This window comes from Hyaena hyaena, unplaced genomic scaffold (genome assembly GCF_003009895.1).
Source record: "Hyaena hyaena isolate Hyena2069 unplaced genomic scaffold, ASM300989v1 scaffold_79, whole genome shotgun sequence".
Taxonomy (NCBI): Eukaryota; Metazoa; Chordata; class Mammalia; order Carnivora; family Hyaenidae; genus Hyaena; species Hyaena hyaena.
Genome location: NW_024080711.1, coordinates 2,628,561 through 2,766,403, shown reverse-complemented (window position 1 = coordinate 2,766,403; position 137,843 = coordinate 2,628,561). Strand labels below are relative to the sequence as shown.

General features: G+C 43.3%; 1 protein-coding gene and 1 long non-coding RNA gene across 4 annotated transcripts; one reads left to right on the top strand and one right to left on the bottom strand.

Moving 5' to 3' along the window:
• Window positions 1–26,986: 26,986 nt before the first annotated feature.
• Window positions 26,987–68,880, bottom strand: ATP6V1C1 (ATPase H+ transporting V1 subunit C1). Its single transcript, XM_039233847.1, has 13 exons — window positions 68,723–68,880; window positions 49,738–49,908; window positions 48,189–48,256; window positions 46,824–46,909; window positions 44,525–44,619; window positions 42,491–42,582; window positions 41,376–41,474; window positions 39,301–39,369; window positions 31,793–31,885; window positions 31,611–31,704; window positions 29,651–29,748; window positions 28,695–28,821; window positions 26,987–27,611 (listed from the first exon to the last, which is right to left on the bottom strand). Exons 2-13 carry the CDS (start codon window positions 49,867–49,869, stop codon window positions 27,516–27,518), a joined length of 1,149 nt encoding a protein of 382 aa, XP_039089778.1. The 5' UTR covers window positions 49,870–49,908; window positions 68,723–68,880; the 3' UTR covers window positions 26,987–27,515.
• Window positions 68,881–74,950: 6,070 nt separating this feature from the next.
• LOC120232839 lies at window positions 74,951–104,032 on the top strand. 3 transcript variants are annotated; one of them, XR_005528660.1, is made up of 3 exons: window positions 74,951–75,153; window positions 85,441–85,598; window positions 103,465–104,032. It is a non-coding gene; the product is annotated as an uncharacterized LOC120232839 (long non-coding RNA). The 3 variants fall into 3 exon arrangements; XR_005528659.1 differs by lacking the exon at window positions 103,465–104,032 and adding an exon at window positions 87,933–88,416; XR_005528658.1 differs by lacking the exon at window positions 103,465–104,032 and adding an exon at window positions 87,130–88,416.
• Window positions 104,033–137,843: the final 33,811 nt, after the last annotated feature.

Here is a 137,843-nt window from a genome sequence, read left to right as displayed (position 1 = left end):
AAGTCCGACAGCTTTTCCAGTCACTCTATCGATTAGTAAATAGGCTCCTTCTTCAGATATTGGAAAGTCCAGTTCAGTCTACCATCAAAGCTATAATCCCACAACCAGTTTAAAGTTCAGGACTGACTGGGATTAAGAAACTCAAAGCAGAAGACGAAGAGCATGGTGGACTTCTCCCCCACTCCTCACCTCGCTCGTCCGGCCCCTCCCCTAGACTCGGAGCAGGGAGGGGAGAGCGGCAAGGGCGGCCAGCCCCAGGATGGTACTTACCAGCACAGGTGGTGTCAGCAACCAGGACTCAGGGGTGCGACCTGCCCGAATGCTGACTCTCTCCCACCTGGAGCTTTTGCAGATTCCTCAGAGGTCTCTCTGTGAGGGAATATTAGACACAGGAGCTGTTCCTTGATCTGACCGCTCCTAACCACCACCCCTCTCTCCCCCTAGCCCCTGGCTTCTGACATCTGCCCCATCCTGAGCACCCTGCTGGGAACACCTTGCCTTCCAGATCATCCTTCAGAGCAGAGTCCCTTTAAAGGTAACTCAGAGGGTACCTGGGTTAAGCGCCTGAGTTCAGCTCAGGTCATGATCTCAAGGTCTGTGAGTTCCAGCCCCGCGTCGGGCTCTGTGCTGACAGCTCAGAGCCCGGAACCTGCTTCAGATTCTGTGTCTCCCCCTCTCACTGCCCCTCCCCCACTCATACTCTGTGTCTCTCTCTGTCTCTGTCTCTCAAAAACAAATAGACATTTAAAAAAATGATAAAGGCGCCCCAGTGTCAGCTCCCTTCCGTGAGGTCCTCATGCAGCTGAGAAGCACCCCTCTGAGCTCTCTCCTCATGCTGCCGCCATAGGCCACTCCAGCCAGGCCCTGCATTCATGGTTTGAAATGTGGCTCAGTGTCAGTACTTGTACCTCCAACTCCGGGGGGGGGGGGGGGGGGGGGGGCACGTGACTGGCTTTCTGTGGACACTCTGAAGCCTCAGAGTCTCAGCAGGCTTATTGTGGGGGAGGGGGTGGGAACAGTCACAGGCAAAGGGGCAGAAGCGGCACCTCGCAGGGCAACAGCTCTCCGCCATCTCACCCTGTGCCCCCAGCCTCTTCTTCTGGAGTCTCCAGGGCTGCGTCAGGCTGATTTCACAGTCTCTTAGTGAGTCCCGCCCGGATAAGCAGCTGCCTATTTCTCTGCCCCTCTGGGGCCTCTGCTGAAACTCTGAAACAACAGAAGGTGCATCTCACACCTTCGTGCATGTAATTCACAAGATGTTTTGGTGTTTTTTAAGTTTTATTTAAGTAATCTCTACCCTCAACGTAGGGCTCAAACTCACAACCTCGAGATCAGGAGTCGAGTGTTCTTCCGACTGAGCCATCCAGGTGCCCCCTACAAGACGGTGGTTTTGTTTTTGTTTTTTATTTTTGAGAGAGAAAGAGCATGAGCGGGACAGGGCAGTGAGAGAGCGAGACACAGGATCTGACGTGGGCTCTGTGCTGACAGCAGCCAGTCGGACACGGGGCTCCAATTCACAAACCGTGAGATCATGACCAGAGCCGAAGTCGGACACTCAACCACTGAGCCACCCGGGCACCCCAAGATGTTTTCAAACACAGTTTCCTCTGTTCCTTGCTGGCCCCTGAGAGATGGCGGGCCAGGCATGGCCATGTTCATCATCCATGTTATGAGGAAAGTGGAAATGTGGCCCCAGAGCTACGGGCAAAGAGGAGGTGGGACCCGGTGCGCTGGCTCGATCTCTTGGTTGAATCTGGAATGCTCTTTCTGTGGCAAAAGGCCAGCATGGGGCTGGGAGACTCCTCCGTGGAAGTCTCCCCGCCCCCGGCCGCCCACAGCCCAGCCCAGCGTGGGGGACCGTGGAGGCCCTCTCCTCACACATCATCACCTGCAGCCACACGGGCCTCACGACCTTTCTGCACACACCCCGGCTCTTCCTCCTGCCAGCTTGCTAGGGCCACCAGAACAAAGTGGTACAAACTGGGAGCTCAGGCCACTGGGATGTGTTCTCCCAGTTCTGGAGGCCAGGGGTCTGGGTGTCCCGTGGCTTGTACGCACGTCACTCCCATCCCTGCTTCTCCCAAGCCTTCCTACGGCGGATGGACGTCTGATGGATTTACAAAAGCCTTTTTAAAAATCTCCCTAGGATCCCAGTCTGGCCCCTGCTGGCTCACGATGTCTATTTTAAAATAGCAAATTATAACTGAGGCCCATCTTCCCCCTGCCTGACCCTTGAGGGTGGGAAGCCCCGTCAGAGAAGGGCAAGGTCGCTGCCCTCACCCGGCACGGCTCACGTAACACAGAGAGAAGCGGGTTCTCCCTCCGCCTTGGTGAACGTGGATCAGAGCTGGGTGACTTCCCTGCACCCTACACCGTCTCGTTCTGAGGAAGGGTCTGACTTCACCAGTACAAAACCTGACAGGTATTTCTCCCAAAGGAGTCAGTGGGGAGGAGCTGAAATGACATTTTTTTTAAAAAAGAGGAATGTAATATTTGAAGAGTTTTCTGCTCCCGCCTCGCTTGGGGAAGGGAGCCCTTAATATTCCCATCAACCGTGACATGTGTGAATCACAACCCTTTCGTTCTCATAGAAGCGCATGATTCATCGCAGCCCTGCCTGCCAGCTGCGGGTTGTGCCTCCTTCTTCTGACAGTGCAGGCTCTCCCTGGGGGAGAACGCTGGGCGCACACCACCCCCCGTTGCGTGTGACTGTGAGCCAGCCTGCCAGAGACCGGAGACGGGCCAGGGCAACCTTAACACCGCCTCTGGGCTTGTGACACATTCCCAGACTCTGGGGATGGGCTGGGCTCCCAGCATCATGCAAACCAGGCTGCTGCAGCTGAGAAAGGGAACCGCATTTTGTTTTTGTTAATTTCAAATTTTGCACATAAAGAAAAATTTATTATTTTTATTTTTTCTAATTAAAAAAACATTTTTTAAGTTTATTTATTTATTTTGAGAGAGAGAGAGAGAGAGAGAGAGAGAATCCCAAGCAGGCTCCTCCTTGTCAGTGCAGAGCCCGAGCCCGACTCGGGGCTTGAACCCACGAACCATGCGATCATGACCTGAACAGAAATCAAGAGTTGGGTGCTTCCCCAACTAAGACACCAGGCACCCCTATTATTATTTTAATAAACCTTCCTGAAAGTTTACATTCAGCTGACTGCACCCATTTTATATATACGTATATAATTTTGAGTTTTCATAAATGGATAGATCTGTGCAACCTCCACCCTAACCAAGATAAAGAACATTGCCGCCATCGCCAAAAGTCCCCCATGCCCATTTAACATCAGCCTCCCCCTCTCCCACCCCAGGCAAGCACCGAGCTGCTTTCTGTCACTATACATTGGTTTTGCTTATTATAGAATACCATGGAAGTGGAATCACACAGAATGTGATTTCTTTTATTCTGTCTGTTTTCTTTAGCCCGGTGGCATGTTTTTGAGATTCACTGACGTGATTGCATGTATCCATAGCTTATTTCGGTGGCTGAGTGGTATTCATACTTCAGGTATACTTCACGGCTGGTTTATCCATCCCCCTGTTGAAAGGCGTTTGGTTGTTTCCAGGTTTGGCTACCATGAACAAATCTGCCACGAACATTACTGTACAAGCCTTTCTCTTGCAGAGAGATATATATATATCTAGAAAGAGAGTAAACTGTATTTTTAAGAATTTGTCAAATGTGATGAGGAACTGGGGAGAAGTGTGAATACTGCAGGTGTTTAGAAAAGAAAATTATAAGATTATAATACAGTGAAAATTGAATGGTGTGGGATCCTGTGGGTTGGGAAAGAGGGCAGCAGATATGGAGTGTCCTGGAGCTCTGGGATTTAACCGTTCCTTGGTAAAACAGTTCCCTGACCCTTCTCCGGTCTGCATGAACTCAGACTGGCCCCACACCTTCTGGAACCACCACAAAATGAAAGTAGATATATCTGATTCTTACTTCACAGAGCTTTAAGATCATCTCTTAGCAAATGTTCGGGTCCTTTAGGAGAATGTTAGTTATAAAAAGCCAAGGTGACATACATTGTACTTATACATATGGACTGAGTGCGGGAGGCCAGACACAGAACAGAGGTAAGGTCTTTAACCCAGAAACTCTCCACGAACGTCGTAGAGAGCAAGATCAGGTTCATGACTGAATAAGCATTAAACCGGAATGTGATGCTCAGCACAGACACTGTGCTAAGAATTGCAGAGAAAGAAATCTCACTCTTTTCTAGAGCCAGGCAGACACCACCCGTTCCATACATGTTCTCAAGGCAAACCATCGCTAGTCCTCAAGTACGGGGAACTGATGGCACCACTGGTCACATGTACTTCATCCTAACTCTACGTGGTAGTTGAGGAGCTTCTGCGCTAGCTAACTGGCTTTATCCAGGGGAGAAACGACCCTCCTACTTTATGACAGGAGGTAATTTTGCAGCTTAGAGGGAGGTACCCACTTGACTTAGGTTCCTACCCTCCCACCTAAGACCTAGAGCACTGTCTCCCTTGATGTTCACACTTCAAAGAGATGAGGCCCAAGTCCCCGGCAGAGACACTCCTGGGCCACAGTGCTGGCAAAATGCCAACCTAGTCTTCAAAACGATTTGTGTATCTTTTGTAGCCCCTGGACGGCTCAGTCAGTTAAGCGTCTGACTCTTGGTTTCAGCTCAGGTCATGATCTCACGGTTCATGAGATCGAGCCCCACATGAAGCTCTACACTGAGCATGGAGTCTGCCTGGGATTCTCTCTCTCCCTCTCTCTCTGCCCCTCCCCTGCTTGTGTTCAATCTCTCTCTCTCTCTCTCTCTCTCTCAAAATAAATAAAACTTAAAAAAAAATGATATAGGGACCCCTGGGTGGCTCAGTCAGTTGAGCATCTGCCTTCAGCTCAGGTCATGATCTCGTGGTTCACGAGTTTGACCCCTGCAGCGGGCTCGGTGCCAACATCTCTGAGCCTGGAGCCTGCTTCGGATTCTGGGTCTCCTGCTCTCTCTGACCCTCCCCTACTTGCACCATGTGTCTCAAAAATAAACAAACCTTTAAAAAAATTTTTTTAATGGTATGTGTATCTTTCAAAGATGGGAGAAGATACTTACAATGGCAAATTTCCTAAAATCAATGCTTGGGGGAAAAGAGGGAGAGAGTGAGAGAGAGGGAAAGAGAGAGAGAGAGAGAGAGAAAAGGGAAATCTCTTCCTTTATTTTCAGCAGAAGAAGTTGAATCTGTTTTTAGTTTGTGTTTGTTCTTTTTTTTTAATGTTTTATTTATTTCTGAGAGAGAGAGAGACAGTGTGAGCAGGGGAGGGTCAGAGAGAGAGGGAGACACAGAATCCGAATCTGAGCTGGCTGTCAGCACAGACCCCAACGCAGGGCTCGAACCCACGAACTGTGAGATCATGACCTGAGCCGAAGTTGGACGCTTAACCAACTGAGTCACCCGGGTGCCCCTGTTTGTGTTTGTTCTGACAGTACACGCTGGCTATTCCTTAAAACAATGCACACAAAATAAATCATCTTTCGTCCCAGAGCCCAATCCGGGGCCTCCGGCTTTGGAGCAAGTAAAGCTGAGAGATGGAGCCAGAAGCCCCAGAACCCTGCACCTTTAAGGCAGGACTCTGTTCTGGAGTCTTCTCTCAGCCTTTCCCATCTCATTCTTATGACAGCTAAGAAACCATCCTCCTCTCTTCCCACGCTAGGTGGAGGGCCTTGACTCTTGTTTGGTCCCTGCAATTCTCCAGAGGCCCCAGTAAGGTCCCTGATGGACCCCTCACCTCTGGAAGCACCTGGGCTCTTGGATAGCTCATGGCAGGGGCCGTGGCTGGGCACCGTTTGGGTTCAATGAATCAATGTTTACGCAGGACAGAGAGGCTCATCAGATCCAGACCCGGCATGACCTGCACCTCCTTTCCTGAGCAGACACCCCTTTCGGTCTGTCTACAAAGAGACATCTCAAGCTGCCAACCCAATCAGTGCAGTTTCTTTCTGTCAAAGTTGTTACCAGTCCCTAAATGTCTTTAACTGAGATTGGATGGCTTCCCTTCCTAATTAACTCAAGTGGCCTCTTCCCTGATGGTGGCGGCTCTAAGTGTAGCTCACTTCACTCTGAGAGGGCTGCTTAAAATTGGGGCATGTACAGAGTGACCTTTTTGTCACCCCTTGTTTATCCGGGCTTGTTTCTGGGGATGAGAAGGACATTGCTCAACAGCTGCGTGATGTTCCCCCGGCCGCTCAGAGGGATGAGCCAGGCACGGGTGGGTGGCTCTCGAGTAGGGCCGCTCCGGTGGCTCCGGCGGCGGGTGCGGGGCTGAGAGTTTGTGTTTGGTGCTGTGTGACACTGCAGGCGGAGGAAGGTGGCTGATACTGTCATTATTTAAAATCACTCCCACCTACCGGGCTGAGTCACGGGAACATCACTGCCTGGGATTTTGCATCAGTCTCAGAAATATACCTCTTAAAGGGCCTCCTTAAAAGGGAGGCTGAGTGGGTCCGGCAGTCCTGCACACAGCCACTTCTCTGCCGAATGCTTAAGTCCTCCCCACCCCCGGCTTCCCGACAGCAGTGATGGGCTCAAAGTAGATGAGGCGGGGCCGAGCCTGGCCCGGAATCTGCATTCCCTTCCTCCTGGCCTGATCCTGAGCCAAGAAGAGAGGAGAAAGGGACGTTGCGTCTGAAAACATGGACCCCAAGAGTGCACCTGCGGGCAGGCCAAAGTCAACAGAGACAAAAATCCCCTTGGGCTGAAATGATCTGACCACTTGACATTCGATTTCAGAAGAACTGAGACCATTTCCTTTTTCTTCCCTTATACTTCAGACCATGGTAAATATTCTCTCCCTGCCCCTCCAAGTCCTACACAAGAGGCTTCCTATAAAAGCCCTGACTGGTTTCCAGAACACTTATGACTATTCACAGGGAAACCAAGGACTTCCCAAGCAGTGAGTGCTAACGGTTCTAAGAACACAGCCTTGGATCCGAGGCAAACTTTCATGACTTTGGACAAGCGACCGTGATCCTGCATCTAGTTACCCGTGATTTTCTTTCATGACAGGGTTGCTCTGAAGCTTAAAAGTGATAACGGATGTAAAACACTAAGCACAGAGTCTGACACGCATTAAGCCTTCTATATATGCCGAAGATCTTAGAAAATGTTCAAGAATTATCTCATGCCACCTACCTCTCTGGAAGATATTGGATATTCTAAGTAATGGCCCTAGTCTTACTTTTTAAGCACTTTCTATAACGACAGTCCCTTAAGATTTCCTCAGCAAAAGATTTAAGCTTGTGTCTTACACTCTACGCTGCCACAGCAAAGCTCCTATCAGGAAAACATTTACTTGACCTTGTCCTGTGGGTGAGCAGAGCCCCCTACTGTCGGCGGGGGGACCCCAAGTACTTGGTTTAGAAGATTTTTCCATCCGGGGCGCCTGGGTGGCTTAGTCGGTTAAGCGTTGACTTTCGCTTAGGTCATGATCTCGCGGTTCGTGGGTTCGAGCCCCGCGTTGGGCTCTGTGCTGACTGCCAGCTCGGAGCCTGGAGCCTGTTTCAGTCTGTGACTCCCTCTCTCTCTGACCCTCCCCTGCTCACGCTCTCTCTCTCTCTCTCCTAGAAATAAATAAAACATTTAAAAAAAAAAAGTTTTTTCCATCCAATTTCCAAACTCTCGGGAGCCTTTCGAGAAGTCGTGGTTAAGGCTCAGGAGGGGTGGTAACCCGGGAGAATAGGTCCTGCACCACCAAGAACATGAGGAAAGAAAGCTTCCCTCTGCACAGTAACAGGGCAGTGAGGGGAGTTGGGATTTCTCAAAGCTGCTGCTGCTTTTTTAAATTAATGTTTACTTATTTTAGAGAGAGAGAGAGAGAAAGCACCAGCAGGGAAGGGGCAGAGGGAGGGGACAGAGGATCCGGAGCGGGCTCTGTGCTGACAGCAGCGAGCCCGACGTGGGGCCCAAACTCGCAAACTGTGAGATCATGACCTGAGCCAAAGTCGGACACTTAACCAACTGAGACACCCAGGCTCCCCGCGATGCTTCTTGAGTATTCCAGAGCCCCTCTGCATCCTCCTCACCTCCTCACGGCGTCGAGCCTCCTCCCACTGCAGCTCTGGACCTGAGGTGCCTTTGGGGCTCTTTGCTACGTGGATGCCAACCAGAACTTCTCATGGCGAACACCTCGTCGTCCCCGCGTTGCCCTGCGCTGAGGAAGTGATGGGGCTTGGGAGCTTCCCCCCAGCCTCCTAAAACAGGCAGCAGATGGACCAGGTCACGTGACATCAGTAAGGGGGGTGTTGAGATGGGCCCTCTGCCCAAAAGCCATCTGCATAGATTTCAGACCTGCACAGAACGCAGACCACCGCTAGTGAGTGGTATTCCAATGAGAAGTCCAGGTCCATCTGTTTGATCATTTGGGAAGTGAAATAACAGCCTAACAACCAGCCCTCACTCTGTGCCAGGGCACTGTTCTCAGCATCTTACGTATATTCAGTCTCCAGTTCTGTCCTTAGGCCCCACAACGGAAAGGGTCTGAATTCCTTCCAGGTCCTGGGCTGAGGAAGCATGCCAGGTGAGAGGCGCAGGAAAAAAGACAGCTTTCTGTTTTCTGGAATGTCTGTGAACTTGGAACCCCCCCTCCCACCCCTGAATCTCCTCTGAGGTGTTTCTGTTTCACAGAAGTTCAGCCTTTCTTCTGTTTTGGAATTCGGGCACCCCCAAAGATGCCCCATTCCCATCCCCGCACCCCCACCCCGCAATGGCAGGTCTCCTTCCCCAACACCATCAGCAGACCACCCGTCAGGGGGCCCTGGGGCTCCACTTACCTTCTCTGGGCCTCAGTTTTCTAGAACATCACCAGCATCTCTAGCCTAGGCCTTCACATCCTCTGGCCTCAGTAGGACATAAAGATCCTCAGTCCACAAGGAAAGGTCCAAGAGGGACCCTGAGCTGGAGAGCAAACATTTTTTGAATCCTTTCAATACCGCTAAAGAAACAAACCCATGAACTTCTTCTGGGCTGGAGTTTTTTATTTCGCTTTGTATCTCCTGCAACTCCTGTGACCAACACACAGCAGGCACTCCATCACTGTCCCCTCGGGAAAAGAACGAAGGATATACGTGTCCCGCTCAGCACCCTGAGCTCCCTCTGAGAATATCCCGATTCGGTATGTGGTTGCTGAGCAGCCCCTGGGCCCGTCGAACCAGGGCCCCAGAGCAGCACCCAAGCTGAGAGTGCGTGGCGGGGTCACAAAACCCTCCGGCCGCCGGCCAGCACGGTCTGAGGGCAGAAGTGGTTCGTGACAAGGGCAGAAACAGGGTGTGCTTCGGAGGGCCCATCACTTCAAGGATTCCACACCAGGTCAAAACTTCCGAGACCCTGCGATGGCTCAGGAACGGATAAGGGGTAGAAACACGCTCAAGCTGCTCTGGGTGCTGCAGAAGCGGCGTGACTCCCCAGAATAAGCACCCGTCTCCTTGGGTCAGAGCCGCCGCTGCCGTCCACAGGCCCAAGGAGACAAAAGGCAGAGGGAGAAATGCACCCGCGTCAAAGCAGCATAAATCTGCTCCCCTGAGAGGGACAGGGGAGAGTCACCCAGAGGGAAGCTCGTGTGGGTAACGGAGATGCCGTATCACTGCACAGAGAGTGGAAGTTGCTGGAGAGGCCAAACTATGTGGTACGCTTTTAAAATAACTGATCATAAATGGATAGTTTTTTATTTTTTTTATTTTTAAAAGTTATTTACTGTGAGAGAGAGCATGCGCGTGGGGAAGGGGGCAGAGAGACAGAGGGAGAGGGAGAACCCCAAGTAGGTTCTACTCAGTCAGCACAGGGCCCAACACAGGGTTTGATCTCACACACCGTGAGACCATGACCTGAGCTGAAATCAAGACTCAGACGCTCAAGCAACTAAGCCACCCAGGCACCTCTAATAAATAAATGCATAGTTTTGATGAGATATTATTTTGCCAAGTTTTTATTTTTTTATTTTTGTTTTAAATGTTTTATTTATTTCTAGGAGAGAGAGACAGCGTGAGCAGGGGAGGGTCAGAGAGAGAGGGAGTCACAGACTGAAACAGGCTCCAGGCTCTGAGCTGGCAGTCATCACAGAGCCCGACGCGGGGCTCGAACCCACGAACCGCGAGATCATGACCTAAGTGAAAGTTGGACACAACCGACTAAGCCACCCAGGCGCCCCATATTTTGCCAAGTTTTAAAATGCAAATTTGTCAGTAAGAACCCAGGCTCTCTCTTCTGCTGTCTCAGAGGACTGTTTCTTCTTAGGCTTGTCATCTCATCGATGTAAGATGGCTGCCACGGCTCCAAGCATCCTATCCTCATACAACGGCATCCAAACACATAAAGAAAGGAGACCAGGAAGAAGGGCTCTTGTGCATATTTATTTTTAGCAGGGAGACTAGATGCTCTTCAGCAGATTTCCCTTTACATCTCACTGGTTAGACGGAGTCACATGCCATCCCCTAGCTACAATGGGGGCCAGGAGTATCCAACATATTCAGTCTCTGCTGTGGGTGGTGAGCCTTTTTAACAGGGTATGGAAGGAAAAGGAATCTGGACTCCTCTACTGAGAGACAACCAACAGTGTATGCCACAACCTCTCTCTCTAACACCAGGCTGTCCGTCATCCATTTACCATCTTCCATCCACCATCAGACAGGGGGCACCTGCCTGTGCCCAGCAGTCCATCCCTTTCTGACTTATGTTTTAATGTTCCCAACACAGATCAAGGCGAGAAGGTCCCTAGACACCTGTGGAGGTGACGGCATTGGGGTTTCAGGGAAACATTTGACATTGTACATAGGGCAGGGCTGACTGGAGGGTTTGCTTGGGATCCGACTCCTTGCTACCCCTTCAAGCCAAGACCCTAGAGCATGCCCTCACTGCTCCCCCCCCCCCGCCCCCCTGCCCATCATACTAGAACATGAAGGCTTTTAGCCACGTCAGGCCCTGCTATCAGAACGGCCACTAGCAAAATACTATGAGAAATGTGAATGCAAAACCACAGTTTTGCCACTCACCAGTCTAAGCGGAATATCCCAAGGAATAAAATGGAACTTGGTTCTGAGAATGCTGGCAGGTGGGATATATATTTCAGTAGAAAGTACGGCCAGACCGGCTGCTGGTTTTCTATTTAGGACTCACCGTTTCTTAGAGACAAACAGCAGGAGCACTGCTTTGTTGAGTAAAAATAGGAATAATATGATCATCTATATTTAGCTCTATTTCCTATTTTATTAAAAAGAAATAGCCCAAACACTTGGAGCAAAATCAATAGTGGGGAATTAGGCACACTAAGAAAGAATGTAATAGGTAAGTGAAAACAGAATCCCAAACAGGACATTAAAAATAACTGTACTACACCACACACACACACACCACACACACACACACACACACACACACGTGCACATACACACACACAATAATGTATTATAAAAATAACACAGTTATCTGGGATCATGAATTATTTAAGACGCTCTCTTTTTAGAAAACAGATATGAAAGATAATTGAATTAATCTGGCTTTAGACATATTGTAGTAAGATTTTGTTCCCTCTCTCACACTGAGGCTCTTCCACACCCCAGTTATAAGTCACACAGTGTAGTGGACACATCAAGAGCTGACTTGGGGCACCTGGGTTGAGTGTCCGACTTCAGCTCAGGTCATGATCTCATGGTTCATGGGTTCAAGCCTCGTATAGGGCTCTGCACTGATGGTGCAGAACCTGCTTGGGGTTCTCTCTCCCCCTCTTTCTACCTCGCCCCTCACCCACATCTCTCTCTCAAAAATAAATAAGCAAAGCAAAACTTAAAAAAAAAAAAAAAAAAAAGAGCAAATTAACCTCCAAAGAAGACAAGTAAGATGAGCTGGTTGGGATCAGTGAAAGAAGCAAGAGGGGACAGTTCAGTCTCCATGTGTAAATGTAGGTCATGTGTGTTGCGTTTAGAAATTTCTCTTGTTGGGGCGCCTGGGTGGCTTAGTCGGTTAAGCGTCGACTTTCACTTAGGTCATGATCTCGCGGTTCGTGGGTTCGAGCCCCGCGTCGGGCTCTGCTAACAGCCTGTTTCAGAGTCTGTGACTCCCTCTCTCTCTGACCCTCCCCTGCTCACACTGTCTCTCTCTCTCTCTCCTAGAATAACATTAAAAAAATTTAAAAAAAAAGAAATTTCTCGTTAAACATGTTCTGTGTGCTTAACACAATGCATTAGGTTTATAAGAATAAATATAACTATACTGTTGCACAGCAGACACATTGTCTGCCTATCCTAGACCCACAGCTTCAGAAAGCTCACTTTCCACATTCTTCCATGTATACGACTTCTTGATCCTTTATTGACAAATCTGAAATACTCATGATTCTGTCTCCTTTTGATATTTCGTAATATCAAATTCTTGATATTATAAGAATTCTTGATGACAAGGATGACAAGTTCTTGACAAGTCATTTAGTTGCTGGTTAGCTTCCTTGTTAAGTTACAAAGGAATGATGCCCTTCAGAACCCAAAAGAAGCCTCTTGAACCTCATCTGGAGAGACTCTGACGGTGCTAATGAGCACTTAAAGGAGCAGCCTACGCTTCCCTGTCGCCTAGAACTGCCCTTGGTTCGTTCTGCTCTTCCAAGCTGAACTTACTGAGAAAATGACAAGAATACATCTGCAGGGCTTGTTTCTTGTTTTCTTTAGTGTTTAATCATTCAAGATAATGTACTCTGCAAATACACAAAAGGAAAAAAAATTCAGTTTTGTTTAGCAGCCTCCCAGGAAGAAAAGGGGTTAGATTTGTTTTTTCAAACTTTTGAGGCCACAGGCCACAGCAAGAGAATACATCTCACATCACGAAGCTTCGCAAAACAGGATTTAACCCTTACAGCTTGTGAAGCAGTTTATTTTATTCTATTCTGTTCTGCTTTGTTGTCTTCTATTTTCTTTCTTTCTTTCTTTTTTTAAGAAAGTGCTGATGGAAACTCTCTACCCGGGGTTCACCACCCCTGGATGAATCCTGACCTGCATCTTAAAAACACTGGATTAAATGGTAATTATAAATTAACAAGGATTCATACAAAGGATATTTTAAAATTCACTTATAATACTGGGGCTAAGGGGCTTTTGTGGGATTTTATTACTTCTTCCTCTACTTATGTCAAAAAAATGTTAATGAAAATAATATTGCGCTTGAATAAAGTCTCACTGTAAAAATTGCACAACATACAACTAAAGTAAAAACCTTTGTGAGGCGTCTGGGTGGCTCAGTCAGTTAGCATTCAACTTCGGCTCAGGTCATGATCTTGTGGTTTGTGGGTTTGAGCCCCACATTGGGCTCTGTACTGACAGCTCAGAGCCTGAAGCCTGCTTCAGATTCTGTGTCTCCTTCCCTCTCTGTCCCTTCCTGGCTTGCACTCTGTCTCTCTCTCTCTCTCTCTCTCTCAAAAATAAACATTTTTTAAAAAATAATAAAAAATAAAACTCTTTGGGGACTGTTTCTCACTCTCCATCCTGGGCCTCCCCAGCAGTAACTCTTTCTAGGCCTTTCCTAAGCATTTACACACACACAGGTCTATGTAGAAAGATGGAGTTTTGCTTTCTGTTTTAAAATACAAATAGTCACATATTATAATATTGTTCTTCAGCTTGCCTTTTTTTTTTCATGCATTAACTTGAAGAACAACTAATATCTGCTGCAAGTGTGTGCAAAACACCACGCTATATAACACCATGGTGTTAAAATTAACACCTTGTTAATTATATTAACACGCTTTTGGAGGATTTATTAAAATGCTAAATTATGGGCATGGAGGAGGAGTGGGGATGGGCACTGAGTGTTATGTGGAAACTAATTTGACAATAAACTATTTGTAAAAAAAAAAAAAATGCTAAATTAAACTGAGAGTAAATCATTTCTTAGAAAGCAGTCAACATCTTTTAATGTTCACTATTCCCAAGATACCTAGCTTTTTGTCCATAAACATGAATCTTCATACAGGTTTTCAAAAAGTCTTACTCTACTTGTCGGATTCATGTTTTCTTCCATGTTTTTTCTTCATTGGCTGAGTTTAGTACCTTCAGCATGTTGGGTTCTCCTCAATGAAACACTGGGGGATTCCTGGACGTACATGTATGTTTGTGCTCGAGTGGCCTTCTGGGTCTGTCTGTTGAGCTGACTGCCTCGGGAACATGCAGGAGGGGAGCGGAGAGACAGGGCTCCTTCCTTCCCTTGTTGGGTGTTATAGCCCCTCAAAGCCTGGCCCTTCTCGTGGGTACAAGTATTCACTGTCTTGCCAATGTCTCCCTGGAAGCAGACATGCCTTTGTACTGCAGTTCTTCAGGCACAGAATTATTTATGATTTTTTAAATGGGTGAGCAGCCCCTGACACTAGATGTGTCACTAAAGAGAGCTCCTTCCACGGATTTGTGGCAGCTGTTGATCTTCAGATAAACCCCAGGGAAATAATAACAGGCACTACAAGTAGCGTAAGGTCCCTCAACAAAATCTCAGTGAAGACCTGGAAGAGGGAGCTACGTTATCTGAACACATAAACCCTGAAATTCCACCTTCACTCCCTGCCCGAGCCAGGACACACAGTCAACACAAACCCAACCTGACCCGGCTAAGCTGGGGGTTGGTGGTGAGCAGGGGGAGCAGGCTGACAAGCAGACAAGAGTGGAGGCTGGAACGAATTGGTATGTTACAACTTAAAAGTTCAGGTACAGGTCAGGCTTCAGAAAATTCTATTAGGTCAGCAGAAATCTACGAGCCTCCGTTGTTTAGGTCTGCTTTGATGTTCTGGGCTGGCCTCATTCTCTGGCAGGCTCTCTTCTAGCCTGCGGATGTCAAGAAAGCCACCTCTGTCTCTGGGCTGCCATTCTAGCCAGCAGTCTGTCCCACCGAAAGAAGAAAGGCCTCTTGTCCATCAGTTCCGCAAAAGTCCCAGGTCAATGTCTCAGTAGCCTGACGTGGGTCAGGCCCCCATCCCCAGCCCGCTCCCTCCCAAACTGTGTTGTCGGGCCCGCCCACCGCCGAGCTGGCCGGCTCAGTCAGCACCACCCCACACACTCTGGGAACAGGGGCTGGAGAACTGGGCTAGGGTTGCTCAGAGGAGGACCAGTTCTGGGCTGCCCAAACCACCCATGCCCACCTCGCTCACCCTGCCCATGACGAGGTGTCTGCTGTTGCAGAAACAAAGGGTTCTTGGGAAGAAAATGACCTCGGGATCATCAAGAAAGGGAAAAATATGCAGCGTGGTATTCCAGAGAGTTCAAAGAGATGACAGGTGTAGCAGACAGAAGAAGGGCCCCTCAAAATGCCTACACCGTGGTCTCTGGAACCTGTGGATACATTATCTTCCATGGCAAAAGGGACTTCATGGATGTGATTACGGTTATGGCCCTTGAGATGGGGAAATGATCCTGGATTATCCGGGTGAGCCCCTCACAATCTCAAGTGGAAGGAGCAGAAGCGGGTGTCAAGAGGTGGCCGAGTGAGAAGACCTGGTGTCCTGTGGGGGCTCTAAGCCCTAGGGAGCTCCACGCAAGGGCCAGAGACAGACGGCTACTCGATAAGCGTGGCCTCCAGCCAACAGCCAGCAAGGAAACAGGCACCTTAGTCTTACAAGCTCACAGAGTGCCTTCTGCCAACAACCCAAACTCAGTGACGAGAGGGATCCTCTGCTAGAGGCTTGAGGAAAGAGCCTGCCCACATGCTGACTTGACCTGGCGAGATCGGTGGCAGACTTCTGACCCACCCACGGCAGGACGGTAAACGTGTGTCGGCCAGGCTGCGGAGTTTGCGGTAACTGGCTCGGGCGGCACTGGGACAACTGGAATGGCCCTGGCGAGTGACACTCAGAGGGGAAGGGTCTCAGGCAAGCGGAGGGTCCCCAGCGGCGTTCTGCCCGGCTATTCCCCACCGAGAACTCTATCAGGTGCCGTAATGATGTGATCTCACCCGAGTCTGGGAGGCACACAGGGGGACCCAAGCACCATTCATCAACAGGGGGGCGCTGGCCAACGTGCTCCGCCTCCGCGGTGGCTGAGTCACCTGCAGCCTGTGTGTGTCATGGGAAAGAGCCAGGCCCTTTCCACCGCGCCACACTCAACACACGCCAGGAGAGAGGCACACATCGCACAGAGGGAGCCAAGGGCGCAGGGAGGTGTGGGGGAGAGACTGCACAGAGAGAGAGGGCCACTCCAGCTGGCCCAGGAGGAGCAGGCACCTTCTAGGCAAAGGAGAAACGTGGAGCTGTGAAGGGGGCGGGGACAGTGCATCTTCGGGGGAGGGGCAAGCTGGGGGTTGGTGGCGAGCAGGGGGAGCAGGTTGACAGGCAGACAAGAGTGAAGGCTGGAAAACTGGGTTGGAATTTGTAGGCCACGCTAAGGAGCTGCATGTGCGGCAGGGATTCACGAAGATTCCCAAGCAGAGAGTGGCTGGGCCAGGCTGCATTTTCAAACCTTGGGCAGCAGAACCCGGCAAGGGCTCGGGGCACAGAGACTGGAGGCAGGCGGAGGGCAGCTGCCGGTCTGAGGCAGAGATATCAGGCCTGTAGAGGCGGCCGTTATCTGCTGAGTGCTCACCTGTGTCAGGGAAAAGTGCTTGGCCCTCACTGTGAATACTCGCAATGACCCTATGAAGGCCTTACCTTCCTTTTATGGATTGAAGACGCTACGACTCAGAGAGGTGAGTTGGCTTGCCTAAGGTCACACAGCTACTAAATGGCCAAATCTGGATTTTAAGTTGAACTCCTGTCAAGGAGCCAGATGTTAAAACCTGTCCTTTTAACTACAGCAGTGGGAACAGAAGTAAGAGCTATTTTAGACATAAACAGATGGAATTTGGTGACTACTGGAAAGGCAGGAAGGCTGAGGGAGAAGGGAGAGGTCTCTGCTTGGCTGACTGGGTACACGCTAGAGTACAGGAGGCACGGCATGGGGGAGGCCGGTGCCTCTCAACTGGGACGGCGCCACACCCCTGGGGGCACGTGCAGAAATGTGTGCGGGGGTGGGGGGGGGAGGTTGTCTTGGTCGCTCCAGTGACTGGGTGGGACCACACACCCTGCAAGAGCTGGACCACCCCGCTCGGCAGGTAACGGTCACATCCCAAATGCCAGAAGTGCTCCCCCCGAGAAACACTGAAGATAATCTCCAAGGACATCTCCCTTCCAGACTAGAGAGATGTGGAAATGAGACACGGAATTTCAGAAAATGACACCGGAATCCATGAGATAGACAGGATGACACTAAGGAGAACTCACAAGGAGAGAACATTCTGGAAAAGCTGCAATGTCAGTGTCAAGAGTGTGGTCTCTGGAGCAGCAGAGCATCACCCCAGGTCCAGTCAGAGGCGAAACCCTGTCCCCCCACCCCCACCCCGGGACCTGCTGAATCGGCAGCCCTGGGGAGGGGCCGGCCAGCTGGCGGGGGGATGCTCACGCATGGACACGTGTGAGGACCCCGGTGGAAGGGCTGCACCGAAGGTGGGGAGCGCCGCGCAAGAATGAGGAGTTCCCGGGGGGAAGGAACAGTCAGCAGCGACAGATGGGATGGAGTCAAGCAGGGCGGCCGCTACATGTGACTGAACAGGACGCTTTCCCCAGCTTTGCCAAGAGTAGTTTCAGTGGATGGGCAGAGAGCGGCACCTTGGGTCTCAGCAGGCTGAGCAGTGAGTAATCTGGAGATAAAAATAAAGACTGGGGAGTAAAACGAGAAGAAGGGACAAGGAGCAGCTCAAGAAGGACATAGGGTCAAGGGAGAGTTTTTAGGATAAAAGAACAGAATTAGGTTTACATACCACAACCATAAAGGGGGTACATAAACAGGAAAGAAAACTACAGGAGAAGGTGTCAGCGGCCTGTGCAACCAAGGGGCAGGTACTGGGCACTAAGATCGGAGCGCTGCTGCACGTGGAGTGGCGGGGAAATACTGGCTGCAGCCATTGTGGAAATGGCAAGGAATAAGCAGAAGACTTACCAAGGTAAAACAGTCAAAAGGAAACCCGAATGTTAAAAGAAAGACTTCAACCAAACAAAATTAAGAAGAAAGAATAGGGGGTAAAACTAGGAAACAAAAAAAAGCAAGAAAAATAAACAAGGCACCGAAGCAGGGGGTGGGGGGAAGGAGTCTAATACACGCTGCTGTCTCCTTACAATGTGAGTGTGGGGTTTAGGGAGACTTTGGAAGGCGGTTAAACCAAGACAACACCATGTATTTCAGCCGCAGCGTGGACTTTCCCAGGCAGGAGGAACTGTAGCTCTACGTCTGCGTGTAAAGATAAGAGCGTTCCAAATCATTTATTTTAGAAAAGAAAATCTGACTCAGAGGCAAGCGGCCAAGCAGATTCTGGAAAGCTCAGACTATGGAAAATTTGACACTTCCTTTCAGCCTAAGTACCTATGACACGGGCCCCATTCCAGAACCAACACTCACACTTTTCAAGGAGTCAATTCATACACCCCCAGGTTCTCATCTCTCCAAAGCTCCAGTATTTCCCCTGGAAGAAGGTTAGGGGTCCGCTATGGTCGAGCTAAATGAATGCCTCCAATGACTTGAGGCAGAGGAAAGACCGAAGTCAGAGCGGCAGCAATGCACTCCCTATATTAAGTTAGTGAGTGGGGACCACGGCCGCCTGCCTCCCAGCAGAAGGCTGGCAGTCTGAAGCAAACAGACAACTTTCCCCTCTGAGGAGTGTGGAAGCGAGAAATTCAGACATACTGGAAAAATGAGGAAGAAACCAGAGTGCCCTTCAGTTCCCAAAACCTCCCGCTGTCACATGTTGGCTCTTATCAAAGGATGGCTCTGTGACCAATACAGGTACAGTGTTAGCCAGTCGTGTATCAAACATGATTTAAAATGCCAACTTACTGGAGCGCCTGGGTGGCTCAGTTGGTTAAGTGGCCAACTTCAGCTCAGGTCATGATCTCACAGTCTGTGAGTTCGAGCCCTGCATCAGGCTCTGTGCTGACAGCTCAGAGCCTGGAGCCTGCTTTGGATTCTGTCTCCTTCTCTCTCTGCCCTACCCCTGCTCACGCTTTGTCTGTCTCTCAAAAATAAATAAACCTTAAAAAATTAAAAAATTTTTTAAAAATGCCAACTTATTTTACAAACACATAATCATCGTGATTTTGAAGAAATCAGGGCAGTTGCAAAAAAAAAATCATACTTTGTTTTATGAATTGTTAACTTCTGCCTGGAAGTTCACGGACATGGCAGGAGAGCATTAAGCACATTTGCAAAACACTGTTCACAAGAGCGGCATCGCGCGGAGCGGTCAGCACACTTCCTGGTGCGGTCAGCGTACACGGCGCGGTCAGCGTTCGCTCCGCATGCCCATTCCCTGCGCGGACCAGGGGGCGGCCCGACTCACCGCCACTTCCCTTTAAGGGAATCGGACAACACGTGACCTTTGGTGTCTGGCTCCTTCCACTCAGCACAACGTCCTCCCAGCTCGTCCCTGCTGCGGCAGAGATCGGGACCTTAATCCTTTATATGGCTGAGTAATAATCCCTTGTGTGGACACAGCATATGTTGTTTATCCATTCATTCGTGGTTAAGTCGATGGCCACTTGGGTTGTTTCCACTTTTCAGTTGCTATAAATAATGCTGCTCCAAACTTCTGTGTGCAATTTTTTGTGGGGATCTAGGTTTTCAATTCCCTTGGGTATAGAAACCTTGGACTTGCCAGTCATATGATCCTGGTGGGTTTTTAATGAAGGAATTCGCCTTCTAAAGAGATGTACTTAAAGGAAAACGAATTTCAATTCACATAAGCTAGAGAAGCCAAGAACCAAATAAGAAACAAAAACCAAGTAGTATAAAAAAACACGAACAACAAAATGGCCGTGAGCACGTCCAACCCCCTCCTCTAGGCACGTGCCTCGCCAAAAACTCTGACATACCATGAGGTTTCACTCCTCGCAGTCATCCTGCAGTGTTAGCATAGTGACCCCTCCTCTACAGATGGGGACATGCAGGCAGCCCCAGGGTGCCAGGCTGCCCGGGATAAGGCCAGGACCGGGGCTAGCAGCTGCGGCCAGCTCTGAGGGGCCAGGAGAGAACATACCACCAGAGTGTTCATAGCAAACACCCATGGTCTGAATTCCCTCATCAAGACCCTCCAGACGAAATGAAAAACAAACGTTAAACAAGATCCTGCTTTCAGAAAACACATTGAAAAGCTAAATTAAAAAGACGGAGGAGAATCCAGTTTGAAAAAAGGGGCTTTGTGAGCCCCGCCGTGACCAGGATTTGTGAGATGTGACCAGACAGTGCTCCGGCAGCAGTGCTAGGGTGATCTGAGGGTGAGCAGAGAGGGGACAAACAGGCCAGTTATGAGACTGTCAAAACAGGGGAAAGGACGGGCTGGAGGCAGAGGTGGGGGTGGGGGGGAGAGCCAGAATGCCTGAGTGCCTGGCTGCAAAAGGGTGAGAGACACAATGAGCACACGCAGAGGAGGGAGCACGGGGCTAGAGGGCGGGGCTTGCCTTCACTGCACGCCGTCCTCCTCGGCCGGCTGTCCTGCAGGGCAGGATCCTGGCCAGCAAACCACTGATCAAAACAGCCCACAGACAGGCGCTGTCCTCTCGTATACAACTCACCTTTCCATGTAAACTGTCACTCTTCTTGCTAGAGACCTGGACGGCTTCACTGCTTTACGAACTTCTTAAATTCCTGAAGACAGTCAATAGAGACAAATGATGTCTTTCAGGAACATGTGCTAAGCATCCCCTCGATGTCTCTGTACAGAGCCCGGCAGAGCCAACGCCTGGGCACACGAGTGCGAAGGGAGCGCTGCCTGACAGAAGAAATCGGGTCCCCATCGGAAGCACACAGCTATGCTTCCAGTTCTGCGGATTCAGTATTTCCCATCACAAACACATTTTCGTTGCTCAATACTGCAACCTGTTTACCCTCATGCACATAAAGGCACCAAGTATACGTAGCTGTCTTTTGTGATCCAAGCGAAAGCTGTGTGTGTAGCAATCCCAGGCACATCCACAGTGACTCAGAAAGCATCCCCTTCCTTGTTTCTCAGCCTCGTAGGGAAATTAAACACGGAAGTAAGAGTGAAGAGAAGCTACGCTGGCTCTTCCAGATATTGGAACAAAAAAAGCCAAAGGACAGGAGGCCCGTTAGAAACTCAAAAGCAAAATGGCTCACCACCTGAGCATGGCCAGCCGGGCCTGTGCGCCCTAATGCAGTAGCCACGGGCCACAGGCAGCTGTTTACATTCCTCAAGCAAGGTTAAAACTGCCCTTCCTCACTCACACTAGCCACATTTCAAGTGGCTACAGCCTGTATGGTGGAGGCTACCACCCTGGGTGGCACAGAATTATCATCATAGAAAATTTCTTTGGACAGTGCTGAACCAGATCAACTGTGTGGTCATAGTTGAAGACAAAAAAAACAAAATCTATTCTTCACTCACTCACTGATATTACAGGTTGATAGGTTGACTTTTCTGGACAGATCCCCTTAAGTATGTTTTCAGACTTGTGATTTCACAGATCAGTAATTACTTTTTTAAATCTGGGGTTGCCAGGCGCTGTGCCTTTTTCCTGCTCAGCATCACATCCCCGGCACCTCAAACAATGCCTGATTCACAGTATGTACTAGAAAACTATTTACTGAATAAATGAACATATGTGCACACAGAAGGACAGACATATGTATACATCCTTACTTTTTTCATTTTCTCTTTGATGAAAACTATCACTGGTGGGTACTAGTCACCAGAGGGTATTTGGGTTCCAAACACTGGTTCTATACACAAAGATCCTCACACACACAGGTTGGATTAAGTCACAAAATGAATAGAAGTTGTCTAGAATGCTCTGAGGACTTTCTAGTAACAAATGCTTGTAACAAAATAGCCCAAATCAGAACATTACCTGTTTTTGCAGGCTTCTCTAAATCGACGGTATGTTTCATAAACCACCCATGAGGTGGAGTGGAAGTTAAACTACCTGTTCGCTTCTAGATGGCACCAGAGCGCCCTCTTGTGGTGAACTACAGTACCTGTATAGCCACAATTTCTTTAAAAAAAAAAAAAAGTGACTTTCTGCTTCTCACATTAAAAACTGGACTGACCTGTTAACTACTCTGAGACTCAACCCAAATATGTACCTAGATAGTTGAGATGTGGCAAGCTGTGGTGGTTAAAAAAAAAAAAAAAGGTAATTTAAGGATGATTTGTCACAGAACCATCCAAAGAGGTCATCCACATACCTAGGAAACAGCAAAATACATCAAAGCTGCTCTCTGGATTTGATATTCTGGATAGTTTCTGTTCATCCTCTGGTTAAAAAAAATATTTTGAAGTTCAAATCTATACAAGTTTTCCTTTCTCAGTCTTACATCAACAATAATCTTCACTACATCCAGCTTTTTTCACTTTTTTCTTAACATCCTTTTGTTTCCTCATACAAATCTTTCTTTGAAAATCTGTTTTGGTTGTTCTTTGATGCTCTCATAAGCAGCGATAAATCATTCCCAAGGTGAGTTTTCATATAAAGGATAGAAATGTGATTCTGGTCCCTTTAGATTGTTTTTGCAAATTTTTAAAAATTTTTTTTAACATTTTTATTTTTGAGAGACACAGGGAGCATGAGCGGGGAGGGGCAGAGAAAGAGGGAGACACAGAATCTGAAGCAGACTCCAGGCTTTGAGCTGTCAGCACAGAGCCCGATGCAGGGCTTGAACTCACAGACCGCGAGATCATGACCTGAGCCAAGGTCGGACGCTTAACCGACTGAGTCACCCAGGCGCCCCTGTTTTTGCAAATTTCAAATTGACATTCTATGGCCTTGCAAGGGCAGAAGACACCTGCGTTCATCAGCTTCTGTTAAGGCAGAATTTTCTGGTTCTGCTGATTAATAATTATATAGAATGCTTCTTTAAGTTGGCAGAGTAGCAAGTTGATTTATCCTTAATGATCCTATTGAGCGCGGTCTGTGAGATAGAAGAATCACTATTTGAACGAGACCTCAACATGTTCCCAAGTCCTAAGTCAATGACCCTATGTGGGGGTTCAGAGGAAGGTTCTTCCAAAGGCGGTCTCGTTTAACTAGCTGATTGCAGCATTCGCATCTCTTGGGTGCTTGTTGAAAGTGTAGATTATTCCTCGGACCTACGCAAGACTTACATCTCTGTGGACATACATGCTAATGAACCAGCATTCTTATTAAATTCCCCAAGTAACGACGACTATGGATCTAACCAATTTAAGTATTAAGCAAACTGTGAGGCAATCTCCTGTTTGTGTTTGCTCACTAACTTCTGCTTCATTTTAAACGTTTTTCTTCTTGCATTATCTTGACCATTCTTGGTGCGAAGGATGTTGTTCTGTTTTTCCTCAGTTTCACTTTCTTCTCTAGCTAACCATCCCACAAGCTATCGCCTACTGCCTATCACTTCCATGGCGTTACCTTGTTCCCTTTTTCTCCCACAAGTCATGGGGCCCAGATCAAAAACTGTTCTGAGGGTGAATCTGCTGGTAAATATAATAGCTCTGTTGGGTAGTATTATCTAGAGGCCAGAATTACATTCATATTAATCTAAAGCTATCTAGGCTAGAAAAATAAAGACTCTGGGTGGCTCAGTCGGTTGGGCATCCGGCTTCAGCTCAGGTCATGATCTTGTGGTTCGTGAGGTTGAGCTCCGCATCGGGCTCTGTGCTGACTGCTCAGAGCCTGGAGCCTGCTTCCAATTCTATGTCTCCCTCTCTCTCTGCCCCTCCCCTGTTCATGCTCTGTCTCTCAATAATAAATAAACACCAAAAATTAAAAAAAGAAAAAGAAAAAGAAAGACCCTAAATAAATTTACATTACTGAAATGGTTACAATTCAATTTACAGACAACTAAGTTAGGAAAGTTTTCAATGCACTTCCTCTAGAACATAATATTATTACAGATCTTCTAGGAGAAACCATCTTTTACTGATGTTAACAGATAGAAAGAACCACTTTTTTCCTACAGATCAAGGCTTTCATTAGAGGCTATTCTATAATATGTGTATATATGGTTTTTAACCTACTGTGTTTGTTACTTTGATTTCTTTAAAAAAAAGGGGGGGCGGTGGAGAGTGCATAAAGAGAATAAAATGGAATAACCTCATATCTAGACCAATTTCTCGTATCTTATATCCAACATTTGGGACTATTTAATTTTGCAGTGAGAACAAAGTTTACATTTGCTGAGTATCTGTGATGCACAAAGTATTACTTGAAAGGTACTACTTGGTATGTGCTCATTCAAAAACCTGCATGGGAGTCTGTCCCACAGACTTAGCCACACAGTGTCTGCCTAAGAACAACTTCAGCAGGGAGGAAAACCTTCCAGGTCGAGTAACTTGAGCTACTGAAATTAGAATGCAACAGCTAGACACATCATGACCTATCTCCAACAAAAACGTCTGGGCTCCCAAGTTCCTGCCAAATACCAGCACAATTTACTATCTCATGAACCACACTTAATGCCTTTTTGATACCATGGCCTTTGGGGTAAAGTGAAAGAGTATGTGTGGCTCACTCCTACGGGACCCAGTAGATGGCAGGAGGCATGATAGCACAAAAGAGCCCAGCAATCAGAAGTCTTGGGTTCAAATTCTGACTCCAACTCAAAATCTGTGAGGTCTAACACAGAAATCACTAAAATTCTTTGCCCCTAAGCCTCCACAAGTAGAATGGGGGCCGCGAGTCCTCTCAGCCCAAACAACCCAGGGAAGGGGTGAGGCAACGAGTGCTGAGAGCACTGGCAGAATGGTCTCTGACAGACACCCAATAAATGCCTAATGAATGTCAAAGCTATGTGAGCTCTATCCTAGAGGAGAACCAGTAGCTTAGGAAGCAAACAAGGCAAAACAAGTAGGTAGAGTCCTTCCCAGGAATGGTGGCCGCCATCATCGGTGTAAAAACTCCAACACAGACTGAAGCTCAGAGACACTCACGCTGCTTTAGCATTATGCTACATACGCAAACCCTACTCACCCCCCACCGCCCCCACACAGTTACTTTCTTCTATCTTCAGACTCCACAATGTCACAAATCTTGAAATTCTCAGATTAAACTCAGGTGAAAAGAAGCTACACGGCACTCATCTGGGATGGGGAATGCGTGCATCAAGCTCTCCCCAGCCACCATTCAAAGCACCTCGTGTGTAAGGGGGGGGTCTCTTTCGCTCTCCACAGCAGCCCTATGAGGTGCGCACTCAAGTTACCCCCATTCTTTGAAGGAGGGACCGGGACGTGGAGATCACAGGGCTAATCGGTGGCAGAGCTGCGCCTGAGCTCCACAGCCATACTCTCAGCCACTCTGCATCCCTGAGAGAAATTACAGTGAAAGTTCCCAAGTTCCAAACATACACTGGGATTTTAGACTTGAAATAATCCCTACCTACATGTGTCAGAACACATTACAGTCCAAGTAAAACCTTAAAAGTCATCATGTAAGTCTACCAATCTTTTACTATAATTGTCAAAACACATATCGACCCCAGATTACGCCCATTGTACAGATACTGAGACTTAAAATAACACCTGCAAGAGGAGACTGAGAACCAGAATTCTCGGACATCAAAACCAAAAATTTTCAGCTGCGTTTATCTAAAGGAAAAACTGAAAATAAAATCTGCATTCTAAACGTCTTAAATTTAGAATTCTGACAGACGCCTGGCAGTATGTGTCAAAACTTTAAATCTACAAACCTATAACCTATGACCCCCCACTCCCAGGGTCTCTCTTACGGAAATACTAACACAAGTAAACAAAGATATCTGTGGAAGGATGTTTACTGCAGCAGTGTTTGTTCAGAGCAAAGGCAAAAAATAACCTGTATCCCACCTGTATCCAATCCATATATTATGGCACAAATACATGATGTAAAGTCATGGAGCCAGTTAAAAGAAAATGAGGTAGCTCTAGACAGATGGACACGTAGATAATCTAGATACACTAGTAAGCAAAAGAGCAAGTAACAGGATATATGCAGTCTGATCCTACTTTTATTTAAAAATAAACTATGTTTGTGTGTGTGATATATACGTTGAGGAAATCTAGAAAAAGGCCTGGAAGAATACATAAAAACTTCCTTGAAAAGATGTGGGGTGGGGGGGTCACTTGGGTGGCTCAGTGAGTTGAGTGTCCAGCTTTGGCTCAGGTCATGATCTCACTGTTCATGGGTTCAAGTCCCATGTCAGGCTCTGTGCTGACAGCTCAGCCTGCTTCGGATTCTGTGTCTCCCTCTCTCTCTGCCCCTCCCCTACTCGCATTCTGTCTCTCTCTCAAAAAATAAATGAATGTTAAAAAAAAAAGAAGAAAAGATATGGGAGGCAGTAGGGGTCATCTCTCATTCTTCACTTTATAAAAGTCTGAACTTGAAGTTAATTTCTCTTGAAATAATATAAATTTTCAAGTAAAAGGATTAGGAAGGTTAACTTCTAGAAGGAATAGGTTAGAAATGCCTTTAAAATAGAAACTTCTCTCTCCGAGGTGCAGGCCTGGGAGTGCACAGGAAGGCTCGCACTGCCATAAAACCTGCCTCTAGAAGTTTCCTCAGGATGCAAAACTAAGTCACACGGTTCAGAGATTTTTAAACCTAACACTGCCTCTTTTCAGACAATGTCATAAATGACACAGATGTCAAAATGAAGCCTTTTATCACCAACCTTGAAAAGGAAACCTGTAAAGTAAGGACTTACACAACACAATGACTGAAACTGCATAGTTTTGCTACACTTTATTCAAAGTTGGCCCTTCTTCCTAATGATTTGAGCAAACTCAAAATCTAGTGTCCACATGTAAATATCTGTGATATGCTGAAAACTAATCTTTACATGTGTGACCCAGATTTGGCACACTTAAATCATATGCGAGTCAGACACAAATGGTCGACCCTCCCACATAGCAAAACCTGGGAAGTGGGATAGCAAGTCAGCCACGGTGTCCGTTATTAAACTCGCAAACTGAACGGTCATCTTCCAAAGTGACACACACCACAATACACCTTTGCACAGGTAATTTTATTCTCTCCTGTGGGTGTCAACAGTGCTCAGAGACTGTAATTTGAAACATTCAGAAAGCACATACCTGAATATTGTCACATTTCTTTACATCATGATTCAATAACTATTAAACAGTTACATCTACTAAATACAGTGAACAAAATGGTATAAACGTTTACCATTCCCTTGTAAACAAGGCTTTTGTGCACAACAGTAACAAATGGAATTAATGCATTACCACAATATCAATGAGGAAAGACCTTGTCTTTAAATAAACTATTCTGTTTATAAATAAACTCTGATTTTTTTAGTACACATTTACAGACCTGATCAATAAAAAGAAATAAGACATCTATTTTCCTTGAAAAAGAAAATATTAAGAAATGGACCACTATGGAAGAACTCACCTAGGAAAGGGGGTCAGAAGCAAGCAAAGGACACTAGAGAGTTAAAAGTACTGTCACACTGCAGCCTATTTCCATTAGGGTCACCAGTACAAGGGCAGGATTGTTTGGGAAGGAGCTGGTTTTACTTGAATTCCAGCAAGTTGCAATCAATCTTGTAGTACACATAGGGGTAGTACTCCTGTTGACTCAGGTTTAAGCCTGGAATATCCATAGGAGCCTATGGAAAAATCAGAAAATCACTCAATGGAACACTTACAGAAATCAAAAAAAGAAGAAATTAAGTATTACCATTCACCTTTGTACTGAACACCTACTTGGATTAAGTCTATGTGTACCCTAATTTAATCTGAGTTAGTTACTCTGATTACTCCTATTTTGCCAATGACGAAAAAAGTAGTAAAGCCAGGTTTAAACACTGATTCCAAGGCCTGTATGTGTCTAACCATAACCCTACCATCCTTTTTTATGCATAAGGTATAAAATTACTTCTTAAAATTTTTAAATCTCAGGCTTGTGGTACTGAGTTTGTGGGCCATATGGCTTATAAAATGTTGAACAGAAGTAAACCAAGCATAATTTTAATGATTATCACTTATTATTTATGTATGTTTTAAGAATACACTGGTAGGAAATTATGTATCAATTAGTTGGACATCATTTTTTATTGACAATTACATGGAAATGTAGAAAGCAATTTCCTTCATTTTCTTCTATCAAGAAAAACTAACTTTTCATGGGTTCTAACCAATGCAAATATGAGAGACTACCAACCTAAAAAGGAATAAAAAATCAACAAGATATATGAAATAAAAGCCTACTACAATTTTAAACAACAGCAACAAAAACACACATATGTTTTTTATATGTTTAAAAGGAGATATAAACACACCAGGTTAGAAAACTGGCAGTGCCCTTTCAAATGCTTCTCTATTGATTTCACTTCTTCTGCCAAATACAGTTTAAATAACTACTTATTTTCTTCTTCTCTGCCACTTATTAACTTTTGTAAGCAAGTAATATCACTGGTTGCTTCCTTATTTCTGCAGCTATGAACATCTGATCTACAGCAAGATAATGACTGGCTTAGAAGCAAAGCCCTGCTCTAACTAGTATAAAACAGGGTAAACAACGTAAATTACTTGCTATGTTTATCTAACAAATTAATGGAGAACCTCAAAGTAATAAAAAAGATAGATTAAATAATAGGGTGTTTACTATCCCTTTTCTATTGCCTTCCAATAATTTTTTTCTGAAATTAATTCCAGTTCCTACTCTAATAAGATACTGAGTAAGTACTTACATCTATAATAGCTGCCGCACTGCTGTCTAGATGTTTATACAATTCATATAATACTTCTCTTAGTTTCTTCATTGTTTTCTTATTGGGCTGAAGAAGCATTGCTTGGAAGTTCACAGGCAAGCCATACCTTATCAGGAAGCAAACGTGTAGTATGTAACACAAGTAAACATATAAACAGATTTTCTTTTCAAAGCAAATATTCTCATACTCTTCTTTAGTCACAGTTAATAGAGAGAGGGTACACCTCATTCTAATGACCACCTTTGCAAGTTCAACTAATATACAAAGAAACTCAATTCTTCTCTGGTCCTCACTGTCCACCAGAAATCTTTCCTTAAAATGAGAGTCAATTATTTTTAATTACTCTTCTATTTCTAAGGTAATCTATGAATACCCCCAGCAGACAGCAATAATATGTACACTTAGTAGACACCTTCATGATAATAAACATAATTACTCACATCTTGAAAAATCAAGGACATTTACAAAGAGTGAGCATGGCTGCAGGTAAGAATTTTGAACTATTTCTAATATGAGCAAAATGTACAGAGGCTCACAAGATGATTGAGATTTTTAAGTGTCTCAAAATAAAATGTTTTAGGTTGACATGAAACAATGATTTCAAGTAAGTCATCAATACACTGTATACTAAACTACCTGTAAAGTTTACAAAAGATCTTCTTTTAAGCAAACATTGACTAAGTATTTTATAATCTACTTTTGGCTTAACTGCACAGGAAAAGAATCAGGGAGTACAGCAGCAATGATCACTTTTTCTAACCCGGGCATTAAGGACAAGGCTAACATGTGCGCATGACGCTGACGATCTCTCCCTCACAGTTGTCCCTTTGGTTTCTCGGCTGCAATTTCCCATCACTGGACTGTGTGTTATAACCAAGAGGCCAGTGTAAAGGGATCCATGACCCTTCAGTTCCAAGTTACTCAATTAACTTTACCTTAAAACTGACTCAACAAAAACTCTCAATGCTTTCACATGAATCCACGCAATAAACGCCTCACTGAAATTTACTTTCAGCCACCGTACAAGTGGTCCCTATAAAAAAGAAAAAAAAAATACCACAAACTTGGTATTGAAACTGGCAATTAGAAGCAAATAAATCAAATATTTTTAAAGGAGTGACGATCTAATAAGAATCTACAAGAAAATCAAATCACATTATAATGCACTTTAAAAAATGTTTCATTATTCTCATTATCTTGGATGTTTCATCTTCAATAAAATTAAAGAGTAAACCACTACTCTATTACTTCAGTATAATATTCATAGAACCTACTCATTAACACAGGAAAAGGCATACATTTTAATGAAAGTTATTTAAACTGATACAGAATATAAATGTGCCCCACACTTAAAACCCAAAATACAAAAACCTGGACTTATTCTGCAGTGCATTTCAGACATTTAAAACAGAATTTAATTTACAAACAACTTCTCAGGAACAAGGATAAAAAGTTATACAATAAGTCATTTCTTTTTTAATGTTTATTTCTGAGAGGGTGGTCAGAGAGAGACAGAGAATCTGAAGCCGGCTCTGAGCTGACAGCACAGAGCCCAACGCGAGGCTGGAATTTATGAACTGTGAGATCATGACCTGAGCTAAAGTCAGATGCTTACCTGACTGAGCCAGCCAGGAGCCCTGCAGTAAGTCATTTAATACGTATCCCTAGGTCTTAACTTTTTCTTTTGTAAAATCAGAGATGTTGATCTAGATCCCTTAAACCTCTGCACATTCCAAACTTTTAAAGATTCTATTACATAAGTTCTTTCTGAACTTGAAATATTCGGGATGATTTCCTGAATGAAAATACTACTTTAAAGAAACAGCTTTCAAATAACTCAATACTGCCTCTCAATACTTACAAGACATACACGATCAGTTCAGCTAAGTTATTTAGACAACATCATTAGGCTCTCAGTTCAGCTAAGTTATTTAGACAACATCATTAGGCTCATTCAATGTACCAACCAATTAATTTAAGCAAAAAGGATCACAAGACTAAATGAAAATCTTTGGTTAAAATATCTGTTCTTTAAAAGGGTTTTGGACCTTCCTAACAAGTTGGTTTTATTGGGCATTACTTGGTTAGGGTTAGTTTTCTCCCTAATAAGATGATATGGTTTATAAAGTACTTAGGAATAATTTTATGATTTGCTTTTATTTTTTCTTGCATTTCAAGAGAAATCCATTTTTAGTCATCATTGTTCCCCTTCCATATAAGCTTTTAGTCTTCACAATAATCTAGCACTTAAAGATGACAAGGAAGTAAGACACCGTCTTCCATTTTCAGAATTCGATCCCCCTTCCCCATTTTGCCTAGTACATACTAACTCTCCAGTGGCTTAAATAACCAACTGCTTCAGTATAAGATTGCGCCATTCAAAAAATTTGCCTCAAGAAAGTGGAAATTCTTACTGAAAAAGAAAGAATCACTATTTAATTAAATTAATCCCTCACTACAGGAGCATTAACATTATATTTAAAATTAATTCCTGATAAGGATTTAGATGGAATAATTAACTTTAAGGTATGGATTTCAAGATAACTACTCACAGATCTAAGTTTGTTTACAGATAATAACCAGGGGCACCTGGGTGGCTCAGGTGTTAAGCATCCAACCCAACCAACTCCTGATTTCAGCACCGGTCATGCTCTCAGAGTTCATGAGTTTAAGCCCCACGTGGGGCAAGACACTGACAGTGAGGAGCCTGCTTGGGATTGTCTCTCTCTCTCTCTCTCTCTCTCAAAATAAACTTTAAAACCATTAAAATAGGAAAAATAACTAAAAACAAGTGTCTTAAAAGTAAAATCAGAGTTTTCTTTTAAATAAAAAAAAAAGCAGTACTCCTTTTTCTTTTGCTTATCACTGATAATACTAAATATTAAGAACACATACAAACTGCTTTTTCTTGTCAGTAGAAAGCCTGTTCATTTCTTCTTTATCTGCTTTCATCTCCTCTTCATTATACTGGAAGTCACGAACGATGAATCTAAATTTGAGAAGAGAGGAAACCAAAATTATCCATTCTGTATATATAGGTAATCAACAAATTAAAAATAAGAAAATAATAATCTTACTTGTTTTCCCTGGCTTTGTGTCTGAAGTCATCAACTGCCTTCCTAAACAAGGTGACATTGCACAGGTAACTGTCTTGGTCCTCTGAGAGTACACTATGGGGGGAAAAAGGTCCATTTCAAGTTTTCCACTTCTCACTCTCTTTCACACCAAGGGCGGAACTCACAAACAGGAGGAGTGACAGTAAAGCGGAGCAGTCCTTCTTCTCAAACCGCCTCAGTGCTAACCGCCTGTATTGCCTCAAACACCAAGGATCCTCAGTGGTTATATCTTTATTGATAATGCCTTCACAGCCCTGTATTACATTTACCTCTTTCTAACCCAATAAAATCCAACATTAATTCAAGTGAAGTGTCCAAACTCTAAGGACCATGCTTTTCAATCTGTAACAGTGCCAGGCTGGCGGAGGCAAAACCAGGAGCCAGTTTATTTCCGGAGTTTCCCTGCTTTCTTGCTAATATGCACCTTCTTCTCTTTTGGACACCGAATTCTCTCTCCCTCCCTCTCTCCCTCTCTCTCTCCCTCCCTCCCTCCCTCCAGCTGAGGCCTGGCCCACCCTCTCTGCATTGCCCACACCTGCTACCACAGGTCTTTCCTTTTCTCCACTGCATCCTAACTCAAAAACTGACAAATGCAATAGTGTAAATAACCTCCGACAAAAAACATCTTTATGCATCTCAGGGCTTCCTTCTAGGCTCTAGAAGATCCCAGGGAGGTCAGAGCTTCCTCCAGTCACAGGTCCCATGGACATCCTTGGAATGACTTTTCTAGACACAACTGTGGGGAAATTTTACTATCATATAAATCTGAACTGCCTTGACAAAAGGCCCAGTGACTGGAAAGGCAAACTGTACAGTTCATGTATACTATGATCCTGATTTGGCTTTCAAAAGTTACCTACAGCTACTATGGAGAGAATCCCACGTACGAGGTCTATGAGGCTATATGCTGAATTGTTCCAACAGCGATGATGTTGGGGCAGAAGGAGGAGAATCACTTGGTGGGGGGGGGGGCTGTTCTAGCTTTCCTATATTGGGTTTTTTTAATGTGTCTAGTTTTTTTAATGTGTTTACAACGTGCTACTTTTGAAATCAGAAAAAAATGTTTTACGAACCTGAGGAGGTACTTGTGGAATTCAAAGATAGTTTACTAAATAGTTTAGTTTTTGCAGGAAGTCTAAGAACTGCCTGGTTGGCAGTTAATTCAAGGTAAATGCAGGAGGCGACTACCATGCTTTATCGTTGAATGGCTAGAAGAACTGAAGCCACCTGGCCCTCGATCTTCCTCTCCAGCAGCAGGCCCAGCAGACGCCTCTGGGAGGACAGGCCACCATCATCACTGACACAGACAGAAACTCAGCTACTCTGGATTTAGAACATTTGAACTTCCTTTAAAAGGTGCCCTCTCTGGCTGGCTCAGTCAGCAGTGCGTGTGACTCTTGATCTCAAGGTTGTGAGTCTGAGCCCCACATTGAATGTACAGATTACTTTAAAACAAAATCTTTAAAAAAAATTTTTTTTTTAATGAAAGGTGCTCTCTCAAAACTATTACCCTTAGGTTCCTGCTCCCAGCGACTATCAAATCCAAAACAAGGCAGCTACCAAGTGGACAGAACTTCATAAAAAACCTTTAATGATGTTGTGGTCTGCCAGGCTTGGCTCTGTAATATGCACACTGTGATCAAAACAAATCCAAATCCAACCTGACGGGCTACTACAGACCCCTAACAATGTCCCACCACTGTCTCGGTAATCTTTTACATTCACATGGGACTTTGCTGTTTTAAAGAGCATTTCAAAAGCGCCTGATGTGTGACATGCTCTGTGACCATGAGCAGGGGTCTCCTACACAGGCCCCTTTGCATGGAGAGACCTGGGTCACAACAAAGTTGTCTGGCGCATTTAAAATCCTTATGGTGAAGGAAGTCAAGATAAAAATTCAGTCTTATTTTAGGACTAAATCCTGCTGTGCTACTTTATTAAGAAAAAAATAAATAGACACCACTTATTGGCTTTTCCTTCCTATTCTCAGGAAAGATATTTCTTAAAATCTTATAAAAAACAAACCATGAGGCCTTGGTATAATGGACTTTCAATCACTTAAGATGTACTAAGCCTTGGGGGGGTAAAAAAAAAAAACACGACACACACACCACCACCACCACCACAAAACCATGTACTGAGCCTCTCTATAAATGTGCCCAGCTCTTCCTACATATTAGGAATTAAACTAGGGGGCGACTGTGTGGCTCAGTCAGTTAAGTATCCAACTCTTGATTTCATCTCAGGTCAGGATCTCACAGTTTGTGGGTTCAAGCCCCGTATCAGTCTGTGCACTAACAGTGTGGAGCCTGCTTGATATTCTCTCTCTTTCCCTCTCTCTCTGTCTCCTCCCTCACTTGAGCTTTCTCTCTCAAAAATAAATGAACTTTTTTAAAAAAAGGAATAAAACTAAGAGAAAGTGGTTCTCTGACCTGAAGACATGGGTCTAATAAAGGAAACAGACAGAAACAAGTAATACAATACAGATTTGTAAGTGTATCAGAAGATACATGTGACATATGGAGGCAAAAAGGGAATTAATAACTTTATCTCAGTCAGGGGCGCCTGGGTGGCTCAGTCAGTTAAGTGTCCCACTTCAGCTCAGCTTGGGAATCTTGTGATTCATGAGTTCGAGCCCCACATTGGGCTCTGTGCTGACAGCTCAGATTCTGTGCCTCCCTCTCTCTCTGCCCCTCCCCCACTCGTGCTCTTGGGCACGCTCTCTCTCAAAAATAAACAAACACTAAAAAAAAATTAAAAAAAAAAGAACTTTATCTCAGGGGACATTAAAGAGTTTCACAAAAGCAGTGATGCCAAGTGGAAATCCGAAAGACAGGCAAAGAAGGGAGCATGCCAGGAGAACTCCATATGCAAATGCACAGAGGTGTAAAATAACATGACGCATTTGGGGAATTGCCAGAAAGAAGTACAGCTGGAACACAGGGCACAAAGGGTGTGTGTGTGTGTGTGTGTGTGTGTGTGTGTGTGTGTGTACATGCAGGTGTGCCAGTAGACTGTTACAGCACAAAAATGAAAATGGCAGCAATTCGGGAGACTGATGAAAAGAAGAAAATTAATTAGAGATACGGAGCCCAGATAATAGCAATTAACATTAGACCAGGCAAGAGATGGAAGTCTAAACTAAAGCAGTGTTAGTAGCTACGGGGGGTGGGGGGGGGTGAAGGGGGGGACAGCTTGAAGTTGGTGGATCCATATGAAGTTGTTGGTACCTGACCACTTTTGACCTACAAAATAGCAATTTTGTATGGTTCAACCAAATGCTATGGAAGGCGGAAATGACACAGCTGGTTAAATGGAGGGTGGGGTGGGGTGGGGTGAGGCGGGGGGGTGGGGGGAGTATGAATCCAAAATGAAGGACTACCATGCTTCTGGTTGGGAACTAGGCAGATGTTGCTCCCACGCACTAGGGAGGTGGGCGGCTGGGGGCATAATGTCCTACAGGCAGTTACCTGCGCACAAACATGCAGTGCCCAGGAGAAAGCCAGGCGTGTGAGCCTGAAACTATGGGATCAACAGGTTCCAGATGGAGAGTTCAGGGTCCCAAAGCTGCAGGCAGAGTCAGGGCCCTCGGGGTGGTTGAAAAGGCTCTGACAGAAGAACAAGTTGTCCCACTAAGACAGACGAGCCCAAGTCTAGACTGGCCACTACCCAGGGCTACCACCTTCTCTCTGTCTGACTCATGCGACTCAGGCACCGAGGCCAGGAGGCTGCATTACAGGCTAACGAGGGGAGGAAGTCTGCAGGCGGCCGCAAGGGCCAGAGATGATGGTATCTGCAAGACAACCGCTCCAGCGATGACTCGAGAGTCCAGGTTCAGTGGGAGAAGCAGCACGACTGGAGGAAACCAACAATATCAAGGTAAAGGGGTGGGGACTAGAGATACGGACAAGGTCAAAGAACAGGTTCTGTCACAGTGAAAAAGACAGAAAGAGGCTCTGGTTCAAGAGTTGGATTACAGATTTAAGCCTTTCTAGAAGGAAAGCCTTTCTAGAGGTCGGGGATGTGGCAAGGGGAGAGTCTGCAAAAATCCAGTGGAGGTGACGGTCTGTGAGCTGCAGGGATCAGGGAGCTGAGAAGCCAGAAGCTGGAGGGGTTCCACGCCCAGCCAGAACCGGCAGTGACCTTCAGTGACACGTGAGACTACGGCACAGAAACAAAATGCACACCAGAAGGAGAGCAAAGGGGTAGGGAAGTACCATCTTTTCATGATTTAAACATGGACCTAAACACTTCCCAGAGGTGATGCTGGCCAGGAACATCTTCAAAGGGAGCTCAGTTTAGCTTAACCCAGCTTGCCTAAGTTCTACTAGATTCAAATAAATGACCCAAACACACGACCTTCCTTTAGTTCTGTTACACAGATGTAACCAGGCCTGAAGGAAATGTCACCATTTTCCAGGTATCTCACGGCATTTTCAGTAGCCCACGTGAGTGGTCATGCTTCTGGAGCTCACTGAACTCTGCCTTCCGATTCCTTAGCTCACTCCTAAGACTCACCCCTGCCCTCTCCTCTGTCCCCTAACCAATCAATCTTCCCATGTCACCGCAGGCCCATCTCTCCTGCTTTTCTTCACAGAAGTGATCTTTGTGAGTCCTACTCTAAAACCCAAAGGAAACTTTTCCTTGCACAAGTTTTTTCTAGGCCTTCCTAGCTCCATTCCTCTAGCCCCTCTTCTCTGTGAAGAACCAAGGCATTTGTGGTACTGCTTCCAGTGATGCAGAAAAGAACTAAGCTACCTGGTGATAGGAGCTGGTCAGACCATCTTCACAAGCAAAAGCAGAGAAAAGAGAAGCGGTAACCCTAGGTACAAGTGAAAACACCTCTCTCCGAGCAGGCCTCCCAACAAGAAGCAGAACGGCAGCCTGGCCTCCACCTCCTCGGCCGGAAATCTGCACGGCATCACACGCATCCCCACACTTAGCTACATGGCAGTGGCAGTGGCTCAAACTCTCCAATAATTTTAACACTTAAGCAGAAAACTTTGCAAATATAAGTATTTTTTAAGTGACATTTATTTCCTTCAGGTTTGAAGACAGTACTTTTCAATCCATTCTCCCACCTCACAATTCCACGCTCATCTTCACTGCTCCCAAGTAAGCACTGAAGTACCAAGAAGCAACAAGTGAATGTATTACTACTTACAAATGACTTAAAACTAAGCACTCAGACCAATCCCTAGCATACAGCAGCTACTCAAAAATGTTAGTATGATAAGCAAAAAATCCAGGATCAAGTCACAGAGCTCTTTCCTGGACAGAGAATGAAATGTCAGACTCCCTCTCCAGCCCGTCTGTCCCCCAAGAGTGCAATGCACTCTTCACAGTGCCAGTTGAGAGGCTGCTGTTCTTGTAGCTAATTATAATTAGCAATAATCGTGCCTCAGATAAACCCTATCGGCTATGACACTGCCGCCCTGCACGGCTCTTGTGCACTAAATTTAAAACGCTAAGCTTTCATGGCAATGATTCCAAATGTCTTTTGAACTGAGAAAAAGATAGAACAGATGTTTTCACCAACCGGTGGTCAGGGAGCACTTGTATCTCATTCAGAAGACAGGTGTGGTCTACACTAAACCGTTCCCACCTGGAATTTTTTCCTCTAAACTACTAAATTAATCTTCAAATGATAAAAAATCTCTGAAGTAATATTTTTAGAGTCCTTCTTTCAGAGTAAATCAGAAACCTGTCTCCACACCACTCCCCTGAACCTTGGGCCTGGCACGTGTACAATTTGTGAGGACATTCTGTATGCACTGGGCCCGTGGTCTCCTCCTTCTTCTGCCTCTTGGACATTAAGTCAGCCTCTTTGGCGCTACTGTCCTACAGCGTATAAAGGTATACAAAGTGGTTATTTGTCAGTGTCAGTGGAAAACTAATATGAAGACACCACCTTGGTCTTCAGTTTGCCATGTGAAGGGCTGGTGTGTGAATAGAATGTAGTCCCCAAAATGGGGTAAAAAAATTGTGATGAGCAGAGGTTTGTGGTTTAGTTCTCAAAAAAAATGAACATTTGTGAAACTACAATCATATTATCTCATGTTTTATAGACCTTATCAAGCCTTAAAATAACCTCATAACATGTACTAGGAAGGTGCTATGCTCATTTTACAAAGAAAATGAGGCCCAGAGAAATTAAAAGACTTACCCTAGGTCACACAACAAGTTGGTAGCAAAACCAGCAATAGAACTCAGATCCCTGGGTCCAGTACTTTTTCCATACTAAGCTACCTCCCATAGGACACAATGAAACTGGAAAAGAAAATACTCGGGGCACCTGAATGGCTGAGTCGGTGAAGTGTCCGACTTCGGCTCAGGTCATGATCTTGCGGTTCATGAGTTCGAGCCCCACATTGGGCTCTGTGCTGACAGTGTGGAGCCTGGAGCCTGTTTCAGATTCTGCATCTCCCTCTCTCTCTCTCTGCCCCTCCTCAACTCATGCTTTGTCTCTGTATCCCTCTCTCTCTCAAAAATGAATCAACATTTAAAAAAAAATTTTTTTTTAAAAAAGACAATACTTTATGGATCTAACCTCACTAATACCACTTCTTTACTATCTGCTCCACCTTCCTCTCAGCACATGTTGCCCCCTCTTGAGGTGTATCTGTACAAAAGAACCCTCGGGGGATGCATATACACTGTTTTTAATACTTCCTCAAAGAACATTTCACGTGGAATGAAAGAACACAGGAAAAAATGACAAGGTAGTGTCAATGGTACAAAACCGAATGTTAAAAAACCTGACTTTTAGTCCTAACCTTGTCACTGGACACTAGTACAGCCCAATGCAGCATATGCCTTAAACTAATTCTTCCGTATTTTCCACTTCTTTATCCACAAGCGTGATAACTGCTCCAACTACTGCACAGAACTGTTCTAAATATCAAATTAGACAATGTATATTAATCCATAAACTTTAAAATACTTAATACAGTTTTTAATGGAAAATATAGATTACACAGTCTCTGTGCTCACTGGGAAGTGATGGTGAATATTTAGAGAACAACATGGTACTCTAGCAGCCATTCTGGTACATTTCCTTTTACAAAAGAAATGAAGAATGATAGACACATAGCAGGTATACAATAAATACTGAACAAAACGTTTTCAAAAGGTGGCACAGCACGGCAGAAAAAGTCCACACCAGCGACCCGGGTTCTAATTCTAGCCCTGCCACTAATGAGAGGTATGACTCTGGGCAAACCACTTCACCGCTGCAGCCTCAAACTTCTACATCTATAAACACGAGTGAGTCAATCATACTGTACAAAGTCCCTTTCAGGTCCACAACTGTGATAACTAGGGTTGATGTAACTTATTTGTAATGTGAAAAAGATGGTTCTGAAACCATAAATTTACCACAAAGGTAAAAAGAGATTTCCTAACCCAACATCCCAACTATAAATGGAATTCTAGGAAAGAAACCAGGCTTTACAATGACTACTACTTACTTGCTAGATCTTGGAACTACCATTTCAGCTAGTGTTTCATACTGCTTAATCCAGTCGTTGTGGTTTAACCTGCAGAAAAGGTACAATAAGTAATGGAAAAGAAAAACAAGTCTTACCTCCTACCATACTCATATTAAAATAATATATGGGACAAACAGAAAATTCAACTAAAGTATACTTCAAATTCATGTCAGAAACAAAGTTCAAGTTTCCTACTGAGAATGAGTTTCAAATACAGTAAGCAGTGAAGCAAGATACACAGTTCACCACTATCTTATATACAGTAACTATTGCAAAAGAGGCACATCCTAGAACTAAGTTTAGAAAGGTAGTAAAGCAAAGTATAGACTCTAAATTACCTTCAAACTTCAGAGTCAATAATGCATTACCTCATTAAAAATAAATTAATTCATTCAAAGGCCACACTGAAATCACTATCATTTCTGCTCACTGGCCGTCATGAAGGGCCGGATCAAACTATTTACTAAAAGCACAAAATACCAGGAAGTATTGAGTAAGTTAAGTGACAGTAACCATGCTCCACAGAACTTGTGCAACAACTTTCTTTAGAGACCAACGGATTTTGGGGGTATGGGGAGAGAGAATTAGGTTTGCAATTTAAAGAACTGCAGTATTTATAGGCCAGGATAGTGACTAATTCATCATGTAAGGTACCTTAGGGCCTATGTTTCAATAGTGAATGGAAAACTATAAAAATGTCTGATTTAAAACACAAATATTCAATAAAGATAGAGACAAATCTTTTATCTGTGCAAAGGCTATTTTCTTACACGGGTAAAAACACAGACACACAGAAATTTATTACAAAACATCAGTGTTCTACAGTATTCTGCAGTAAGAGCAGAAGCAGAAGTCAGATGAGAGAGCAACCACAGTAAATTCAATGGAGGTGCTTTCCCATCCTTTCCAGGAGGCATCATTTTCCAACAGTCCCAGTTTCTTAACCAGATAAAAAAAATGGAGAGCACGGCAAAGGAAGAATTCATGCAATGATACTGTGAAGAATCCCCAACTTTCCCACCTCAGTCTGGATCTTCCAAAGATTCCCTGATGAGACTTTAGTTTAAGTCAGAAGTGAAACCATTAAAAATGTTTCTCTCATAAACACACATGCACACAGAGTTCAAATTCTTACTATGAGTGTCCAAAGGCTTCATCTTATTAAGATTAACAATGGTCAAATGTTAATTAACACAGAAGACCTAATCTAAAGGAGATTTCAAGGGTTATCTAATCCAGGAAACTACACCCAGAGTCTGCGCCTGTTTTTGTAAATAGTTTTACTGAAACACAGCCACGTCCATCTGTAGGTACAGTGTATGGCTGCTTTCAGCTCTAACCACCAAGGTGACATGGCAGAGGGGAGTAGTTATAACAGAGATACTGTGGCTTGCAAACGTAAAATGTTAACTATATGGCCCTTTACAGAAAAAAACTGCCAACCCGAGATCTAATCTATCCTCCACTTCTTAAAGGGTTTAATTCATCCTAACCAATCATAAAGATTTTTCAGGAGGGGTACTTGGGTGGCTCAGTGAATTAGGCTTCCAACTCTTGATTTCAGATGAAGTCTGAAATTTCGCGGGTTTGTGAGTTTGAGCCCCACATTGGGCTCTTTAGGCTCTGTCAGTGCAGAGCCTGCTTGGGATTCATTCTCTCCCCCCTCTCTCTGCCTCTTTCTCTCTCTCTCAAAATCAGTAAACTTAAAAAGATTTTTCAGAAAAAATTTTTCTTAAGCTGAAATATCTAAAATCTGTATTTTCAAAAAAATCTAGTAACTTAGTATTACTTACTTTTTAAATAAGCCAACTCTACTAAGCTGCTAAATTTGATTTGGAATCTCAATTTATAACTGATGTCTCCATTACCAGATTATGAACAAAATTCTATTATATATGCCACATGAGTACATGTTGGTTGATGGAATGAATGACAAGGTAGTTAACATTCCCTTTACAATTGAGTTCTATGGAAAACTTCCTATTACAATATCAGATACTAACATTTTTCTTATATTTTAACAAGCAAAAACCTCTTGTAATTAAAAGACATACTTGGGAACCACGACCAGTAATGTGACGAGATACTCTGAATCAAGAACAAAGTCATCCTTCTTCACAATTTCCGCTAAACTTCTAGTTAGCAAACTTCCTCTGAAGAATAAGAAAAAAAAAATCAGGCTGATAATGCCTCCATTACACAAGAAATATCAGGCTAATTATATTCACATCTACTATATATATCTCAAGAGACGGACTAATCTTAGGTAACATTTTTACTTTGTAAGAAGTCTAAATTTAACTGAATATTTCTAACCCTATCAAAGAAATAAAAACATTTATAAAAATTTGCCTCTACTATCTCCCCTTGTGTTTGCTTTAATTATTGTAACTCAGCTCTTCTGATTACACATATAGTACCTTGACTGTGCAACTGTTATTCAGTACATGTCAATTAAAGCCTGTTTTATCATAATCACAAAATTGTATCATTTAAGGACAACCTTTGATTTTCCTCCCTCTCCCTGGGTATCATCTGATACTAGGCAATTTCGGTTAGTTAACCCAATAATCAACTCTTTGAAATCAGTCTTCATTTGGTCTCCCAGTACATTTCATAATGAAAGTGACTTGCCCTGTTTGTACCACCGATACTATCCAATCAACTTTCCCTCTGGAGTATAAATGCATAACTTGAATAGTTAAATGTTTAAAGCTACACTTGCAGTGGTCCTACTACAATGAGATCAAGAAAATAAATGTGTTCCATTTTTTGAAAACCTAACATGTAAAAAAACTAAACTTGGAAAACAGATAAACAGATGAATTACATACTCTTATAGAATTCAAATAGTATTTGGTAGAATTCTTTTAAGCAGCAGGTAATTGCTATGCAATTTAATTATAATTTGATTTAAAATGATTTTAGACCATCTTTCAGTAAAAACACAAATGGATAAGGAACAAATTAGGACCCAACTCACAAGTTTTATGAACCAAGTATAATAAATAAATAGTATGTTCTGACTAGCCAGAATTAATAAACTTTTCTCCATTAAGGGAAAAAAAACACCATTTTAATTACAGAAACAGGACAAACTGGAATTCACTAAACCCCAACAATAGCTGACTCAGTGCTTTCCCAATTCTTAATATTCATATATGCTTACGCATTCTTCCGTTCCAAGTTCTGAAGATTCCCTTTCAAGTTATTATATGCGGATGCTCTGGACTTCAGGTCATTGTCAATCTGAGTCACTCCCTTTAAAAATGAAAAAGAAAAACTGGCAAAATTTTTCTAACAGAATAAAGTAGCTGTACCTGCACATATACTTTAAAAAATAAAATACCACTAACTGCTGATGTAACAACTATTATTTTAAAAGGACAACTTTATTTTTTTTAATGTCTACTTAAATTTTAGTTTACAGTGCAATATTGGTTTTAGGAATAGAACTTAGTGATTCATCACTTACGTACAACAGCCAGTACTCGTCCTAACAAGTGCCCTGGTTAGCGCCATCTCCCATCCAGCCCATCTCTCACCTACCTCCCTCCACCAACCCTCCGTTTGTTCTCTGTCGTTAAGAGTCTCTTGTGGTTTGTTTCCCTCTCTCCTTTTCCTCCCCTTCCCATGTATTCATCTGATTTGTTTCTTAAATTCCGCATGAGTGAAATTATATATTTGTCTTTGATTGACCTATTTCACTTAGCATAAGACATTCTAGCTCCATCCACGTTGTTGCAAATGGCAAGATTTCATTCTTTTTGATGTAAAAGCACAATTTAAAAGATCGTTTTAAAAAATAACCTCCTTCATTTTTAGTAACCCTGGTAATTTCTATATGAATCTTTTCTACTAAAGATAATGTTTTAGTCCACATATATTTAAATTACTGTTATGATATTACATCTTAAACCATGTAAATGGAATCTAAACCACTGGGTATAGAGACTATGAATGAAAAAGCTTTGAATTCACAAGGCTGAAGGATTAATTTCCAAAAGTAATGAAGCTACACAGAGTTTTATTTTTCACAACGCCACTATTCTTGCATAGAATAATTTTGCAATTTAATTAAAATTGTGGTTGGATGTATTTATAAATGTTACAGAAGCTGATTTTTTAAAGAGTCTAAAACTACTGACAATTTAGGGAGAAAATACAAATCAGCAGATTTAAATTTCAAGAACTAGTTTCAACTCAGCTCTCCCAGTGTTAGTTGTGTGGCACAAGGTTAAGTCAATTCACCTCTGAGTCTATTTCCTCATCCATAATAGTATCAGAAAATGATGGTTAAATCTTTGATAACTGGACCAAAATAAGGCAACTTCAGTCATAGTAAGAGCACCACTTTATATTATCAAACTACTCATTTTCATTAAAGTATAATGATGACCTCAGCTTTAAAATCCTTGATAATCTGTATCATTTATATTTAACTATAGAGCACTTACTCAAAGTCATTGGAAGCTAGCAAAGAGAAAGTCTGTCCAAGTAATTTAAACCATACTTCTCATCATAGCCAGATCATAATGTTGACAATTAATAGATCCTTGTCTATTTGCCTTGTTCAGAGTTTCAGGTAAGACTTTTAAATTTTCTCTCAAGTTCAATGACTGTAATATAAAAGGAACTCTTAACTCAAGTTCATGGATAACTTCAGGATGTGTGTACTCCCTGAAACTGTACATAAAACTATGTGTACATGAATACAGGCATTTTTCTGTGTAGAGGATCGATACTGAATGTCTGAAGGTGTCAGAAAACGTATAAAGTTTAATGTCTGAAGCAGTACTGTATGTAAACATGCCAAAGTCATTATCACTGGTTGAATGACTCCTAAATCTTTAATAGAATTCAATTTCCTGTTCTACATAATCTCAGTTGCCCTGAAAATTTGTATAAATAATAATTATAGGCTTTTAAAGTTTTTTTCCTTAAACACTGTTGACGCAATATTTAAGTTAACCACTTAAGTAAGTAAACTACACAACTTGGATAATGTACACAGGAAAGTGTTATACTTTTTAACATCTTTCTTTTTGGTAAAGTTGTAGTAAGGGTACCTCCTGTTTATATGAGTCACGTATAATTTAGTTGCTTTGTCAAAACCTAAACAGTATTTCCCAGCTAAATAATTATAAAATCAATAAAGCCACTATGAATCAGTGTGTCCTACCTGTGTCATTTTTTATCTTACCTTGGCAATTATTTCAGAAATATTTTTCAGGGACTGCTTGATTGGGTATTTAGCCATGTCCCACTGAAACCTTGTTATATAAGTAACCAAGTCAACTGAAATAGGGAAATAAATTAATTACTGAGAAGCAATAGAATGTTTATAGTTTGCTACACAGTAATAAATTTTAATGCTGAAATTTGCATTGAGAAAATCAGTAAAAATGTCATCATTGCTGCAGAGTCTGGACTTTTTAAAATGTGGAACTGTATTGAGTAACATGGATTAATCAACATTTTTACCTTGTAATCTGACTGGATCTCTCTTATTCAAAATTTTATATATATAAATGCTTCTTCTAATATGATGACTTAGTAACTGGAATATGCACACACCATGACATACCTCATGTGCAGGAGAAGCAGACACAGACTAAGAAACTACTCCTCAATAAGCACAATTTGACAAAAGTATGTTCTTTCTTTGCCAGCTTACCCAAATAAACTGAAAATAAACCTGTTAAAACCAGGTAATAATTGTTTCTAGGAGTCTATACAACAATCTTCAAAACACAGGCCCTTTCAAATGAAAACATTCAAATGAAAAGGATGAAAAAACATAAAGCCAAAGAGACACTCAGCAACTATTCCTTGGAAGTTCAGTAATCAAGAGGACTTTACCTCTCAAGTCTGATGGGATAAAGGTCAGGGAGACCAAATGGCTAACTGGCAAAAATAATTCACATCAAAATATCCTTCACTCCTCAATTTCCTCCTACATTAATGTTAAGGAGTCAATATAGATGCTATTTCCAAAAGCAATTTCAGATGCAAGGCCACCTAAACTGTCAATCCCCGTTCCACTTACTAGACTGAAAGTCCTAGTTCATCAAATACCTACAAGATCAGTAAATGCAACCTCCATTAACATATCTACCTTCTATCCTTGTGCCCCAAATACAAATTAACAGAAACAGTAAACAACTAGGTCAGGATCACTTTTGTAACAAAAAGCAAGACTAAATCACTAAATTTTTGTCTTACTGATTAAGTATTTATTGAACATCTATTATTTGCAAGAAGTAAGGAGCTTAGAGAAACACTAAATTAAAAATGCAGTTAACTGTTGAGAGTTTAGCCAAACTACTCCACACTGCTGCCTCAGCATCCATTTTGTGTGGCCGAGGGGCCTACAGGGGACTAGAAATTACAGAAGCCTCTTCCTTGGGAGTAGTCCTAGGTAAGAGCCTGCAGAATCTCAAGTAAATGTGAGTTCCTGATAGACTGCTGCTGATAAAACACTCTCCTCCGCTGCCCAGGCCCTGCCCCCTGAGACAAGACCCCCTTAAAGCTTGCCAAAGCCCTACTCTTTTTTTTTAGCATGAACTGACCAATCCCAACTTAGCCTGGGGACTCCAAAGCACTCCACCCACAGCCCCTAATAAAGGCATGTGCCCCTGCCACTCTCTGCCTGCATCTTGCCTTAATCTCCCATGTGGTACCCCCTCCCCCAGGACCCATGAGTAATAAACTTCTCTATTTCACTTTCCCTTGAGGTCTTTTGTTGAACCATGGCTCTCCATCCCATGATACCCCAGGACACTACTCAACAAACGTTAATATAACAAAGTCACAATACGGGACAGAATGAAAGAAGAGGGTTACTTTTTATTATGACATATCACTAAAGATCAGCCTAAGTTAAAAAAAAAGTGTCATTTCATAAAAAGTGTCATTTCATAAAGAACACCAAACGCAAGTACAAATTACAACAGTGAGGTCAAACTATCTTTACAAAGTCATTACTATACCAAGCAAACTATTAGCTTCCAGCTATAGAGGTCAGTAGTGGGCAACTCCATGGCACTAAAGTAAAGAAATACCATATTCAGATTTGAGGGGAAAAGGCTTTACTCTGCACTAACATTAAAATGTTTTACTCTTACAAAAGCTGAGGAAGACAAGTATTCAGCTGGAAAAATGCTGAGACATGTAACTTAGAAACACTGTGAATGTGAGTTAACAACTAGCTCCTGGAAAGAACTAAGGTAAATCTTTATAATATTGCTTTTAGAAGGACTTGACATCCATGTCATAAGCTATATTATCTACCATGTAAGAGTGTCTTACACAAAATGTTAAAGGGGACAAAGATGTAACTGTAGTTATCACCAAATTCAGTAATAATTATATTTTAGTGGCCTTCTATTGTATTTCATATCCTTATCTATGCAGATTTTTTCACATTCTTTTTGTTCGTTTTTATAGCTAAGTCATTCACCTTATACAAGTCAGTATCAAATCCTGAAACATTAGCTTACCTCCATTGGCCAACAGATTCTCCTGAACTTTATCTTTACTATCTTCCAATACATCAGCCATATACTGAGCCACTTTCTTAACCACCCTTGGGAGGGAAAAAAAAAAATCAATAATCATTTCCAGGAAAAAGACCTAAATTCCATGCTTTACAATGAACACACTACATACACACATGAATTGAACTATATATGCTCCCATTACATGTATCTATTTAATACAGAACAAATGGGTGATGACTTCTATAAGTAATGTTTTAAAGATGGAAGGGACCAAGATTTTGTTTTACATGCAAAGCTCAAATGAGTAACTGCAGGGTTTTAAGGAGACTACATGCAATATGTTTATTAAGTCCGGAAAGAAAGTAATGAGAACCAATGAGAAATATACATTATATGCCCAAAATGGGGCAATGAATGTGACTGCAATGACCAAGAACAAAGGAGGGAGGCTGAGAGCTAGCATTTACCAATTACATGCTTTCACTTAGGACAAAAGAGATCCAATAGTCAACAGAATACCAAGCAACATTTATGAAGAATGAGGTCTCGTTATTATTTATTCATTAACTGTTTACTAAGCATCTACTATGTGCAAGGAACAATGCTAAAGAGAAACCATAGTGCCATAGCTACTGGGGCACCTTATTAATTCCTTTCGTTTTACATAAGTAAAGTCACCAAGGTATAAAGAGGATAAATGACTTGGTCACAAAAGTCACAAAACCAACTAATGGCAGAGCTGGAACCAGAAACATGATGTGTGGACTTTGGTGTGCTTTCTTTGGTTCCATGTCCGGCTCTAGGCCCTGGGGGGATGGCATACAAAAGTATACAAGAAAAAAGTGAAGTGCATGGTATATAAATTGTATCTCAATAAAAATATTAAATATAGTCACCATTTTCATACTTCAAACAGGTATATTTTACTATATATAAAATGTACTTTCATAAAGATAATTTACAAAGAAAACAGAATCATTTTATTTTATTATTTAAATAATTTATTATTATTAAATTAAAGTATTGCTATTTATTATTTTATTTATTCATTCTTATTTATTTTGAAGAAAGAGAGCACTAGCAGGGGAGGGTCAGAAAGAGGGGAGAGAGAGAATCCCAAGCAGGTTCCACGCTGTCAGCGCAGAGCTCCATGTGGGTCTCAACCTCATAAACCAAGAGATCATGATCTGAGGCAAAATCAAGAGTCAGACGCTTTACTAACTGAGCCACCCAGGCGGCCCAAGAGTCAGCATTTTCTAAAACCATTCCAATAAGTGGACTCTACATGTCATAATAAACCCAATGTTCAGGTAGCCTGATAAGAATGACTCATTTTCCTCTAGTCTACACATATAAATACATTACCCTTCTACAAATGCATCCAGTTTAGCCAGTTCATCCGACAAACCAACCAAGACATCCAGTGTGCCAACCTAGAAGGGAAATATAGCATTTTACTACCTAGGTTTTTATCCCCTGCCTTTTTTTAAGTTCTCTGTATTTTATTTCATGATGTACAAGTGTGGTTAAAAAATGTTTGCCAGACATTTCAAAGCTATTTATATGTACAGGATAATCCTCTAATTCATGGGTACAGCCACCATTCGAGAGGTAAAGATTCCGCAACGGCAGGCCTATGCCTCTGCTTGTACTGCCCAGTGATGGGTGCACCATTTGAAGTCTTGGTTTACAACAGCAGCTCTTAAATAGGGGTCCATGACTATCAGTGTCTCAAAGGAATTCAGAACTCTCAAAATATGAAGAACCAGTAATTTTAAGTATTTCTTAAATGAATGCTCTCTATAACTACCTACTAAGTTAACCAGAAATATAAAAATACCGTGATTTTTCCATTCTGTAAAATCACTGACAGCCTGCTTCCCTTTGAGGCTGCTAGGTTACAGATCTTCAATAAATGTTACATAAATTAACCACATTAAATGACTAAGCTAGATTTGCAAAGTACAATTAAAGAGGTCTAATGGTAAAACATTTACAACATTACTGACACTTACATGAATTTAATAACAAAAAATGGGGTTCACTGTGTTATTTAAGCATATTACTAAGATTTTTCACTTCTGAAGATATTTGTGAATGTAATATATCAAAATTTTCATAACATTTCTCATTACAATTCAAATCACAATTTGGAAAAGCATAAATAAAAGTTTAGAAAAATGTTATTTCATTTTGGTAGTTTACATCTCAAATCTGAACTTCCTCATTATTTAAAATCTGAAGATTAGAGGGGCCCTTGGGTGGCTCAGTCAGTTAAGCATCCAACTTCAGGGGCGCCTGGGTGGCTTAGTCAGTTAAGCATCCGACTTTCACTTAGGTCATGATCTCGCTGTTCGGGAGTTCGAGCCCCGCGTCGGGCTCTGTGCTGACTGCCAGCTCAGAGCCTGGAGCCTGTTTCAGTCTGTGACTCCCTCTCTCTCTGACCCTCCCCTGCTCACGCTGTCTCTCTCTCTCTTTCTCTCTCTCTCCTAGAAAGAAATAAAAACATTTAAAAAAAAAAAAAAAGGCATCCAACTTCAGCTCAGGTCATAAGCTTGCGGTCTGTGAGTTTGAGCCCAGCATTTGGCTCTGTGCTGACAGCTCGCAGCCTGGAGCCTGCTTCAGATTCTGTGTCTCCCTCTCTCTCTGACCCTCCCCCACTCATGCCTCTGTCTCTCTCTCTCTCTCCCTCCCTCAAAAGTAAATTAACATTAAAATAAAAAAAAAAGTCAAATTTTTAAAAAATCTGAAGTTTAGAAAGAACAAGATAAGTTTTCAATTATGCCAATAGCTAGAAATGAGTTTTTTTTTTTTTTGAAGGAACCCAGATCTCTTATTTCTATCAAAAGGTAAGCAGAGACAACTGTCCTCTTCACAATGAACTCACACACTACTGTGCACCATGCAGTTTTACCTTTAAGTCAGGAATGTTAAATTTTGAAGTAATAGCAAGATTATTGTTCTTTGTGGTTGCTGCATGCAATTTCTCCCATGTTTGCTGACATGTTTTCTCCCCAGGAGCAGATATAAGCCAGAACTCAGTCATATTTGTTGCCAACTATTTCTTTCAAAATCAAAAGGGACTCTGAAAGGTAAAACAAAACAAAAATGCCTTCAATACCATTTGTTTCCGAAGTATTTCAGAGTCACAGGATAAGTGATAAATAATAACCTTTTTCCAAACGAATCCAGCATCTGCAGGTGATCCCAAGCAAAGTCAAGTGTACCTACCTGAAGTAAATCCACACAGACGGTAAAAGGGGATTTATTTACGTTACTAGAAAGAAAAAGGTGACAAAAACCTACCACATCCAGTACCTAATTTTTAATTACAAAGCATCCTAAAATGGGAATTATTCAAAGTGCGACTACTGAAAATACCAGCCACCAAACATTTCATTCCACAAAAGCAGTAGGAAGGGTCACAAATTTACAGGTTTATCTTTAACTTTTAAAACATAAAACCAAACTAGGAAATTAAAAAACATGCATAACTTTTACCTTTGAGAAGGAACTGAATCAATGCATTTGACCAGAAGCCACCAAATATATTTGTCACATCTGGCTTAGCAAATCCTGTAAAGTTAGCCAAATTAGTTCTTAATTTTAATCCATATTCAACCTAAGGAAATCTCCTCAAATCCCTGAATATGGTTAGCTGCCATCAAACTTTTTGAATTTGCAAAATAAAATCTTATCAGTTGGCCTTACACTTAAAAATATGACTGGGCAGGGTGGGGGAAGGGAGGTGGTACAACATTATCGGAACTGAGTGAGAGGCTGTGGATCTCCCTCTGCAAAGAGTTCCATTAAGACACAACCAACCCTCTTCTACAATCTCCCTCCTTCCCTCCCACATGGAAAAATAAAAGTCCAGGGGCACCTGGGTGGCTCAGTCGGTTGAGCATCTGACTTTGGCTCAGGTCATGATCTCACGGTTTGTGGGTTCGAGCTCCATGTCGGGCTCTGTGCTGACAGCTAGCCCAGAGCCTGCAGCCTGCTTCAGATTCTGTATTTCCCTCTCTCTGTCCCTCCCCTGCTCACACTGTTTCTCTCAGAAATAAATAAAAAACATTAAAAGAAAAAGAAAAGTCCAGAGCCAAATATATTCACAATCTACATAGGTAAAGCACACAAACTCGAAAATATTACTGTACCATTATTTCTCCTTTAATACGTCTTCACTGAAACCACCATAAATCTTCTACTACCAGTCACTGTTTACACTCTCCCGAATAGAAAATAACTACCTTAGAAAAGTGTCCTGATAACAAAATCATATAACAAATGTGAAAGAATTTTGCTAATTTATATTTACTATCAAGTAAATCATAATGGACTTTTATTTATTTCGTAATTTCACTCATCCTATTTTTAGAATTATAATTAAGGTAATCCGATGCAATCATTACACAACTGAAAGTGAAGACAGATGTCATTCTATATACTGTTATCTTTTTCCAATTTCTGTTTATACATATCTACTATCTAACAGGTACTGCTTTAGATGTTTTAGGCACGCCTGCGTGGCTCAGTTGATTAAGCATCTGACTGCAGCTCAGGTCATGATCTCCTGGTTCGTGAGTTCGAGCCCTGCGTCGAAATGTAAAGGTATTTACATTTTACTTCTTTGCTATTCTACAATTCTACAGTGAACAACCTCGTGCATGATTGTTTTTGTGAAAGAGTTTCTCCAGGACAGCTAGGAGTAAAAGAGCTGAATTGAGTACGATAATGTGGTAGATTGTCTTCAAACATGGAGGAAGGGTGCCTGGGTGGCTCAGTCTGTTAAACATCCAACTCCAGGCTTCAGCTCAAGTCATAATCTCACAGTATAGTTCAAACCCCACAACGGGCTCCATGCTGGCAGTGCAGAGCCTGCTTGAGATTCTCTCTCCCACTCTCTCTGCCTCTCTCCCTCTCTCTCTGCCTCTCTCCAAAATAAACAAACTTTAAAACAAACAAACATGGAGGCAACAAGTCTTTCCATGCTCCCATGCAGCATGACTGCCCCTCCTCTTATCAAGAGGTGGATTCTATTTTCTCTCTCCTTCAATCTAGGATGGCCTTCTGACTTGCTTTGACCAACAAAACTCACAGAAGCCACACTTATGTGAGTTCAGGGCCCAGGTGTCAAGAGGCTAGAAATTTCCACTTCTGTTTCCTGGATGGCTGTCCTCAGATCACCACGGAAGAAAGCTAGTCTAGCCTACTAGAAACTAAGAGGTCATATGGCAGAGAAACAGCAACACTAGGGCTGACAGCCAGCATGAACTACCAAACATCTGAGTGAGGCCATCTTGAAATTTCCAGCACAGCCAATGCTCCAGCCACTTGAATGCAGTCCCATCAATGAGCCCAAGTGAAACAAGTAGAACCACCGAGACAACTCACAGAATCAGGAGAAAAAAAGAAATCACTGTTTTAAGCCACTGAAGTTTGAGGTGGTTTGTTACAGGACATAACTTGACAAAAACCATCATCATCTTTGCTGGGTACTGTCAAACTGTTCTCCAAAGTAGTTACCAACTGAAGTTCCTACACAATGGTATACATTGCTCATAACTATATACTTACAGAAAGTAAAAAACACGCATAGGAGAAAGATGCTTTAGCTATGTGGTTTTTTTTTTAATTTCTTTAAATAATATCTGGGGTAGCGCCCAGGTGGCTCAGGCGGTTAGGCAACCAACTCGGGCTTAGGTCATGATCTTGCAGTTTCATGAGTTAGAGCCCCACATTGGGCTCTGTGTTGACAGCTCAGAGGCTGAAGCCTGCTTTGGATTTTTTTTTTTTTTAATGTTTTATTTATTTCTAGGAGAGAGAGAGAGAGAGAGACAGCGTGAGCAGGGGAGGGTCAGAGAGAGAGGGAGTCACAGACTGAAACAGGATCCAGGCTCTGAGCTGGCAGTCAGCACAGAGCCCGACGCGGGGCTCGAACCCACGAACCACGAGATCATGACCTAAGCGAAAGTCGGACGCTTAACCGACTAAGCCACCCAGGTGCCCCAAGCCCGCTTTGGATTCTGTGTGTGTGTGTGTGTGTGTGTGTGTGTGTGTGTCTCTCTCTCTCTGCCCCTCCCCCATTCACACTGTCTTTCTCTAAAAAAATAAACATTAAAAATTTTTTTTAATAAAAATGAAAATGGGGAGGGGAATCTGGGTGGCTCACTTGGTTCAGTGACAGACTCTTGATTTCAGCTCAGGTCATGATCCCAGGGTCTTGGGACAGAGGCCCATGTTGGACTCCACTCATGGAGCCTCCTTGGGATTCTCTCTCTGCCCCTCCCCTGCTTGTGCTCTCAAAATAAATATTAAAAAAAAGAAAAGGGGCACCTGTGTGGCTCAGTCGGTTAGGTGACTGACTTCAGCTCAGGTCACGATCTCAGTTTGTGAGTTTGAGCCCCACATCGGGCTCTGTGCTAACAGCTCAGAGCCTGGAGTCTGCTTCAGATTCTGTCTCCCTCTCTCTCTGCCCCTCCCCTGCTCAGGCTGCCTCTCTCTCTCTTTCAAAAAATTAAATAAACATTTTAAGAAAAAAAAAGAAAAAGAAAAAATATCTGGGGAAAATATGGCAAAATGTTAATAACTGTTAAATCTGGGTAGTAAGTACATGGATATCCAGTAATCTGAAGTATTTGAGCTTTTCTGCATACTTAAAATATTTCAAAATTAAGTATTTTTAACTGTTACAAGAATGTAATTACTTTACAATAAAATAAAAGAGAACAATGCTTAGCAAATTATATATTTTAATGAACTTTCAAATGGAATACCCAGAGAATAGTCTTGTTACTGTCATTAAATCCCCCAAGCACAACTTTTCTGTTTTAATCCTAGTCAAGGTGGTTTCTAATCCATTTATACTGTGTTATGACCAAGTATAATATATTTTGAACAAGCCGTCCTGATGTTTTGGAATTTATGTCAAGAAATATTTTAGGGTCAACATATTCAGCAACTCTAACTGCATAATGTTGGAAAGGTAAGAGCTTGTACTGCACTTGCATTAACTCCAGAATCCATCTCAGTAAGTTGCTCTTTAAATTCCTGATAAAATGTTGTGGGTCTATCACCTGCTTTCCCGTCTTCCCCTAACCTGAGTCACCTCACCTAAGCTGCTCCAAACCTTGCTATCTTTTCACATGCCTTTGGTCACTTTGCCTTTGTCTTTTCTCTATTTCTGGTCTCCTCTATATTATTCTTGCACTCATCAAATCTAGCTTTTTTAGTCCAACAAAAGTCATTGGACTACCTTGAACTTTAAAATTCTCAGTTGATTAGAGAATCCAGTAACATCTTTAAACACTTTTAATAATCCAGATCTACATGATGGTGGTTTCTGGAAATCTGAGGTTTTATTATAATTATTTACACAATACTTACTCTGAGATAAGTATTATAATATACTTACACGATTCTGTTAAAGTATACCTGGTTGACAGTTTATTCCTCCTCTCCCCCCCCAACCAAAATAGCAGGTGATCAAATCAATTGTTAAGTTCTTTCTGATATTTTAAAATTATCCAAAGAGCAGCTTCTTCAAAAACTGTAATAATATGAGCTATTACAGTAGATGTCACTATCATACCATTTAGAGCTCTAGAAAATCGTTTTTATCCAATAGGTTTCCAACGTATTTCAAAAAATTAGAAAAAGAACCCCATTTTTTATCTAAAAATACCTGCCCTATCCTATTTCACTGAGCTTTTATCAGGACCAAATGAAATATGTCACAATGATTCTAGGCAAAAGTAGAGTCTAGAAATGTCTAGGAAAGAGGCACCTGTTGGCTCAGTCAATGAAGCATGTTAACTCTTGATCTCCACGTCCTAAGTTTGAGCCCCACACTTAGCCCAAAGTCCTAAGTTTGAGATTGGTTGGGGGAGGGGGAGGGGGAGGGGGAGAGGGAGAGGGAGAGGGAGAGGGAGAGGGAGAGAAATGTCTAGGAAACTTTTAGGAAGTACTCTAATACCATTTTTAACTGGCGCTCTCTCTAGGGCCTAATTGTTTGGATATGAAGGGAAAAGGTGTTCTCTATGTTTGGTATCATGTTATACACATCTCATATACTATCTCATTTAATTCTCATGATAGCCCTTTGAGCTAGGTAGTAATACTTGGGAGAGGATCTAATTTACCAAGGTCACACAAGTGGCAAATGGGGTTCAAATCTCACTGTGCTTGGCTGTAAAGGCTATGTACCCTCTACTGTGTCATGCTAGAAGAAAACATTCTGCACTCAGACCCACATGAACTCTATTTGAAGAGACCCACGTGTAACCTTAAACCCTTTTGTCCTGTTTCCTTCCAGGCTCCAAGTAACCAGTAGGCCCAAGGAATTCTGCTAGATAAATTGAGTTTCCCTTCCCTTTTCTTTTCATCTAGGATCATCACAATTTCTTTCCTTTCTTTTTTTTACATTTATTTATTTTTGAGAGACAGAGTGAGACAGAATGTGAGGGGGAAGGGGTAGAGAGAGGAGACACAGAATCAGAAGCAAGCTCTAAGCTCTGGGCAAACGTTCAGCACAGAGCCTGATGCTGGGCTCGAACCCATGAACTGTGAGATAATGACCTGAGCTGAATTGGACACTTAACCAGCTGAGCCACCCAGGCGCCCCAGATCATCACAATTTCTGAAAGTAAAACACCCAGCATCCCAATCCTAGCTCCTAGAAGGAACAATGATTATCTCCAAACAAAAAGCAAAAATAAATAAATAAGAGTTTCAAAAGATATGAAGATAGAATTTAAATTTAATTTAAAAACAGAAAAAAGTCCCATTGCTAAACTCCTGACTCTACCCCACTAGTCTCCTCATCCGTGGAATACTACAAATCTCTTCACACAGCTGTTGGACAGAATCAACCAAATGATGAATGTTAAAACCGCCCATGAGAACAAAATCTTTTGCAAAATCTCTTTGTTCTGTTTTTGAACAATGTCCACTGTTATCCTATAGACACAAGTCACATAAAAAAATTTCTCCTTGAGGTGTGCCTGGGTGGCTCAGTTGGTAAAGCATGTGACTCTTTTTTTTTTTTTTTAATGTTTTTACTTATTTCTGAGAGAGAGAGAGAGAGACAGCATGAGCAGGGGAGGGTCAGAGAGAGAGGGAGGTACAGAATCTGAAACGGGCTCCAAGCTCTGAGCTAGCTGTCAGCACAGAGCCCGACATGGGGCTCGAATTCATGAACCGTGAGATCATGACCCAAGCCAAAGTCCCACATTTAACCGACTGAGCCACCCAGATGCCCCGAGCATGTGACTCTTGATCTCGGGGTCACTGAGTTCAAGCCCCACACTGGATGCAGAGCTTACTTAATTAAAAAACAAAAATCTCTCCTTGAAATTTAAGAAACTTTAATCTCAGTTTCAAATAAAATTCATCTTTGCAGATGAATACGCATATATACTTAAATGAAATCATACTGCTAAACACATTTCTTCTTTTCTCTCAACTACATGGAAACAATCAAAATTGAGTGTCCACTAGTTATCTTCTGAACAAGAACTTAGACATTTCCACCTCCTCTGAATGCTTCAAAGGACTTCTGTTTTTATTCCTAATCATTTGCCTTTTTTCATCTTGCATATTGGAAGTCAGGCATAAATACACATGAATCCTATGTTAAACAAAAGAGAAAAGTAAAAGGCACCCCAATCAAATGTTGGAGTTCCTCAAGACTCAGACCTAGGTCTAACTCCTTCTGTTATATGTGGGTATCAACATGCATATACAATTTTTCTCGAGTTTGTTATCGATATCCAAGACCATTCCAGGCTAGCTGCTGAACTCTCGCTCCGATTTTTATCTCCAGCTCAGGCCCCCCTGCTGCACCCAGAGCCACACCCAACAAGCCTCCTCAACCAACTACAAGCCCTCTCCACTTGGAGGTCTCAAAAACCTCTAAAACCCAGTATTTTTAGTCAAATTCATGTCTTCCCCCAAACCTTGTCCTACTCCAGTGTTCCCTGGGTTAGTACAGGTGTACCCCTGCAACATTAGACACTAGAACTGTCAAATGTCCTCAAGATAACAGCCAACACTTACTGGGCACTTCCTAACTCCTAGCCAGTCAAAAACACTTCAATATACTAACTCTTTTAGTATGTTTAAAACAACCTTATCAGATGGGTAGCAGTTACAAAGAAATCAAGGCACAGAAAGTGCCTCATTTATTATGAGATATACAACAGAATGTGTATCATACATCATGACAGCATTTATTATATGCTAAGGATGAATGTATTATATGTTCTCAGCACCTTCTTTTTAGTATTTCCCTGAGGGACACTTTTTATTCAACTCTTTCTTCCAAATAAACTGTCCATTCAAGTTGGAAACCATAATTTTTGCTCACAACTCAGTACCTGGCACAGAGGCCAGTATGTAGAACCTCAAAAAGGATCTGTTGAATATTCTTAAATGTATATGTAACTGTGAGGATTAAATGGGATAATCTAATTAAAGTACCTGGTTTATGACTGGTTAGCTCCCTTCACTTCCCCTATATTTAAAAAAAAAATCAACTTTATGAAAATATAAAGTTTCATGAGTTTTGACAAATGTATACATCTGTGTAACCACCACCACAACCAAGCCTTAAACCACCTTGGCCATCCCAAAGCCTCCCTCACACCCAGTCCCATCAACCCCTACTGCACTGCCAGCCCTGGGCAGATGCTGATCTGCTGTCACCGGACAAGTTCTGCCCAATCCAGAAGTTCGCTGTAAATGGCAAATACATTATGGACTCTCTGGTGCTGGACTCCTTTTGCTCAGCAAGTCTTTGCTATCTGTCCATGTTGTGCACATCAATAGCAGTACATTCTGTTTTAATGCTTATTAATTCAGTGCATGAATGTGCTACGGTATCCTTACTATTCGCCTGTTGATGGACAGTTAGACGGTTTCTGATTTGGAGCCACTGAGAACAAAGGTGCTATTAATGTTCCACGACAAAGCTTTTGGTAAAAATATATTTTCATTACTCTTGGATAAACATCGAGAAGTGGAATTCAGAGTTGAATGATGAGCGTATGTTTCACTTCCTAAGAAGCCACCAAACTTTTCCCAAGTAGACAGGCCGTCAGAAAGGTGTGCAAGCTCCAAGTGTTTACGTGCTCACTCAGTGCTGTCAACTTTTCAATTCCGATATCTAATTTACCAATTTGTCTTCTTTCATCATATACACTTTCTGTGGCAGATGAATAAAATCTGCCTACTCCATGGTCGCAAGGATTTATCCAGCTTAGACTTCACTGAGTTTCCTGAATCCAGGTTTACTTTTCATCAAATCTGAAAAACTTTCATCCATTATTTTCCTCAATTTTTTTCTGATTCCCTTTCCTTTCTTTTGAGACAAAAACCATATGCTAAACCACCTAATACTGTCCCACAGGTCAAAAACTTCATTTTTTTTCCAGTTGTTTTTCTATCCTGCAGTCTGGGTACACTCTTGCTCTATCTTCTAGTTTGCTGAACTTTTCCTTAGAGTATCTGGTACTCATCTCACAAAGTTAATTTTTCTCTTTAGATGTATTTTCATCTTTCTAGGTTCCATTTTTAAAAACCTTTCATTTGTATCCTCATTATGTTCAGTTATCTGTTAGATCACTAATTCACAATGTTACATTGCCAATCACTGGATTTTGTCATCTTTTAAGAATGTTGTACTCTCTTCTGACAGGTACGTGAGAATTAGCATAATACACTGGAGGCTTATTTTTAAACTTTGTTAGAATGTATTTAAAGCTAATTAAGCTCTACTACTAAGGTCTGACTTTCTGGGGATTCTAGTGAATGCCCTAGGTATTCAAACACTCTCCAGCCTCATGTGCCCTGGAAATTGTTCCATTTAAAGCACTCAAGTCATTCTTTGCTGGCCCTCCTGCAGAGACCGCTATACTTTTCAAGGGTTTTTTTTGGTTTTTGGGTTTTTTGGGGGTCTGGCTTCCTCCTTTCTGCCAATATGATCTGCAATTTCCAGCCAGGTAAGCGTTCCCCAACTCCAGTCTCCTCAATTCAGCAAGACCAGCCTGCTTTGCTTGGTTTTCCCTTCCAAGATCATGGTCCAGAGAGTGACTCCAGGCAGAAAGCAACTCCCAGTAGAAAGCAGAGGAACTATAGATCTCACTTCATTTGTTTCCAGTCTCTCAGTTCAAATACTACCTGTTGTCCAATATCTCAAACAAGCTTTTTCATAGATTTTGTCCAGTTTCCTAGTTGTTTATGGTAAGAAAGCAAGTATGGTACCAGAAACTCCATCATGGCCAGAAACTGATGTCTCATCTAGTTTGCTGTATAGACTGTTCATCAGTGTTTGGTATTAGTTATCTAACTGCTCTGTTTGTTCCTATGTAGGGATCCAGCCAGAACCTTCTGGCCTCTCTGACCTCTGTTTTAACATTTAATAGAAAGCAGGAGTAACAACAATGAACTTGAGAAATATAACAAGTGTAAGCTGACTGTAGTAATACTGTGAGCACAACAATGAAAATGTATTGCTTTGGTGATATGTGGAAAAAGTGTTCATTTTTATTAAAAAAAAAAAAACAGATGGGGCTAGAATTAATGTCCCACACATTCATACATGTGTTATTACTTTGGAAATGTATGGCATGCTAACATGATTGATAAAACAAATTCATTTAAAAGCATCAAAAAGACATCCTCAATCTAAAATAACTATATAATATATGAGAGACCAAAAAGTTTTGTGCTTAAAAAAAAAAAGACAATTTCTAGAAGGCAATTTCAATATTTATCAAAAGCCATAAAAATGTACACATCCCAGCTACCCCAACTTAAAGAAAGTAAAGGATGTAGGTATGTATAAACATTAAATTACAGAGAAATTGTTAAAAATTCTCCCTTGGGAGTGAATTATGAATGTTTTCCTTTCTATATATTCCTGTTTCCTAAATTTTCAATAATGAAGTACTATATGTCAACACACACACACACTCTACACAATTTTTTTCTTAAAAAGACAGTATCCTCACACTCGAAAACATATAAGTTTAGAGACCACTAAATGGTAACAATGAACCCTGGAGATAATAAAAAAGGGTGGTGCTGGTTAGTAATAGGTCTGAAGCATGAGATGAAGACTGGTAAGCAATCTTTTTTTCTCACTGGAAATTAAAGCCAGAAAAAACCCAAATGTCAACTTTAGGAAGCACAATGTAATGGCCAGAGCACTGCACTGAAAATATGAACACCTGAAATCTAATCCCAGTTCTGCATATCACTGTCTGCATAAGTTTCTTCATTTGTAAAATGAGAGGACTGGATACGATATCCAGGATCCCTTTCTCCTCCTATATTCCATTAATCTATACAGGGTGAGATCCAAGAATTTTTTTTTATATTCTTGTTACCTCCCTCAGATAATTCAGGTGATCACTCCGGTTTCAGAACCACTATCCTAAAATAGGCATTTCCATGATTATGTAGTGAATTACATAACTGATTATACAGTGAATGTTATAAAAAAAAAAACAGTAAATATCCTTTAATAAGATGGCTAAATGTCATATCGTCAACAAACACACAGTATTGCTAGTTCTACACGGAAATGACTTTTGTTCTAAGGAGTTCAGAAACCTATACATCAACCCGCCTTTTCATGCTTTCCACGGCAGGTTAGAAGCTTAAAATGTGAAAAGCAATATGAGATCAAGTACAGAACAAAACAAAATCTAAGTAAACTCTTGCTTTGCTCAAGAAATGCAAAATTTTATTTAATTTATGAAGGACAGAATACAGAGGATTTTAAATGCCCTACATAAAAGTAGCCAGTGGCTTTGTGACCACAGTGTAGAGTCCGGATTTATTCCCAAAACTTCTCCTTGAAAAAATTTTCCATCTCTAAAAAACTTGCTGTAGGTGACAGAATGCTGAATAACCCACAAAAATGTATGCCCCTACTTTGCTTCTTTCCTGGAAATAAAACTCCCATCTGCCAGTCTTCACAGTCCTCGCCACTGGTGTCCTTGTCTGAGTTTTTCTACCTTATCTTTACAATCTTCTTCAACTCTATCAATCTTCACCTCAGGCCTGCCTACCTTTAGTTCTCCTTCTACTTGGCTTTACTCAGACCGTCCATTTTGCACAAAACAAGTTCTCCTTTCCTGTATAAATCAACTCAAACTTCCCTTAACAAAAAGATTTCCCCAACTACATCCAACCATGCACTAGAACCATTATTATAATCCAAACCAGTATGTCCCCCTCAGTATGTTCCCCCTCAACCCATTTAGAACCATGCAATTAACTGCATTTAAAGCAGACATCTATTTTGTGTTCTGTCACATGTCTCTTGCTTGACTGTAATTGTTTTCAATTTAGGATGATGTCATTTATCTCACCAAATGTTGTGGGTGCTTAAATTTCCAGAACTGTGGTAGGATCTAAGAAGCAAAACAAATAAAATGAACTCCCTATCTTGAAGGAGTTTACCATTTTGTGCATGCAGGTCTAGATGAGTAGGTAGGTCTGTGTGTGCAGCTAGGGGTGCGTGGAAAACTTAGTCCAGATGATAAGATAAAAAAGAAAAATCAAGGCAGCATACACTGGAGACAGAAGAGAAACACTGGTCAAATTTTTAAAATACTTCTATTTTTGTCTGACTGCACTAAGTATGCTGTGTTAAAAGAAAACAAACAAACAAGAAAAACCCACAAACAGTGGAGCACCTGGGTGGCTCAGTCAGTTGACTGTCTGACTTCGGCTCAGGTCATGATATACGGTTCATGGGTTTGAGCCCCACATCCGGTTCTCTGCTGTTACTACAGAGTCAGCTTTGGATCCTCTGTCTCCTCTCTCTGCCCCTTCCCTGCTTTTATCTCCCTCTCTCAAAAATAAAGAAACGTTAAAAAAAATTACAGTAACAATTATTTTCCAAAATGGAAGAAAGGAGAAAAGAAAGGAAAACCTGGATGCAAAGCTCTGAGACTATTTCCTCTATCAACCCATTGCTGGGAATTTGAAGGCTGACAATTATTTTCCTACCACAACTGACTTGAATATAAAACAAAAGCAGTAAAACAATAACTATCACAACATAAAAGGTGGGGATAATAAGCTCAAACAGAGAGCTGCTAGCATTTTGTGTTGAAGGTATGAGCCTGACCCAACTCAGGGGCAACGAGAGAAAACACATCACCCCAGTAAGTGCTCCAATACTGTACTGATTTTAATACTTTCAGAAAACAATAATCTTTGAAATGCAACTATCTTTCACAGTAAATAATATTTTGCAATGAGACTGAAGATGGTCTACATGCAAAACAACCTTCTTTTCAGTCCTTGAAAATACCAAGTTCACTAAAGTGGCCTATTTCAACAAGCACAAGAAACACCTCAGATGTCAGAGAAATATCACATAGCCTTCCAGTTGTGATTTTAAAAAATAATAAATTATTTAATTAATAAAATTTTTAAAACAATTTTAATGGAGGGTGCCTGGGTGGTCCAGTCAGCTAAGCATCTGAATTCAGCTCAGTCATGATCTTGCAGTTTGCGGGATTGAGCCCTACACAGGGCTCTGTGCTGACAGCTCAGAGACTGAAGCCTGCTTTGGATTCTGTGTCTCCCTCTCTCTCTGTCCCTCCCCTGCTTGCTCAATCTCTCTCTCTCTCAAAAATAAACAAACATAAAAATTTTTTTAAAAAGAATAGTTTCCTCTTTGAACATTAAAATTCTACCCTTCAAAACAGAAGCATCTTGAGATTGTGGGAAGGGCTTGGCTTACTGGTAATAAAACTTATTTAAAAGTTCCCAGTAACTAAAAGGGGAATTTTACCTTTTGAGGAGTAGTTTCATGACTAAAACACAATGAAACTTAAAAATTGTCAGAATATATACCTTCTTTAAATAAGCCTTAATTTTTGTTTTGGTTTCAACTAAAATATTTAAAATTGCTCTATAATCCCATTACAGACTACCTGAATTTCATGCCATAAATAAATTCAAAGATGGAAGACAATTTCATCTTAAATAGATATGGTCTATAAATGACCATCTTTTTATTTCAATTGGCTAGAAATAAATTTATAAAAGCCAAGCCTGGGGCACCTGGGTGTCTCAGATGGTTGAGCACTCTACTCATGATTTTTTTGGCTCAGCTCATGATCCCAGGGTTAGGGATCAACAACCATGGGTCATGGGTTGCCCCACCTATGTCATGCCGAGCATGGAGCCTCTTTGAGACTCTCTCTTCCCCTCTCCATCAGGCCCTCTCTCCCCCACATGCTCTCTAAAAAATAAATTAATAATTGAGGGCACCTGGGTGGCCCAGTTGGTTAAGGGTCAACTTAGGCTCAGGTCATGATCTTGTGGTTCACGAATTAGAGCCCTGCATCAGGCTCCACCATGACAGTGCAGAGCCTGCTTGGAATTCTCTTTCTCCCTCTCTCTCAAAATAAATAAATGTTAAATAAATATGTAAATTTTAAAAGAGGCAAGCCTTACTTTTGCACAAATATCTGTCATAAAAACTGAAGGTTTGGGGAGGAGGGTGGTATTAGGATGTGTTAGGGAAAATTTCCCGTAATTTCCAGTAAAGCTGGATGAATTGGTAGACATGGCAAGGAGGGCACTGTACACCTATTACTGAAAGTAATCATCAGGACCTTCTGAGCTCCTAGAGACTTCCTCTCTGCCATATACAACTCAGCAATGACCCAAGGAACAAACAATTCTTTCCATGCCAGGGGAAACCCTGAATCTACACTCATGGCTTCCAAAACGTTATTCCCCTTTTCTTTGGGTTTTTATTTTTAATTTTTATTTTAAGTAGGCTCCACACCCAATGTGGGGCTCAAACCCACACCCTGAGATCAACAGTCGCATGCTCCATGGACTGAGCCCGCCAAGCAGCCCTGGGCTGGTATTTTATAACAGTGAATGGACCACAATACCGCAATCGACCAGAAGATGCTTCTATCTCTAACAAAACACATCCTAGCCTGAAATTCATCAAGTTACAGACTTACAACATGTTAGTTTTTCCCCGTTCTTCACTCTAGAAGCTTGAGATTCTGTTTATTGGTAGTGACAACCACTTACTGAATATGCACTATGTGATAAACACTTCAATATGCTAAATAGTTTTGTGCTTAACTCAAAGAAGATATTAATACCCCCACTGGCAGATGACAGAACAGTTAATGAAATTATCTGCCCAAGATCACACAGCTAGGAACTATACACATTTTACATGCTAGCTTATTAAAATAGTGCTCTTACCTTCTAGATCCCCAATATCTAACAAAATGCCTATCACTTAACAAGTAGGCAAATATTTGTCCAACAAGTAAATGGTAACACCCCAGGTAAGTGTTTTGCACCAAATGGCACGTCTCTCCTCCAGGAGTCTGGAAATATATGGGAGCATATAATTAGGTTGTCCCAACATGGGGGCCAAACAATAGACAGTCCTGTCCAAAATGCCAGTAGCACTCATATAGAAACACTAAAGTATAGGCTGCTCATAAAGAGAAGCCTTCATGGTAAAGTTAATCCACCTGTTAACCAGTTTAATTTACAAATAACCTTCTATTCACTGATAGCTTGCTTAAAATACCTTTAAAAATACATCAGGGTTTTTTTTTGGCGGGGGGGGTGGGGGGTGGGTGCCTGGATGGCTTATTTGGCTAAGCATCTGACTTCAGCTCAGGTCATGATCTTGCTGTTTGTGGATTCGAGCCCTATGTGGGGCTCTGTGGTGACAGCTCAAAGCCTGGAGACTGCTTTGGATTCTGTGTCTCCCTCTCTCTCTGCCCCTCCCCAACTAGTGCTCTGTCTCTCTCCCTCAAAAATAAACATTAAAAAATTTTAAAACAAACAAACATCAGTTTCTGGGTGCCTGGCTGGTTCAGTTGGTGTTGACTCTTGATCGTGGGGTCATAAGTTCGATCCCCACACTAGATGTAGAGATTACTTAAAAATAAAATCTTAAAAATCAGTACATAAATAAAACACCAGTTTCTTTCTTTACATAAAACGCCATTTTTGCACTTACCCGGCATTTTGTTTTCAAATATACACACTCATTTTAAATAAAGAGTTAATGCTCTTTTATCCTCTGATGTGACCCAAGCACCTCTCCCGCACTGCCTACCTGGCTCCTTTCTAAACTCGATAAATGTACAGCAGATCTGCACAGTGATATAACATTAGAAGTAGATTTCCCACTGGAAGAGAATTTTTCTTAAGAATAGAGCTTGAAATTTCTAGTTCCAAAGGTCAGTAATATCAATAAGAACTTATAGAATGCTCTGGATCATTGCCTGAGTTATCTTTCCGAGGGCACTATCCTGCTGATTTCTACTAGGTCTTTAAGACATCTATGAAGTGGGAATCTAATGTGAATTCATCTATAAATAAAATGGCATTAAATGCCACATCCAAGGGTGAAAATAATTTACTCCTACAGACAGATCAGAATACGTACAAGAACAAAATTTACACTAGGAGGTACTTAGTCAAAACTTTGGTTACCCCTCAACAGACTCAAGTTCAACAGGAAGACTGCTTCAGAACTGGTGGACTATAAGGAGATCCTTCCACAAAGGCTTATTCTGGCAATACAGTTTTGCTCTTTGGCCAATGGAATTATTTCACAAGTTGTGGAAATAATCACAGTTTCCAACTTCTGAAGCCCAAAAGTTTCTTTGTAGGTTGTAAAAGCCAATGTAAATGAAGCTCCTAAGACTAACATGCCAAAAACTAAAAACCAGGATGTCCAGTTTTAACCGCAGAATTACACTGCCCGGCTCTCAGCATTTACTTTAGTCAGAGGCTGGGTACTGTTTCTTTAGATTTTATCTAGTCCCTGCAAGATATACCAAGAGAAAAAGATCCAGGAGTTCTGAGACACCACCCTTAGGCTCCGCTCTGTCTTCAGCACGACCTGAGACTTGCTTGTTGCCAAAGAACCGTGATTGACAACCTGAGCACTTTGAGCTCTACTTTGTTGCTCATTATCTGCTCCAGCTGAACTGTATATTGACTAGGTTTACCCAAGCTTACAGAAAAGCAGTTTTTAAAGCGCTGACCCCTGCTGCCAAATCCCTTGAAGGTGTCCTACCAGAAAAAGTTCACCAAAAGTGCTGAATCAAAGATTACGATGTACTTTAGGAAACTCACCCTTCTCTCTAGATACTACTGTGGTTAATATTATGTAGGTGATCAGCAGGAACGAGACCAGCAGTGGGCACACTCTAGAAGTTATGCCACACTGAGACCAAACTGTTTCTAGCTCCAAGGGTCTTGACAGGCTCCTATCTATACAATGAATAGCATTTTCATCTACTCACTCTCAAAGGCCCGTGACAACAACATAAACATGAAAGGTAACTGAGTCCGCCTGGTTACTAACTATTGTTCAGTAAAAGGTTATTCTGGAGAAGGTAACATTAACAGAGGTATGGGAGACCAAAGACAGATTTCTGCAAAGGAATCTCTAGTCAGCTCCCAAACGATTCAGCCTCCCCTGTGTGCTTCAGGGCTGCTTGGGAGTAGTTAGAACTGCCCTCAGTGAAGAGTCAATCTACGATCTAATCATTCTTTCCCTTGCTCGACTCACTAGCTCCTCTAAAAGTGAATACAGTTAAACCTCCTCAATTCCTTAGTGGAGAGGGAAGGTATCCTGACTTCAAATCCTTCAGTGGCTCCCCTGAAGCCACTGAATTTCCTACAGGAGGAAACTATTAATTGCTTTGCTATCTCTTGGCAGGAGTTACAACAGTGTCCTCCCAAGGTGGCTTCCCCTCATTCACTTTTGCACCCTCTACATTCTCAACAAAATTTCATTTATTTTTATTTTTTTTATTGTGAATCTCCTTGGAAGAAAGGAATTCACTTTTTTAATACTTTTATTTATTTCTAGGAGAGAGAGAGAGAGACAGCGTGAGCAGGGGAGGGTCAGAGAGAGAGGGAGATACAGACTCTGAAATAGGCTCCAGGCTCTGAGCTGGCAGTCAGCACAGAGGCCGACGCGGGGCTTGAACCCACGAACCGCGAGATTCGGACCTAAGCGAAAGTCGGACGCTAAACCGCCTAAGCCACCCAGGCGCCCCACAAAATTTCATTTTAAAAAACCACATCTAGGGGCACCTGGATAGCTCACTGTCTTACTTCGGCTTGGATCACTAGCTCAGAGTTCATGAGTTCCAACCCCATGTCCGGCTCTCTGCTGTCAGCACAAAGCCTGCTTCCGATCCTCTGTCCCCACCTCCCCACCCTTCCCCCACTTACGTGCTCACACACACACTCTCTCTCTCAAAATAAATTTAAAAAAAAATGTCTAAGTCACTCTACTGCCTATAATTTTCACTGGTTTCCCTTTACTTTTAGTATAAAAGGACCTGATCTCAGCCTCCCCCTGCGTGCCTCTCACATAGCTCCCTCCAGATCTGGCCATGCTGGCCCTCCTACAACTTCTCAAAAGCTTTATTCCTCTTCACATGTCGGGGCACGGACATGCGCTGTTCTTTCCACCTGGAACATTTTCGGTCACACCTTCTCTTGCTTTTTAGCCTCTTTTCAGGTAACAGTTTGAAAGTCACATGCTCCAAAAAGCCTCCTTTGTACTTTCTATAAAGGCATCTCCTTTACAAACTCTTTCACACCACTCTTATTCCTCCCAAGCACATTTCACACTTACATGATTATTTATTAAAACCCATCTCCTCCCCTTGACTGTAAGCTCTATGAGATCCTGTTTTCTAAACCTTAATAGCAGCACAGTACTTAGAATATACATAGCTCAGTTGAAGGAGTATCAGTTGAATGAGTAAATATCATTCAATAGTCTTCATTATTGGACCCCAACTTTATTTCTCACTTCTCTGCAATTTAAATCCCCCACAAACTTGGCCTTTTGACTCCCCTAGAAGCACTCTTTCTTCTCATCTTCGGCCTTCAAATCCTGTGGTTTTCCGTGCCTAGAAAGTTCTCATTTCTCTCCACCAGTTCAAATCCCACTGGCTTGCGAAGGCCCAACCCCAGTTATCTTTCCTCCAGGATATTTCCTGATAGTGCCGGTTCATACCTCCGTCCCTACCCCACAATTCCAAAGCACTTAGCATTCGTTCTGATAATTACCGGTAACTTCGTAATACTTCAATGTTTCATGTGTGTGACTTCTCTCCCCAACACTGGTGGGAACTCCTAAGGCTCGACTGTTTACATCCCACTCCAGGATTGAGAGCAGAGCTAAGTACTGAGCTCTCATTGAAATAGCTGTTGTTTCCCTAACACTGGTGATTCAAATTGCCTTACGTGACTCTCTCAAGCTCCTCTGCAGGGGTTTCTTGCCTACCCTTCCCCCATCCTAATAAAAATGAGTTCTCTGGATTCTCGTTCTTTCCCCTGCCTACAAAGATCCTGCGTCCTGTGCAGGAGACCCCTGCCTGGAGCTAGGGGCTCCTAGACCCTTTAAACTGCCATCCCCCTATTCACAAGCGCGTACACCCAGTTAAGGCTCTCGAGCTCGCTGTGACCTCACACACCACCACCCCAGATCCTCATCTGGGCCACTCTGTCACATTTCGTCCCTCTCAACCAAGAGGCGTGGATTCGCTCCCCACCCCCAATGCAAGGAGAAACGTCCCCGACCCTCAGTGTTTCTTTCGCCTTCCTGTCTCTGCTCCTCCGCACCCCCTAGGGCCATTTCTTTTTCCCTCCTTCCTCTTCCTTTGAAACAGGACCTACGCCCAAGGTTTCAACGAACTGGGGCCAAGAAACCAGACACAGCCACCCAGCCAGCTCCAACGCCACAGCTTCGGCCCCCGCGCCCGCCCCCATTCCTCCCAGACGGCGACCGCAGCGCAAGGTTCGGCCTGGCCAGGACTCCCCACCCGGGGTAACCACCGCTCACTGACCCAGGAAGGTGTCAAACGACGAAGTGGCTGCACTAACAGGTACGGAGGCGGACAGCCTGGCGGACGTTAACGGCTCAGCGCTCCATCCCTCCCGGACCTAAGCTCCGGCCCCACGGCTTTCTCGACCCCAGCGTCTACGGAGCAAGTCACGTGCCAGCCCGAGCAGTCAGCTGACCGCGGCGCGCGCCGCCTCGCCTACGCGCGCGCCACTGCGCAGCCGCAGCTGCCGTCGCAGCCGCGACCTCCGAGGAGGGGCGGGGCTGGGATGCTCTCCGGGGAGCCTGGAAGACCCTGGAGGGCTGGCGGCCGCGGTTCCGGGGTGGGTGGAGTTTGCCGCCTCTCCCAGAGTCCTGGCGCCGCCTGGTCCGCCCCCAGCGAACGTCACCACCGCCGTCCCTCTCATTATCCAACTTCTTCAGGTGTCTGCGGGTCAGCGTTGGTTGCCAGCCCCCATACGGGCTCGGCGTTTTCTTCAGACTGCCCCGTTTTCTTAGTAATATCCTTAATAGTTCACGTCAACTGATTCACGCTCTCCTGTCAGTCCCCTTCCATTTAATTCCACAAACGTTCGTGGAGCATTGACTGTGCACTAGGCATCCTGCTAATCTTTTAAGGATTTATCTACTGGAGCGAATTACTCCTTACCATGAGAGAACACGTTATCTAGTTCAGGAGTATGTGTGGCGTGGGATAAACATCACAATAGTTGAAACCACATTAGGTAATGGGAAACCATCGTCCTGAAAGGTTTTGGGAAAAAGTAAGGATGGGAGAAAGCATATCCTTTGGGAGGAGAAAAGGTAGCAAGGCGCTATTCCGAACCCTGCTTATTTCATTGGCTGGGGAAAATAGAGGGGTATTATTTTAGTTTAGAACATAGTTTTAGAAACGGTAGAGACCTCTGGGATTTTCTAACTTAGTCTTTTAAATTTGCAGATGAGGAAAGTGAAGAAGCAGAGATTATAGGGGTGCTTAACACATGCGCATAAACGTATCTTGTTCAAGATCCTGGTTCTGCTACTACCTGTGTGACCTTAACCCTCTGAAGTTCAGCTGCCTTCCCTGTGAAATGGTGGCAATGAGACATCTTTTAGAGGTATTGTGAGGATTAAAGGAAGTCTGCATCTAGCACAGTGGCTGGCACATAGGAAACACGCAGTGAGTGATCACCAGTATTAACGACTCTTACGGGACCCAGGTTTGCTGAGCTATCCTGTGCATTTTGTGCTCTTGTGGCCCTGTAGAAATTCGCCACAGAATGTCTCAGAGCCTCAGTATTATATCGGACAGAAAGTAACGACCAACCAGACTATCCCCACTCTGATGCTTTTCACCAGTTCTGGAGGATCTGTAACACAGCTTTGGAAACATGTGAGGAATTCCAAAAGCTTTATCTGGCATCACAAAAATGGACCTGAAGGCAATATCTGCTTAGCTCTGCACTGTCCAATAAAACCTACTTTGGTGATAGAAATGTTCTTCTGTGCTGTTGATATGATACCTACTAGCCTTATGTGGCTATTGAACCCTTGAAATGTGGCTAGTGTGGCCAAAATGGAATTTTAAAATTTATTTCACCTTAATTACAATTTAAATACACATGAGAGGTTGGTAGCAATTAGTTTGGACAGTGCAATATTAGGGTCTGCATTTGAAACCTTTGGGGGGTTTTGTTTGTGTGTGGCCCCGAAACAGAATTTTCATCCCACTTTCTTAAATGTTAAACTCAAGGGCATCCACTTCTGGCTTCCCGACACTTTCCAATGTTTTAAACACCATATTACACTTGGGAGGCAGTGTAACGTAGTGCTCAATAAATGCCTTAATTATTACTAGGTCTAGCGTATCTCAGTTAAAAAGGTAGCAAGCACATTTAATATAAGCAGGGCATGATTGCTTTCTAATGGCTTCTAATAGTTGGAGAATGTATTTTGGAAAAAGGGGACACTCCCTTTTCTATACTACACGTAGGAGCATGCTAAATATGTCAGTGTGTATAACAGAGATGCCACACTTTTCCCTGCATTTCCAACTATATACTCCCCACCAGGAAGTGCCTTCTAAGCTTAAAGGCACTGAAAAACTGTATAGAGAACATCTATATTTTTCCTCACAATTTTTTCAAGGGGAAAAAGATACATGTTTTAATTAAACAAAGTGGGAAACGTATTTCAAACTAATAGCACAATAGGAATCAAAATCATTTCACCTGGGTGTCTCTGTTGATTGAGTCTAGTCATGATCCCAGGGTCATGGGATTGAGCCCCTAGTCAGGCTCTGCACTGAGTGTGGAACCTGCTTCAGATTCTCTTTAGGGGCACCTGGGTGGCTCACTTGTTTAGGTGTCTGACTTGGGCTCAGGTCATGATCTAATGGGCCTAAGTTCAAGCTCCGCCTCAGGTGCTGTACTGACAGCTCAGAGCCTGGAGCCTGCTTTGGATTCTGTGTCTCCCTCTCTGTCTGCCCCTCTCCCACTCATTCTCTCTCTCTGTCTCTCTCTCTCAAAAACAAATTAAAAAACACTAGGAGCGCCTGGGTGGCTGAGTCAGTTAGGGCATCCGACTTCTGCTCAGTCATGATCTCATGGTTCATGGGTTCGAGCCCCGCGGCGGGCTCTGTGCTGACAGCTCAGACCCTGGAGCATGTTCTAGATTCTATGTCGACCTCTCTCTCTCTCTCCTCCACTCCCCACCACTCGTGCTCTCTGTGCCTATCAAAATTAAATGTTAAAAAAAAATTTTAACATTTAAAAAACTTTTTAAGATTCTCCTCTCTGTATTTCTCCCCCACTCGAGCTCTCTCTCTCACACATTAATAAAAAATGTTCATTCATTTGATCTACATTAGAGTGGAAGTAATTCAAAAGATAGGAAAATATCCTATGTCCGTTATATGAAAATATGTTCATTATATCATAATGTCTGTTTTCATCAACAGCAATATCAATTAAAGATTTGATTGAAGGACTAAACCCCCTATAAAGGTGAAGTGTTAAAAACGGTTTGAAGTTTATATGGTGAATATGGAGTTTAACATTCACAATTAATGAATAGAATACAATAGACCAGTGGTTCTCAATCGGAGGACATTGGCAATGTCTGAAGATGTTTTTGCTTGTCACATCCTGTGAGGAAAGGGATAGGACAGGTATCTAGTGGGTAGAACCTAGGGCTGCTGCTAAACATCCTACAATGCATAGGAGAGTCCCCACGACAAAGAATTATCTGATCCAAAATGTCACTAGTCCTGAGGCTGAGAACCCTAGACTAGATCCATGATATTCTCAGATTCTGAAGTTTTACTTCCTTTATTTTTTCTTATGTAGTCTCTATGCCCACTGTGGGGCTTGAACTCACAACCCAGAGATTATGAGTCATGTGCTCTACCAACAGAGCCAACCAGGCATCCCATTAGATTCCCAAATTCTTGATTACCAATGTGGTATATAATACTCTGAGTTTTTCATCTGTAAAATTGAGACAGTAATATCTACCTCTATTGTTGTTGTAAGATTTAAATGGAATCATGTAATATTATAGTCACATTGTCACTTTGGGTTGTCAGCCAGGCTCACCTACTAGCTAAGAGATTGATTCCCATATGCTACCCTCCTAGTGAATTCCGGACTCATCATAGTCACAAATTTCTGCATATTATAGTCCTTGCTTGAGAAGAACAGATAAACGACACAATTTTTTTAAAATCAATAAATGCCAACTATTTAATGAATAATGGTTTTTTAAACAGGTTTTCATTTATTCCTATTATAACAAATAATAGATATTAATTATTAATAATAAGAAAGTCTAGATAAGCAAAAATAAGAAAATAAACATCACCTGTCATTCTACGACTCAGGGAAAATCAATTGGGTACATCCTTCATGAATTTTTCAATTCAGATATATGCACATATGCAACCTTTGCCATAGGCTCAGAGCAGCAGGTGTGGAATGTCTTTGTCTAATCTTCCCCAGAGCAAGAGTCAAGGACATCCATCCTCCTAGTGCCTCAGCTGGGCTGTCGACAAAGGGATGTCTGACATTGTCTCCATTCCACTCCCTGCTGTTAACCTCGGTCACCTGTAGTGACTTCTCATTCATAAAGGTTTTTTTTTTTTCCTGAGCCCCATAATCATACATATAACAACAGCAATTATAGCTGGACTTCTAAAGCACTTAGCTTTGTGCCCAGGACTGTTCTGTGTGCTTTGCATATATTAACTCATTTAATCCTCAAAATAACCCTTTGAGACAAGTACTGTTATTCTCCCCATTTTACATATGAGGAAACTGAGGCATATGTAACTTGACTAATTAGTCAAGTGGCAGTTCTAAGTTCTGAACCCAGGCTGTCTGGCTCCTGAGTCCATGTTCTTAACCTCTGCAGCATAAGGCTTTTCTTCACACTCTGAGACATACATAGTCCTTTTATACTCTGAATTCTCATGGCATTTTTATGGCATTTAATTTCACCATTTATCAACCTAACCAAGACCACCTTTTACTCAGTCTTCAATGTGTATTGTACGTGGTAAGCATCCAATAGATGATTAAATAGATTTTATAATTAAAGGAAAGGCAGGATTTTCAAACATTTAATGACAGAGGGGAAGGAAAGAGATTAATGACTAATTACACCTGTCAGCTCCCTTCTTCCATTCCCTGCATTGTCGGTCCCTGAACTAATAGAAATTATCATGTTTGTCATTATCTCCTTGGAAATGTTATGAAAGGTTTTTGGGAGCAGCAAATGTTCATGGAAGTAGGAAGATAAAATATATTTTTTTAAAAAGCTTTTCTGTACTGGGGCACCCACTCTTGAGTCATTTTAGCTCAGGTCATGATCTCATGGTTTGTGAGATCAAGGCCTTGCATCAGCTCTGCACTGACAGCATGGAGCCTACTTGGGATTCTTTCTCTCTCTCTCTTTCTCTCTTTGCCCCTCCCCCCTCTCAAAAACAAATAAACTTTTAAAAAAGCAATTCAGTCCTTTCACCTGTATTTCAAGATTTTGTTCCCTTTATTATTACTTTCTAATTTGCTCATTTCAACTTTAGATAACACAGTGGGAAAAATTTTGAACAAGCACTATTCTGTAGTGGCTGGCTATGAACAAATCAATTTAATTTTTATCTTATTTACACTAACAGCCTAAAAGTAATAGCACAGGAAGTTAGCATTCAGTGGTTATAATGAACCAATCAGTTAAATTTTTTAAGAAAAGGAAAAAACAGGCCCCCAAACCGCTGATAATAATCATAAGCATGTTCTCTTTAGGTCCTCATTTATTGTTACATCTAATTCCTCAGTTTACAAACACATATCTTTCAAAGCAGTTAATAATACAATGGGTTTACTGAAGGGAAGCTGTGTTAAAAAAAAATTAACAAATAATGAACACTCATTTTGAGTGCCTTTTCAATACTTTTATGTCAGCCCTCACTATTTTATTAAATGTATTTATTTTGTGACCCCTGTAGGAAATAAGTCTTCCTGGGTCTCTCACATTTCTGCATGTCTTATTAGTAGAGGTACTAACTTCCCCAGACTGTCTTTTCAGGGATGTTTGTATAGCACACAGCATCGGAATATAGCGGTAACGTCTCCTTCTGAAGTGCTGGATAGCCACACATACTGTACCGTATGAAAGATTTGGGTTCCTTAAGCTCAGGGTTGCTCTCCTGTAATGAAATCGATTGTGTGTCCCCCCATCCATTGGGTCCATCCATGTCCCTGCTGTGGGAATTAGGGTGGGGGAACTGATACAAATATGCTGGTGCCCCCACCCTATACTGTGCTGTGAGTAGAAGTCCTGTCTCTGACCCAGGGGTCTTGTGTCTCTGACTAGCATCCATGAAACTCTGACAGTCCAGGCTAACTTGTGATGTTCAGTCTCAGACCCTTCCCAGTTCTCAATAGTGTTTGTGACAGGGACAACGGACTACATCCCAGACACAGCTTTCCGGAAAAGAAAGGATGAGGATCTCATGGGCAGATTAATGGATTTTGCAAGATGTCCACGAAAACAGATAATAAGCCAAATTGTATGGTCCCTGGGAATCGGTTGTAGGCTAACTTGTATGTCTGCTGAGCAATAAATGGCTCTCTGCTTTATAGCCTGTTGCCAAGGAGTCACTGGGGAGGTGGCTGCAAGCCATGCCGTGTCATAGACTAGCTGGGGCCATGGTTGCCGGGCGGCCCACTCTCCTGCAGGCAGAGGCACTTCCTCACCATTCTGACAACAAGCCTCAGCTGCTTCCTTTATAATGACTACGACGTTGTTCTGGGTGAGCAGAAGCCCTCGCCCCCACCCTAATCAAAGAACGGTTACAGAGATGATAAGGATAATGAACGCTTGGTTGAGCTCACTGTTCGTCAAGTCTCCCTAGAGTGGCCTGTGGGGGCCAGAGTGGGGACATAATAAATCACGGTAAGTTTATAAGAATTCCTTATCCTTCTTGCATGGTTCTTCCAGATGAAAGGTCCTAGTGAGCACAGAGAATGACTGGGGAAAGGTGAAGGGGTAGCCACTGGAATGGGACACACAGATTTTGTGTTGGAGGAAGGAGAACAACCCAGCACTTAGGCAACTAACACCATAGACCTTAGCAGGTGTGGAGGAGGAAGGACCTTGAGGATCTTTGTCATTTAGATCATCCCCAGAGACTTCCTCAGAAAGGAGAGCATCTTATTGTGATTCTCCTAAACTTTCCCAGCACTTTGAATTTAATTGACCGCTTTCCCCAGCCAGTTGGCTCTAAGAACAATCGGAGGTTTGATCCCCATCCCCTTAACCTTACCGCCATGTTTATCTGAAATAGCAAGGAATGGTCCCAGCTCCTTCATCTACACAACGCACACCTCCAGATGTCTTTCCCATTCCTCAAGTCATTGCACAGTCATTGTCTAGTCATTCCAAGAAGTCGCTAAATGCTACCTGCCCGGTGACATGGACAAACGGACAATTTTAGTCTGACTGCCCTCAGGCAGCTCTTACGTAAACAAGACTAGACTCAAGTATTCCAAGTGACATGAGAACTCCAGGTTTAGCAGCTGGGGGGGGGGGGTGACCACATTAGGAGCACCGTCAACCTGTGCCCACTGAATGATGTAGGTTTATCTTGCAGGGGCTCTAACAATTATAAACAACACTTTCTTCCCAGGGCCCCCATGTACACCCCCAGGACTGCGTTGCTTGCCTGGAATCTAGGCATTATCGAGACTTACAATTAATATCATAATATCACTTTATTTGTGGGGGAGGGAAAGTATGGTTAACACAAATTAACATCTCACAAAATATTCTTGGCATAACTGATTCTCTGGGGCCCATGGGAGTTTTGTGATTATCAGGAGTGAGCTAGATAGAGGGAAGATTGTAAAGCATGATCTTAGGCAGACTGGGTTAGGCAGGGATTCAATGCACCAAGTAAGGTGGTCTGGGCTCTGTCACTCGCTACTGTGTCTGAATCTCAGTGTTCTCATCTATAATGCTCGCAATGGGCTTATTAGGAGGATTAAATGAGATAATGCACTTAAGCAAGCACCTGGTGCCCATTGAGTTCCCACAAAATGCTAGCTATAATGATCATTATCATTTATAAATAAAACTGGAATGCAAGAAAGGGAATTGAGTCTCAAAAAGCCAGTAGCCAAGTTCCCAGAGTAGTAGATGATCTGTTAAGCATAGGGTGATGGTCATGAATCTCAAAATGGTGAGCTAGAGGGTCTCATATCTCTGCTCCCTAAAGGGTGATCTCAGAAACTGGAACAGAGTCCTGAGCCTCCAGGGAAAAAAAAAACCTGCTGCAGAAGCTGAATACAAGCAGTATCTAAAGAACCGTGTGAATAATCATAACCTATTTTCTGTTAACACACATGAACACACACAGACACGTACACTGTTAAAACTTTTTAGCCTTCACTTTTTTAAATTACTTTTTAAAATCTTTATTTATTTTTGAGAGAGAGACAGAATGTGAGCAGGGGAGGGGCAGAGAGAGAGGAAGACACAGAATCCAAAACAGGCTCCAGGCTCTGAGCTGTCAGTGTACAGCCCAATGTGGGGCTCAAACCCACAAACTGTAAGATCATGACCTGAGCTGAAGTTGGATGCTCACCTGACTGAGCCACCCAGGTGCCTGATAGCCTTCACTTTTTAAAAATGTTTTTTAGTTCTTTATTTTTGAGAAATAGAGCACGAGTAGGGAAGGAGCAGAGAGGGGTGGGGGACAGAGGTTCCAAATTAGGCTCTGCACTGACAGCAGTGAGCCCGTGTGGGGCTTCCCTGAACCAAAGTCAGATACTCAACCGACTGAGCCACCCAGGGTCCCTAGCCTTCCCTCTTAAAGGTTAAATTCACATTAAGCATCCAGATTGCACTAAAACAATCCTTGACATTAATAACACCCTAACAATATCAATTTACTTACAGAGCATCCAGATATAGCTATTATTGTATAAAAGCAGATGAGATGATCCATCTTTTGGATTAAAAAATAATAATCCTATAAAATTAAATCCAGCTTATATGACACTACCAAATCCACCATGGCTTATAAATTGTTTTTCCCCTGGCTGCACTATTTACTAACTGTATGATCCTAGAGAAATATCAAATTCCTAACTTGCTAAATGATATGCATGTTAGCACCTCATAAGTTTTGAAGTTTGAGAACATGGAAGTCAGGGTGCTTTGAAAGCATGCTTGCTATATAATTTGTATTATAGGTATGATTATTACATACAGTTTCCAACCAGGCTTTACAAATATCCAATCCAAATGGTGTACCTATACCAGTGCATTCATTGAGAAAATAAAATACAGACACACACACACCAGCAAAGGGAGTGAGTACAATGCAGAAATAAAAGGGTGAATTAGGAAAGGGAGGTGAAAACTAACTGGATATAAATGAAAATGACATTGGCAACATGAAAGCAAACAGGAGTGTTCCTGCTGGTTGGAATTTAGACCCTATTTCTTTACTTTAGACAGTTAAATAAGAGCTGTGGCAAATTAAGATTTTCTTCCAGTATAAATTCAGCAATCCAGAGGGAAAGAATAGTCTCACCCTACACCTGTAAGTTTCTGAGTATGATAAATTATAAAGAAATTGGGGCAGGGGGTATTGGTGATGGGAAAGGATAAGAATGAGCAAATATTTTCAATCCGTTAAAAACCAGCTACCTGATAATTGTATGTGATTACATTCCCAAATAGAACAAATACCTTCAAATTTGGAATTTGGAAACACTGTTTGATTCACCTTTTCCTCAGCAGTTGATAAGCTTAATTAAGCCCAGAAGGGAAAAGTTTCACAATAAGTTCCCTCTGTACATACGGTTCTTTGATAACAACTCTAAAACACTGTTTGGGAGATCCTAGCAACTACTTTACAAATATCAGAAGATAAATCACCAGTTCTTTAACTTGATGATTCATTAGATGCTTTAAACAAAATTGTACCTACCTACTCCAACCACACCCTTACGGTACCCTCCCTAACTCCCATGGAGCTCGTACTAGAACCCCCTACGCTTCTTGTTAAAAACTGCAGGTAACTAGGGCCATGAAAAAAACCTGAATTTGAATTCTAGGGATTGTGACTTGGGTTTCTGTACGCTAATAGAACTTCACTACATTCGATAAATCTGTGCACTAGAACTGGTTCAGTAGTAAATCTGAATCTCTGTGCATAGTTGTATTATTCATGCAGCATTTAGGGTATACATTCATGCAACAAATCCATAAGTGTCTACTATGTATCCAACTGTACTAAAAACACTGCTGTCATTTTTTGGAGTGTCTACCACCAACTAGATTAAAAAGCCCTTTCAGATAGGGATCCTCAGCAAACATTTCTTTGTAATCCTAGACACTGATAAGATAGACTCCGTTTAAGAGTTACCCACCAAGGGTTCATTCCCCCTCCTTCCTTTCTAACAGAATCCCAGTTTTGTCCAGGGACTCACCTGTATAGCCAAGTATTTCAGAGGAAATTGTCAGGAATGAGTCTGATTCCTCTGAAGGTAATGCCATTAACTCTTACTAAGATTGTGTCAGGCATTTGCATGTGACCTAATTCTGGACAATGAGGCATGAGGGGAAGTCTGCTGGAAGGCTTTGGCAAAGTTTCCTGCCTCCCCCAAGAAAGCTACAGGAAGAGGTGGCCTCTCTTTTTCCTCCAAATAGCTATGCTTCTGCCGTGATATCTGGAACTGTGGCAGCCATCTTGTTACTTCTCTGAGGAAGAAGTAACTGGGACAGCAGAGAGGAGAAATGGGAAATACTTGGTTCCTTAATTAATTATTTTTGTTGAGCCTCTAATCAACCAATGGCGACATCTACTCTACCTCAGAACTTCCAATTCATTGAGAGAGAGACAGAGACAGAGAGACAGAGTGAGAGCAGGGGAGGGGCAGAGAGAGAGGGAGACAGAATTCAAAACAGGCTCCAGGCTCTGAACTGTCAGCACAGAGCCCGATGTGGGGCCCGAACCCACAAACCGTGAGATCAGGGCCTCAGTCAAAGTCAGATGCTTAACTGGCTGAGCCACCCAGGCACCCTGAGTCTGCATTTCTGTATTTGCAGCCAAAGCACACTGATGGTTCTAGATGATGTTGACAATGACTGGAAAAATAAAATGATAGGCCTTCCCTATTTACAGATGGCGCTACTGACCCCAAGTGAGGTTTATTTGTGGGACTGTGAATGAAAACATCAATGCAAGATGTATAATCTCCACAGAGCTACCCTCTTTCTCCTAAACCCCTGTCACCTCTTCATGTGCCTTTCAGACAAAGGAAAGTCAGGAGAACGTGAGGGGCTCCCAAAAATGTCTAGTGGCCACCACTGCCCTCTTGGTTTTTGGCCACTTTCTCCCCACCCCTTGGCTTGAATCTTCCTCCTCTCGGCTTATCTGACCCTTGCTTACTGTGTCACTTTTCTTCCTTACACATCAGCACCATTCTCCCTCTCCTTCAATGGCTCCCTTCCCTCTACCCACAAAAGATAAGTGTTTCCAGAGAACATTCTCCATTTCTTCCATTCTACTAGTTTCTGATTGCTTAGCAGTTTCACCTAGATATTATCCTCTAATCAAAATCAGTGTGTTCAAAGTCAGATTTACCCATTTCTATCTGAACACCATCTCCTTTATCTGGAAATGATACTATAATTTTTTCAAGATCAAGACCTTGATTGCGATCCTCTTTGATTTCTCCATCTTCCCCATAATTTTCGCCTGGCTCCAAGTCCTAACAAGCCCTCTTGCATAATTTGTCTCTCACACATCCTTTCCTTCTGTTCTTACAGTCACTATCCCGGTTCAGGCTCTGACTTTATCACTTCAGACCTGGAATACCACAGTATCTCTCTAATGCATGCCTCTCTCTCTGTGCTTGCCCCCTGCCCTGAGCCCAGTCCTTCCTGCATCTTCCAGAGCATCTCCCCAGTCAGAAACCTTCAGTGAGTTTCCACTGCCTTTAAATTTATGTCCAAACTCTCTGGCCAAACAAGGCTCCAAAATGAGACCCGCAGTTATCTTTCCAGGCATGGCTCCAAATATGCCTGTCTACAAACTCAATACAAACAAGCAAATTTACTCCTCCTTTTCCACGTACTCCTTACAGTTTCCTTCCTTCAGCCTTGAGTTTACACTGGACTATCCTTTGCCTCCTCTCTGTCTCCAACCTCCAAAATTGAACCTGTTTTCCAAGGCTCAAGTAAGAGTCAGAAAGTGTCCCGATTGCCTCATATGGAAGTTATTCATAAAAGTAATAATGATGATTTAAAACATTAAGTACTATTCAATGAGTGCCTACTCTATGCCAGTCACTTCTAAAATGTGGATGATAAAGCCTACCTAATGGTGTTATTATGAGGAGTCAATGAGCCAATGTACATACAAGGCTGAGACCAGATCCTGGTATAAGTGGAAGGTGCCCAATACAAATGGACTGAATTGTCACTAATTATGCCATTTCAATGGCAATAATGCAATGAGGTTTTGCTACAGTCAAAATGCCATGTCTTGGATACTCAAAAGAGAATGAATGTGGAGGAAGTGGCTAAGATTGGGGGAGGGGGGAAGGAGAGACCCAGTTATAGTTCCTCACAGCACCCCAGCACAACTCTCCCAGTCTTAGGCAAATAATTATGTCTTTGTTTCAAATCACATATATTGTCTGGTGATATGCTTGCTCTTCAGTGTGTGTGTGTGTGTGTGTGTGTGTGTGTATGTGTGTGCGTTTCATAGCCCTTCACTTCCTTGTTCTGGGAGCTAAAATGCAGAACTCAGAGAGCATTAGGAAAGAAGTTCTTTTCAATGTGATTAGAGGTATAAAATCATATGGGAGACTAAAGAGAAAACTCTTTTCTGGTGAGCAAAAGCTCCTCATAAATTTTTATCCCCTTGAAAATAAACAACAAAGTTTCCCCCTCGTGCTATATTTATTCTGGCTGTTTCTCAAACCAAAACACAACTTAAGAGACTGTTACTACACAGGAATGTTAAATATGTGGCTTGCATGCTAAGCCTGTGACAGTCCTTACTCACATTCCAACGCTAGGAAATTAGCAATTTAAATCTCTCTTTGAAACATACTCAGAACATCCCCCCAAATCCCAAACTGCATTCGGTTACACTAAGGTTAGAACATTATGCTTTGCATAATAAGTATTTGTTAATAAATAAATATCTCACTCTTTTAAAACTAAGATAGGAAGTGTAGTTAGAATTCAGACCTGCTTCAAAAGATTCATTTAGTCCAAGGAAAGACCTGACCTGGTGCTTTGAAATATATGAGGCCATACATTCATGAATGACACAGGATTTAAAATTCCTGGAGGGAGAAGGTCCACCTACCCCAGTAGGGGGCTGGATTATAACACACAGGGATGCAATCTCCATTTCTTGGGAATGCAGGTACAAATTAGCATGTCAAGGATAGCTGAGTTATTCCCTGGAAAGCTCCAGCGTTCTTTTCCATCCCAACATTCTTAGAGTCAAGACTCTCTGTGCTGGTTTTAGCCCCACATCGCCTGGGGTGCTTGTGAAAAATACAGATTCCCACGCTCAACCCAAGGACTGAAAATCTGCATTTTTTAAAATATTTTTATTTATTTCTAGGAGAGAGAGAGAGAGACAGCGTGAGCAGGGGAGGGTCAGAGAGAGAGGGAGTCACAGACTGAAACAGGCTCCAGGCTCTGAGCTGGCAGTCAGCACAGAGCCCGACGCGGGGCTTGAACCCACGAACCTCGAGATCATGACCTAAGCGAAAGTCGGACGCTTAACCGACTAAGCCACCCAGGCGCCCCAAATCTGCATTTTTAACATCCACATCTCGGTTGACTCATCCTTCAATCCACATCACTTTGCAGAGAAGGTCGTCTGATCTTTGTTTGTTTGTTGTGGTAACATCCTCTGGCTTTCTCTTTTTTGAAGCACGTCCTTCTGTCCTTCAGGGGAGCTGACGATTCCCCAGGTACGGTGCTAACACCTGGTTCTGTCCTCGGAAGCAGATCTTTCTCTTCTTTTTCCCTCATCAGTATTCACCTTTTCTGCTGCCCTCTTTCTTCGGTAGGGGTGGGGTGGGTGAAGCTCTTCTGATGCCTGTTAAAGGAAATCAGTAACAACTACTCACATGAGCTTTTATATGTGACTTTCAATGCCTTCATTATTATTATTCTGTTCTTCCATGGACCTCTTTTCAGAAGATGGTTTTAAAGGCGTAAAATAAAATACAAAGAAAACCAATTATATTGAAACACTGCTCTCAAAATATGTTTTGAAATGTGAAATAGTAATGAGTTCATCTTTACTGATACATCAGAAAACAAGATGTAGAGGCATGTCTAGTTTTCTTAATTTGAAAATATAGTGAGCATTAATGATATCTTGAAATATTCACAGCAGCTGAAATGTTATACAAAAATATCCATGATTTCTATTGGTGACAAAGTCTTAGGTGCCGCTAAGTTTTGTTGACTACATTCACAATTAAAATTTCAGTTAGGTGAGAATGCAGGTAAAGATATAATTTTTTTCTTCATCCAAGTTCATGGGCCCCCTGAATTCAAGGGCCTTGGGCCTTGGGTCCAGGTTAAGAAATCTTGCCTTAATCAAATGATTTGACTAAGTGTGGAAAGTTTAGTCACTGTGGCTGGCCAGTACAGGCTCTTCCTACACAAAGAGGGTGTGTTTGAGTGTTTTAGCCATAAGACTGATAGTCACCCACTATATTGCCTGTCAGTTAGTAAGGGATTACAAATGTTTTGAAAGCTTCTCTTCCTTGGGTGTTTATTTGTCCTATGTCCCCTGGAGGCTTTACCAACTCCAGTTATGCCCCTAGGCCTTCTCATCCTCATCCTATCACTCTGTGGAATCTTCTTTGGCTCCCAGGACCTTACTGGGCCAGGCCCCCTTTCCCCTCCCCCATTCAGCTTGATGCCTGTTCCTCTCCCTCCTCTTGGGCTTCTACTTTCCATTGTGTCCCCTACAAAGTTCCTGTCCTCCTGTCCCCTCTGGGAGTTTTACAAAATCCTTCAGCAGTCTAGTCCATGAGAGATACGGGAAAATACCATTTCTGTTGCCCCACTGATCCGTCAGCTTTGGAAAACACTTGTTTCACCCGGTAGTCACAGGCATTAGTGACAGACACGTCAGCAAGTTATTTGGCTGAAGCCTCAGTCCACACCAAAGCACTAACCAGGCCTGCCTCTCTCCAATTGAGTGCCAAGTCCCCAACCCACACCCACATATCAACAGTCAGTTGATATCAGAGAAAGAATTTTCCGTGTTTACACAGAAGGAAATTTAGACAAAAGGGGCTCAATAACATGTCTAAACACAAGAATAATAAACATATTATTATAGTTATTAATAAGTATTGACACAATAATAATATTATTATCGCAGAGTCAGTAGTTTTTCGCTTCTATTCCCTGGACACAGATTTTGAGACAAGGAACATTCATTAGGGAGCGTTCTCAGGAAAAATCATTAGGAGAATAAGGAAGGGGGGCAGAAAAGAACCAAGTAAGGGAGTGACACCAAGCAGCGGCGACTTGGGGACGGGTAGGTCACACCTCAAGAGTTGTCCCAATCGAGGAGAGGGATGGGAACATTTCTATCCCCATTTCTGCCAGTGGTCCATTACGGGCTCACCCTTCAGGTTGTGGAGGGGTGATCACCAGGGAGGCCTGGGGCTCTGGAGCACAGGTAGAGCAGGCTCTGACAGAAATGGCGCAGCTGGTGGGGAAAGCACACCCAAGGTCAGTGCACTACTCTGACAGCCTCTACCAAGGGGACCCCAAGGAAGGAGCAGCATTATAAAAGGAAACAACATATAGGGCACCTGGGGGGCTCAGCCAGTTAAGCAGCTGACTCTTGATGTCGCCTCAGGTCATGATCTCGGGGTTCATGAGCTCAAGCCCCATGTCGGGGGGGCTCCATGTTGATAGCACAGAGCCTGCTTGGGATTCTCTCTCTGTCCTCTCTCCCCCTGCCCTCTCTCCTCCCTGCCCTGCCTCAAAATAAATAAACTTAAAAAAAAAAGGAAACAACATATAGCTCTGATTTTGCCGTTTTATATGTGCATGGATACCAAACATATCATTCCCTGCTGGAGAACAAGCACCAGGAAGGGAGTACCAAGCACCACTCTTCGAGTCAGGAGGCTTGGGTTGCGGTCAGGGTTTGCTCTGCAGCGTGACCGTGTGGGAGTCCGTCAGTCCCGCTGGCCCTCAGCCTCCCCTCAGGACCCCGTGCCACCTCAGAGGCAGCAATGGAGAAGCCAAGTAAACCCTTGCTGGCTGACTAACACGGTAGTATTTCAGCAGCGTAGGAATTGAGGTCAGGGCTAACCTCCAAGCTCCCTTCCTGCTGGGTCTTTAACAGCGAGGCTGCCTCTCGGTCTCCATGTTTCTGTTATTCTTCTGGGGGGAGTTTCCTTTCGTGTCTGTGATTCAGCTCTTCAAAGGGAACCCGTGACAGTCATGTGAGAGGTGTTTAATTTTGTTCAGTTTAATTGTACATTAGCCACAGGGGTTACTAGATGACTCTGCTTTTCCGAGGAAAACTTTTTCAGGATTTTTTTTCTAGAGGACTGAAAAGAGGGGAACATAAATGACTATTTTCTCTGTAAGTATCCATGTTGGAATAGAGGAATAACAAAGAGAGGCTTTTTATCCAAAATATGTGAATAAATGACTGCCCCGCCCCCCATTCTCAGGATGAGGTTTACACTGATAGACTTGTACTCCAGTTTGGTGGAGTTTTACAGTCGGTTTACACCTAGAATGAACGTTGTCAGTGCTGTTACGTGAGGCAGAAGCCGGGTGAGGGAGGCGACTTCTGTGACGTGGTAGACACAGCAGTGGGCCTCCCAGATCCCTCTTCAAGGAGGTATGTGCTGTCGGCTGGAGGGTGTGCAGTCAGCAAACAGCCTGGCTGTCGGCTCCTTCTCAGTGGGCTTCAGCTGCTTAAACGGCCTCATGCAAGGTCACGCCCTTCCCAGGAGAGCCTGAGTCCAGGCCAGTGACTGAGGAAAGTGGGGGGTATTAAAGCATAACTGTTTCGGCCTAACTGGGGAACGCAGGACAGTAAATCCTTGCTCCAGATTTTCCTGTTGGGTTGCTGACACCTTTGTTGGGTGGATGTGGCAGTTAACTTCTTCCCCAAAGCAGCCCTGCTTCTCTCACATCCTTGTATAGGTGTTCATGTCTGATAAACATCGTATACCCCAGACCTCCGGTGACTCTAACCTGCAACCGTTGGTGCTGGGCGTGGCCCCAGGAAGCAGGAAATTAAGTGAGGGTTTGGAAGTGGATCACATGCCACCAGGCTGGCCACGATGACCGCATCACTGGTGGTAAGTAGAGTCCAGATGCTGCGAGTACAGGTGGCCATTCAATTGTGACATCTCCTGGGGTGGGGGGCTTAGAGCCGGGGGGGGTGACTTGGGCATGAGTACCAGGAGACGCAAATGCACTAGCGGATGCAGTGTATCAGGTATTTGAAACTTGGAAGGAAAAGGTAGATATAAGGATAATGGGATTAGGTGGCTATTGTTAAGCCCCACTGATGGCTACAGAAAGTTAAGAAGCAGCTAAAGGTGAAAACCAAGTATGAAATCCAGGAGTCAAAGCTAGAAGGCTCACTGGATATTCACAGATGCTCCTTCAGACCTGCAATAGTGGGATAAGAAAAGTTTTGGACTTTTTCAGCTAAGAGACTGGACTTCATAAAAGATTAAGGCAGGCCCGTGTCAAGATAGGGGCTTAGGTTAGAAAAACCTTTAGTCTTAACAGATGGAATGCAGACATCTTGGTGGATGTCCCCAAAGATTTTGACATCTAATATTTTGTTAGTAAACTGTAATTGAAAACACAAGAAAGCCTCAACATTTTCGTGGCTTATTACTATCTAAGTAAACTTAGTGAGAAGAGTTTGGACAATGGTCACCATCTTGTATACTTTTCTATATGGGGAGAGGATCTTTTTATGCCTCTGTGGAGAACCGTTTTATTCCTTCCTAAGTCTGCATCAGCTTCCGACACTTTTATGCTTGGCGCTTTCAATGAAATTGAACTGGAATTTCATGAGCATTTTCAAAGAGCTGCTTCCGCGTGAAGTTTTTGCCAGGTCCACTTCCTCTGGGACATCTCCACTCTCTTGCTACCACCTCTTTCTAGTTCCGTCGCTATGTATGGCCTTCACTGAGTTCCTCTGCTGTACATCTAGAGGCTCCCAAAAGGCACCTGGATGTGTGTTCCCAGAGTCAGCTGTTTCTTCTCTAATGCGTTTGACTCCCATTTCACTTCTAGCATTATCACTTTGGGGATTTGGGGGGGGCACTTTCCTCTTTGTTGGCCAATTCCCTCTTTGGAGTATTCATTATAGTCAACTGTCACATGGGTAGCTTCACAGGGAAGCAGACCACACAACTAAATGCTTGGCTGCCCACCTGTGTGTGAACTGAACAAAGGTAGGCACTGACCAACTGACTTTGAAAGTAAGTGATGTGATCAGCAATGATCATGACCTGCATCTTCATGATGATAGTGATCCATGGATTAGAGAGCTAACCTTGGGGTTTGTTAATATACTATTGTAACTGATACTTGAACCGTGTTGTTGGGGGACTGGTGTTACTTCACTAAATCGTGGTCACTGAAGTTTTGTGCATATTGGGGCTAACTTCCAAGACTGGTCCAGCCACTGCCACTGTCCAATGTCCAATTTGTCTGCAACAGAGGCCAATACCGAGCCCCTCATTTTGCAATGAGGCCAACTGGCCACTTGATGGCAAGTGGGTCACATTAGGCCCCTTCCAGAAATGGAAGTTTTCAGTTTGTTCCCACAGGACATATTCTGGTATGACCTTTCCTTTCCTCATTCAGCACCACTATCTGAGGACTTACAGAGTGTTTGACCCACCAGCACCAGATCCCACGTTGTGTCAGACAGGGGAACTGACTTCACCGGAAAGGAGGTGTGGAAATGGGCAATGACCATGGGATCCACTCACCATGTCGCCCAGAAGCTGCCAGCCTGATGGGGCTGGAACAGGCTGCCGAAGACAGAGCTGAAGTGCCAGCTAGAGATAGTATTCTGTGAGGACGCAGCCTCCAGAGCACAACATGTGCATTGAACCCAAGTCTTTGGGGAGCTTGGTATTCCCAACAGGAAGAGTAAATAAGTCCAGATAGCCTCATCTACCCTTTTCGGAGGGACTTTGTGTTTCCTGTCCCCACATTGCTGGGCTTTGCAGGGCTGGAGGATCTCAGCCCCAAAGAGGACTCACTTTGTCAGGGGACCCAGCAAGAGTGCGTTGAATCATAAGCTACAGCTATTGCCCAAACACTTTGGGGTTCTGTCTGGGCACTGGCAGGCGAGAAGGGAAGTCACCATTTGGGCAGGAGTAATTGACCCTGGTCATCAGGAGCTGGTAAGGCTATTATTGCACAACGGGGCAGGGAGAAAAATGTGCCCAATCGTGACTGTAAATGGACAAGTACAGGAGCCTGGCCAGAGAAGGAAATGGTGACCAGAGCTGAGGTCCCTCATTGATGGGGGCCAAGGTCGAGCCCCCAGGTAAGACTCCAAAGCCAGAAGATGTGGTAGCCAAGAGTTTGAGGGATCTAGACTGGACAGCATAGGCGAAAAATGATATAGATCAATTGTTGCCCAAACCCAATTGTAGAGATGGAGGCAGACTCTGTTCCTCACAAAGTGTACCTCAAGAGGAGAGGCCAGTGGAATACAGGGGAAGTTGCTTTCTTGATGCCCGTGAAGAATGGCTCCAAGCAGCACAAGGAGATGAGGGACGTGGAGATACACAGCCCAGGATCTCCCTTCAAGGAAGAACTGAGGTGCAGCCCAGCTGCAGGAAGAGGGGTACATGGATGGCCTGTAGCTGTCCTTTTCTTCAGAGCTGTCACAGCTGCAGAGAGCCACGTCACCGGAGTGTACGCCTTTCTCTGGTGCCCAGTAAGGCGGAAGTATAGAGACCCAGCCCTTCCAACCCAGTGCAGGACACTGATGGGCAATACACACTTCAGGGCTCCCCATCAGGCTGAAAGCTTTGTGACACTATATCACAGTTCAACCTCTGCCCAATCTTGCTTCCCCCCTCCCACCCGATCCTTTTATAAGTATGGACCCCTAATAAACATTCCCCCAATTTCCTCCTGTGCTTACTTCTACTTTTCCAACAGTAGGTGTCCAGATCCTGAGACCTTTTTGGGTTAAACAGCCTATCATGTAATTTTCATATTTCAATCTTATTTTATAAGTAATAAAAAAAATTATTCTGTGATGGTGAAGATGTTATCATCGGAAGAAAGCTCGTCGTGCCCTAAATATACGCTCTCCAGTAAGCCAGATTGCAGAGATCACTAAGTTGTGAATGAGAATGCTGTTTATTTATACCATGTGTCACAATTTACAAAGCATTTTTATATTTACAGGGTTACTTGTTCCCAGCCATTCCATACACTAGGCAGATATCTGTATTCTTTCAAGAAAAAAAAAATAAACACTAAGATAAACTGCAGAATGTCTAGGTCTAAATCCCAGAGAAAATTCCACACTGGTGCTCAAGGAGAAAATACAAGGTTACTCATATAAGTGAAAAATTGAAATAGTGAAAGGTTGGAACATTCCCTCAGTAGGGGAGTGTGAGATGTTTATCATTTATAATACCATATAGTTAGTTAAGATAGATGAAATATAATATATCATTTATAAACTATATCAAGTCTCAGTATAAATCTTTGAACAAAATATTGAGTCACTGAATGGAAAATTTCTGAATATATATACATTTTAAATAATGTAAAAACAATACTAAGCATTAACACATATATATAGAACTTTTAAAGTATTCTTATTTTATTTTTTAATGTTTATTTATTTTTGAGAGACAGAGAGGGAGAGTGGGGGGAAAGGCAGAAAGAGAGGGAGACACAGAATCCGAAGCAGGCTCCAGGCTCTAAGCTGTCAGCACAGAGCCTGACGCGGGGCTCGAATTCACAAACCTTGAGATCATGACCTGAGTCAGATGCCCAACCAACTGAGCTACCCAGGTGCCCCAAGTATTCTTATTTTTAAGTCTATTTTTTTAATGCTTTATTTACTTCTGAGAGAGAGGGAGGGACAGTGTGAGCAGGGGAGGGTCAGAGAGGGGGAGACACAGAATCTGAAGCAGGCTTCAGGCTCTGAGCTGTCAGCACAGAGCCCGACGCGGGGCTTAAACCCACGAACCATGAGATCATGACCTAAGCTGAAGTCAGACACTTAACCAACTGAGCCACCCAGGCGCCCCATAAGTTTATTATCTTTTATTTCAGTAATCTCTTCACTCAACATGGGGCTCAAACTCATGACCCTGAGATCAAGAGTCACACACTCTTCTGAATGAGCCAGCCGGACACCTCAGACTTTTTGAAGTATTTTTAAGAATTCTTAAAAAAAATTTTTTTTAATGTTTATGTATTTAAATTTTGAGAGAGAGACAGAGAGAGAGTAAGCCAGAGGGGTCAGAGAGAGAGAGAGAGAGAGAGAGAGAGAGAAATCCCAAGCAGGCTTCATGCTCTCAGTGTAGAGGCCGATGCAGGGCTCAAACTGATGAACCATGAGATCATAACCTGAGCTGAAACCAAGATTTGTATGTTTAACTGACTGAGCCACTGAGGCGACCCTCAAGTATTTTTAAAAAGACTGATTAGAGGGGTGTCTGGGTGGCTCAGTTGGTTAAGCATCCTACTCTTGATCTCAGCTTAGGTCTTGATCTCAGGGTTGTGAGTTCAAGCCCTTCATTGGGAGGAGCTGGAGCCTACTTAGGAAGGAAGGAAGGAAGGAAGGAAGGAAGGAAGGAAGGAAGGAAGGAAGGAAAGAAGGAAGGAAGGAAGGAAGGAAGGGAATATTTCTTGGATTCAAGGTACTTTTAAGGCTGAAGTGGGACCTGGCAAAGAAAGACCCCATTGAATCATTGCTGGTAAATAAGCACAGCTTGAGGTTTTTTTAACTTCCAGCTCTTTGCAGAGACCCACGATCCTCATTTCCCTTTCTCCAGAGCTAACCCACTTCTTCCCACACTCAGATTTCTGATTCTAGAATACAACGTGTGCTCTGTGAAAGTCAGAGGCAAAGGAATGCCCCTCACACCCCAACCCTGCCAGCCCCCTGTGCCTTCCCATCCTTACCACAATGAAGTTTAGTTCTGGGGTTAAGCCCACTGGCAGTGAGCGCTAGTCTGCCTGCCACTCAGTGCTTGGGACAGTTTTAGCGACCCTCTCTCTGCCACCCACAGACTGTATCAAGACAACAGCTGGGTGGAGGCCCATGACATCTTTCTTATTGAAAGGCATTTAATTGGAACAGGAGGTCCATTGAAAACCAACCCAGCGAGCAAGGCATGCACATGTTCGTGGCTCTGGATGGTGCCCACACCCAGGTTGTTCCTGGTATTTCTTCTACCCTGCTCAGTGGGGCTGAGCACCAAGCTCAGGGAGAAGCAAGAAGATACAATTTTATCCTTTCCTAGTCTGGACAAGGCAGGGAAAGACTGTCTCAATGCCTCCTTGGGAAAGACAAGGCTCAGTCTCTTTTTGCATAAACTGTTGATGAATGCAGCATTGTGGGGGTTCCCCAAAGCTACCCCAAGCTCTCCAAGATTTGGTTCCATCTGATTTATCATTTTTGAAGTCCATTTAACAGTCCGTATTTCTTGCTTTTTTTGTTTTAACCCCTGTTCTAACCAGAGTGCTTCTGAGTTGTCTCTCATTTCTCATAGGTTGAAATTATCAAGGCATCTGAGATGATCCCGACTGTGTTTGTAACCTAGGGAACAAAGAAAGCATAAAATACCATGTCAAAATATTTTACATATTGAATTTTAAAAAGCAATCATTTGAGGTGTTGAGACACTAATGTATTCTCTACACCAAGTTCAACCAAAGGGATCACAGAGAGCAGAGAAGATTGTTTCATCACTGAGAATAAAGATCCCCTCTATTTCACAAGACAGACATTTGAGAATTAAGTAAGACAGACTTTGCAAAGCACTTGGCGGTTTGTCTGGCTCATAGTAGGTGCTTAATAAACCCAGTTGGCATTCTGTTTTGCATGTACCATATTAAGCCTTCGGTTCAGTTTAAGATTTCTCTCTCTAAAACAGCCCTTGTCACAGGTTCCAAGCAAATAAAATCAACTGGGAATTTTGTGAAACTGCAGATTCTGACTCGGTGGGCCTGGGGTGAGGCCGGGCAGTCCAAATTTCTAGCCCCTTCATGTTGCTGGAATGAGATCCACTTGAAGTATTAAGGTTCTACCTCAGGGGTTAAAATGATCATTCTTGGAGTGCCGAGAAGAGCATGAGACTCTTGATCTCAGGGTTGTGAGTTTGAGCCTCACGTTCAGTGTCAGGATACCTTTAAAACAATGATCCTTCCTACTTATCTCTATCTGACAATTGTGAGTATGCTGTTTCATCCCATGTGCCTTCCTCAACCCTCATCACCTATTCAGATCCTACATAACTTTCAAGAGTACTTTAAGCCCCACTTTTTCTAATCGATTAAGCCTTCTTCCCAAATATTTGTAGCCCTAAATGATTAATATCATCTCTGAAGCCCTGAATCAAATTTATTAAGACTGGAGAGAGGGGTGCCTGGATGGCTCAGTGAGTTGAGCATCTGAATTCGGCTCAGGTCATGATCTCATGGTTTGTGGGTTCAAGCCTCATGTTGGCCTTTCTGTTGTCAGCAAAGCCTGATTCAGATCTTCTGTCTCCCTCTCTCTGCCCCTCCCCCATCCATGTGCATTCTCTCTTTCAAAAATAAAGAAACATTTTATTTATTTATTTTTTATAGCTTATTTATTTTTGAGACAGGGAGAAACAGAACAGGAGCAGGGGAGGGGCAGAGAGAGAGGGAGACAGAGTCTGAAACAGGCTCCAGGCTCTGAGTTAGCTGTCAGCACAGAGCCTGACGTGGGGCTCGAACCCACGAACCACGAGATCATGACTTGAGCCGGTCAGATGCTTAACTGACTGAGCCACGCAGGCACCCCTAAATAAACATTTTAAAAAGCTAAAAAAAAAAAAAATTACTGGAGAGAGATTGGTTAGTTAACCCAAAAATTTGGTTAAAGTGGGAATATAATTTAAATATAACTGCTTTACACTTTAATAAAATCATCTAAATACACATTTGTTGACCTATTTTTGAAACAATTTTTTTAATGCTTATTTATTTTTGAGAGAAAGAGAAAGACAGAGTGTGAGTGGAGGAGGGACACAGAGCGAGGGAGACACAGAGTCTGAAGCAGGCTCCACGCTCTGAGCTGTCAGCACAGAGCCCAACGTGAGGATCGAACCGAGGAACTGTGAGCTCATGACCTGAGCTGAAGTAGGATGCTTAACTGAGCCACCCAGGCGACCCTTAATAATACAAATATTTTCTTAAAAGGAAATTAAAATGTGTTGCTTAAAACAAAAAGGATTCTACTTCATCTTTCTTACACAAACCATCTCTATGACATATTGTTTAATTGTTTTGGATCTGACATTTTTTCCTCAAATTTTCACAGATTTCCTGGCCATAACTAATTTGACCACATTTTGAAAATGACATGGGGCGCCTGGGTGGCTTAGTCGGTTAAGCGTCCGACTTTCACTTAGGTCATGATCTCGCGGTTCGTGGGTTCAAGCCCCGCGTCGGGCTCTGTGCTGACTGCCAGCTCAGAGCCTGGAGCCTGTTTCAGAGTCTGTGACTCCCTCTCTCTCTGACCCTCCCCTGTTCACGCTGTCTCTCTCTCTCTCTCTCTGACCCTCCCCTGTTCACGCTGTCTCTCTCTCTCTCTCTCCTAGAAATAAAACATTAAAAAAATTAAAAAAAAAAAAAAGAAAATGACTTGCCTTAGCTTATTTAACTTGTTCCATAGATATTGCAACTCTTTCTTACTGACCCCAGATTTCACTGGTTTCATTATTACCATTATTATTTAAGTTAAATCGGGTAGTTGCCAGAACAAGTAGAAAACCAGGGCTGGACACAACCACAAGCAACTGGTGAGAGTATGATTCATCTGTGAGAGAGGAAGTGGAGGAGTCGGATCTGTGGTAGGCTGAAAGATGGCTCCCCAAAGATGCCCTCTCCTAATCCCAGGAGCCTATGAATGTGACCTTATATGGCTATGAAAATTCATACAGGGAAACCTCGCTTAAAATAGAGGCCACAAGGGGGAGCCCTCAGGCACTACCACTTGCCATCCACCACAGACCCCAACAGGAAGAATCTTAGGAAGAACCCCAACAGGAAGAGAGGCATGTTGCTAGTTGACCCTACTTTACTAACACCAACAAGAGGAAGGGAGATTTTTCTCTTTGCCTGGCAACAGCCCAGACAATGAGGGACAGTCACAACTCAGCCAATGAAAAGCCACAATTTGGCCTCTGAATTTATTCCAATGGACTTTTTGTTTATAACAGTCTTCCCAGCTTCCCCCTTTCCTCTATAAAAGAGTGTTCCTTGGGGCAACTGGGTGATTCAGTCGGTTAAGTGTCTGACTTCAGCTCAGGTCATGATCTCATGGTTCATGGGTTCGAGCCTCGTGTCGGGCTCTGTGCTGACAGCTCAGAGCCCGGAGCCTGCTTCAGATTCTGTCTCCCTCTCTCTCTCTGCTCCTTGCCCACTTGCACTCTGTCTCTCTCTCTCTCTCTCTCTCTCAAAAATAAATAAACATTAAAATGTATATTTTTTAAAGTGTATATTTTTTAAAGTATATTTTCCTCTCCTTTGCTCTTGGGACTTCGCCTATGGCTTTAGCTACAGGTATAAGCTATAGCCTGCTTGCGCTGAGTTGCAAATCATTTGCTATTCTCAACTAAACCCATCTTGCTGGTAAAATAATTGGCTGTGTTACTTTTAATGTCAACATGACAGATGGGATTTTGCAGATGTGATTAAGAGAAGGATTTTGAGATGGGGAGATTATCCTGGTCTATCTAGACAAATCCAACTTAATCGCTTATAAGGGTCCTCATAAGATAGAGGCAGGAGGGTCCGAGTTGGTGGCAGAGCAAACAAGAAGTCAGAGGGGGCCATGAACCAGAATACAGAAGCTTTCTAGAAACTGAAAAAGGGAAGAGAATAGATTTTCCTCACTGAAATTCCAGAAGGAACCAGCCTGGCTAACACCTTGACGTTAGCCCAGTGAGACTGAGTCCAAAGACTTCTGACATCCAGAGCTGTGAGATAATAGAAGTGTGTTGTTTTAAGTCACTATGTGTGTCTGAAGCTTCCATTGGTACTAGCACGGGACCCAAGTGCAGGTCGTGCTCTGGAGAGGCGCTCAGAGTGCGGGGGGCAGAATGGCACTGAGGACATGTGTGGGTCTGTGTGACAAATGCAGCTGGTGAAAAGGAATCAAAAGCACTTCTACTATCATGAATTTGGCACTGTATTTTGTTCACTAATTCTTTCACACGTCTTGCCGGAGAGTTGGGGAGATTTTTCAGGGCATCAGTATATTCTTTTGCTGGCTTTGCATTTTAAGTCAGCAACTGATCACTGTTGTTGTTTAAAATTAAAAGGTAGTGTGTGTGGAAAGTTTGTGGCTTAAACTTTTAGATTAGTATATTTAAGATTTTTTTTCCTGTCAAGAGAACTGGATTCTCTACGGTGCTAACAACCTTTAATCTAGGAGACCTGAGATGGAGAACACTTAGCCAAGGTTTTGGGGTCCCACAGGCCTGCATTCTGCTATTGGCAACCCTAGGGCCTGGGGCCTGTTAAAGAATTTCTCTCACCTTCGTTCTTTTTTTACTGAAAGGGTGGTTATAATAGTATCCACCTGATAGTCTTGTTGGGAGGAATGAATAAAGTACAAAAAATAAAATGCTTGGTCTCAGGTACACAAATAGTGGTAATGGGTTCTTACCATTGTATTGTTGATGCAGAGAATGCTCTAGAATGGCATGAAGTAGTAAAAAGATACCCTTAAAGACAGCGCAGATCATCAGACCTTTTACATTTTAAAGCTAGAAGGACTCTTAGGGGTTGACAGACTATGCCCAGAGGCCAAATTGGCCTGCTTCCTGTTTTCATAAATAAAGTTTTATTAGAACAGTCATTCATTTACCTGTTGTCTATGGATGCTTTTGCACGACAATGGCAGAGTTGGGTACTTGTTACAGAGACTTTACCGCCTGCAGGATCTAAAATACTATTTGGTCTTTGGCAGAAAAGTTTTGACCATCTGATCTGGAGCACCTAATTTTACAGATAAGGGAAAAAGTCCCAATAAGATAAGTGACTTGGTCCAAAGTCACATGGCAGTTAGGGAAAAGACTGCCAGGTGCCTTCTTCAGACACTCCCTGGTTGGTTCACACCTTCACATCCTCACACATGCAACTTGTAGACCTGCCCTAGAAGAAATGCTAATACAGAAGTAGAAGGCACAACGTGAAGCCATATGAAGAAATAAAGAGCATTGGTAATATAACTATAAGGTAAATACAAAGCCAGTATTGTAGTTTTAGTTTGTAACCCGTTTTCCCCCATATTTTTAAAAAATGTTTACTTATTTTTGAGAGATTGAGAAAGAGAGCGTGAGTGGGGGAAGGACAAAGAGAGAGGAGGACAGATGATCTGAAGTGGGCTCCGCACTGACAGCAGCTAGCCCGATGCGGGGCTTGTACTCACGGACTGGGAGATCATGATCTGAGCTGACGCTGGACGCTCAACCAACTGAGCCATGCAGGTGCCTCTCCTCATATGGCTTGAAATACAGATGAATAAACAATAATTACAGATCTCTGTGAGTGGGCATGTAATGTATAAAGATGTAATTTTTGATAAAAATAACCTAGGGGTGCCTTTGTGGCTCAGTCAGTTAAGCGTCCAACTTCGGCTCAGGTCATGATCTCATGGTTCGTGGGTTCAAGCCCCACATTGGGCTCTGTGCTGAACTTTTGCTCAGAGCCTGGAGCCTGCTTCAGATTCTGTGTCTCCTCCTCTCTCTGCTCCTCCTCCACTTGCACTCTGTCTCACTCTGTCTCTCAAAAATAATATATAAATGTAAAAAAAAGATATTATAAAAAAAGAAAATAACAACCTAAAAGGGGAATGGAGTTGCACAGAAGCAGGGTTCACACATACTATTAAAGCTAAAGTGTTAGGAATTAAAAACTGATCGTTGTGTGTTTAAGCATGGAATTGTGATCACCAGAGTAAGAATATGACTAAAAACAAATAAACAGCACATCTAAAAAATGGAAAAGGAAATAAAAAAGGAATCAAAACAGTACATTACAAAACAAATCAAACATAAAAGAAAAGCAATAATGGAGAAACTGAGGAACACCGATTTCCTTCCCAGGTTCTTCTCTTGATTTAACTTTTGTGTTAATGACCGCAAAATAAGATGAAAACAAGATGCTACGTATTGACGAATATTTTGCAAAGCTTCTCCAGCAACTGGGTGTCACAAAACGGAAGTCATTGCTCATTCCTCTGTGCCTCTCACTGGTTCCCAGTTACTTTGAGTTCTCCTTTCAGTGTACCAGCCTGCGGGGCTCTTGGAATGATTCTGTAAGGCAGCACCGGCACTGAGGTAATTCATTTCTTTAGGTTTTGTTATGCTGTTTGAAAGATTTTTGAGTTAACTTTGTTATTTTTTTAAAGTTTATTTATTTGGAGAGAGAGAGCATGCGAGAGAGTGTCTGTGCACAATTGGGGGAGGGGCAGAGAGAGAGAGACTCCTAAGCAGGCTCCAAGCCATCAGCACAGAGCCTGATGTGGGGCTCAAATCCACGAAGTGTGAGCTCATGACTTGAGCCAAAATCCAGAGTCGGATGCTTAACCAACTGAGCCACTCTGACGCCCCATATTATTTTTAACCATGATTTTACATGTCCTTCACATAAAAAGTTCCAAATCCCTGAAGAAGCCGAAGTAGACCGTGAATGAAGGGAAATTACTTTGTCATGTCAGGATCTGTTACCATTTGAAATTGTCGAGTCCTTTTAAATAAAATTGGGTGTTAGTGAAACAATATTTGGAAAAATTTGAGCTCTTTCTGCACATTAATAGAAAACCCAATGTATGTTAAGACAAGAAGAAAGCCTATTGGTTCGAGGAACTGAACAGTCCAAGGCTTCAGACACTCGGACTATGTCATCGGGATCTCTTAGGTTCCCCCAACTCTGGGCTCTTCTGCTTCTGTGTTGGCTCATTTCTTTCTTTTTTTTTTTGTTTTGTTTTGTTTTGATTTTATTTATTTCTAGGAGAGAGAGAGAGACACAGTGTGAGCAGGGGAGGGTCAGAGAGAGAGGGAGTCACAGACTGAAACAGGCTCCAGGCTCTGAGCTGGCAGTCAGCACAGAGCCCAACGCGGGGCTCGAACCCACGAACCGTGAGATCATGACCTAAGCGAAAGTCAGACGCTTAACCGACTAAGCCACCCAGGCGCCCCTGTGTTGGCTCATTTCTGAGCGAGGTGCTCCCCTGGACTGGTAAGATCGCTGCAGCTCTACCAGCTCTACATCCTTGTAGGTTCAGGTAGGAAGACAAAGTCCTGGGACTTATTCTGACTGGACTGGCCATGGGTCCTGGAGGATTTGGGGCATTGATGTCCAGACCTGTCCTGGACAGAACATATGGGCAGGGAGTCTGGGCAAGGATGCCTTCCCTAAAGGAACTCAGAGTGTTACCAACAGAAGGCGGCGTGGATGCCAAGTGGCCTCTATCCTCCTTCCTACATAAAATGCCAGATGGCAAGAAGACCCCTAATGTCCACACATTATTCACTTAGATACTCCAGAAGGGAAAAGGTTGGTCAAGAAAGGGGTCAGACTGCCAGGGTGTTAGATGTGACTGCATTCTTAGGGGTCCTTTAGTCCAGCCCCCTTCATGGGGCTGAATCCGGAAAATTAAATGATTCATTTCTGAATCCAGAAGGATGAATGACATCCACAAGGTTACAACTTCTTTGCAGCATTTGGTTGGGGGGTGAGAGAGCCCAGCTAGTCTGACCCTTCATGCAGACCATTCTACTAAGTACCCCTCGCAGAAGGGGTTAATTAGTAGAATTACTGAGTGTCTGAAGATAAAAATCTTTCTCAGAAATGGACAAAGATTATAACTTAATATTTCCCCTACCTCCCCCTATACCTAATAAGATATTGAAGTATATATCTGTATATGTATATGTGTAATACATATAGATTTATGTGTATATGCATGTACATAGATATTGCACAAATAAATATACGTATGTGGGTATGCATGGATGGTATATATATATATATGGAAAGAAAGAGATTATTTGCATTTTAGACCCATGCCTGAGTAGAAAACTTAAATAAAGATTTTGTTTTTCCCCTTCAAAATGTGTAGACTTATAGGATAATTATAGTTCAATACCAGGGAGAAGGAATTGATTTTCTCCAAGTTCCCCCACAGTTTGTATTATTTTTATTGATTTTTCTGAAGCTCATTTCCAAACATCTGAGAATATACAAAATAAATATTCGTCTTAAGTCATTACTATTGTTGTTGGGGCTGGAAGCCAGGCCCTTGCACCTGTCCCCTTTCCCATATGATTCTGGAATGTGCCAGTGAACCGATGGCTTGTGTGCTCCACTGAAACATCTGGCAAGCTTGGGCTGTGTTTGGCTACAGAGTCACATATGTGGCCGGGCGCTGTATGACACTGGAGTCCAAGCTCGGCACAGCTCATTTGACTATCTCATTCCAGGACAGAGGAAAAGGCCCTCAGCTGAGGACATGAACATGGGGATCTCACACTTGAGACGGCGGGGTGTTTGTTCCTATGATTTAAGAGACATCAAATGGCTCTAATCCAACAACCAAACATAGGTAGCAGGGCCAACATTTGGCTTCCCTCCCAGGATAATCACCAACATGCAATGTATCCTACCAAAAATAAGCCTTGTCAAGACCTCCCTCTGTAAGTTGGCCGCTCACCTGGCCTTTTCACTGTAGTCACTAGTCTTGACTACAGTTTTTAGGTGTGGCTCACCTGATAAGTATCTAAAAAGGTTCTCTGACTTACAGCTTTATAAGTGTATATAATAAGTGAACTTGGTACAGCCATTTGGAAGACAGGTTGGCAGTTTCTTACAAACTAAACATGCTCTGATCACACCTTGCAGCAATTACACTGCTTGGTACGGTATTTACCCAAAAGAATAAAAAACTTATATCCACATAAAAACTTGCACATGGAGGGCTGCCTGGGTGGCTCAGTCGGTTAAGCGTCTGACTTCTCTCCCCATTTGTACATAGAGTTCATCTCTAAGTTCAGCCATCTCTTTACAAATAGAGTTCATTAATATTGGCCATGGCAGGAATCTACAGATCACTACATATCTAAATATCATTTGAAAAATCTCGACTTTTTCAATATGTATTTTTCACAGTTTAGGCTGAAGCCATGTGTCCTGTTACACACTTTGCTCGGAAATGTAGCTCTCAAGTGCATCAGAACTGTGGGAGAGTATTGACTGGACTTTCACGATCACTCACTTTTTGAAGGAAGTAAAAAGCGTCCAGGTAGAAGGAACAAATTCCAGGTACTTTAATTACCTGGAAGAGTTTCCTCTATTGCTGAGAAGTTCTTGAACTATGTGATACTTCCTGTTCAACACCATTGGAAGTTTCCTCTAAAGTAGGCATTCCTCTGACCCCCTCAAATTGCAATAATTCTCTTTCATAGTTATGACCTGAAGCAGGGGGTTGTTAATATTAAATACTCTGTTTTGCACACTGAACAGGAATGAAGGTCCTGGGGGTGGGTAACTGAGAGAAGGTCAAGGTGCCTCATTATGAACTCCCCATGAGACTCTTCAGGACCTTATGCCAATCCCTCCCTGCTCTGGTAGACCTGCTCAACTGGGCAGACTGGTCAACCTCCAGCTCTAGACCATTTGCCATGAAGCCACAGTAGACTGTTTCTTCTCCCTTATGCATTTTTAAGAAAATGTTTTATTTTCAACAGTCATATTTAAGGGTAAGTGCTCAACCTTGAAAACTGCATAAAGCTGACAGTTTTGGATGGCAGATGTGGACCAATTGAGCCAAGTGATCACCAGTCCTCGCTCTGGAAAATTATTTGAAGGCTTCTTCTTCTGAAATTCACTCTTCATAATTACCAGGACTTGATTAGGTCAGTTTGCCCAAACTGGCCAGGTTATTTATTCATTTACTAGAAGGCAGCTTTTCAAACTATCTAGGAGATATGACTATTCTCTCTGTTCTGGTGTCCCAGTCTCAAGGTCCCCAATGCTGTCAAACTTGGTGTCCATTAGCGGAGGGATGGATGAGTAAGTGTGTAAAACAACAACTGAGATGAATGGACAACAATCTTTGCTCTTTAAAACGCAGTACTGGGTGAGAAAAAAATGGTGGAAAAATAAAATGTAAAGCACATACACATAAAACACTATATTGTATAAGATAAAGGCATATTTTTTTTAATTTAAATTCAAGTTAGTTAATACAATGAACTCTTGGCTTCAGGAGAACCCAGTGATTCATCTTTTACATATGACACCCAGTGCTCATCCCCAAAAGTACCCTCCTTCATGCCCATCTCCCATTTTGCCCATCCCCCTCCCCTCCCCTCCAGCAACCCTCAGTTTATTCCAAGAGTCTATTATGGTTTGGCTCCCTCTCTGTCTTAATCAAGATAAAGGCATATTTAAGGAACATAAGAAACATATGAACATGGGTACTTAAGGTGGGGAGTAGGGGTTTGGGGATAAAGGGGAAAGATAAAATACAAGAGAAGCCCTGTTGAAATTGTGATCATAAGGTAGCATGAACTGACGATGAGATGAACTCTTTTGAGGTCTCATAGAAGGTATAAATAAAGACTAGTTTTCAGAAACATCATCTCGTAAATTAGTGTGTCCCAACGAGGCCCTATGGTACTTGAACATTCCGAAAGATGTTAATGGGTGTTCCCCAAAAGGAGATTCTCCGATCAAGCACAGTTGGGAAACATTAAACAGGCCAATTAGGGTTCTTCTCTTCAGGTGTTCCCAGAACACATGATACATAGTGTCACCCAAGATGGATACATGCACTATTTCCCAGATTTCTTTGGTCTTAGCGTGCTTTTTGCCAAATGCTGTTTTTGCAAAGCACCGAGCAGGAAATGCTACTCTAAATATTGACCCCAGTTAACTTTCTTCCCTCAGGACATCCTTCATAATTTATCCTACCTGTGCTCCAGGCCTCATCTGTTCCATGAAGCCCCCTTTGCAACCCACAATTATCTCTGTTCTGTTTTTATCGGGGCAACTCTCTGGCCTTTGGACAAAGACCAAAGGGCAATAAGATTAGCTTATTGCTAATCAGCTTACTTCACTGTTGCTTCAAAATACTTATTCCTGTAGCAGTAAGATCAGAATAGAGCAGGCACACTTTACTGTTGCTTCTGCATAAACTGCTTTCTTTTTTTAATTTTAATTTTATTTTTTAAAGACAGAGAAACAGAGCATGAGCAGGGGAGGGGCAGAGAGAGAGGGAGACACGGAATCTGAAGCAGGCTCCAAGCTCTGAGCTGTCAGCACAGAGCCTGACACCACGCTCAAACTCACGAACCAAACTGTGAGATCATGACCTGAGCTGAAGTCAGATGCTTAACAGACTGAGCCACCCAGGCGCCCCTAGACTGTTTTCTTACGGATAAGTGTGACATAATCTTTCATCTACGTCCTAGCTTTTGGTTAAGTTGGCTTGAATAAATTACAGGGAAGGTCCTTTCAGCCAATCATTTTACCCCATCTATTCAAATCAGATGAAAGTAATATTTTGTTTGCTTCTCACACTGGCAGGTGAGGGTGGGGGAGTCATATGCAGAAAGCATCCTAACAGCCACAGGAAAAAAAAGCTTTCTTCACAATGTTTTGATGCTTTAATAAGTTTAAGGGAAAACAAGAGGGCAAAACCAGGAGTTTGCAAGCTTCCGTAGAGAGCTTCAGGTCAGTCAAATGGCTTCTTAGCTTTGTCTAGCTTTGTTCGTCACTAATATTAGATGATGATGAAGAGAATGAGGCCGGAGGTGGTGGTGGTGGCTACTTATACAGTTCATATTTCAGGCCAAGTATGACGCTAACCACATCTTTTACCCCACAGATTTAACGAGAGGTCACTATAAAGCACCTCTGACCAAAAATACCTTCCCCACCTGCCTCCCATAGACCTAAAATTTCCATCTTTTTAAAAAAGTTTATTTTTTTAAATGTTTATTTTTGAAAGATGGAGTGTGAATGGGGGAGGGTCAGAGAGAGGGAGACACAATCTGAAGCAGGCTCCAGGCTCTGAGCTGTCAGCACAGAGCCTGATGCAGGGCCCAAGCTCATAAGCTGTGAGATCATGACCTGAGCCAAAGTCAGACACTTAACTGACTGAGCCACCCAGGCGCCCCAAGAATTTATTTTTAAGTAATTTCTACACCCAATGTGGGGCTCAAACTCAACAACCCCCAGATCAAGAGTCATGCTGCTTTGACTGAGCCATCCAGGTGCCCCTAAAATTTCCATCTCTATATACCAGTTCCTACAGCCCCTTCTGCATTTATAAACATGCCACAACTATTATACTTAGTGATACCTTTGTATAAATTTGTTTACTGTGAATTTCAAAAAGTTGCCCAGCAGAAGATATGGGTCAAATATTCAGCTTTGATTGTGTGTGAGGGGGTACCCTTTGGGAGAACAGAGACGGAAAAAACAAAGCAATTCAATTTTTCCTCCTAGTTTTTTACTTCATTAAATACTTGACATTCACTAAGAACTCAACTATTTATAAGAGACACTTTCAGGGCCTCTGGGATTTTAAAGGTCAATATAGATTGCAATCTTTACACTTAGCACTTAATCAAGGAGGCAATCACAAACAATTAAAATATGATATAACTGCTTTAGTAAAGACATGACAATTCTGTATGTAAAGCACCCAGCCCAGAGGCTCAGCACAGAGGGGTTGCTTTCTTCTCCCTATTTCTCTGTGGGAGTCAAAGAAAGCTTCACAGAGAAGCGCTCTGTCTTGGAGGATAAGTAGGAATCTTCTAGGCAGAAGCAGGCGATGACAGTGGTGTGCTAGTGAATGTTTAACAACCGGAACTCCAAGGGGGGCAGGGGAGGCCCTGATGTGTAGGTTTTGCTAATTTCCATGGCGTACATTCTCCTACTTGGCAGATTTTAGGATACCAACGGGATGTCACTGAGCAGAGTTGGGACCAGAGATGTACCTGAGCCCATAAGAGCCAGCTCTGGGATACCACTGGAGGACCAGATGGAAGGGACAGCACATTCTAAGGCGTGGAGGTCCAAAAACGTCTGGTGATCAACGGGCAATTGTCCTGAAGAGTGTGAGCGAGGGTCTGTTAAAGAGACGCAGCCAGAGAACCCTGCACGGTCTCAACCAGAAAATCCATAAAGACAAGGCAGGTGTAGCCTGTACTGGGGAAAAACCGATCTTAAACGAATTTGGAAAGCGGTTTGGAAAGAGATGACAAAAGGCATTGAACTTTTGCAACTTTCTCTTTTATGCAGTTGATAGCAATCTAAGCCATCCAGGATTTACCTCTAAATCCTAGCGGCGGGATGGAGGAATTGCCTGAGGACAGAGGACAGGGAGACTGGGAGGAAGGTGGTGGTTAATAAACATTCTAAACAGACTTGAAAAGAGCTCTACACTACCAATGCTTGGCATCTTTGGGCCATACCTCAGCCATTTTGGTCACACTCGTATATATCCTGTCTCACGGGGTTCTTTAACTCAGGTCTCCAGAAAACAACAAAAGGAAGTAAAAATAATGTTTAAAACACTACTAAATATAAACTATACAATATAGTGCACGGCTGTCTCTGACATAAATGTTAGTTTATATACAGTGGATTCTTTTCTGAATCCCTGTTCCTCCACAGCAGGGAATAGTTTATCTGCTTCTGCTTATCTTCTTATTACCAATTTTTATTGCCTCTTCCTGAGTATCACACTGGTCCCATTAAACTCTCGTGTTTGTGATGTATTTGATGTTCAATGACGCAAGTGCTCACCCCCTTAACTACGAACTAAAAAAGTTCATTTTTGCAGCTGCAGCTCCCTGCTGCTCATCGGGATGAGCCAGACTGCCGAAGTGAGACGTGTTGTTGCTGAACTCAGCATCTGCCCTGGAGATGTCACACTTCTCTCAGGCCTCCTGGCCCCAGCCACACTCCCGGCTGATGGCCCTGGGTCTACGTCAGCTGACTGGCTGGAAGGCTCCCTGACAGAGTTCTAGTTCCCTGGTCAATAGGGGGTCCATCGGACGGTCATGTAATTGCAACTCTGTGGTTCTGCCACACGTTACTGGGACACTTTCCAGATAAAGGCATTTATCCTCACGGGTGGTCCTGTGATTGTGACAGTGTCTGCAGACTCCTGTACCATCTCTCTAACTCTCTCCCCGTTTCCTTCCCTCTCTCTCATTTTTTCCTGTTTTCCTTTTCCTTCTGGATTTGGCATCAGAACTAAGCATTTATTACCAAAGGCTGCATTGCCCAGCTCCCTTAACTCTTACACCACCAGCAGGTGGGGACAGCAGCAGCAGCAGCAGCAGCAGCAGCAGCAGCAGCAGCAGGTGAGTGCAGGAGAGGGGGAGGGACAGGTGGAAAAGTCCACTGCTGCTTCTCACCGCCCCCTCACCAGCCTGACCTGGGAGCCAAGTCTGCTCACTTCCTCCCATGCATGAGAACACACTCTGCGACACCGAAACATGGTGGTTCAAAGTGTGGACCCTAGAGTCTGACCACCTGATGCAAACCTTGCTTTATCACCTGGCAACAGTGTGACCTCAGGAGGATGGCCAGATTTAGCAAAAACAAACAAATGCCAACAGGAGACTCATTTAAATTTGTCAGATATACAATGAATACTTTCTAGCATAAGTATATCCCATGTGATGTTTATACTAAGCTATTATGTTATTTATCAAATTTATCCGACTGTTCTGCAGTTTATCTGGCAACCCTAGACCTCAGGCTAGCTACTTAGCTTCTCTGTGTCCAAATTCCCTTTCCTAGAACTTGAGAATAAAGGGGCCGCCTACCAGCAAGCGTTCTTATCTTGAGGATTAAATGAGATAATATATATAAATGTTAGGAATCTGCCTGCTGGCACACATACGGTATGGTGGAGGGCATGGACTTGGGAATCATATAGACCAGGTTCAACGTGACCTTGGGCAAGTTAAACTTCTCTGTGCTTCAGTTTCATCATCTACAGTATGGGGATAGAGTTCTTATGTTGTTGAGAGGAGTAAATAAAACTATACAGGGAAATCATTTAGCACAATGCCTGGCTCATAGGAAATGTAACCAATAGTATCTTATGTAATATATAGTCTATGAACACCATCCTCACCCCTTCCATGAGCCATCTTTTTTTTTTTTTTTTCCATGTAAGCTTTACTCCAGACATGGGACTTGAACTTATGACCCCGAAATCGAGAGTTGAACACTCTACCAACTGAGCCAGCCAGTCGCCCCTCTATGAGCTATCTCTGCTATGTGGCTTCTTCATCTTATTCCAGCGGCACGGATTTCACTTCCTCTGGATTTCTGTGTCCTTGCTGATCTTACCACCAATGGACCCTTGACTGCATTCTCCCATGTGCTGTTTGCTAACTGTCAACACAGCCTAATGGATGCCTTATCTCATCGGTCAGATCCCAGAGGCCTCTTCTTCCGGCTACTCCCTTGGGTACTGGGCATCATTTTCAGTACCTATCTCTTAACTGATCAACTTTTTAGTGCATTCGTCATGGACATGAGGACCAAGAGACAAACCTGCATATCCAAATGATCTATCTGCTTCCTGAGATTGGCAGTGCAGACTCTCTCCTGTGTGTAGAACCCTGGAGAAGCAATACAAAGTGTCAGGGCTTCCACTGTCCTAAGCTTGGTCAAGCAAACCATCAAGGGGCTCACATTCTCCAAGTCTTTGGGACTGGTAGGCTCCTTCTCTCAAATCCTGCTGGTGGGGCTTGAGGCATGAAGATGTTCAGCACATGGGTACTGAGCAGATCAATGATAATGTGTTTGAAACAGCCTTAGACCTTAAACAGCGACAAAACCAGGAGTTTTCAGTACATCCTGAACAGGGGAATGAGAGTAAAACCTCCATACCAGTGATTCTCAACTTGGACTTAATATAATCACCTGGAGAGCTTTTTAAATTTTTTTTAATGTTTATTCATTTTTGAGAGACAGAGTACAAGCAGAGGTGGAGCAGAGAGAGAGGGAGACACAGAATGGGAAGCAGGCTCCAGGCTGTCAGCACAGAGCCTGATGTGGGTCTCGAACTCACGAACTGTGAGATCATGACCTGAGCCAAAGTCAACCGTTCAACCAACTGAGCCACCCAGGTGCCCACCTGGAGAGCTTTTTAAACATTTTTTTAATGTTTATTCATTTTTGAGAGACAGAGAGGGACAGAGCATGAGTGGGGAAGGGACAGAGAGAGAAAGAGGGAGACGCAGAATCCAAAGCAGGCTCCAGGTTCTGAGCTGTCAGCACAGAGCCCGATGCGGGGCTTGAACCCACAGACCATGAGATCATGACCTGAGCCAAAGTTGAATGCTTAACTGACTGAGCCACCTAGGCACCCCAAGAGCTTTAAAAACTCCCAAGATTCTGGGGCACCTGGGTGGCTGTCGGTTAAACATCCAACTCTTGGTTTCAGCTCAGGTCATGACCTCAAGGTTTCGTGAGTTTGAGCCTCACAAGGGACTCTGTGCTGACAGCGCGAAACCTGTTTGGGTCTCTTTCTCTCCTTCGCTCTCTGCCACACCCATGCTCATGCACACTCTCTCTCTCCCTCTCTGTATATATAAATAAACATTAAAAAAAATAAAAAATAAAAACTACCAAGATTCTGACTTCTTTGGTTTGGGTTGGGGAGCCTGGCAGTCTGGAGTTTCAAAAGTTCCCCAGGTGATTCCAATGGACAGCCGTGGCTGAGAAACTCCGCTTACGCGGCTTTAAATGGAAACCAGAGGCCTGGCTGACACACGGTGTCTACTAAGTACAGAATACTAAGCTGGCAAAAGGTGGAGACCTAAATGCCTTTTTTTTTTTTTGCTTCTGGACAGTAGATAAAACAACTCTAAAATGACTTGATGTTCTTCCAAATTACTGTGTAATTAACTATCACTGAACAAACTTCTAGTAAGGCTTTGCCAATGGCATATTCCTATATCCTGTTCGGCGAGCAAACTGAAAGCCAAGTTTCCAGGAAGGGTATATTCTGCTTTGTGGGAACGGATTACTAAAATCACCTGGTGGCCCACGAAGGCAGGAACAGGGATCACAGAGCTGCAAACTGTTAGAGCGGGATGGGCTGCCAGGGCACATCTCTCTGTGCCGGACTGCGTGCGCACACAACAATCACCTGGGGTCTTGTTAATGCCCCCTGTGCTGACGCAGTGGGTCTGGGGAGGGACCTGGGAGTCTGCATTTCCGATAAGCTCCCAGCTGGTCCCAGGACTACATTTTGATAGCAAGTCTTGGAATAAATTTGCCTTGCAGAGCTTTTAAAAGTTTCAAGCACCTGGGGCGTCTCAGTGTCCCCATTGGTTAAGCGTCCGACTTCGGCTCAGGGAATGATCTCCTGGCTCGTGAGTTTGAGCCCCACGTCGGGCTCTGTGCTGACAGCTCCGAGCCTGGAGCCTGCTTCGGATTCTGTGTCTTCCTCTCTCTCTGCCCCTTCCCCACTCACACTCTGTCTCTCAAAAATAAACAAACACAAAAAAATTTCACGTGTCTAAGCCACCCCACCCCAGACCTAGTAAATCAGAATCTCTGTGGGTAGGATCTCAGCATCAGCATTTCTTCAAAGTTCCCCAACTGATTCTAATGGGCAGCCATGACTGAGAACCACCCATTTGGCAGCTGAGGAAACCAAGGCCCATTGACGTGAAGTAGTGAAAGAGCCAGCTGAGGGTCCTACGCTTGGAAACCAGCACCCAGGATTCTGGCTATAAAAACCTTCTTCCTCTTCCTCTTCCACTGAGACAGAAAGTAGATTAGTGATTGCCAGGCCGGAGAGGGGGAAGGACATGGGGAGTGACTGCTAATGGACACAGGATGGTGCCCTCGAAATGGGTGAACTTTATGGTATGTGAATTATATCTCAATGAAACTAACAAACTTTTGAAACTTCTCACTATCGTTTTCCTTTATCTGATTAAAGAAATTCTAACAGCAGCAGCAGCTGGAGGTGAAGAAGGAGGGGCAGGGCAGGGTGTGTATAGGCACTAGCACCTTCTTGGATGGGGCTAATTCCGGGGCTGAGCTGAATTAGCTGAGCTGCTTCCTCCCTGTCCCCCATTAACTACCATAACTTCAAGGCATCCTGGGGTCTTCATTCTGTATGGACTTTCAGTTGCAGGCTGAAATTTGGGGTTGAGTCATCAAAGTTTCGATCTCTGTCAGGTCACAGTCATCTCAAAAACAGACCTCTTACGCTTAGGGAAAGAAGACTTCTCCTCTGCAGATGAGGGCTGCCATAAAATGATTTCCTTGAGATGGCTTTTCACTCCAGAGACCAGGAAATAAGAAGTGAAACTTTTTTCCATAGAACTCATCCCCATCCAATTAGCATCCATCGTTCAAGCATATTTATATTTCAGAAGATGAAGTAGATCTCAATAATAAATAGGCTTAGGGTGATAAACCCTCAGCAGTTGGTAAGCGTTTAAGTGTTTTAAAGGATATAGCCACCAATTTAGCAATAAAATAAGGGAAAGGGACTCTGAAATCCTTAATCCACTTCATAGCAGGGAGTGGAGAAGTTAGGGGAAAATGTCTTCATGGGATCTTGGAGTGTCTCCTTCAATTTTACCCAAAAGGGGTTTCAAATTGCTCAAGCCAACTAAGATTCTAGAACATTCCATGCCCTGAAAGGCATTCTATTCCACTACTTAATTCCTAAAGTTCAGCTCTAGCCAGTCAGGGAGCTGTTCCTCCAGTCCCTGGACTCAGACTAATTGTTAATCCACACACAATTTCAAGGCCATTAACCAACAGAGGATTTCTTTATACACACTCTTTAAAATCTTTCTCCTAGGAATAACAGGGTGAAAGGAGAAAGCTGTAATCGTTCTTTCACTGCCTCAGTGAAAATGGGAAGTCTTAAGAGATCGATGTGATGGCAGGTATTCAAAACATTTATTTTTGGGGAAAGGATCAAAACCCCTTTCAGTTTACAGGGCCTATTCCCCATCTACTGACGTTGCTTAAGAAGTCTGTGAGATAAGCCATTTTTGTTCTGTGGCATCTTTTAACCTGCATTTAAGGGAAGATAAAAGACACATGGAACGGTTCCCCCTCCCCCCTTCTTTCTGGGAGAAGCTAGAATAATAGGTCCTTGTTACTTGAAGCAGTGTCCACGGACCAGCAGCCTTGCACTACGAGGGGGCTTGTAAAAATGCAGGACCTCAGGCCCCTTCCCAGAACTAGTGCATCAGAACCTGCGCTTTAACCAGACCCCAGGTGATTCATATTGTGTTAAAGTCTGAGAAGCACTAGTTCAGGTCAGCTGTTGTTGAACTTGGCTGCACATTCTAATCATTTGGAAAGCTTTTAAAAGTCCCAGTTTCTAGGGGCACCTGGGTGGCTTAGTCGGTTAAGTGTCCGACTTTCGCTTAGGTCATGATCTCGCGGTTCGTGGGTTTGAGCCCCGCGTCGGGCTCTGTGCTGACTGCCAGCTCGGAGCCTGGAGCCTGTTTCAGAGTCTGTGACTCCCTCTCTCTCTGACCCTCCCCTGCTCACGCTGTCTCTCTCTCTCTCCTAGAAATAAATAAAACATTTAAAAAATTTTTTAAAAAAGTCCCAGGTTCTAGACCAGTTAATCAGAATCAGACCAAGCATCAGTACCATCAGTATTTTTTAAGTTTCCCAAATGATTCCAATGTGCAGCCAATAAAGACACTAATGGTCCAGGTCAGTGTCACAAACTTTTTCTATAAAGAATCAGATAGTAAATATTTTAGGCTTCATTAGGCTACACTATCTTGTTTTTTTTAATGTTTATTGTTGAGAGAGACAAAATATGAGTGGGGAGGGGCAGAGAGAGAGGGAGAAACAGAATCCGAAGCAGGCTCCAGGCTCTGAGCTATCAGCATAGAGCCCAATGCTGGGCTCAAACCCACAAGACGTGAGATCATGACCTGAGCCAGAGTCGGACCCTCAATTGACTGAGCCACCCGGGTCTCCCTTTAGGGCATACTATCTTAATCACAACTTCCCTGCCATTGTAGCAAGAGACTATCCAAAGACAATATATGAATGAGCATGGTTATATTCCAATAAAACGGACCCTGGACACTGACACCTTAATTTCACGTATTTCATGTGTCACAAATAAAAATTTTTTAAAAATTTGTTTCAATCATTTAAGCACATTAAAAACCATTCTTAGCTTGAAGGTCATACAAAAACAGGTGGCAGGGTGAGATTTTTTGCCCTCCAGCTTTGGTTGGCCTATACTTAACTAGGTCACTTTCTTACCAAATGGGTGGGGGGAGCCCTGAAGACCTTCACTTTAATTTAGTGACCAAATACCAGCTAGCATTCTAATGCAGTGAGCTTGATTAGAATGCTCTGTCTGCAGAGGATGCTGTTTCTGCTCCTTGGATGACCCCAGGTGAATAAAGAAAACCTTAAAAGGAGTCCTCACACTCGACTGCTACCTCTCACTTAGGTTTGAAGACTTTGGTTCACACAAGTCAGTATCAACCCAGGCTCATTGCCTATAGGACGTTTTGTGGTTCACTTGGAGGAATTTCAGAGGAATTAAGAAAGCTCAACTCTTGCCCTTGAAGGTCCTGAAAGGTAATGAGTGACAAGACGAAAAAGATACTGTAAGAAGCTGGACATATATTAAAATCAATTGTGCTTACTTTTTCTTGCTGGCATTTTCATTCTAAATAGGGAAATGGTTACGTGAGCATCTGTATCATGGTCCTGTACCAGATTAGCAGTGTGCTTTAATTTGATACATTCATGCCTGTTTTCTAAAGAAGTGATTCACAGATTTACACGGCAGTCAGGGGCAATAAGGGTCATTTAATTTTCTCCTTCGATTCAGCCTCGCTGCTGTGGTTTTGTGTGTGTGCACTTAGGCTTCAGGAATGATTCTAAGCTGATGTGTACCATTTAGCATTTCCTTTTCCTTTAAGATGTGGATTTGCCACACATCATTCCCACCCCCAGCCAGCTCCCATCCACCCACTGCCCCAGCACTGGGGCTCTACGGTCACCTGGCCCCAGCTGCGTTCTATAGGCTGCCTCAACAGACGCTAACCTTCCTTCTAACCCTTTTCTAATGACTTCAAGAAGGAAGTCTCAGCCACTAGTTGCCTTTAAGACTTCTAACATTGCTATTTTTAATTTCTAAGTTGTTTTTAGTAGTCTACCTTTAACATGAGGCTAGAATTCATGACCCCAGAGATCAAGAGTCACATGCTCTACTGACTGAGCCAGCCAGTCACCCTGCTCCTTCTTTTTTGTAGAACTAAAACAGTCTTAGGGCTCAGGGCCTACAATTAAGTCATGCTATCTAGTTAGAATTCAATGACATTATTTTATCTTTATTGTACTACTGTATCTTTACAGTTAGCAGTAATGGAACTACCCATTTAGAGCAGTGCAATACAGTGGCAGCTGGGTGGCTCAGTCAGTTAAGTGTCCGACTTCAGCTCAGGTCATGATCTCACGGTTCGTAGGTTCGAGCCCCATGTCGGGCTCTGTGCTGAGTGCTCAGAACCTGGAGCCTGCTTCGGATTCTGTGTCTCCCTCTCTCTCTGACCCTCCCCTGCTCATTCTCTGTCTCTCAAAATAAATAAACGTTAAAAAAAAATAGAGCAGTGCAATAGTTTTCAAAATGAATTGATATGATCATGGTACAAATGTATTCAAGTTTATAAAAGCTGATTTAAATTAAAAATTATGTCCATGGCAAAAAAATAATTATGTGACCAGATAGAGGTATGAGCTAACACTAAGGTGGTACTCATGTGGCAAATATAAACGTATCAAATAACCATGAAATGCATACAATATTGTACGTTGATTATATCTCAATAAAAATTTAAAAAATTAAAACATCATGTAAATATTCTGTATCTATTTGTATAGCAGGTACATACATATCACAAATTATGACATAATATGAGAGTAACTGAAATATGGGGGGATGGGTCTCAGGAAGAAGGAACAGGCAGCTACTGTAGTCCAAGGTCAAAGAGCTTAAAGAACTGTAGCAGCCTTTCAGAGGGGGTAATGGGCAGATGAAACTGAAGAAGGGGGCCAAGAAGAGAGGCTGGGTGGGGGTGAGAGATCAGTTCTCATTGTCTTCTCTCCAATCTAATCAGAAGGCCACTGAAATTTAACTCTTTAATTGCCCACCAAAAAAATATTAAGCTTTCAGTAGCCTCTTCTGGTAGTTGCTATTTTAAGAGAGAGAGAAAAAATAAAGTAGCAAAGAAAAATTTAGTTTCTTTTCAAATTAACAAGAGGAAGGTAATATATGCTCAAGGAAAAAAATATGTGTTTAAATGTGGAATTAGAAATGAACCTTGTAAAGTATTTTAATAATCAACAGTTAAATATATATCAAGAGACTAATAGATATATTAAATAATAGTGAAGTGGCATTTGTCAGTTTCCAAACAGCTTTTCAAAAACATTCTGGAAATTTACTTTTATAATTGTGAGGTAGGAATAATTGCTGGTGGTTTTCTTTTTCTTTGTATTATGTATTCAGCAATTTGTGACTCACAGAAATCACATTGTCTTCCAGATATCACATAGCTGAAGCTTGAGTTCAAGTGTTCTGCTTCTAAATTCCACCTTCTTTTAGCTCCGCAGGCAACAAAATATCCACTACTAAATCCAAAAGGTAAAGTTTTAGAGATGTTTTGAGAAGAAAGGACATTTTTTTTTTATCATTTTAACAATCCATCAGCAAATATATGTATTTTAAATATTTTTTTATTCTTAGAGAAAGAGCATATGTGCAATAGGCGGAGAGGAGGTGCAGAGAGAGAATCCCAAGCATACCGCGTGCTGTCAGCACAGAGCCACAAGTGGGCTCGAACCCTCAAACCGTGAGATCTTGACGTGAGCCAAAATCAAGAGTCAGATGCTTAACTGACTGAGCCACCCAGGCACCCCTCCATCAATATGTTTTGAGGGCTTTCCGTGTTCCAATTGCTATGAGGAATGCCCACAAAGGAGTGTGATGCAGTTTCACAAACACAAGAAAAGTTAAAAAGTGATAAAGACAGCACTTCCCGGGCCACTGCAAATGGCCTTCAGGCTCTGTGTCCTACTTCATACAGTGCAGTTTGACATCATCCGCAGTACCCGGGTGCAGGGAGGGAAAAGGATGTTCTCAGTTCTCTGCTGGGAATTGTGAAGGTTTTTAGAAAGCAATTTGAGAGCGCCTGGATGGCTTAGTTGGTTAAGTAGCTGACTTCAGCTCAGGGCGTGCATGATCTCACGGTTCATGAGTTCAAGCCCTCTGCTGGGCTCTATGCTGACAGCTCAGAGCCTGGAGCCTCATTTGGATTCTGTGTCTCCTTCTCTCTCTGCCCCTCCCCCACTCATGCTCTGTCTCACTCCTGCCAGAGTCCAGCTCTCGCAGGTCCAGGGGTCACTGAAGGATGGACGGTGTCGGCAAGAGAGGGATGACAGAGCCCCGAGATTCTCTGGTCACCAGTCAGTCATCTCTGCACTGTCTGAGACTCAACTTTATGATTAAGTGTTTGGGGGACAGCACAAAAGTGGTATTCTGATGATAAATGTTTTGATCAGTAGAAACTTTCCAGAACAATTGATATGCATAGGAGTATAGGGAACAGCCCAGAAGTGTCATTCAAATACAAATAGGATGTTTTTAGCATAGTAAAGGCAAAAGTTAGTTCTTTGAGAACAGGGGTCAATAGCCTGTTTATCTCTGAATAGGAAGTATTAAGAACAGGTTTTTCAGGAACCGCAACTTTGCTCCCAAAACCACAAAAGAAGACATCTAAACATTAGCCACAGGGCTTATAGTTCCTATAACGTCCTGCATGCCCAGGAATAGTACATCAGTCTGTACCAAAGTTATTATTTTATTATTGTAAACCTGAAAGCAAGAGCTGACCTTTCTGTGTCATTGATTACTCAGTCCTGATCACTATTTCCAGATTACTAAGCATCAACGTTTTTCCAAGATACAACAATTTCCTTCACAAGGTGCAGTCGTCATACCGGGGCCAGAATAAGTCACTCCCGATAAATCAACAAGGTGCCTTGGGGGTCGGTGCAGAGACAATTGAGTGGGGGTTGGTATAGTTCGCCATCTGACGGCAAGAGCCTTGCAAACTGGCCTTAACCTCACAAGGAGTTTTCTCAACTAGTGAGTTCAGAAACGGCTCCTGACACTCTCCCTCTCAAAAATAAATAAGCATTAAAAAAAAGTTAGAAGGCAATCAAGCAATTCTATTAAAATTTAAAATATGTAGATCCTTACAGCACGCAAGGAGCTCTTAAGGTCTTGGTAATTTTCTACTTCTTGATCCTGGTGTCAGTTACACAGGGATATTCAGTTTGTACAATTTCAGCAAGATGTACAACCTATATATGTTATGTTTCAATGTATTGATTCTGTATGTATATTTTAATAAGCCAAACAATAAAAAATATACCCTCTGATCCAGGAATCCTTTTCCAAGCAAGATATTCTATAGAAACAGGATGTTTATTATAACATTCATAGTGGCAAAATTTGGAAATTTGCTAATTCATGAAATCATGAAAGCCCATTACAGTAATGTTTGTCGTACATCTGTGTGAGGAATAGTATTCACCTATTAAAAAGAATAAATCACATTAAAAATGAATTATATTGACGGAAAGATTTCCATATTTGTTGCTGAATGAGATCTAGAGAGGTGGGTATAATATAATTTCATTTAAAAAATAACATAAGGGGTGTCTGGCTGGCTCAGTCAGAAGAATGCATGACTCTTGATCTCAGGGTCGTGAGTTCGAGCCCCACATGGGGTATATAGATTACTTAAAATTTTTAAAAAACTCTTAAAGTAAAATATAACAATTCCCCAGTACAAATATGTAAAATGTCTATATCAGATGTTATGGCATGGAGAAATGAGTGACAAAGGCCCACAAAGCTGATAACATCAGTTTGTGGGGAGATAGGGAGGAATAAACTTGATTTTTATACCCATTATGAAGCAAGAATCATGGAATTTTTTTGAAAATACACTTTGTTTCTAAGAACAGTTTTAGATTACAGAAAAATCTTTAGAGTAGAGAGAAACTGAGCAACTAGTACACATTTCCCATATACCTCAGCCCAAGTAACGTGTTACCTTAGTACTGGACATGTGTTACAATTAACCAGTATGAAAACCTTACTGACTTAAGACTATAGTTTTATTCAGGTTTCCTTAGTTTTACCCAAGACCCTATGTCTGTCCTAGGATTCCATCCAGGATACCACAGTACCGTTGTTCTTGAAGTAGGCTCCACACCCATCATGGAGTCCAATGCGGGGCTTGGAGACCTCACAACACTGAGATCAAGATCTGAGCTGAGATCAAGTGTCACATGCTTAACTAACTGAGCCACCCAGGTGTCCCTCATAGTGCATTTAGTTGTCACGTCTCCTTGGGCTCCTCTGTGACAGTTTCTCAGAGCTTCCTGTTGTTCACTGAAGTGTAGTTGACACACAAGGTTACGTTAGTTTCAGGTGTACAACCCAGTAATTCATTACCTCTGCATGTTATGCTGTGCTCTCCACAAGTATAGCTGCCATCTACACTTTCCTCCTTCTTGATGACCTTGATAGTTCTGAAGGGTATTGTCAAGTACATCGTAGGCGGGGAGATGTGAAGTAAAGACGTGTAGTGGGAGTGGGCATTAACTCAGGACAAATTCTGTTAACTGGATGGCTCTCATCAACCAGTGAGAAAGACAAGGGCAGAAAAGAACCAGCAACCTGGGGGGGGGGGGCAGCGGGGGCAGGGGAACAGACACACGCAGGTCTTCCTTCACAAATGAGGAATTGGACACGGGGAGATTTTGTATGAGGCCGTGTAGTGGTTTAGAGTGTGGATGCAGGGGCACCCGGGTGGCTCAGTCGGTTAAGTTTCTGACTTCAGCTCAGGTCATGATCTTGCAGTTTGTGGGTTCGAGCCCCATGTCGGGCTCTGTGCTGACAGCTCAGAGCCTGGAGCCTGCTTCAGATTCTGTGTCTCCCCTTCTCTCTGCCCCTCCTCTGTTCATGCTCTGTCCCTCTCTGTTTCTCAATAATAAACGAATGTTAAAAAATTCTTTTAGAGTGTGAATTCAAAGCCAGACTGCCAGGCTCCAATCCTAGCTCTCCACCTACCATCATGTGATCTTGACTAAGGTTCTTAACCTCTCTGGGCCAAAGTGTCTTCAGCTCCCCACCCTTTATTTTCTACTTTAGCCTCTTATTTGCTTCCTGTTTCCTTCCTTGCAGATGAAAACAGGCACATTAATTTGTCTGATTACTTTTTTGTCTGTCTCCCCAGTAGGATGTAAATGACACAAGGTAAAACCCTGACTCTCCTATTCACTACTGCATCCCCAGTACGACGACAACATATAGCACATATTAGATGCTCGACAAACATTCGCTGAATGGATGTTTGGATGGCTGCATAGATGGTGTAAAGATGGATGGGTAGATAAATGCATGGGTGAAGAAAGACAAAAATAAAGTTTCTGGGTCTGCAGAACTGAGGGCCTTTAAGGTGTGGTGACCCCCACTAGGTCACATGGACCCACTAAAACCTATCCTGGAAAAGCCTCTATACACCCTTGCTAGGATGTCCTTCCAAACTCATTTATTTGTAAAATGTCCCATTTTTAAAAATATTTATTCATTTTCTGAGAGATAGAGATGGAGTATGAGCACGGGAGGGGCAAGAGGGAGGGAGACACAGAATCCAAAGAGGCTCCAGGCTCTGAGCTGTCAGCACAGAGCCCCACGTGGGACCCGAACTCCCAAATCGTGAGATCATGACCTGAGCTGAAGTCAGATGCTCAACTGACTGAGCCACTTAGGCGCCCACCAAAATGACCAATTTTTCCAAAATACTCCTTGCTGATATATTAGCGTAAACACCTAAGAATATTTCTGAAATATGGGATGGATATTATCTATTATGTGAAAGAGTGCTGTATCTACTCTTCTTTCTCAGATATAAAATACAGCGAGGCTGGTCCTATCGCCACAGAAAGTAAATTCCACACAAGAAAGGCACTTTCCAGGGCGCCTGGGTGGCTCAGTCTGCTAAGCGTCCGACTTTGGCTCAGGTCATGATCTCACAGTTTGTGGGTTCGAGTCCTACGTTGGGCTCTGTGCTGACAGCTCAGAGCCTGGAGCCTGTTTCCGATTCTGTGTCTCCCTCTCTCTCTGACCCTCCCCTGCTCACGCTGTCTCTCTCTCTCTCTCTCAGAAATAAATAAAAAACATTAAAAAAAAAAAAAAAGAAAGAAAAGAAAGGCACTTTCCTCCCAATTGTAAAGTCACACTTGGGTTTGGGTAAAGTATGTACATAATTAGATTCATTCCTGCCCCTAGAGTTCTTAGAGTAACCCACGGACTGCTATTTGCATCTCATATTTGAGAAAATCAGACCTTCTGTGACCACACATGGTTTTCTCTCCCATGTCTTATGATCACATTCCATGGGGCCAATGGAGAAGGATTAATCCAAACCATGAGGTGGTCTTAGAGACCTTGTTGGCTCCTAATATTGCCCCAAGCGCCAGGCCCTGGTGCAGCCTTTTTATTTTTTAGGAAAATTCACTTTTGTGACAGACAAGATGAAAAGCAGGACTACAGGAGCCGGAGGGTGGACGTGTGATCCCAATCAGCCAATCAGATGCTCACACCAGGACTTGGCCTCTCTAAGGGCTTATCCAACAGTCCAGTGCAGGGACGCTATTCAATATGGTAGCTGCAGGGTTGGGAGTCCACTGGAAGGTGAAAACAGGTTGTGGTATCTACAGTCGTAACTCTACAACTCAGATTGCTTTTCCTGTGGTGACCTGACATGTTTTTCCTGCTGCTCAGCTCTCATGGCTGTTTTCCGAGCCCCATTCTCCACCTTCCCATTGATTCTGTGAACACAATACCCTTCTAGTACATTCTGGTAAACAAGTTATCAAGAGCCTGTTTCTGTAGTAGACACTGTGATGGGCTCTCCAAAATCCCTTTCAAGTCTGAAGGATTTATTTTCTCAGCTGTTGAGTGGGCTGCTGGCAGGCGGCCCTCAGCTGTCAGCTCGCTTCAGAACCTCCGCAGCTGAAGAGAGTCTCCTTACCCAAGGTCACGCCTGCTTTACTGGACCAGTCTGAATTCAGGGACTGGTCAACAAAGGGCAGAGAGACCTGGCCTCTCCCCCCAATTCAAGTGGGATTGCCAGATAAAATACACAGTATTCAGATAATTTCAGATAAACAGCGAAACATTCTTTCAGTATAAATATATTAAAAGTACTGTATGAAAATACTTATGTTAAAAATTTATCCATTACTGCGGCACCTGACTGGCTCAGTTGGTAGAGCAGGTGTCTCTTGATTCAGGGTTGTAAGTTCAAGCCCCACATTGGATGTAGAGGTGACTTTAAAACCTTTAAAAAAAATGGGGTGCCAGGGTGGCTCAGCTGGTTAAGCGTCTGACTTCGGCTCAGGTCATGATCTCATGGTTCATGGGTTCGAGCCCCGCATTGGGCTCTGTGCTGACAGCTTGCTCAGAGCCTGGAGCCTGCTTCAGATTCTGTGTCTCCCTCTCTCTCAGAAACAAATAAAGCATTAAAAATATTTTTTAATCTTAAAAAAAGAAAGTAGCCATTATTTATCTGAAATTTAAATTTAAATGGCCATCTTGTATTGTTATTTGGTCAATCTGGCAAAACTAAACTCAAGGCAACTCCAAAGGTCCATCCCAGCCACAGAGCATTCTGTGGCACTGACTGAGGCCTCTACCGAGACTGCATTTCACCACATCTCCTGCCTCTGCCCATACCTGCTTCTGTCTCTTTCCCTTCCTTGGGCCGTGATCCCATGACCACTCCCTGGGATGGCTGCTACAAGGTAACCTCTGTCTCGGAGTCCACTCTCCAGGCGACCCAACCTATGACATGTCTCTTCCTTGCAATAGAGTGACCAATTGTCCTGGTTTGCCCAGGACAGAGAGGGTCCTCTAATGGGTTGATCACCCTGCCTTGCAACCAGGGATTCTAACAGCTAGAGCTCTTGTGGCTTGGTTGACCAAAAAGCATCACTGCACCTTGTCCTTCAGGTGCCTAATCCACACTGTGTGGGCCTGGGCTTTTGCTTTACTATCTGATCTCTGTGCTCCCATGTCCTGCCAGGACAAAACCTTTGTACTGAATCCAAGCCTGTTCTCCTGAGGCCCTGAAATCCTGCCTTCCCTCACATGAGATTAGATCCGGTGTTGCCTGCAACCCTGAAGCTGTTACTTCCTGACGTGGGCAACTGTCCAGAGGCTTGACTCTCCCTGTTCTCCTGCCCACCTCTGTTACTTGCCTCCAATTCTCCCTTTATTAATAGTTCACATGCCTCTCCAGGGTCAGTCTCTCTCTTTCCAGAACTGACTTTTTCTTAATAGCCTATGTTTCTAAAGGCCTATGCCTAAGCATCTCTCTTGTATGGTTAGAAACCTAAAGGCAGGGTGAAAAAGCCTGTCATTTCCAATAATATTAATTGAACACTCTCTATGCCACATACTGCGCCGGAGCTTCATTCATTCGATCATTCATTTAAAAAATGTATTGACTGCCAACTATGTGGCAGGTACTATGCTTATGGCATTTGTGTCCTGGGAGTGAACAGGAGATAAGGTATCTGTTCTGGGGGGGGACGTCTTTTCTATGCAGGATGCAGCCCATCAGAAGTGGCAAGTGTAGCCAGTACAATCTGAGCTACAGATCGTAGCTTGCTCCTCGGCATCCTCTCCACTGTTTCTGTGTGCCTCTGTCCTGTGCGCCTCTGCTGTGATGGCCACACCTGCTCTGAGGCAGCTGGAGGGAGCTGGAAGTGTTTGGGCGTTGACCCCGCCTCCCAGTAACCCTTAGCCAATGACTGACTGGTGAAGGAATGGGAAAACGCAGCTCATCTGCTTCAAGTTGGGATAAATTCAGGCAGGATTTATGCTGCTGAGCTGCCTTATGGGATCAGGTTGAGGCTGGGGCTTTACCCGACGTCTCATCCTTCTCCATCCTCCTTCCCGTTCCTACTCTGCTAACCGCCGCTCCCTTAGCCATCTCTTTTGAAAATCGTTCCTTGATAAGTCACTTGTACCTGAGTCGCCTTCTCAAGACTTATTCCTAGCGAGCCTGACTGAAAACAGCAAGCAAGTAAATAAGTAATGATAGGCTATGCTCAGTCTATGAGGAAAGGAATATGGGGACAGAGGAAAATAGAGGGACTGCTGTAGACAAGGAGGACAGGAAAGGCAATCCCAGGAGGAGATGTTTCAGCCAAGAAGGAGTCAGATATACGAAAAGTCAGGGGAAGAGTGTTTCAAGAGGAGGGCATGGGAAGGACGAGTTCCCAAGGCATGGAAAAGCTTTGCGGTTGGCATGCTCTCGGCATTGTCTGAAGGCTAGTGGAGGCGGATGGCAAGTAGTGATGGGGACAGGGGCACAGGAAGGCGGATGCTAACTCATGGGACCTTGTGGCCCAGCACACAGCCTTTGGAGTTTACTATCAGTGAGATGGAATACCACTGGAGAGTTTTCAGCTGGGGCAAGACACATCTGATTAACATTTTTTTAAATGTTTTATTTATTTCTGAGAGAGAGAGAGACAGCGTAAACAGGAGAGGGTCAGAGAGAGAGGGAGACACAGAATCTGAAACAGACTCCAGGCTCTGAGCTGGCAGTCAGCACGGAGCCTGATGCGGGGCTCGAACCCACGAACTGTGAGATCATGGCCTGAGCTGAAGTCAGACACTTAAGTGACTGAGCCACCCGGGTGCCCCTCATCTGATTAACATTTTAAGACGATTGCTTTGGGGGTGCTTGGATGACTCAAGTCAGTTAAGCATCCAACTCTTGCTATCGGCTGAGGTCATGAACTCGTGGTTCTGACATCCAGAGACACACTGGGCGTAGAGACTGCTTGAGATTCTCCCTCTGTCTCTTTCTCTCAATAAAAACAAAGATCGCTCTGGCTACTCTGTGAAGGTAATGAGTGGCAAGAAAGCAGCTGGGACACTATTTAGATGACCTAACAGTCAAATAAGACGTGGTGTCAGCTGGGACTAAGCAAGTAAAGGTGGCGAGAGACAAGGTGGATTTTGGAGGTGGCATTGACAGCACCAGCTGATGGGTATTAGGAAGAGATTAGTTAAGAATGACTCTCAGGTTTCTGATTTTAGCGATTGGGTGAATGCTGATGCCTGTCCCCACAATCGGGATCACCGGGAAAGAAGCAGGACTAGGAGCAAAGGAGCCCACACATAATCTAATTCTTGTAAAAGCCCTTTAACCAGCGTGGAAGCCGGCAGGGAGAAGTGTCTGGTTGCGGTCTGCAGCTAGTACACAGCAGAGGAGAAGTGAAACCCTGATCTGAATACTGGCTGCGGCAACCCTGGGATGTTACAGCAGGACACCAAGGTCCTATTTGCATAAGGGGCCCTCTGTCCCCAGAGAGAAAGACTAAGGAGGGCTCATGACAGAATTGATGAGGGAGATGAAGCCGCCCTAACGCCTCGGACAGATCAGGGAGCTCACCTTGGAAGTTTTCTTAACTCCTCTCAAAAGTTGGCTGGACGAGCATCTAGCAAAATCCCCCACCATTTGGGACCGAAAAGTAATGCCTCTTTGCAGCTTTGGGGGAAGTTATGGAGCAGTGGGTGCTGCAGGCTGGCATGGCCCAGACTCCAGAGACCCTTCCCCGGCCATCGGCCTTAGCTTACCAGCCCCGCTCCACCCACACAGCCCGGACTCCAGCCAGGAGCAACTACCTGCTGTTTCCTGTGCACAGCAAGCTCTTTCATGCCTTTGGCAAAGGCAGGCTGTTCTCTGCTGGGGCACAGGGAGCAGGGCTCCTTCCTAGCCCTTTACGTTGTGGCAACACCTCCTTCGCCTCCAGGATTGAGCTCCAAAATTAGCTTCTTTGTGAAGTCTTCCCCACTTCCCCAGGCAGCGTTAGTCAGCTCTCTCTGTTTTCCCACAATGTTCTGTCGAGGCATGTATTCTGGATTTAGAACATCCCCGTCTCACAGGTGGGGGAAATCTGAGCCTAATAACAACTGAAATTGGGGGGGAAGGTGGGGGACTGGAGGTGGGCACTAGACCATTCTGTATCACATAAGCTCGATGGGGCAAGAAAGTTTCTGGATGACACTTCCAGGCCTTGGGCAAGAACGGAGGATCCTGGAATGATGGCAAGGAGCGTGAGATAAGGGAAGGCCCCTTTGAGAGGCTATGATTGGGTTATTCTGCTCCTAAAACCTTGTCCCCAATGAGGTTTACATATTGAAATCCTTCCTTGACATGTCTTTTCTCTAGAGCTTCTTTTTTTTTTTTTAAATGTTTTATTTATCTCTAGGAGAGAGAGAGAGAGAGAGAGAGACAGCGTGAACAGGGGAGGGTCAGAGAGAGAGGGAGTCACAGACTGAAACAGGCTCCAGGCTCTGAGCTGGCAGTCAGCACAGAGCCCGACGCGGGGCTTGAACCCATGAACCGTGAGATCATGACCTAAGCGAAAGTCAGACGCTTAACCGACTAAGCCACCCAGGCGCCCCTTTTCTCTAGAGCTTCTAAAGGGATATTTTTCTGTCTTACTCAAGAAAATCCCAAGTGTGGCTTTTCACCCAAGTATCCTGAATTGGTCCTGTTTGCACACGGCACTGTGCAAAGCAAATTAAAGAATACTAGAGCCTATTTTATATCTGTCACTGGGTTCCTACGAAAGTTTGCATTAATAGCGTCTCCCACTTTTGCAGCACATTACAATCCACAAACTACCATATTGTTTCATTTTAATCTTCATGTGAAATCAGGGTGTTGTGCTGTAAACCCATGTAGCATATGAGGAAACAGGCTCCGAGAGGTCAGGTACCCTGAGAGGAGGTACAGAGTCAGGATTAGAACCCAGGTGCCTCGTACTCATTTAAAGAATGACCAACAAATGCTCCCCGAGGATAGGTCTTGCTTCCACTCCTCTAAACGCCTGAGAAAATTCTAATTGCTTGACCTTTGGAACTCAGGAAGACCATTTTGACTATGGTTTGTGTCCTGGCCAAAAAAAGCATCATCGCAGGGCCATGCAATTATAAGGGCAGTTTGCAGCATGCCCTGACCAAGCCTGGAAGTGCTCAATCACAGGCTGATAAATAACTCTGTTTCCATCAAGGAGAAATGACTCCAGAGAAAACACACATACAGCAAATTGCTCCTTGTAGTAGGAATGTTCCAGTGAGTGACTATAACAGAAAGTATTTTGTAAAGAAGGAAGACAATGATGTTGTTAAAAAGAACCAAGAAGGAATACCAAGGAGCAAAAGCTGGAATGGAACGATGGGCAAAATGAAAAAGACGGAGAATGTGGTCCAAGAAAACGGCCATGAAGTGCCAAAAGCAGACATTTATTTAACAATCTGAAAGTAACCATGAAAGAAATTTGAGGTTCTGTATTGAATCCATGTGTATTGAATCCCAGAGGGTGACAGTGCTATGGGAGACATCAATGGCTAGAGAGGGAAAAGACCCTAACAGCTGTATTTACTGAGTTCTTGCTATGTGCCAGGCGCTGTTCTAGAGCTATAAAGGTATATTCCCATTAATGTGCACAATGACCCTTTTATAGTTTTGCAAGTTGTACAGATGAGAAGCAAAGGCACAGATGACTTAGGCACCATACTCCAGGTCACTTAGCTAGTTGGTGGGGAAGATAGGATGTGAACCTAAGGCTTTTGAGCTGATGCTCTTAAATCCTGTGCTGTATCACCTCTGGTAGGTGACCTGCTTTGATAACACAAGGTTAGTATTCAGACTAACGTTTAAATCCAGTGAGCTACAAAGTGATCTTAGCAAAAGCTGGGGGCTGGGGGAGAATTCTCTGGGTGATAGAAACACAGCTTAAACTAGCTTCAGCTGAAAGGGAGACTTTCGCGGCAGACTGAAGTGGCTCCTAGGATGAAGGGAGAATTTGACAGCTAAGCCTTGAGGGCTCAGGATGCAGGGAGTCTCTAAGATTTCAGCTCCTGGAATTAGGGATTTGAGAGATCTCAGTACTCTCCTGCCTTTCATCCTGTTTCTCTCCTTGAGTTGACTTGATTTTCCCTTGTTGCGGGAGGGTTCCTTCAAGGGTGGTGGTGGTGGTGGTGGTGGGTGGTCTTTGGCAGGTCTGTGGACCCTAACAAGAAACCCCACAAGCTGCGAGGGGAAAAAAAAAAAAGCCTCTTCTGTCCCGGCTTCTTTCCCTTTTTCCCTAAGGTAGAAAAAGTTCCCAGGGAAGAACTGTAATTGGTCCAGCTCAGGTCATGCACTCAACCACGAGCCAGTCACTGTGGCCCTGGGGGTGGGGTTCTATGATTGTCCACCCTGACTCACTAGGGTTACATGGGGCTTGACAGAGCTTTTCCCAGAAGAGGGAGTTGCTCTTCTTGAGAGTCAAAACAAAACCTCTCCATGAGAAATTGGATTACTGGCAAGAAGATTGCAAACATCAGAAGAGATGCAAAAACAGCCACGATCAAACAGTTGACAGAAAGGATGAAATGCTCAATAAACTTTGGGAACAGTATATAACCGAAAACAGGACGTAGGCATGATGAGAGGAAATTCATCTAACAAAGTAGAGGGTCTAAAAAGCAATTTAAGAGATGAATTAGGATGTCAGCTCTGAAACCTTTAAGTAGTTCTATTATTAAGGCAGATGCATTCTGGGAGCATTGACTAATGCAGGGTCATGCTCCTCATTTGTGCCCACTAACTACTAATTCATTTTGATGACAGGTTTTATTAGAAATTATTGCTTGCAGCACCTACATATTTATAACATATTTTTAGCAGAATAATTTGCATATGTAAAGTTCTGCATAAATGCAACTAATAATAATTTATTATTGAATCACTGAGCTTATGTTTACTCCTTCATGCATGCATTTATTCCGTCACGCGTGCATGCATTTATTCATCTGTTAGTTACTAATTGAATGGATATAATATTGCAGGTACTCTGTTGGGCACACCTGTTTTTCTGCCTTCAAGATGCTTAGAGGGGCGCCTGGGTGGCTCAGTCGGTTAAGCGTCTGACTTCGGCTCAGGTCATGATCTCATGGTTTGTGGGTTCGAGCCCCGCGTCGGGCTCCGTGCTGCCAGCTACCTCAGAGCCTGGAGCCTGTTTCAGATTCTGTATCTCCCTCTCTCTCTGCCCCTCCCCTGCTCACACTGCACCTCTCTCTCTCTGAGAAATAAATAAAACATTTTAAAAAAAGACGCTTAGAGTATAGGGGAGGGGACAGCTGTACATAAACTGTGCCTGGGTAAGTATACAGTGGACCCTGTGGTGCACTGCCAAGTCTTCCCTTCAAGACTGAGACACTCTGGGGTACCTGGCTGGCTTAGCTGGTAGAGCATATGACTCTTGATCTTGGGGTTGTGAGTTTGAGCCCCATGCTGGGTGTATTACTTAAATAAATAAACAAACAAACAAATAAATAAGACTGAGACACTTGGGTCCCACTTATGGGGAGTGTGTTCACTTAAAGGCTCACAGGTGTGTTCACGCTAGGGAACTGCCCTCGGCTGGTGGGAGCTGCCTTCCCCTAGGAAGGGGCCTCTAGAGCTGGGACAGTCCACATCCTACGACTGGTCAATGACTGGTCATTGAGAGGGCACAAGGGCCAACCTCCCCCTGGAGACAACACTGAAGGGTCCTCCTGGCCCCAGAGCTCCTTGCGGGATCAGCTAAGGTCTTTGCTACAACTGTATCACAGTCCAGCCCCTTCCATGGCCCAATCTCACTTCTCTCTTCACTCATGCGTGTTGTTTCTGAAAACACTCTCCCCGAGAACAGTCTGCATGAGAATCTCCACTGTGAAATCTATTTTACAGAAAACCCCACCTAAGACAAGGGACACATTTAAAAAGTTCTTATTGGGTAAAGCTGTCATATTCACAAATTTCCTGAGCCTGCTTTCCAGATAGGAAATACTAGTCTCTGCTAGCAAGTCTCTGCTTGAAGAATCAGCTGGATAGTCCCTCTAGTTTGTGTAAATATAGGAAAGAAGGTACCCTTTGCTCTGAAGGAAGAGAGTAACAGAACATTCTTCCCAGCATCAGAAAGCCTGGCCCTCTCCGTTGTTCCTGTGTACAGAGCTTGTCTGCTAAGGAGAAAAAGGATATTTGCATCGTAGACCAAGAGCCCCCCCAGGAAGAGAGGAAGAGGGGCTTGGATCCTCTCCTTTGTGAGCTTCAATGTTATTATAATCTGATAAATGGGATGGTCCCTACTGAGGTCCGTTGCTGAGAGAGGAGAAAAAGGCCCCGAAGAGGAACTTAACCAAGGTGAAGGGGGAGTCCCTGGAAAGCCCTTCCTGTCCCAGCCGACATAGTGTGCAGGGTGAGCTTTGAGAGAAAGGACGAGCTTGTAAGTTAAAGAGTCAGAGAAACATGTCTAGTTAAGAACAACACTGAAGGAACCTCCCCTCAGAGGACAGTTGAGGAATAGGAATTTGCAAGGCTATTGTACCTGTAGTAGATAAACATACTATTTTACGAAACCAACTTCCTTTTTTTTTTAAAGTTTATTTATTTTTGAGAGAGAGAGAGAGAGATAGCGTGTTAGTGGGGGAGGGGCAGAGAGAGGGGGAGACACAGAATCCGAAGAAGGCTCCAGGCTCTGAGCTGTCAGCACAGAGACCAATGTGGGGCTCAACTCATGAACCACGAGATCATGACCTGAGTCCAAGTTGGATGCTTAATCAACTGAGCCACCCAGGTGCCCCAAAAACCAACTTTCAATTTCTTTTTTTTTTTAATGGTTTATTCCTGAGAGAGACAGGGAGAGAGAGTGTGTGTGTGAGCAGAGGAGGGTCAGAGAGAGAGGGAGATACAGAATCTGAAACAGGCTCCAGGGTCTGAGCTGTCTGTCAGCACAGAGACCGACATGGGGCTTGAACCCACGAACTGTGAGATCATGACCTGAGCTGAAGTCCACCCAGGTGCCCCCCAACTTTCAATTTCAATTTCAACCCTATACAGTAGTAACAGCATCGGCCACAGTGTAAGATAGGGGCCTACCAGGGGACTGATAACGTTTTCTAATCTTCGTTTTCTAATTTGGGCAACTGGAGTCCCACTAATTGGTGAAGGGAAACTGAGCAATTTATTTCACACACAAAAGAAGTGCAATTGTACTGCTACTTTAATCTGGTAAAAGGGGCTGTACAGGTTGCAAATAATTCCAAATCAATGTGAGGAGTCCTTTAGGAAGAGGAATGACTACTGCCAGGAAGGAAGACTCAAGCCCCGCCTTGTAGGCAGAGCAGAGGTCAGAAGGTGGGTGATGACATGTGGACATTGGTCAGAACGGAATCCAGAACAAAAGCAAGAGGCGGAAGGCATACGGTCCCCCATAAATAATCTGTGTGAATTTAGAGCCCAGGAGGCAGTGGTGGACAATAGAAGGCTCTGGAAGCCAGGACAAGATTTTGAAACTTGCCCAGCGTACCAAATCTTGCCTAGAGAAGCTTAAATTCCTGACTTTCAAGACCCAGATTTTTAAAGTTGGCAATTATTCAAAAAAATTAATTTATTTTAATTTTTTAAGAAATTTGAAGTACTATTTTTTTAACTTTATTGACTTAAAAAAATTTTTTTTATGTTTTATTTATTTCTGAGAGAGAGAGAGAGACAGCGTGAGCAGGGGAAGGTCAGAGAGAAAGGGAGATACAGAATCTGAAACAGGCTCCAGGTTCTGAGCTGGCTGTCAGCACAGAGCCTGACACAGGGCTCGAACCCATGAACCATGAGATCATGACCTGAGCCGAACTCGGACGCTTAACCGACTGAGCCACCCAGGCGCCCCTTTATTAACTTTTTTTGAGAGAGATCACAAGAGGTGGGGAAGGGGAAAGAGAGGGAGGGAGAAAGAGAGAGAATCCCAAGCAGGCTCTGCATTGTCAGCACAGAGCCCAATGCAGGGCTTGAACCCACAAACTGTGATTGAGATTGTGGCCTGAGCCGAAATCAAGGGTCAGATGCTTAACTGCCTGAGCTACCCAGGCGCCCCACAAAACACCTTTAGATTTGCCCACAGGCCTCTGGTTCGTGACTTCTGCTAGAATGAAGAACGGATCAATGGAAAGATCATATTTGCATATTAAAAGTTCACTCTTGGCAGTATGATTAGAGAATGAATGAGACTAGACAGGAAGACGGTTAAACAACAGATATTTTGAGACTTCTTTTTTGTGACAAGAGTTAGCGTCACAATAGTGGGTTGTGGACCCTAAGTTTGGTGCGGGCGATAAATTTAATCAACAGTCGCACGAATGTGTAGGTACTCACTGGAATCATACTCCAGGGTTTAAAAGGGGGAGGGCCTAAATTATGGCAGAAGATGGAAGAGAACAGATTAAAAGGATAAATGGAAAGTTTGGCAACAACTTAGCCGGGAAGAAAAGAGAGAGGGAGTTTCAAGGTCATTCTTGGGTGAGTGGATAGATGCTGTTTTAGAAAAAATGATCACCAGGACCTTTGCCACTATTGATAGTACCATGTTCCCGACAGGCCCTTGGCCGATACCCTTTATAATCCATTTCCCACTTAGCAGCCAGTTATCTTTGGACAACATGTCTCACGCTGCATCCCTCCCCTGCTGTCCTAGTCAATGAGCTTGGCTTCCCACTACCGAAGCCAGCACCGGCTAACTTTTGGACAGAAGAGGAACTTATTGAAAGTACTCAGGAACTCGTGAGAACCAAGGGGAAGGCTGGAGAACAAAGTGCAGAGGAAGTCTTGCACAGTGAAGCTCCCAGAACGGTTTGCTGAGGATGCAGCCCTGATTCCTCTCCCCGGGACACTCAGGGCAGCCGGGTGCCAGGGGCCATCGATGCCTGCAGGCTGGACCGCGCTGCCCTTGCACACTCATCTCTTCGTGCTCCTGACTGCACCACCCCCATAATTTCTAACTGGCCTTGTATCTCTGAGACACACCCTCGTGATTCAGAGCCCCACACCGGAGCACCTGACTGGCCTTGTTCTAAATGTCAGGTGAGACACTGTCCCTTCTATGCCTTGGCTTCCACAGTGAGAACGGGGACCCCGCCTTCCATTACTTTTGTGATGACCGCACATGAGAACTTGTGCATGCTGGCCAGCCAGAGTGACAAGTAGCTGCCATGCTGCCGAGAATCGTCCAGGAGATTCCCTGTCACTTAGAGTAAAATCTCCTAACTTGGCCTTCACGGTGGGCATGATCTGGCCCGTCAAACCCTCGGACCTCACCTCACGCCACTCTCGCTTGCTCCTGTTCCTGTCCCATGGGCTTTCTGTCCGTCCTTTGAACGTGCCACACTCCTTCTGACCCCAGGAAATCACTGTTCCCTCAGTCTGGAAGGCCCTTCCCTGATCTTTTCAACCAACTTCCTTTTCTCCTCCAAGTCTCAGCTCAAATATCTCCCCCTCAGTGAAACTCTCCTAAAGGAGCCTCTACTGCCTCTTCCCTTTGTAGCACCTTGTGTGTTTATTTGTTAATTTTCGGCCTGGCTTTCTGCGGAATGTGAATCCTACCTTGCCTCTCATTGCTGCAGTAACCCACCGCCTGGGAGGGTGCCTGGCTCCGAGCAGCTGCTGCCTGTGGAGTGGACGACTGGGTGGACGCATAGCTCAGTTCTGTTCGTGATGGGGTTCTACTTGAAGAAAGAAGCAGTACAATGTTGTGACGGCAGTAACGGCAAATGGGATTTCATGAATGCTTTTTAAAATAATTAACTTTTTGGAATCCACCCATGACATCTCTTCTGGAGGATTCACTAAGGAGTTAGGAATCTTCAGTGGGTCCCAGTAAGGCTGTTTTGATCTTCTGGAGAAACCATGGGCTACCTTCTAATGTCTACCAGCTAGTGGTCCTCTGCCTTGTGAGTTGAAGTAGAAGGTACAATTAAGGTAAGGAAAAGAACAAAGTGCACCCCATCCACACTGGGTGTGAAGGAGATCATGTGGTTACAGTTGTTACAAGAATAATACAGGTGTTGCATGGATTTGGGTGTCAGACAGACCTGAGATCTACTCCCGCATCTAATTCTCATTAGCTGTGTGATGTTGGCTCTGCCACTGCTAGCCATGTGACCTGGGGCCAGCTGCTGGACCTCTCTTTGCTTCAACTTCCTCATTTGGAAAATGGGAATAATAATAGTAGTTACATTATGGGATCGTTGTGAAGACAAAATTGGTCAACATATAGAAATGACTTAGAAAAGTGTCTGGCATACGGCTAGCTTTGATAAAGCACAATATTAGCATGAACTATTATTATAGTTAGGATTGTGCTTATATGTTGGTAAGAGACACATCACCAAGATAGAAGTTTATCTCCCATATAAGTTAGAGGTCAGCAGCCCACGGCAGATATAGCCGGTCCACAGTCATCAAGGACCAAAGTTCCTTTTTTTCTCCATAGTCAACTAATACCCAATCTAAAGCCTCAAAGTCCAAAATGATGATTGACGATCCTATCACCACACATGCCTGCGTTTCAGGCATCAGGAAGAGGGGATGAGGAAGGACCTCAGGGCAGAGTCAATACCCTTTAAAGAACCTTCCCAGAAGACCCGCATAGTACTCTCATTTGCATCGTATTGGCCAGAACCAGACACATGGCCACTGGCAAGGGGCACTGCAGTTTTTTCACCGGGTGCCTTACCACCCCAATATAATTGGCCTTGTGTTACTAAAGAAGAAAGGGGGAATGGATAGGGTAACTTGTGCAAGTTATTTAACTTCTCCCAAATTTTAGGGTTTTTTTTTTTTTTTATTTGTAAAATGGGAACAATACTACCAGCCTCATATACTAACTGGAAGGTTACATGAAATAAAACCTGAAAACTGCTAGCACAGCACCAACACATACTCAATAAATAGCAGCTTATACTGTAAGAAGGAGAAAATGTATCTCTCAATATTTCTAAAAATAATCTAGGGGCACCTGGGTGGCTCAGTCAGCTATGCGTCCGACTTCGGCTCAGGTCATGATCTCAGAGTTTGTGGGTTCGAGCCCCGTGTTGGGCTCTGTGCTGACTGCCAGCTGAGAGCCTGGAGCCTGTTTCAGATTCTGTGTCTCCCTCTCTCTCTGACCTTCCCCTGCTCATGCTCTCTCTCTTTCTCTCTCTCTCAGGAAAAAAAACAAACAAACATTAAAAATAATCTAGACAGAGGTGCTTGGTGGCTCAGTTGGTTGAAGGACCAACTCTTGATTCAGTTCAGGTCATGATCTCTTGGTTTGTGGGATTGAGCCCCTCACTGGACTCTGCACTGACAACACAGAGCCTGATTAGGATTTTCTCTCCCCCTGCTCCCCCAAAGCGGTCTCTCTCTCTCTCTCTCTCTCTCTCAGAATAAATAAGTAAACATTTAAAAAATCATCATCATCATCTAGACAAAAACAAAAGGAACCAAAATTAGAAAAATAGTCCTGCAAAAAAGTACTGCTTAACCTCAGAAAGAAAACTACTCTATCTACAGGTTTCTTCCACCTTTTTGTTACTTGGATCCTCTTTATCTCAACTGGTTCTCAGCTGACAAAGTTCCAGTTTTAAATGTCACAGCACCCTGCCATGCTACTAAAAAAGTGTGTTTCAGTGAGTGCCTCAAACTCACTGTTCTGAATCTTCCTGGTCTCACCCACTATCCAATTTCTATCTAACTAAGTCCAGTGTTCTAGACCGATGGCTTATGAGTGTGGCTGATCCTAAGACTCACTCGCCTGGAGAGGTTTGTAAAAATACAGACTGCCAGTCCCCACCACAGGAATCAATGCAAAAAACTTCCATATCTGCCTCAGCTGCGTCAAACTGACTCTGGATTTTTGGACTAAATGACTCACCAGCTCGAATGTTTACATAATACGGATGAATGTGCTTTGAAACACAAACACTGATTGAATGTTATGAGGGGCCAGGCATTGTTCTTAGCCTGTCACACGGGCTAACTCATTTAGGTACTGTTTAGATACTATTCCCCTTCATACAGATCAGGAAACTGAGGCACTGAGAAGATAAGCAAGTTGCTCAAAGTCACACAGATAATAAGTGGGGAAACTGGGAGCTGGAGCTCAAGCCTAGGCAGTCTGGCTTCTGAAAGTCTCTGTGCTTCACCCCTATCCTCCACCACCCTCCTATCTATATAGAACGGTTAGGGTGCTCCGATACAAATTACAAAAAAAATCCAGACTTCCTCCTAGCATCTGTTAAGTAAATTACAAAGTATTCTTATTCATGATCGTTTATCTTCCCAGGCATCCTGTGGCACAGATAAATCTGTTATAAAAGTATTGCAAGGCTGGTGTCAAAATGGTGTTAAAACTATATTTTTATGTGTGTATATGTTCACAATGATGTTCTTTATGTAAAGAAGTATGGGGCACCTAGGTGGCTCAGTGAAGCCACCAACTCTCTTTTTATTTTTTTAATTTTCTTAATGTTTATTTACTTTTGAAAGAGAGAGAGAGTGCGATTGAGTGCAAGTTGGGGAGGGATAGAGAGAGAGAGGGAGACACAGAATCTGAAGCAGGCTCCAGGCTCTGAGCTGTCAGCACAGAGCCTGATATGGGACTTGAACTCATGGACTGCGAGATCATGATTTAAGATGAAGTCAGACGCTTAACCAACTGAGCCACCCAAAGCATCCAACTCTTGATTTTGGCTCAGGTTGTGATCTCACAGTTCATGAGTTTGAGCCCTGTGTCAGGCTCTGTGCTGACAGGGCAGAACCTGCTTGGGATTCTCTCTCTCCCCCTCCCTCTCCTGTTCTCTCTCTCAGCCTCTCTCTCAAAATAAATAAATATACATTCAAAAATATGTATCTGCACACACATATATACACATACAAGCTGTTTATGCCTACAGAAAGTCTAGGGGAAACGTAGCAACATTTGACAGTTAATTCTGTGTGGTTTTTATTTAACGGAAATTCACATTTGAATTTTGTCTAATAAAACAATTCTTAAATTTTAAAAAGAAGGTATTTTATGGACTTTGAAGCAAAGACCATGTAAAACAGCAGCTATATCCTGCTTTCTTGCAGAGTTTTCATTGAAGCCCTTCATTTAAAATTCCTCCAATCAAACCCTTCAAAAAGAAATCTGATGGAAAGTGTGGATTACAGGTATTTGCATGGTGGCCACGGTATTGGTTTTAGAGTCTAACAGATGTGGGTTTACACCCGGGCTGTGAAGCTTTCTGGTTGAGACACAGACGTCAGACTGGTCACTGAACCGCCCAGCCTCACTCAGGCTCCGTGTGAAAGCCCAGGGGCTGATGCATTTCACAGGGCTGAACATGTGTAATCGGGTGCTTAACACAAGGAAACGACTATGTAGCAAGCAGCTGTCATCATCAGAACGGAACTCAGAATTGTTAAATACCGATCGCACCTTCTGGCTAACAATAGGGATTATAGATCAGGTATTAATTAGTGTTAGCCATCAGCTCTGCTGAAGAGGTTTGAGGGAGAGAAAATGTCAGGCTGCCCTGGGGACCCGGCTGAGCTTGGTTTAAGTATTGTTTCTAGTTCAGTGCGCGTAGGTTCCTTGGGACAGGCGATCGCCCTAAGTCCTGGACTCCCAGCTTCGGAACTTTCTGTTTTCCAAAACACAGATTCGTGTGAGTCACGTTCTCGTGGGCCTTTCTGCTGTGTCTGCGGTCCGGCTGTTTCCATGCTACCCACGGCCATCCTCACCCCGCTCTGCACTCATGGCGGCTGTCCAGGCCGCACTCTCCTCACTCTGCTTCCACCTCGCTTCCTCCACCCCCCCACCCCCCATCCCCCGCTGCTGAGACAGAGGTCTCGAAGGTTACCGGTGACATTCTCATTGCTACATCCAGAGTTCAGCCTTATCTTCCCAGACCTTGTTCTATTAATCATCACTCTCTCCATATCTCCACGCACCTATCTGTCCGTCTATAAATGTTCTCCAATCTCCAGCAGCTTTCAAAAATAATGAAAATCAATAACCTTGGCCTCATATCACTCTCTAGCAACTGCCACATGTCTGGAATTCCAGCTTCCTCGTGGTCCAAAGTTTGGGTTCTGGAAACTTTAGCTCCTAGTTCTGCCATCTCTAACTGCAGGCCCTTTTGCTTAACTTTCCAGTGCTTTCATTTTCTTCCTCTGTAAAATAAGGCTATGGATAATATCTACTTTTTTGGTTGTTGTAAGAATCAGTGCATCAACACAGAAGCTTGTCATACAGAAGGTGGTCAATAAGTGTTGACTATTGGAGCATCTGGGTGGCTCAGTCGGTTAAGTGTCCGACTTCAGCTCAGGTCATGATCTCACAGTTCGTGGGTTTGAGCCCCGCATCGGGCTTTGTGCTGACAGCTAGCTCAGAGCCTGAAGCCTGCTTTGGATTCTGTGTCTCTCTCTCTCTCTCTGACCCTCCCCTGCTCATGCTGTCTCTATCTCTCTCTCAAAGAGAAAAAAAATTTTATATATATATATATATATATATAAGTGTTGACTATTAGCTAAGTCCTACACTGTCTCTTTCATTCTTCAGTGTACCAGAAGCTGGCTCAGGGCCTTATGGCTCATGAGATACTTCTCTGAAAAGGTCATCTGTGACCTACTACTTGTCAGTGGATGGTCCTCTATTGCATTTGACATTACTGGTTACTTCCTCCTTCCTGAAACCCACTAGTCCCTCATCTGTTGCCACATCCTGCTTCACACGTCATCATGCCCTTATTAAACTGAGTGAATACACACACACACACACACACACACACACACACACCCCTTCAGGCTTCTGCTCTTGTGCAACTACCAATGCCATCACCATGGAAGGATCTTTCTCAGTCTAATTCTAGCCTCCAGTCCCAAGCCTGACTTGTCCCCTTCACCATCCAGAGCCTTCTCCCCTCATGCCTTCCACTTACCCTTCACGACTCCTCTCAGACGTTGCTGCCCCAGGAACCCCCCCTTAACGCCCTTCTCCCACCAAAGTTGGGGTAAGTGGCCCTTCCTGGAACGTACAGATCACTCACGTGCTTCTCACACTGTATTATAATTGTTTCCCAGACAACTGTGAGCTATCTGGTAAAACTATCAGAATCATTTCTTACTCCTTAGTTTCTAGCTCCTGATAGGGTGCCAGATACATAGCAGGGACTCAGCCAATGTTTATAGAGTTGAATAATCAATTAATTAATATCAACACCCATCTATATCCCCTGAGGCTTAGGCTATAGATGCCGAGCAACTGGACTTCCTGGGAGAGAAGGGGTTAGAAAGAAGTCAGAGGCAAGGAAAAGGATGTATAGGGCTTGAGGTATCTTTTGCTCAGTCGGTAGATCAAGCAACTCTTGATCTCAGGGGTTATAGGTTCAAGTCCCATGTTGGTTATAGAAATTACTTAAAAATAAAATCTTTTAAAATAAAAAACAGGGACACCTTGGTGGCTCAGGTGGTTGTGTCTGACTTCGACTCAAGTCACGATCTCATGGTTGGTTGGTTCAAGCCCTGCGTGGAGCTCTGTGCTGACAGCTCAGAGCCTGGAGCCTGCTTTGGATTCTGTGTCTTCCTCTCTCTCTGCACCCCCCCCCCACCCACTCACACTCTCTGTCTCTCTCTCTCTCTCAAAAATAAATACTTAAAATTTTTTTTAAGTTTTTTAAATTAAAAATAGATAAGGGGTGACTGGGTGGCTGGGACTTCAGCTCAGGTCATGATCTTATGGTTTGTGGTCAAACCTCGAATTGGGCTCACACTGACTGTGCGAAGCCTGCTTGGGATTCTCTCTCTCCCTCTCTCTGACCCTCCCCCATTTGTGCTCTCTCTCTCTGTCTCTCAAAAATAAATAAATAAACTTTAAAAAATAAAAAATAGGTCAAAGATAAACTCTTAAGATGGAGAGGCAGCAGCACCCTTCAGAAGTCTGACTTCACCTTCCTTTAAGCTTCAGGTGCTTGCATACAATCGCTAGCTAAAAGGAATGTAGAAGAAACATAAAGAAAAGTATATTCCCTTTTTTTCTTGTTTCTTCTCAAAAGAGCACAGTTAAAACCATAATGCTCTAAAACTTCTAGATGCATGCTATTTGCTTTCAATACTAGAAAAAAAGAAATGCAAGAAAGAAAAATACGGTTTCAAGAACTTAGGAGAAATTCAGAACATTCTCTGCGCGCTGATCTACATGTCCACAGGCACCGTTTATTATCTAATTTATTATCTACCTGTGGGCATCTCCCTTGCAAGCCGACTATTAGGTCATCAAGCCCAGAACCCAAAGAATGTCTGGATATTTAGTATCTTTGTTATCAATGATCTTCCTTCTGACATTAGGGCAGATTCACCATTAAGAGAGATTCACCATTCCTAGAATTAGTCATCAGCTAACAAGTAAAAGGCATTGGGCATTAACGCTAACAATTAAGCTTTTAAAATCAAAATTTCATCGTTTCAACAGATAGTGCCTTCACAAGGTTCAGAATTCAAGAGATACAAAAGAGTGTACAATAAAAATCTTTTCTACCACTCTGTCCTTTCAGAGTTCTGGTTATACAAAAGAACACATAAATATGTACATTTCTCCCCCTCCTTCCCACCTGCTTTTTGCTATATCAGACTATACATTGGATTTTGCACTTTGCTTTTAGTGCCTAACAATCTCCTTTGGGGGAGTGTTCCACCTGAGTGCATAGAGGAACTTTCTCATTTTATTGGTGACGTTATATAGATGCACCATGATTTGTTTAACCAACTCCCTGCTCCTAGACATATAGGTTGCTTCCAGTTATTTTGATACTCAAATGGTGCTGTAAGGAATAGCCTTTACAGACATCATTTTGCACATGTGCCCAAGAATCTGTAGCATACATTCCTGGAAGTGGATTAGCTGAGCCAATGCGTATGTTCACGTGAAACTGTGAGCTACTGCCAATGTTCCTCTCGGGGAGGGTGACTGTACCACTTCATCCTTCCACCAGCTTCCTTAGATATCCACTGAAAGTGTTAGCTGACTCTCTAGGCTTTGCCAATTTGGAAGGTGATGAATGACATCTCAATGTAACTCTAGCTTGTGTTTTTCTTTCTTCTTTCTTTTTCTTTCTTTCTTTCTTTCTTTCGTTCGTTCGTTCGTTCGTTCTTTCTTTCTTTCTTTCTCTTCCTTCCTTCCTTCCTTCCTTCCTTCCTTCCTTCCTTCCTTCCTTTCTTCCTTCCTTTCTTTCTTGAAAGCATACTTATTTATTTTAAGATAGAGTACAAGGGGGGGAGGTGCAGAGAGAATGG

What these genes read in the sequence shown, in the direction of transcription:
- ATP6V1C1 (XM_039233847.1), bottom strand. Translation starts at nt 49,869, where the DNA reads ATGACTGAGTTCTGGCTTATATCTGCTCCTGGGGAGAAAACATGTCAG. An exon ending in CTGGATGCATTTGTAGAAGG is followed by an intron (nt 46,910 to 48,188) that starts GTAATGTATTTA and finishes TTCCCTCCCAAG; the next exon opens with GGTGGTTAAGAAAGTGGCTC. An exon ending in GTAGTTCCAAGATCTAGCAA is followed by an intron (nt 31,886 to 39,300) that starts GTAAGTAGTAGT and finishes TTCCCCCCATAG; the next exon opens with TGTACTCTCAGAGGACCAAG.